Source organism: Chaetodon trifascialis, chromosome 2 (assembly GCF_039877785.1).
Source record: "Chaetodon trifascialis isolate fChaTrf1 chromosome 2, fChaTrf1.hap1, whole genome shotgun sequence".
In the NCBI taxonomy this organism is placed as follows: domain Eukaryota; kingdom Metazoa; phylum Chordata; class Actinopteri; order Chaetodontiformes; family Chaetodontidae; genus Chaetodon; species Chaetodon trifascialis.
In genome coordinates, this window is record NC_092057.1 from 354,881 (window position 1) to 498,450 (window position 143,570).

Genomic DNA, 143,570 nt, shown 5'->3' on the forward strand with positions numbered 1-143,570 from the left:
TCAGCTCAGATGCAGCTCTCACTTTCTCCTCCTCTCCTTTCCTCTGTCCTTCCTCTTTCCGTCCACTGTCCTTGTCCTTCTCTCTCCTTCCTCTGTCCTTCCCATCTGTCTTTTCAGACTCACTGAGGTTTCAGGTAAACCCCCCCCCCCCCCCCCCCCCAACAGAATTACAGGGAAATGATGCAGTTTTCCTGTCCTTGGCATAAATTTCATAACCATATGGGGTCCTGGGTTGGTTTGGACCACCTGAAAATCACTGGTTAGTTACATCATTTTTGTAATTTTAGGAAGGCAGGCACAATATGCATGATTGCCAGCTCAAGAATGGAGTTTTGCAGGGACTGGTCTTGTTCCTGTAGACACTCAATCACCTTAAGCCACCTTGGGGACACTAGCCAAGCTTTCATCCAAATATAGGCAAATCATATGGAGATAGCTGGTGCTGCTAATTCTCCCCTCTGGTGCCATTTAACAGTTGCAGAGGAAGAGGAAACAACAAAATGCCAGAGTTAAACGAGCGCCAGTCACATCCGAACTGATGGAAAACATAATGGAAATGTGGCATTAACATTTTTTGCATGTGTCATTTTGAGGAGTCTAATCATATCTGACGTTTTCGTCTGCAGCCCTCTTTCATCTCTGTGGAGGGGAAGCTTGCATGATGTTTGCATGCTTCATGTATGTCATGATATATTTGCTAAGTCTGTTTCCATCGCTGTGAAGGGCAGACATTAAACCTAAACACAGTACAGCCAACACACAGCAAACCGGGGCAGCAGTATACCGTGCTGAGTTAGTTTGAAACCCTGGATTTACTCTGTCAGTGCAGGCACTTGACCTGAAGCCACCGAAAGGCTTAGATCGAAGCAAAACACTGTAAAAAATTTGCTCTTTTACCCTTGGGGGGTGAAACGGTCTGTATGCTAACAGACTGGAGAGAGTCTGCAGGTCTGCGACAGGCAGACGGAGTCTGGATGCAGGAAAACGGAGAGCAGAGCCTTTCAGGTCAGGAACAGGCGAGATTGAAACCAGGCGATCAGCCTGAAGGTGAATGCTGGAAAGCCTTGCATAACCACAGAGAAACAATCTGACAAAGAGTCAGTCAAACAGCAGAGCTTATACACTCACTTAACGAGTGACAGGACACAGGTGTGCAGCTCAGGTGAGGGGAGGAGGGTGTGGCTAGGAAGAGCAGGTGGCAGGTAAGGTGTGGAGTGGATGTGACAATTACACTTTGTCGCATTCTGGTTTATCGATACACCCACCTTTTCACCTTAGTCAAGCTTAAAGAGTCTTTAGCAATAATTGATTCTTTTTTCTGTTATTTCCAGCATTTCCATTAGAAACAAACTCACCGAATAAAGATTAAAAGTCTTTAAATTGCCTGTTTCAGGGTTGTTTTTGTTTTTTTTTATTCAGGGTTCAAAGCACAAAACCTCCATCTCCCGCGGTGGAGCAGCTCGGTGGAAAGCTACTGTTGGCCCCACAGATGTGCAGAAAGGTTCAGATAAACTACATGTGGGCTGGAAAACAGCCCTGTGTGTGTGTGTGTGTGTGTGGGGGGGGGGGGGGGGGGGGGGGTGATCTGTGACAGATTCCTTGGGGGAAAGCGAGCAGCATTCAAAGCAGGCGAGAGGCCTGGTGTGTGAGAGCTCTGCTGCTGCTGGTTCGCGGTTCTGATGATGTGATAGTGTTTCTGAGAGGCCGATAATCATTTCTCTGATGTGCACCCTTTGTGTATTTGATGTATATCCTATATGTGGTTTTTATGAGCAAGGTGGACTAGCCTGCTTCTCTCCATTTTAGGGATGGGTCATGATAAATAACGCCACCATCGTCTTGTCTTAAAAACATTTGTTTCCTTGTTTTTAATCTGTGCGTGTGTGTGTGTGTGTGTGTGTGTGTGTGTGTGTGTGTGTGTGTGTGTGCTTGTGTGTCATTAAACATCTGTCAACACACACATTATACAGCAAACATGTGAGTTGACAGCCAAACATCTGTGTGTTGGCACATTCCTCATGCCGCATGCAGAGAGTAGCATGTGAGCAGCTGCGTCAGTGCGCATACATAATACCTTTCTTTGTCCAATTTGGAGGAGCTGGACCTGCTCCAAGGACTGCTCCCTGGCTACACAGGCCAGATTAATGGCCTCTGACTGGGCTGCGGTGGCACAGAGAGCTGCCTCATCATCCGGGAGCTTCAGGGAAGCTGCAGGCCTCTGAGCTCTCCTAAAAACTCACGTTGTACAGCAAAGTGTCTGATCCTCCATCGGCCAGCAAGGAGACTTAGGCTCTTTTGTGCTTTTGATGATACTTTAAAGGCCAATTATAATGAGTGCACAGGGTTTGGGTCTGATTTGCTGAGACATCTTGACAGCTGACAATGTGCACAAAACAAGGCCACAGAGTGTCGTGTTCATTGTGCTTATCTTTCTGACTGTCTGCTGAAGTCAGAATATGGTCTGATGGCCACGTAGGGAGGCTGCACCAGCATGCATAGCAGGATATCGGATACTGGTTAAAAACTCCTTCTATAAATAATCCTTCTATAAATTCAAGGTTCAAGAACCTGAAAGACATTTCATGGCAGATAAGTAAGTCTGGACTTGGTTACTGATAGAATTTGTGGCCAAATAAATAAATAAACTGAACCCATTTTTGATGCTATTTATGATTGGCTTGGCCAACCCTAGCATTGGATTTCAGCTATTCATGACAAGGCCAATTATTATTGTAAATGGTTACAACAGGTGCTCTTGATGACAGCAACCATGGGTGTCGCCAAATCAGTCAGGACTGAAATCTTAAGGATTATATCTTTAGGCTCAAATTTAAACTCTCTAACTTGAAAAGTTAAGTTAGCCAATGTTAGCTGTTCTTCTTCTTCTGTCTCTCCCAACACTTAGCAAGAGATTAGCATCAATGATCACAGCTGGACTAAGTATGGCCACGCTGTGGGGGGGCCCAGGATTCTGGGCACTGAAGTCCACAAATGACATGTGCACTTTGTCCATGCAGCGATCTCCTTTTCATACGGAAGAAGCCAAAACTTCCTTTTGTCTCAGTAAGACCTTCAGGTTCAAAGGCTGTCTGTCAGCAGCATCCGAAACCTGCAGTTTTTCTATCTGCTGTTTGCGTGACGTCAGCACATCTTGTAATCTTTTCTCACTCCTCACAAGTTTACTTGATAAAGTTTTCTGGCCGTTTCCCTCTTTCCACAGAAATTTTCTCCTCTTATCTATCCAACCTTTTACTCTCTGTCTTTCAGCATCCTCACCCTCTCTTTCTGTGGTCTCTCAGTGCTGTAAATGAGCTGACAAAGAGCCTGAAGCGAAGGGACTGAGCTCCAAACACCGATCTGGTCCCAGCTCAAATGTCAGCCACTCTTAACACACACACAAACATACAAAGACTTTCTCCTCTCAAACTCCATTCTCCGATGTTTCTCCTCCTCGTCTCCCCCCCCCACTCTTCCTCCCTTCCTCTCTCACCGCTCTTATTCTCTCTCTCTGTTGACATTTAACAGTCTGCACTCATCTGCTCTGTAATTTCTTCTCTACTCCGGCAATCTCGCCATCTAAAGTGAGGTTAAGAATGGGATTAAAATGGACGGGACGGGGTCGAGACAAGGGACAATGATGTTTGCTGGTGCATTCAAAGCTGCTGCAGCGGTCGTAAAGAGAGCCGATCATTTACAGGAGCTGAGTGGTCATTATGGGACTGACTGGTATTCAGGGGCAGTCTAAGGCTGAGTAATAGTAGGGTCATGAATAAGCTGGGCTTCGTTTGTAATGTTTCGATGCCAATGCCAGTATGATGCTGAGACAGGACAGAAACCAAATGTTAACCTGTCTTGATACTTTCTTTATCCATTTGTCTTCATTTAGCCAGACGAGTTTCAAATGTTGAGAGCAACTGGAAAGTTTGGCAATTCAGTAAAATTCATTAAATTTAAATCAGGAACTTTATCATGGTACAAGAATAAGCAAAGAAGTTTACAAATCTGATGGGAAATTCAGTGTTAGCTTTTGACAATCAATGGAAATTCTTTTTTTGATTGTGTGATTTTAATGAACTAACCCTTCAACTGGAAAACGCTAATTCACAGATTCATACATTAAATGGAATTAAAGGTGCATGCATTATATCGTTAATCAGAAAATCTAGAATAAAAAAGAAATATTTTTCCCCACAAAAGATTAGTCATAATAACTAATTTCACTATGAATTGATTTCTAATTAGTGTAACATGTGTTTCACAGCGACTTTTCAAAGTTAATGTTCCACAAAGAGATGTTAAAGTTTTAAGTGTGAATGTTGTGTGTACGAGCACACGAGACCAGAAGGAGGAACTCAGCGTGACGGCAACAGACAGATAACAGGAGAGCAGGCTGCTATCAAACACACAAAAAAGGTAAAATAACTAAAGGCGTCCTCCAAAACGGGAATCCACAAAAGGCGAGAGTAGAAAAACACTCTGAACAAGATGAGCTCCAACTCCTCTCACAGGCAGGCTGGGCTGGGCTGAGGGCTTACAGGCAGGTAAGACTCCTGGAAAAAAGGAAACACGGTTCAGGTAAGTCGTGGCAAAGCAAGGCAGGAAGACCGATAATGGCAGAGGAACAGACGGCGTACCACTATGGAAAGCAAACGATCCGATGAATACTGGGAGACAGAGCCGGTTTAAATACACTGCTGATTGACGGTAAATGAGGTGATGGTTTGCAGGTGTGAGAGGAGGCGGGGCTGGAGGAGCTGAGTGGCAGGTGCAGCCCACAGCGCGGACCTGGACAGACAAGGGAAGACAGAGAAGACACAAGAGGGCAGGGAAACACAGGGAAAACCAGTGCTGCCTAACAGAGCAGAGTGTTTTGGGGCACCGACGCCTTTATTAACATATCTCTGATTGGATATAACACTCAAAGCATATTTCACACATTTTGTAAACAAATGTGTGAAATATTTTGATTACAGAAATACACTGAAGTACGTCAGTAACAGGCTAAGGTAACAATTCATAGCTGTGGCATCCTGCTAAAATGCTGCACATTTTAATTTGCAGCTGAGAGGTTTTTTACATACTCAAAGCAATAACACGGTGCATTTGTCATCACACACTCTATACTTTATGCTGGACATTCAGCAAAAATTTTGACAGTAAAATGGGTGGAAACGGTCTAAATGAAGGAAAAGACTGAGATGAAATCTTCCCTTCTGGAATGTTCTTCACGTAATGGCTGATGGCGGTTATTCTGCTGTTTTTCTGTTGTCATTTACTTGAAGAATGAGCGGTTGCTTGATGGATAAGATGTAAAACATGTGTGTGAACCTGCATATAAATGCACTTTTATCCTCTTCGGACCAGTCCTGTATAAAGTGCAGCAGTGGGGTGGAGCAGGGTGGGTCTTGGGGTGGGCGTCGGCGTATGATGGGGGGACGGAGGTCCTGTGGGCAGGCCGGCTCCTGTGGATGCACCATCTGTTGCCCCTGGCAAGCAAGGGCAACGTTATGACCTGGACTGTACAGACCAACGTGCAAAACACGGCAAGCTGAACACACATAGAGAAAGGTAATGGTGCAGGAGTGAGAGAAATGAATGCTGACGGCAAAGATGCATATTTGAGCATTAAAATCACACAGGGACTGAAAGTAATGACGAGAATATAAAGCACCTCAGAATGTAAAGGGCATTAAAAATGATACAGAAGTGAGGACACTGCAGTCATGATGAGGAGGATTTTAAAGAAGATGAATTACTGAAGTTGCTCTATCTGGCAGGATTAAGGGGAAGCAAGGAAATATATGGTCAGTGCCATCAAATATTCAGTAGCTGGTTCTCCATGCTGCACCAGTGTTGAAGCTTTGAGTGATGATGCTGACCCCAAAAACAGAAACTAAAAGGGGACCCATCACCATTCTGATGTCCTTGACTGAGCAAACCGGCAAGAAAACAGTCCAGTCGAGAGTCTAAAACCGAACTGAACTTCTCACTCCACTGAAGAGCAGTGAGTCTATAACTGGAACATGGAACAAGAACATCTTGATCTGTTCAGTGGTGGTTTGCTCAAAGCATCCATCAAGAAGCCACGAGTGCCCAAACTGTGTGTGTGTGTGTGTGTGTGTGTGTGTGTGTGTGTGTGTGTGTGTGTGTGTGTGTGTGTGTGTGTGTGTGTGTGTGTGTGTGTGTGTGTGTGTGTGTGTGTGTGTGTGTGTGAGAAAGAGAGTAGTTGTGTACATATCTCAACCCCAGTGTTGGTCGAAAGTCTGCATATGTAATCAGACTGCAGCTCTCCACTGACCCCTACTGGCCAGCGTCAGTAGTGTCACAGAGTTTTGCAGCCCCTCTGTATTCAACGCATGTATAAACTATTTGATGCTAATCTTCCTCATATTGAATCCCACTTTGTAGAATCCACATCCAAATTCTATGAGATTTTTTAAATTATCTCTGGATATCTTCAGCTTCTTTTCAGTCCTCTTTCATGATTGACAGAGAGTTAATGAGGCAAATCAAGAGAGGTTTTTGGCTGGATTCACCAGTGTGAGCCCCTGTAATGCTGTGCATTGAGTTTATATGCACTAAATGATCTCAAGTGCAGGTGCGTGAATTTCCATTTTAAGAGGACCCAGCGTAGCCACTCTTCAGTGTTTTGTTTTCCATACTGTCTTCTTCACCCCGTTACTCCAAAGCAGAGAAACAACACTCAGGGCTCTATTTTCGACTTCGCCGCCGGCGCAGTAGTATTTTCGAGCGGCGCAGGCAGGCGCACGGCGCACTTGGTATTTTGGTAAACCGAGGCATATGGAGGTGAGCCAGGATGGGCGTTGCGGCGCAGTAGGGGGGAGGTGTCGGCATAATGAGTCGGCGTAAAATTGAGCTGAAAGCTCGCCACCTCAGACCTGGTCAACTCTGTACGCCAGCAGTGCAAGTGGATTTTCGTAAACCGGCGCAGTCGTGCGCTCACGTCACCAACACCTCACAGTCAGGTTTCCACAGTGTCTGGCATTTCACTGTGATCAATTATTAGCAACAGCCACAATTCAATGCAGCTATCTGAATCAGCACATACAGTCAGACCTAAATTTATATATTTTGATCCGTATCTCATCTGACCACATCACAAGCACGTTCGGCACACATAACGGTCACTCACCCTGACTGAATGTACACAGGTGGACACAGGTGAAACAGGGATGAGAACTAATCCGTTAACGTCGCTGTGCCAACAGAAACAGCCGTGACATCCTACAGAGCAGATATACTGCATCTGTCTCAGAGCACTGAGAGACAGAGAGAGACAGACAGGTGAAAAAAAGTAAGTGATGATCGCTGTCCGCTGTTTCCCACGTGACGTCATTTCATCCCAAATACAAATGTTATCATAGTAATGCTTAACGTTATCTACAAAGAAGGAGTACATCACTGCTTTGAGGAGGATGAGGAGGATGAGGATTTACCATCTAAGGACCTCATATTTACACATCAGAATCAGAAATCCTTTATTTTTCCCCGAGGGCATTTTTTTTTGTTGCAGTGCTCCTACAAGAATAGAATTAGAAAAAATTAGAAAAGAGAGAGAACTATATATCCATCCATTTTCTATGCCACTTATCCCTTTTGGGTCGCGGGGGGCCGGAGCCTATCTCGGCTGTCAATGGGCGGGAGGCGGGGTACACCCTGGACCAGTCGCCAGCCGATCGCAGGGCACATACACACAACCAATCAACCTAATGAGCATGTTTTTGGTCTGTGGGAGGAAGCCGGAGTGCCCGGAGAGAACCCACGCATGCACGGGAGGAACATGCAAACAGAAAGGCCCAACCCGGGAATCGAACTGGCAACCTTCTTGCTGTGAGGCACGCGCACTACCTGCTGCGCCACCATGCAGCCCAGAACTGTATATATAAAAAGCAAATATGAAAACAAAATATTTATATTGAGAATATATATATAAACAAAATATACCACAAAATATAGAACAGACTACAAAACAAAACAACACAATACAATACAACAACAAACACTCCACGCCTTCTCCCCTCCCTCTTTCTGAGTTGCGCCGCTGGGTGGGACTGAGATGAGAAGGAAGTGGAGATGCGCCGTTGGAGAAAGTCTTTCAGTGAGTGTAGGAGTCACAAATTGTGGGAAATTGGAGCTCTTCTCCTCTGCAGCCTTACTTTATGACTTAGACTGAAAATGAGCATTTGTAGCTCACATAGTGGAACTGTATCCTGTCAGTAAACCAAATATTAATACACTTGAAATATCAATTATATATAAATATAAAGTTTTCCAAAACGTTCTCATCCAATTTTGTCAAATTTTGCAAAAGTTAATGGTTTCATTTTAGTTGACAAAGCTTTATTCTGTGGCAAATCACTGTCGCTTAAGACATTATCTAAAAAGGCCATGGAGAGGTTCTGTTCATATTTCACTGGGTGTTTGCATGCACAGCAGGGCTTCTGTTATGCTCTGTTAGGTCAAAAATAATAGTAAAAATAATTCCCTCTAAGCACAATCTGAGTTGTATTAATATATGCTGAATTAAATTTCCCATTTGAAAAATGAATCTTCACTTTGTCATGAATGTGCAGGCTGCAGGCTAGCCTATGCCATGAACACTGCCTTGAATACAGTAGCCTTTCTGAGCAGCATAATGGCAAACAGCGATGAGCGAGAGGGATCAGACGTGGCAAAACAAGCAAACCTTAACAACCCCCCCAAAACCAGGCAGGTCTAATGACAATGACGCAGTTGAGTCGGAGATACAAGCTGAAGTCACGCAGACCGGTGATGCTGTGACTGAGCCAGAAAGACACAAAAATGTCCAGCGCTCAGGGAATGAAACGTGAATTCCCCTGAATGATGTGTGACACACTGCAAGAAATCAGGGAGGAAGAATTCACCAGAGAAGCGCCGACCACGAGAATCTCTGCTCTCATTGGGCACCCTCGATGATGTCATTCTTTATACATACAGAAATTATTTGAAAGAAATTTCTCCCATTTGTCTGAGACACTGAAATCTTCCAGGGTATTCCTGACAGTGTGGGTTTGAGCCAAAGCAGCCACCATACATCCACAGGACAGTGTGACGTCACTGCTGCTCAGGTCGCTGCTTCAGATGACTGTCGTCTTTGTTGTCTTCCCTAAACTCCATTTGCTTCGCATCAGTGTTTTGTTCTCACTTTGTTCTCAGTGCAGTTGTAGTGGAGCTGCTGTTTCCATTCCCTTTCATGGCGCTCTCCACGTCAGTTTGCTGTGATCCTGAGATGAACTGCATTTGACAGTGAAGAGCAGTTTGTTCGTGCTTGCTCTGACTGATGCTCTGAATGATGTGAGCAGCGCAGAGTGACTCTTAATAAGTCCTCATCTGTCCGGCATGCCTTGCTTGAGATGTTTACACCCACTTTATGAAAAAGTCAGATCATCGATTATACAAATCTTGCTTTTGCTCTGGAGAGCCAGAAAGTCATTAGCCTTCCTCTCTCCTCCTCTTTTCCCCTTCCTATCCTCCTCCTCTCTCTATAGTCTGCTTCATTTTTCTTGCTTTTTCTCTCTCTCTCAATATATAAATCAACGGCTACTCAAACAAGTGTTCAGATTACCCAAACCAATCATCGGCGCACAGTCTTGTCAAACAGATGGTGATTCATGCAGGCTCAGCGGTTTTACACACCGGGCCTTTCACCTCTGACTAAAAGGTCGTGGTTCTTTGTTGACGCCACATGAAAAATGAAACTGACAGCAGAGAGATGAAAAGTGAAAGTCGATTTCAGATGGAGTGTAAAAGACTAAAGAAGTATGGAGAGAGAGAGAGCAGAGGGCAAATTAAACTTCTAATAAACAATTATCCCAGTCTAATGGAATATTCATTCAGATGCAAATTAAAGAAACATATAAAGGATAAGAACGGTGATATTCTATACATTTCTCATTGTTGACAGATCCAATTAAAAGACCAAAACCACCGAAGAATTGATCCTGCTAATAAGTATTGCATGTGTATTCAAAGCCTGATTTAGCTTACTCCCCTGTGCCATCCAGCTCCAGATTTCCACAAACTATTAGAAGCACATCAGGGATCCGCACTGTTGCACTGGGTGACATGTTCCTTCATTCCCAAGAAAACAAGCACAGTAGTTTATTTTGAGTCAATCCCACGTACGCCATCCTGCTGCTGTAAATACTCACAGGTGCTCCAAATATGCAATGATATGCAGCTGAAAACAGTCCCCAAAACGGTCTATTTTCTCTGTGTGAATCACGTTTGTGCAGAGTCTCTCTGCGCTGCAGTTTCCTGGTACTCTTCAGCTGACATACACTCATGAAGCTCCAGTGAAAATCACTATTCTGTTGCATGCTCCTCCAGCCCAGTCCTCTTCAGCTACATCATTTCACCAGCACCATCCACCTATCAGTCAACAGAGCCATCAGCTACCACCACCAGTGTTTGGACTCCATGCGGGGGTTTATCTCAGCGCGGTGCCCTCAATTACAAGATCTCCCTGTAGGGTCAAAGCGCCACAGACTTTCTGATAAGACTTAATTATCACATATCGTCCGTCATAATAAACAATTATCTTCATACACTTGTCTCTCCTGATTGAAATACTAATGTGTCTACAACAATCGGATATATAAAATGTTACTGGTGATTCAGTCTAAGGTTGTTTTTTTGGTGGTTTTGCCCAGATCTATTCATGTATGTATATACGAAATGGAAAAAATGGTAAATGTTTGCTAGATTATTTCATTAGACTGATTCAGAGCAAAGGACTGTTTTACTGTGACGAGACAGAACTCCTCATGCTCTCTTATTCAAACCTCTGGAACTGGTTTTTAGTTTTGAACACTTTGGTTATTTTAATTTGGCGACCACCAAATTATATAACTCTCAGTAACTTCTTTCTTTTTGCTTTACTTTGATGAAACTGAACAGCCCAGTTGCCAGAATACAACGTTGGCGTTGTAGGTTTCTGCAAACCACAGACATGTGAAATGTGCATGTTTCAAACATAAATCAGTGCCTCTCTTCACATTACCGATACATACATGTGCCTAAATCTAACTCGACCATAACACAGCAGTCTTTACAAAGAAACGTATAGTTTGAATGTAAAGTTTGAGCTGAACTGAAGCACATGATGGAACTAGAGGAATGAAGTCAACACATCAACCAAACACACAGAAAATCAAAGCACGTGAGACGGTCCTGTCCTCAGCGACTCTGCTCTGCTGAATTATTCAGTCATCTGTGCAATACCAGCATGTCTTCATCCCTCCATCTTCTCTCTTTATCTCCACCTCCACCCACTCTGACCCAGCCTCTGCCCGTGCACCATCCTCATGAGATGAATATGCATGGTATTGAAATGAGGGTCATTTCAGCACTGTTTGCTGTAGCACATGGGAACTGTTGCCATGGTGAGGAGCATTTTATGGCCCATCAAGTGAACTGACAGACACATATTTTACATTTTATCAAAAAACAGCAAACTTTAAAGTTGAATAAAAGAATGAAAAGTGGAAAACATGAACAGCATAATGTATTGTACTATATATGCAGCCATGAGACACACAACGCTACTGTTACTGCACTTGACAGCTTCAGCATATAATACAGTAAGCTGTGAAGTATGCTGTGAGCCGCTGATGTCTGGGTCCACAGGATGAAGGTGAAGTATGGACATTCATTGACAGAGACAGATTGGCTCTTATCCATCATTATGTCCAGAATATGGGCGGGCCACGAGTGGCAAATGATACGATATTTGCTGATATCACAGAGTCTGTCACGGTAGCACGATATGTGAGTGTAAAAGCTGCTTGACAGGCAGAAATCCGAGCAGTCAGTAACCGGTTTTGAATGGCAATAGTCATGGAGAATCAAAAGCAGTGCGGCCAGCCTGCCTATATGAACCAAAGAATCATCCCTCGCTCTCTCTGCCTGGTTGATCGCTACCTCCCTTCACACAAGGCAAACAATGTTTTTTTTCTGGATCACAGTTAATCCCTGCTGGGATTAGCAGCAGAACTCTGAACAGCAGAACTCTGAACTTGATTTACACACGGCAAAGTAGGAGTTGAAATAAAATAAAATGCAATATTAATGGGCACAAAATGCAGTCTCTCTGGTCTTAATGTCCGATGAAAATGAGATTCTGGTCCAACACGCTGTTTCCCCTGCTGCTGCCTGAGAAGCTGCCACTCAGTGCTCTTTGCTAACGTGAAAGAGTGTCAGAGCGGGAGCTTGGCGAATCCCTGTGGCTCAGACTGATTCACACCAGTTCATACAAGCCTTCAATACACTCATTTTTTCTCACATATGGAGCTAAATGCTTGTACTGTAGAGCCTGGATGCCATACCTAAGCAGCGCTGCAACACTAGCAGGGTGAGGTTAAAACCCCATAGAGTACACAAAGGATCTGATTTTGCAATTTCATGAAGCTGATGTGAAGCTAATATTTCTGAGGATTGAGTATATTCAAAGACATACTTGTGTGCATACTGTCGCATTTTGGGTATCTTGTTTGGATGAGTGTAGAACTTAGTGTATGCAGAAAAAGGTTATGGATTGCATTGTTGAATAATCTACCTGTATAAGGCAAATAAATGGTGTATATATTTTAACTGTCTGCTTTTATCAGGGTTCACTGATCATTCAAACTATCATCCAGTTTATTAAAAAGCAGAATTTGACAGTTTTTAATGACTTTGATATGAAGATTGTTTGGATTGCCTCTGCTGGGAAATTTTCATTTCCAATCTGCACTTGGAGGATGTATCAAGCTTCTGACTGTGGGTTGCAAATGTTTTCCTGTCTGATTTCTGAATGTTAGAAAGGATGTTGCAGTGCTGAGACATGTCGGTCTTGCTGTTTTTAATCCCTTATAGGATATTGTTTTGTCCTTTTTGAATTTCAGAGAGCTGTTTTGTCAAGAAGCTCCTTTCACTCTCTCTGCCTCTTCAGACTTGGACAGAGGTTCTGGAGACAGGAGACGAGCAGAGTTAGGTGAGGTAAACCAAATGAATTGTGATGTTTGCTTACAAAATAATTATCATATCTCTGTGTTTCTGTTGTCAAAGACATCCGTCTCTCCCTCTTCCATTTGCACTCACTCAATCACCAGAATCTGCAGCCACAGACGTGCACTGAGCAGAGTTAACGGCCCATTATGAATGAATGGCAGCTCCGTATTGAGCCGTCTACGAGTCCTATCCACCTGTTTAAGCAGAGCTTTATGAGCTTTGTCATGAAGCTAGATGGGATATTTCATGGGCTTAGATCATTAAACACAGTCAAAAGCATGTCGTGCACACAGACAAACACACACACACACACACACACACACACACACACACACACACACACACACACACACACACACACACACACACACAACAATACCTTGTTTGAATAGATACACCTGTAGCTACTTTGTTTTTTCATAATGCTGCATAGTAGGCTGCGTGACAATAGATGCACGTACAACTGTAGGTCACCTTGGCAACAGCAATCAAGAGGCGGACGATTCTGTGAGGGTGCATTGAGTCCATTCATCAAACCTCTCATGGTGGGAATGCTGATTGCTTGGAGCCCGCTTGGCTTTTTAAAGAGGGGAAAAAAATCGCATTTGCTTTTCAGCCCCGTCACAGGATCAAACCCCACCGAAACCACGCGGGGGTCTGAGAATTCATAGCAGGTCGACCACTGGGACTGAGTGTGAATATCAGAGAGGGAGACTGAGGGCTCTGTTTTCGACTTCGCCACCAGCGCGGCGCAGGCGCAGACTTTGGTATTTTCGTGCGCTGCGCCGCCGGCGCATCTCCTCCTCCTTCTCATCTCAGTCCCACCCAGCAGCACAACTCTCATGAATCAACTGCTGCAAACCATTTCAATATATAATCGCTACAGGAAGAACAATAGATGCCAGCAGCAGACAAACAACCAATTTTAAAACTGATGCAACATTGAGGAAACCGATTCTGATTCAATAACTTCAACAGAAATGTCTGGTAACATCGACAAAGGTCCAGACGGTCCACTGCAATAAACATATTTAGTCCAACATTGATAATAATCCACAGAAAGAAGTTTTCTTCTTTAAAGTTAGAAAGTGATATGCTCATCTTCTGCTTGTCTTCTGTGTTTTTGCTGTTGTAATTTACATACAGATGGTGCCATCTTGGTTGCAGTTACTCTGCAGAATCTTAGGTTTGGCCCAATACTTTCTGAAAGCATAGTTACATTCATATAAAAGGCATTGCATCTCTGATGGTAGGCACATTTATAACTTAAAAACAGCAGTCACTGTGATTACTTAGCATTTACATGGCATTACACACCAAGCAGCACTGTGGCCACGCACAGCCTCACAGAGCTGCCAGTGTCAATATTAAATTTCAAAACTGGGTTTTGCAAGCATTGCAAAGGGCTAGTTTGATAACATCTTTCTCTTAATTCCCCAAAACCAATGACACCAAACTCAAGTAGCATGAAATCACTGCACGGATGGGATACTGCCTTTGGTGTTATTGCTCTCACCTGTCAAACCAAACGAATTCAATGATGGTCAGAGTAACTGACAAAAAGTCTTGCAGTGATGGAGCAGTCTGCATCTTGGTGCTAAAGCTACCTGATTTGGCTCTTCAAGTGCAGAAATGAAAACACTTCATAATTACAGTGAATTCAGGAGTTATTAAACACTTGTTAATCATTAACTGTATTAACCCCAAATGCATCTTACATATCTATGAAATATCTATGAAAGATGCTGACTGCTATTGTAGGGGGCTTGATGTACATAAAAGACTTTTTTCCTACCATCTCAAACTGGTGTTAGAAGGTTTCCTTGTCTCCTTGAAAAACGAGCCGTGATGTGGGCAAATAATGTCTATCTGAACAGTATTTGTGTTATTTAAGGCATATTAATTAACTTCACTTTGCTGCAGTGCATAAGAGCACAAGTGCAAGTACAATTGCAAAAAGATGCATCACATGCCTGTCTTGCAAATAAAGTATTAATACCTGAGATCCAGTTAAACTCAAATACCTCTGATTAAAAGTCTGATTAAAAAGAACCATAATTCATGCCCTGCAATATCAACCTCTGCACATTCGGATACTGGGAAAAATGTGTGTGTTCTGAATATCTGAACAGCAAATATTCTGATTTTGTCTTGTACTCTGCTGCCATCATGTGGCAAATACAATCACTACAGCAAGATTGAACCTTTACATTTGACATTGTTCAACAAGGACACTGTTGATGACTTCACCTGTTTATATATTTGAAACTACGTCTACTACAGTTAATATCACAGAGGAATCGTCAAAGACAAACAGCTGGAGAAGCAGATATACTGCATTTCTCAGACTGTCCACATCCCCCGCCATGTTCAATTAATGGCAGGTTTTCCACGGGGGTAAGCAGCGAACCTGGATCATTTAGATTTAGAACTGGCAGTTGGACCTCATCATCATCATCACGAGGCAAACTCTGTTTTGTTTTGTTTGTTGACAGGAACTAAACTTCCTGTTTTGGACACCAGTGAGCTGAAGTGGACTGATGCAATAGATGGAACTTGTGTTGCATGTTTGATTCAGAAAAGTGAAGTGTTTCCCTGTTTCTTATGAATGTGCAGTCTGTTTGATCTGCATGATTAGCACTGCTGTGTCAGGCGGGTTGCTGATCTCACATTGCATCTTTTTTTGTTTTGGTTAATGCATTACAAATTCCCAAAGAGTAGTTAACGAGCTCAGCATGAGCAGATTTGACTTAACTTTCATTTTGTTGACATATACTTTATTTTATGTTGTTAAGCTCAGATACTTTAAGGTCAATACAAATGTTAGTATACTAACATGAGTTAGCACAACTGCTAATACACTAGTGGTCTAACATGCACATTGGTTTGTTATGCATGTTCAGAATTGTATGTTTCATGCAGATGTTTAGAATGTTAACTTCCTGTTAGCTTACTGGTGTTAGCATTGTAACTTATCGCTGTAATGACCCTACAGCTCATCCTGACACAATTCAGTCATTAATTTTAGATTAAGTTGAAAGTAATAGTTTGACAATAAACAAATAAACAAAATCAAGGTCTACTTAATAGCTCTCTCTGTAGCCTTCAGCTTTGTTTTCAGTTGGTCTATTTATTGCTTTTAAACTCTCATTGAAAGCTTTGGAAAACACCAGCAAGTGTAATTTTTATTATTGTTATTATTATTACTTTCAAATCATTTTGTCTGTTGTTACTAGTTATCGGTTATTTACATGAACCAAAGGTAAGTTTTTTGAATTTGTTGAATGCTCTGCTGCAGTTTGTGAACCTGCAGACTGCATATTGTGCAAAAAGAATTAAATCAAAGATTCAGCTGCCAGCCATACGGCTACTTTAAAACCTAAATATTGCTTTCATAAAGTGTTCCTTCCTACACTCGAGTATGCAAGTGCTAATCCTTTTGTGCACGTCTTGCACCAGTGTCTATTTCAGTGTGAGTTCCTGTGACTGTGTGCAAGTGGTCAGCAGTGACGGAGAGTGTTTTCAGTGGCAGCTGCAGTGTGACTGTGCTTCCTGTGAGCCGACGGCAGTTTGTCACCTCTCTTGATAAACTGTACGATCTCAGCTCTGCAGGGAGAACAACACATGCAAGGTGAGTCGCACAATGTTTCTGTCTCTTCCACAAACAGCAGCTGATTGTCATTTTGAATTGTGACTCACTCCATCCATCCACGTCCCACGAAATACACTGAGTCACGTTGAAGCTTGTGATGGTTTATTGGTTTCGTCTGCCAAATGTGTCTCTTAATATGCGTAAAAGTAAAATGAAAGAAAATGAAAGACAGGTTAAAGCACTTTTTTGTGATGCTTCTGGACTGCAAATATCAGGATGGTGGTCCTGTAGATAAGAGAGAAATAAACAGAAAATATAAGAAACAAATGAAAATATGGATAGATTAAGATGTCCAGGTTTGCTGTTTAATGAATCAATACACTGCTCTTTAATCCTTGTATTTCAACATGTGCATCACATTCAAACAATGGTTATATTCTGTATATATACAGTCTAACAAGGTATTGGGCTGTTGTTCTGTATAAGAGTATCAGCTTTTTGAGCAAAGCACAGTATAAAGTATAAATAAAATAGGTAATGATTTTTCAGTACATGTACACATGTAACACCTTTATAAATGGTATACCATTAGTGCAACATAGACATAATAAAATACACCACTGTTGTTGCTGAACATGTATCCTAGCTACCAAAATGCCACAGGCAAATTTCCATTTCATGCAAAGTACTGGACAATAAACTTTTCTTATCTTGTCCACCTTTTTTTAGCTGATTCTCCATGGAGGCTACAGCCAAGTATGACTTTGAAGCTACTGTTGATGACGAACTCAGCTTCAGAAGGGGAGAGCAACTGAAGGTGAAGGCGCACACACATGCCAAACACTCACTTTTCAAGTTCTGGATAGCTCTCAACATGAAAAACATTCAAATTACAGACTGTTGATGTTGTGCTAGCAGCACGTTATGAAAATGTGTTGTGAAACTGCATCCTGCTGCTCAAATACAAGTTTATTTCCAATTTGCAAAGGGATGGCAATGAAATCTTTGGTGTTACAAAAAGCAAGGAGAAAGTACGAGAAAATATCGATGCAGTGACAACACAGCTAAAACTATATATATATATAGAGAGAGAGAGAGAGAGAGAGAGAGAGAGAGAGAGAGAGAGAGAGAGAGAGACAGACAGACAGACAGACAGACAGACAGACAGAGAGTATGTGATAAGTATAGTAACAGCATTCAAGTGCAGAACGCAAATACTTTTCACTCTTTTGTCAAAGTGAGTCCGGCAACCCAAGTGTAACAAGTTGTGTGTGTTTTGCACGTGGACAAAGCTTGTGACTCTGACCTCATGTGTTTGCGTCCCTCTTAATTGACAGAGATGCTTATAGATCTGATCCTTCACCCTTAATCACTCATCCAACTAATCAACAGTCTGCTCAGACTTATTAGAACATGCAGTGTATATTAAAAACAATGAAAACATCCAACATGCAAATTCTCTCAATGGTAGTCTTTTCATTTCAGGTGCACATAAAGCTCATTGTGCCTCACATTAAAATGGAATGCAGTCACTTAACTGCACGGTACTTAACTGTACTTAATAAAAAACAGGCAAGAAATACAAGAAAGTACAACGGTAACAATAGAAAACAGGAAAGATGAACTGCGAGAAGAAACCATTCAGCCACAGACCCAATCCACGCACGCACGCACGCACGCACGCACAAACTAAACAAAAATACCTTTTGAGTTTGCAGTGGTGGTTTTTGTAGGTGGCGATAAGAAGCCGGCACTCTGTATCTTGATGAGATTTTTCCTGATCTCTGTGCCAGTTTTACAATTGATTTCAACAGAATTCTTCTCTGGATACTTGTTTTAAGACCACAATAAACACTATGTTTCAAGCTCTTTGCTTTGCAAGAATATACATATGTTTATATTCCTCCCGGTGCTGTAACACCAAGGAAAAAATAGCTCCTTTGTGTTGTAACCAGCCAATAAATCAGATCAGAGAATCATTAGCATGACATTGTTGAATAACTTCAAACTGCAGCACAAAATGTGACTACTTACACTTCTAGAACTGAATTATGTTCAAACAATGCTGTGTAGAATATCCATCTTGATTGTGTCCCGCTGTCTCAGATTCTGCAGACCACTGGCAACTGGTACAAAGCAGAACTCAATGGAGTTGAGGGGTTTGTACCCCAAAACTTCATCAACATCCATCTGCCCAGGTAAAAGTCTCACAAAGCTAGAGAGAAGATGAAGGAGAAACAAATACAGAGACAGACATGATCTATTTATAGGTTAACAGAGCATTTCACATGAAAGGAAACAACATGAAGCTTCATGAGAAAACCATTTCTGTAGGTGAAAATGTTTAATGTTGTTGCTCAAGTTTGAAATGTGTCATCGCCCTCTAAGATAAATGATTCAGAAGGTTTTCTTACACCTGTGAAAGCTCAGTTTCTGCCTCCTCCATGACTCCAGCTGGTACCAGGAGGACTTCAGCCGCAGCGACGCCCAGGAGAAGCTGATGTCGCAGCCGGTGGGAGGCTTCCTCATACGGGGCAGCAAAAACGCAGCCCCAGGTGACTTCTCCATCTCTGTCAGGTGCATTCACTGTGTGTCTGTAAAGCGTTAACATTGTCCAGCTAGCTAAGATTTGAGAGTGTTATGTGTGTGGTTGATGACTGCTTACAGTTAAATTGTTTTTTTTGTTTGTTTGTTTGTTTTTGGTTGATGCCCAACATGTACATACATTATTTTCAGTATATTGCTGGCAAATTTGATATTGTGTTGGTACCCACAGATACCAGCATTAGCATATACAGTATGACTGACATTCTACTGTCCAGTTTAAAATTTAGACTTTATTAAATGTAGTCTGCCTGTCATAAAGGCTTTTGCAATTCACCTCTTTGCTCAAATAACCATGTTTGGGGCGCACAGGTACCTCCGTCAGAGCCATGCAAATTTCAGCTGTGATGCCCAAATCAAATAACAGTAAGAGGAAAAAAGGCAAAATTTTGGAGATGTGAAGAAGACAAGAGTGAGGGAGTGAGAGAAAGAGAGCTTTGTAACGTCATGTCATGCAGCAGCAGCAGCGCAATTCTCTATTCTTCTGTAATATATATATATATTTTTTTTTTTTTGCATTTTGCATTTTGCACTTGATATCCGTGAGCCCACTCTTTTACAGCTAGCGAGCAGGCGAGACCAAACACGTGGTGTTTCCGGTTTACAATCAGACCCTGTAGTTTTTCTTACGTTACTAGCCGCGGCCACAGCTTATAAAAAAACTACATGTGCACTAGGTCACAAAGAATGTTAATCTCGCCATAAAAAAATGACACCGATAAAATTGATTTGCATCACGATATTTTGACAGCACTAATATATATATATATATATATATATATATATATATATATATATATATATATATATATACACACACACACACACACACACACACACACACACACACACACACACACACACACACGTATACTAGAGCACCTTGGTGCTGTCCATTAATTTCTGTTTGACATCCTGTGCTTATCCTCCTTATTTGCATGGTGCTCGTCTGGCTCTGGCTGGACTGTGAATATGTTTGTTCAGGAAAAAGAGATAAACAAACTGCAGAAGCCTAAATGTGACCTAAAATATATAAAATGAAATCCTCATATTACGCAGTCTGTATACTTTGAGTTTACAGTATTTTATCGTGTAGTGTAAGAGCAAGTCAAATGACGGTCAGTGTTTGTACTTATGTGATACAGGTTTCATGTTCACAGTGAGATGGATATAGTATTTCTAAATATTGTTTTGGGCTCTTAATGACACATGAAAAGGCATACAAAGAAAAATAAACCACTCTCTGTACTTTACTCCATGTAGACATGCGACAGATGTGCAGCACTTCAAAGTGATGCGGGACAGCAGAGGGCAGTATTATCTCTGGTCAGAAAAGTTTCCCTCTCTCAACAAGCTGGTGGCACATTACAAAGAGCACTCCATCTCCAAGCAGGTGGAGATATTCCTACGAGAGATGCAGCAGGTGGGAAGCCTACTGATGGAGCGCCATGAAACAAATGTCCACTCACTGCAGCACCTCCTGTAGCCTGTCGTAGTGAACATCTTCACATTCAGAACTGTTTCAAACAGCAGAAGAAGAAAAAAGTTTTTGTGTCCCAACAGCAAAGACGAGACGATTTCTCTCCTCTCCCCATTCCTCCACTCTCCGGCTGTCCACTCCCACCTGCCCCTGCCCCTGCACCTGCACCACGACAGGTACTTAACAGTACTGTGTTTGTCTCACTTTGCATGCACTGCTAGTATGTGCAGAGTGTATGCACGCTCATTGTTTGAATGACAGTGTTGACGTATTGTGTGTCTTTGTCCATATGTAGGCGTAGAAGAACAAATCAATCCATTTAAGATACCCTGGTTTTGTGTATTTTGCAGGTGTGTGTGTGTGTGTGTGTGTGTGTGTGTGTGTGTGTGTGTGTGTGTGTGTGTGTGTGTGTGTGAAGCTGGCTACAGTACTTCAATGACTTCAACTGTAAATTTGATCTGTTGTTGGGTATCTCAAAAGTGTCAGTGTCTTAGGAGCCCAAAAAAATCCTCTTTAAGCATGTTGATGACATTATCTAATAAATATAGAAACGTGTAATCTTTCAATTTATCTGGACTATGAAAAAAGTGGCAGCTGTGGTGGCTCAGGTGGTGGAGTGGGTTGTCCATTGATCACTGGGTTGGCTGTCGGAGCCCCACCTTCGCCTGTCCACATGTCAAAGCGTCCTTGGGCAAGACACTCAACCCTAAACTGCTCCTGATGGTCAGACCGCACTTTGCATGGCAGCTCACTGCCAATTCATCCACCCAACAGCAACAATGTGAGCACTTCTGCAACCTCAAAATGACAAAATAGGATTCAAATCATGATTCTGAATGAATTACTGCAACATGAAAAGAAAAGAAAAGAAAAGAAAAGAAAAGAAAAGAAAAGAAAAGAAAAGAAAAGAAAAGAAAAGAAAAAAGAAAAGAAAGCTTAACAGTGGCTGCAAAAACAAAAGATCACCATTCTTATGACTTTATTGACCCTTTTTTTCATTCTGGTATGACGCTGTCTAGAAATCTCAGCACATAAGAAGCAGGGAGTTGAAATGCAGCTCTATCATCGTACCTGTAAACATCAGTGACACTTGGCTCACAGACTGAGTTTGAGTATCTGTCTGTCGATCTGTCTGTGTGTCCTCCTCCTCCTCCTCCTCCTCCTCCTCCTCGCCCAGCACAAAGCCTCCTCCACGATGCAGGTCAGAGCTCTGTACAGCTTCCACGCTGAGGAGACGGACGAGCTGGAGTTCAACGTCGGCGACATCATCAAGGTTCTGGATTGCTCTGACCAGGCCTGGTGGAAAGGCCAGCTGAGGGGCAAGACAGGCCTGTTCCCTTCCAACTACACCCAACCCATCTGAGAGGAGCACAGCCAGACACAGACATGATATTACTGCAAATACACTGTATATCTAATGTTAACCACTGCAACATTACTGTAATTAACTGTCAGTTACAACCCTGAACTAGCAGCAGAAGGCAACAGAACAGCTGTTTGGCTTTTGAAGTTAAAGAATCATCACATAAAGAGTACCTGCTGAGGTCAATATTAGAAAATGTGTTCATTAGACATTAATCATAAAGATGAGGAAGTGACTGAAACACAAAACATGTACTGTACTGTAGCCACCTATGATAACACAACTATCCTTTCTTTTACTCCATTTGGTCTGAATGTTTGATATAAATGGGAACCTACAATATACAAGATATGAATGTAACATTTATTTTTGAAGATTTATTTTTAATTTCAAAATAAAGCAAAGATGGAGATTATTATTCCATGTTACTGAGAGTCAATAAGGTTTTTTGAATACAGGAAAAAAAAAATCACAGATTATCCATATCTGTCCATCCAAATATCTGGATTGTTTCCTCTCCTCTTTTCTTGCAACCATGAGCCTAAGAAGAGTTCAGATCTTTACATCAGTAAAAATAACTATAAAAGTGTAGAAAAACTGCATTAAGTAAAAAAACAGAATTAACATGAGTAAAAAGTGAAGAATAGCATTAATATATACTTAAACTGCTAGAAATAAAAGCACGCATTATGCAGAATATATAATTGTATATTACTGCATCATAGTTATTGATACATTAATGTGTCAACTTTAAAACATCAGCATTTAGCAGCTGAATGTAAATTGTGTTAATAACTTGATTTGCAAAGTAACTGCAGAAAGCGACACAGAACAGGCCACTTCATGTTTCTGTTACATGACACAAATTGTAAAACGTCAGTGAACGCAACGCTCCTTGGGTATCATCACACTGAGATAGTGAGGTGTAAATTGACATGTGGATGCTCTAGATGCTGTAGTGTGGCAAAGCTTCGGTTATTTAAATACGATGTGCTATCACACCATTTCCAACCATTTCAAACTCAGGCGTGTGAAGTTGTGACCAGTTATTGCCTCACCCATGGGCGTGGTAGTGGGGGGAAAAGTGGACCTGACCACCCAGGGCCCGAGTGGGGAGAGGGGCCCATGACAATCCTGATTTTTTTTTTTTTTTTTTTTTTTTGTGATGTTTTTATTTCGAATGAATTGGGCCCTCCAATTAATTGGTGTCATAATTTATTTCAAATATATTTATAACATCAACTGAGAGAATGAACTTTATGTCACAGACTGTGACACAAAAAAATAAAAAATAAAAAATCAGGATTGTCATGGGCCCCTCTCCCTACTCGGGCCCTGGGTAGTCAGGTCCACTTCTCCCCCCACTACCACGCCCATGTCTGTCACTATATTTGAGCCACCTTTCACAACAGATTCAGGCCCAGTGATTGACTCATTTAGCAGTCTTTCTATGGCGCGCTATTACTCTAGTGGCCTTTATTCCATTTGCACTTGAAGGCAGCATGGGTGTTACGTCATGCCTCGTGCCCCTCCTCTCTCCCTCTCGGCCAGGTAAGCAAACATCCCTGGCGTCACACACAGGTAGATCAACATCAACGGGATCCAACAGAGTGTACCACAGTTCTGAGCTCCAGCAGGAGCAGCCACAGCCATGGCCGAATCCCAGCTCATGTGCATGGAGGACGGCAGAATCGGAGCCAAGATCCCGGAGTCCAAACCGGAGTTTTACTACAGCGAGGAGCAGCGCGCGGCCATCGAGGAGCTCCTCAAGAATGGCGACGGCGCCTTCAAAACGCGACTCAAAGACGACAACATGACAGACTTTCTATCGGCCAGAGAAGTCAAAGTGTTGACCAGCACCTTCAGCCAGTACGACTCGGGTGATGACAGCGGCGGGAGCAAGGCGTCGCCGTCCACGGCCGACGCGGACTCGGGGGTCCATTCCACCTACTGGCCCCAGATGTCGGACACCGAGGTGCCGCCGCTGGATATCGGCTGGCCCAGCGGGGGGTTCTTCAGAGGGGTGACCCGGGTGGCCGTGCACACACACCCGCCCAAAGAAAACGGCCCTCACATCAAGGAGGTGGTGCGACGGCTCATCCAGGAGGCCACAAAGGTGAGGAGGACAGGGACATGACGGACAAGAGGACATGAGCAGCGCTTCAGCCTAATACGCCTAATTCTTCTTTTTGTTCTATTCAGCTTCTTCTTCCTCCTCCTCCTCTTCTTCAGTTCAGCTTTAGACTCATAGATCCACATCAGTATACATCAATAACTGAATCATGTTAATATTAAACACAAGAGAAGGTGGACAGCACAGATCTAATGGTGCAGCTCATACAGCCACAGTGACTGAGGCTCATCTTATGTTCTTCTTCTTCGTATTGGTGATGGTGTTGTTAAGGCTTCACAGGGCACATGTTAAGGTATTGACATGATGCACTTTTTAAACCTCTCACCACATTTTATCACAGAAGAGCTCATTATTTACTTCAAATAGAAACTATGGGCAAAATAACATAACAATACAAGCAAATCCCAGTTTTTACTCAATTAACTATGCTTCAAGCAGAGGGTGTGATGATGATGATGATGATGATGATGATGATGATGATGATGATGATGATGATGATGATGATGATGGAGAAACCTTAGATGAAGAAGACAGATTTGTGAACTCCTGTGATGGAAGATGACACATTTACAGTGAGCAGGCTGAATAATTCAGAAGAAGAGCAGAGATCAAACGTGTGTGAGGGACTGAAGAAGTGAAAGAATGCAGTTTATACAGGAAGTGATTACGCCTTTATTACCTGCCTGGATCCTGTAATTTCCTTTGGCACAGTTCACTTCTGTGGCATTGCATCCATAACTCACACACACACGTACACTATTGTCAGGATGAATTACCACATGTATAAACTGGACATGTAGGTATTGTCTGGAAACACTAAGATGCCGTTGAAGCAGCAATAACATGATGTGTTGAGCTAAAGCTCAGTAGATGAGGCCAAATAAGGGAAATGGGTTTTATTAGTATAGTACGCCAGTAACAAGCCACAAATAAAAGATGTGGTAAAAATGTACACACAGCAAAGACAATACACATGTTGGTGATGATGATGGTGTTTGTGACATTTAAAAGCTTGACAGGTTTGCCAACAAGTTTGTCAAGCTTACCAAAATAATTCAAGGATAGGAAGGGTTCATTGAAGGTCAGCTTCTGTTGCAACAATGCTACACTATGTGGCCAAAAGTATGTGGACACGACGAAGGTCAGCGGTTGAACTCGTCTGTCCATTGTCCATTGGACATTTAATGGGTAATTATCTGGTATAATTATCAATTAATCGTGTGCGTGGAGGACGGCCTCATCAGAACTGAGATCGACTCATCAGTTACTCCTCAGAAAGGGACCTTCTCCAATCTGTTGCCACAAAGATGGCAGCAAATTATTGTCTAAAAACACACTTTCATGTCGTAGCATTCAGATTTCCTTTAATCGGAACAAGAAGCCCAAACCCTGAAAACCAACCCAGGAGGACAAAACAGGATGTGGACGGAGTGTCCGTACACTTTTGGCCATATATTCTAATACCCACCTAACTTATTCCCTGCCTTTTCAACGTTTGCTTGTACAAACTACAAAGCCAATCTGCCATTTTTAAGCATTTCAGTTGCACAAATCCCAGCTGAGGTGAATCCATGCTGAAGTGATGAATGCCTCCTCACACAGTAGCTGCGAGCTGAGCTGAGCTGAGCTGAGCTGAGCTGAGCTGAGCTCTGTGTGTTTGACTTGCCGTCGTCATGTTTACTCAGAGGCTGGTGGAGCTCGGCTGACTCATCTGTTCCGCCCGCTCACGGTGGCTCATGGACGGCTCGGCTCTGCCTTATTGCGCCTCGTAAAAACTGGGTCAAGGACGCGTCACAAACGCACTCGCGCTGTGTTGATTGGCTTCATTATGCAACTTATTCATGGATTCCCCTCCAGTTTTCCTCCGTCTTTCCCTTCACCTCACTATTTGTTTTCCTTTACTTGACCTTTTTCTATCCTTCCTTCCAGGTTTCAAAGAGTTCACACTCTACCTGCTACGCCTGAACTGAGCGCTGATGGCGATCACTGGCCCTTTAAAGGCTGCTCTTTCCCTCCCTGTCTGCTTCTTGTAAAGGTGATTTACAGCACGCACATCAGTCTTTATCTTGCTTCCTGCTTGTTCTGCCTTCTTTCCAGTTATTGCCTCGTCATGTTGGGCATCCGGCAGTCTGCTGAGTTTGTTTACTCGTTCACTTCCATAAGACAGCAGTTGGAACTGGCAGCCCGTCTCTCTACATCCTTAGCTTCGCATTACACCTTTTTTTGAAAGGTTTTTCTGTCTCTGCTGTTTCTTGAAGTTGTCAGAGACAGAAGTGAACTGAACATGCAGCCGGTTGTTTAGCTCGGCGTCCATCTGTGGAATGTGACGAACATACCAGCTTTGTTTTTGTGGTTCATCAGGAGGGGAAGGAGCTCATCTTAAAATAATAACAGACACGCGCACGCACGCACGCACGCACGCACGCACGCACGCACGCACGCACGCACGCACGCACGCACGCACGCACGCACGCACGCACGCACGCACGCACGCACGCACACTTAAGATAACGTATGTTGAGCAACCAGTTCTCCAGGAACCAGCGTGCTCATCTTGGCACACAGATATCAGATTTCTTCTAATTGACTGTTTTTTTTTGTTTTTTTTGCTTGTTTTTTCTCACTTTACTCAGAGGTGATTCTGTCAGAGAGCACTGTCTGCTGTCCACACATGTCCCAGCTTGTCTGTCCTCTGGGTGGTAACTGCAGGCCTTTGTGGCGTCACAGAGGAACATTTGTTGCAAATGAAAAGAGACACTTTTTCCATGACTTTGCTTTTCAGGGAACAGTGGAACAGCTGAGTAGCTGCAGGCCTTTCCTAAACCACCATCCTCTGCTTGGACCGAACATGTCCTTACATGTTTGAAAGGACCGTCTCTGTTTTTTTTGCCCACTCTTCATCTTAACACTGCACATCTCTGGTGTCCAGGATTGCTGGATGGACCTAACCTGTGTCTTTCTGAGGTCGATAAGCATTCACGTAACTGTAAAAGGGAAGCTTAAAAAGGGCTGAGACGACTCGATGGAGCCTGGCCAATCGCAGCTTGCCATGGCGTCTTTCTGAAATGGTGTGACCGACGTCACTGCTCCACCTGAGAGCACCAGCAGTGAGTGCTGATGTTTGTCGTTTTCTGGCTACACGACTGGCAAAATGACCAGAGCAGTATGTTTGTTCCATTCATTTGTGAGGGGCGTTAACTGGCCTCTTGACTTCTACACTGGTTGAGCTTTTTGTCGTTGACCTTCATCAATTTATGCTGTATATTTATGAGAATATAGCAAAAACTCTCATATATAGCTCAGTCGGACACGGTGGTTTTAACCCCTGGACTCCTTTGCATTGGTTTTCAGTAACTGTCAGCATTTCGTCGTCATTTTTACAGTTAGATGCAGAAAAAGCGTAAAAGTGCACATCTGTTTGGTTTTGCCTGACGCTTCTTATTTTAACTTCTTTTAACCGCTGGCTCATGAATTCCTTTATTTGGTCAAAGCGAAGTGCAAACGTGTCGTAATTCCAGCGCTCTGACGGGAGAAAGCAACGCTGCACCTCTTAAGACAGAGCCGGATTTAAGAGCCTAAATTCCTCAGCTGATCCCCTTTTGTTGTTGTGAAGCTCAGTCTCTGACTGGAACTCGGCCGAGGGATAAGACAGCGGTTTTGTCTGCTGCTGTTAGACCAGCAGCTTCGACTCTTCGGTGTGGCCTCAGGGTGAGCGAATCACTGGGTGGCAAAGTGCTTCAGTCAGGCAGATTAGCTTCCTCTGCTGGTTTCTTTGTTCGCTGTCTCCAAAGATATTCTGCCCAAAAGCGTTTCACTGGTTTTTTCTCTCTCTGCTTTAGAGAGGTAACATGGATGAGTAACAGAGCTGCTTTTCAGTGGTTAAGCTGTTTTTCTTCCTTTAATCCATGATAAAAACTGACTCGATGGAAAGAAATTTCAGAAACTTCCTTTTTTAAAAACACAAGATTTTGTGGAAAAAGGTTTGTTTGCGAAAGGATTACATGACATGAAGCACGAAGTGCAGTCGTTCAGTCACGAGTCAGATATCACATCGTTCTTGTATTATCACACAGATAAAGTCTGACCATTTCTAAATCGACAAGATGCTGAAAGCTGATTCGTGCCTTTATTTCAAGCCGACTCGAATACCGTAATGCGTCAGTTACTGGTCTGGTTAGAATCATCGATGTTTTTTAAATGGCAAATGAAATTATTTAATTTAAATTAAATGTATATTTTTGTTTGTTTTTGCACTTTTCCAAGTTTGGCTTCTTTTTTCAGTCGTCAGGCACTAACAGCCCCCTGCAGCTGTCGTCGCCTCTAAAATAAATTATTCAACTGTTTGTCCTGCAGGTGATCGCGATAGTGATGGACATGGTCACTGACCTCCAGATCCTGCAGGACCTGATGGATGCAGCCAGCCGTCGCTCCGTGCCCGTCTACATCTTGTTGGATAACCAAGGTGTGCCGCACTTCCTGGATATGTGCTCCAGGCTGCAGATTGGCTCAAAGCACCTTCGGGTAAGACGCCACTTTTACGTAGGAGATGAATATAGCACAGCACAGAATGACCCTGGATACATTTTACAGACAGCCACCATAAAATCAACAAGTCAAAGGTTTCTTATCGTTGGTTTTCTTCTTCATCATATGTTTAATACAAGGGCTCCCCAGAAAGCAGTGTTACTACCCATTAAAACTCGATGTCATGTAAACCACTCAGTGATACAGACTGCCTTCACAGCACCGCCTCAGAAAAACCACATGAGCCAGAGCGAACAGCCACAAAGTCAACTGATGTCGAGTTTTGGTCAGATTTGTTCACTGTTGACTGCTTTAAGCAAATAATTTGGGCTGGCAGCCAGACACTCTGGAATTCTGCTGCATAAAAGGCAAACATTTGGAAAGATAACTGATATGAATTTGATGCCATTTCCTTCAATATGACAGCGTGTCCAAACATTAAAACAAAACTAGCTTGGCATGAAAATAATGATATGCTGGTAAAAGCTATCGTTAGAGGCCAAACAATCGCAGATAAGATGAATCTAAAGGAGATCGATGCCATCATAAAAGAGGTGTCTGCAGCCCGGCGCTGCGGTTCTAATCATACAGATATCCTGATAATCAATCATTTTGCATTTACTGTATTTTAGTTAAGTTTGAACAAATGTCTTTAAGTTCTCATTGCCTTAGTTTAGCTTTAGTTGACATTACGAGTCTACATACATTTGAGCCCTGTTTGAGCTACAGTTAAGACATAACTGGCTGCAGTGATGTAAGGCAGCCTGCAGGACTTGCGCTAAGGATCAACTGGCCATTTTAGCTGAATTCCTCCAGCGAATGGAGGGTTGTGGTGCACTGATTTTCAGGGTCGGGGTCCCGACAAACTATCTCCTATGTCACCCTGTTAATACTGCTGGCAGTGCTGATTTCCTGTCCATGGTCTGACTGTGACCCTCTGTGGCTGCAGAACATCAGAGCCAGATCGCTTCATGGAGTCGGCTTCGGCTTGTCCTTCGGTAGACTGCCTGGTGCACTCTGTTATAAATACATGCTGGTGGACGGGGACAAAGTCATGTTTGGCTCGTACAGGTGAGGTCTTAAGAATTTCATTGAACTGAGGCTCGGATGTGTAAGGTTTGAACACATCTGACTTTGGTGACTATTCAGAAAATCATCCAAAGCACCAGTATTCACCAAATTCTCATTTTCCCGTAGAAACAAAAGCTTTGAGCTAAATGCTATTTGTCTCTGTCCCAGTTTCTCCTGGTGTACGTCTCGTATGGACCGAAACATGATCACTGTGATGACGGGACAGGTGGTTGACTTCTTCGACCTGGACTTCCGTGAACTTTATGCCATCTCTGAGAAGCTGGACCTCTACAAGGAGTTCCACGTCACGCCGCCTGCCACTAACATGACTGCGACAGTACGCTCCAAATCAGGGTCCATACGGCCGCCTTTGCCAGCGACCACATCCCGCTTCCAGGTCAGCTTAGGGGACCCACGGAAAGCTGACATCCAGGTGCCTGCACACAAATACTACAACCCCAAGTACTCGCTGGTGTTTGGCAATGCCCCACGTCCACCAGGGTCTCTGCAGGAGCGCGGACCCAAGAGAGGGTCAGTTCTGGCTGAGGCTCCTGAGGAGACAGACCCGGGAAGGCCAAGGTTGTCCAGCAGTGAGAAGATGAACCGGTTGAGTCTGCTGCTCTCAGAAGCCCCGAGCGAAAGCTTCAAGTGGCCCAAAGGAGCCACGCAGACCAAGAAGGGCTTTCTCAACTTGATGCAGAAATTCTCTAAGAGGAAATCATCTAGTAAGCTTTCTGTGAACAGCCTGGTGGGCAGTACGTGCCCCTCGCCCACAGAAACCAATCGGACTGATGAGAACCAGGACAACTTTGAGGTTACTGTGAAATCATCCAAATGGAGGAGTAAGAAGCTGTCGAAGGCGGGTCAGAGGACAAACTCTGAGCAAACTGTCAACACTGCACAGGACAACGAGAGTAAGTCAGCAATAAAGTGGCTAAACACAGATCGTATCCAGAATCAAGGAATATCCTAATCAAGTGGTTCCCAACCTGCAGTGAATCTGAGGGGCCGTGGGACAATCAGTGGGACAGGGAGGCAGATTGAGAGCTCTTTGGCTCAGTCATAATCTGGAGACATAAATCATGTACAACCCTGATTCCAAAAAAGTCGAATCGGGGTAGTAACTGTTCACAGTGGGTTATATTTTTTATAGTGACACACGCCAAGAGGTTTGCAAAGTGCTGATCTCGTCTTTCTTTATTTTATAGCAAATGAAACAAATTTACTCTCGAGTACTGCTGCATTGGTCAAATATTTAAACATTTCATGGAAACTTGTTCCTCTATGGATCCTGAGATGAATTCTACATAATGTCTATCTTTCTTCTCACAGGTATTAAGAGTCAACGTCAAGAAAAACAAACCTGCACGGTGTCGTAAGGGGAGCCTGGCCGGCCTCAGACCACAGAGCCACGGAACACAGCCTTCAAGTGATTTGTTTAAACTAACGTCACCTTTGATTTTAGACTGTGAGTACTTCACGCAGTGCCTTAGCAGAAAGACCAGACGAATGTACAGTCCTTCAAGTACTGAGACGTGCAGTTTGTATATGCTTGTTGCCAAATGTAAAATCAATAGAATCACAAATCAAATCAAACACAGTGTTATGGGATGTCTGTTGCCCTTGTAGGATGCAGAAAAGTTTGGTGTGATATTTCCTGACTGCATAGTTGTGAGTGTATATTTGAGAGCAGAGGTGGGCGAAAGGCCAATATCTTCTATCATGGTAATTTCATATCACAGTAATGGTATAAATCACAATACAGTGATGTCAGTTCAATTAAGAAATGGTTTAAAATGACCGTCCGTGCCATCCTGCATCACATTATTAATTTCTTCCTATATTTGGAACTTCCAAACAAACCAAACCACTGTCTCTCCTGAGACAACACTTCAAAACGTAAAGCTGAGAATAAGAGAGATGCGACAGAGGTGCAGTATCGCCACAGACTGTCGCTCTCAGGTCAACTTGAAGCAGCTGCTGCCCAAATCACGTGACCTTGTGAGGCAGCTGCGTCATTGTGCTGCACAGCTGGAATATACAGCAGACACTAAAGCTGGTTTTTCACATGAACTCCAGACAGCGTCCACAGAATCAAGTCCATTGTCCCCAGTTGTCCTTTCACATATGTGGCACATTTATCCAAGTGAGACGTGTCCTCACCTAAAGGAAATACTCTGCCGCATGCAGTGGGAGGAGGACTCCTCCGTAAGGACCGTCTTTGCATTGATATCAGAACTATGTGTATTTGGACATATGTGCAATGTCAATGAAAGAAAACAGATTATAGGCAAGCAGAAAAGAGTATGAAGCAGCTGCACTCAGTGCAGCGTCATCAAGACGACGCTCGCTCGCTGTGGAGCAGGGCGGCAGAGCCAACACTGTGAATAAGGGTTAGGGTTAAAGAAAGCAGCTGTCTGAGTTTACAAATGAAACACAGCCAGCCCGCCAAACATCCAAAGGGCCGTGAGGCACACAGACAGACTTAATTCTCCCTGACCAGGAATTATTTGTAACCCACACCCGTCCTTTAAAAAGCAAGACTCCACTGCAAAGATGGACGAGCAGCGCTGATCAGGAGCCACCTGAAGCAGGATGTTGTCAGACCTTGGCTGATTCTTACTTTTGCACAGAGGAATTATGTTTAAAAAAGGCAAAGGTGAGAAAATATCACCTTGTGGTGGCCTTTTCATTGAGGTGGTGTTGGGGTCATTTTGTGTTTACAAGATAGTTCTGCAAACCTTCCTTATTTTTCTGTGTTGTCCGTGTTTACCTTTTAACGAATCTCACCTGTTAAAGAATTTGAATTTGATTCATTCGATGCCTGTTTGATGCTGTGGGACCTCGTCTGTTGTGCTTAATAAAAGGTTTCAGACAAGGAAAACTCAAAAGGTGCCATCAAGATTTTTTTTATATATATATTTGAGTGGTTTAGTGCTTTTAGACTGAAAGCTACCCATTTAATACAGACCTAGCTTTGTGTTAGGTTAGTTTAGGAACTTTATTGTCCACATTGTGTAAAACAGTTTAGGCTTCAAAATAATAGAGGACAGTTGATGAAAACCACCAGGGAAAGAAAAAAAAACAAATGGGAGAAGGGTGAGATCTTTGCTGAGGAAGCTATTTGCGTCTGTGCAAACGTGAGGCATCGTTTTGATTGGACCGCCACCTAGTGGTGTCGCACAGTCCGACCTCAACTCTTCAGCAGGACAGCTGATCGGCTCTTCTCTGGGTCTTTGCTAACGGTTCAGACCTCAGAGAGGAACCACAGGCCTGCGCAGAGCTCACGGCTGAGTTGAGGGGGGAGTTAAAGGAGGAGGGTGGAGATGTGGTGCAACACTGAAACAGGAAGTCAGAGCTGCAGCAGGAAGAGGCGTTCTCACACAATGTGACACTAAATTTACTGACAGACAGCAGGCATAAAAATATTATTTCCTGCAAGCATTGCGTCTGAATGTTCATCCTAAAGCATTGTGACTGTCTTCTCTCATTGGAAATAATTGAAAATGAAATTAGGAGTCAGATCTTGTGAGGTCACTTCATTGCAAGATGAACTGTACAGTTAAACTGATCTAAATGTTGTCACTTAGCAGATGTGTTTGCCATTTAATCTTCAGGAGGACACCACGGATCACCTCTTTTTACTGTTCGGAGGTGCTTGTCTGCCTATTGACGCAAGAGTACACAGTAGAATTGTGCAACTCTGCTTTTCTAAGAGTGGCTTTTGTTCAATGAACTGAAACGGTTTAGTGTTTCAGAAAGCTTTACTAACGTAGCATCATGAAAAGATGGTCAGTCACCGCTTTGATAAGCGCACAGAGGGAATCAACAGTATTTATGTTGAAAGCTTCGGCAGAAAGAGTAAAATGACCCTTTCATGGCGAACTTAGTAGAGCTAGTTTTACTTGTATGTTTCTGGGAGTAAAACTAAATAATATTGAAGATATGCAACTGACCTCTAATTGAATGGGATATTGTGATGCTTTTTACTTTGGCTTTACAGAGTTGGGGACCTCAAAAGCACCTCGTAGATCCTCTGTTGTGTGCTTCCTCATGAAGTTTCTGACCGCTAGCAGAATTCTAGAGCAGCATCTTAATGAGCAGGTCCCTGAGGGCACAGTTTCCACCTTAAAGGTTAACATCAAAAAAAGCATTTTTGATCCTTAAGGCTAAACACCGACACTTGATGAAGAACGGTGAGTGAAAACTAAGCCATGATGTTTACAGTAAACACAGTACAGGAGACATGTAGTTCAGTCAGTGTGGTCATTTCAGGTGATGTCTGACTGGATGCAGGTCAAATGTTAGAACTGTTTTTTCAATGTGTAGTTTGAACCTGCTGCAAAACTAGATGAAAACTGAAAACTTTACCTTTTCAACCAAACATAGCCTGCTTTGGCATCTAATCAATAAACATCAAGAACAAGGTGTAAAATATGTTTCCGCTATTTGAGAAATGATCAAATGAGCCAGAGGAGGCTGTACATAACTTTGCCACTTAGATTAAATTAGATGATTTCTAAACTTCTATGTGTGATATTGCATTAAACCACAAAGGTGCTTTCGGTGCTTCACCCCTCAAGAAGCACAAACAAGGATGTGAACTGAACACTATCCAACACATGCAGAGACAGTAAAAATGAGGAAGTGAGGTGTGGTCTGGTGGTTTCACAGCGCATTCAACTGATAACACAGCTGTCACTTCAACCACAAACAGGATCCATGTCGACAGGCACCTGAAATACTTTTTATTAAATAATTCATTTGTGAGAACATAACAACTACAATACTATGAATGCTGAAAGGTGTCTCTCATATACAGTCTGCCCATGTCATGTAAATCGAAGCAGACAGAGGCCATATTGCACTTATTGCACTGTGCTAATAAAAGTAGGCGAAACACAAACAAACGCGAGCTTTGTCTGACCAGAACTCATGTTCGTTGTTACTCTATAAGCACTTGGAAATTTACAACAAAAAAATGGATTCCCCAAAACGTTTGAAAATAAATCTATATTACAAAAAGAAGCGTAAGCCGTCATCAGATGACAACTAAGTGTAACAGCTTATGGTGTAGAGCTCTCTTTCAGTCAAGGCATGATGACCCATGATGACCCTCTGCACAGGAGCAAAGCCGTTTACTGTTACTACTGAATGAGCGCTGAGCTCCTCCCATCAGGACGTTGCATGTCGCTGGCATGGAAGAAACTGAAGCTCAGCCCAGAACATCCAGACTGTACTGTGCAGGAGTCTGTGTGTGTGTGTGTGTGTGTGTGTGTGTGTGTGTGTGTGTGTGTGTGTGTGTGTGTGTGTGTGTGTGTGTGTGTGCATGTAAAGTTTGACTGTGCTGAAAGTGAATGATGAATTCTGCCCAGTCTGATGTATTTGTTTACTTGCAACAGGACATTATGTATGAGAGCTAACAGGCTATAAACGTGTGTTTCTGCTGTGAAGGTGGGCATTTTAACGTGGGAATTGCTTTCGGTACCCTTCATTTTTCAGCCCTGGAGGTTGCCACTTGGGTAAAAGATAGATAGTGCATAAATACACAGCCACTTCTTTAAAATTCCATAAAGAACAAAAGAGAAATATGAAATATCCACACACAGCTCAGGCTGCAACATGTCCTGACAAAGATTCAGTTCTGTCAATAAATTCTTGGTATCTTGTCAGACTCACAGTGAGAGCAACAAAAGTGAGTCAATGTTTTCACCTTTGACACAGTTTAGTCCAGTCTGTAAAGAGAGAAGTGGAAAGAGAAGTCCCTCTTTTAGCCTGAACAACCACCGTCAGTGTCTCGTCTCCAGTGTCCTCCCTCAGATGTGTTGCTGGGTGTTAAACACAACCTAAAGGGGGACAGAATCCCACTGTGGCGCAGTACCAGAAACGTCCATGTGGGGCGCTGGACAGCTCAGTCCTGAGGAGCTTGGTTTATCACCTTCTTCTTACGGACTGAGACCAAGTCGTAGAATGGATCCTTGGTGATACTAGCTCTGTTTGAAGTAAAGAAGACGATCATTATACAGATGCTGATGCACGATGTTAGTGTGCGTATGTGTGGGCTTGTATCTGTCGTCCAGGTTCAGTTTGGAGACATGGTGCTGACGAATTGTTATGAACTGTGACATTTTGGGTGGTCCTCACTCCTGAAAAGAATTGGTTGTAGGTTGTAAGAGAATTAGGCGTAGTTAAGGTTTAAGTTCAAATCAGATCAGACCACATCCCAAGGATGTCGCCCTGACCGCACAGGTATGAGTAAGATTCAGTATAAAATAGGGTAAGGGTTGGTGTTAGGCATTAAGTTGCCATGGTTACGGTTAGGCAAACAGCAGTTTTACTGTGTTGGTGACTCTCATGCCCATCACTGTCATTTCCAGACACAGTAGGCAGCTAGTTCAGAGAAAAGCTCTGTAAAACCCCCTGAAGGTAAGCACCAAACCACAGGCAGAAGATGGCAGCGACCACCTTGTCGACAAAGTGGAGCATTTAGCTGCTAAAGAGTAGCAGCTTTCTAGCCACAAAGTTAACTAACATGTTACAATCAAAACATAAAGAAGTAACGGCTTTAATGACAGAAACAGAAGTTTGGAGGAAGTTGGAGGTTGGAGGTTTTCCTTTAAAGAGAAGTACACCCAGCAAGCAGCAATAACCTTGCTTGCACTGTGTGGTGACTACCATGATGCTCTTCCCACATCCTGTGCGGCCCAGCTCCCATAGTACAGTAAAATACGAGATCTGATCACGACTGGCTGTGGTCTCCAGCACAATAGACCACCCCTGACTTCACCCAGCTGCTCTGCTGGGTGTGGACAGACTTAAGGCGTCACCCCACACAGGTAAGTGCTGCAGTCAGGTTACTGTAATACAGCTGAATAATGGTCCTCACAATTACACTAAGACAGACCAGCAGGACTGCAGGAATGAGCAGCTGAATGTGTGCATGCATCACCACACTGTGCACTGTCTGCTTATTTACATGTTGCTATTTGTGTGGACGTTTGCACAATCGCACAAGCGTGCGTGCGTGCGTGCGTGCGTGCGTGCGTGCGTGCGTGCGTGATCTGACCTGATGGCCTCGATCCAGGAGTCTCTCTCCTCCGCGCTGGCAGCACAGATGGTGTAGGACTGGTGCTTCCCCTCCACCACTCGGCCGTCCGTCTCTGTTTTGCACGCTTTGATCTTCTGCCCTCGGCTGTTGGGGTTGTACAGCTCCAGACAGTACTAGACGACACCAGAACCATGTAACAATGAATCTATACAGCAGGTCTATCGATTGGTCTAAGAGTGCCCCTAGACAACACAAAACAAAAGAGTTTGCTTTTGCCAGTGTTGAAAGAGGACACAGCTGACAGGATCTTACCGGTTTGCGAGGATACGGCACTTCTCTCACACAGAGGTTCTCTAGAGGGATGATGCCTCTGGGCTCTTTATCCTGCAGACAGATTACAAAGAGACAGAGTGAGTCAGGCGATGTATCAGGAGGGCAAGAAGGAAGAGCTGAGAGGAAAAATGGCACTGTGACAAAAAGAAGAGAAGCAGAAGACGACACATAACTTTAATTATCAACTCTATGGAGATATTTTGACAGCCAAAACGTACGTAAACTCTACACTGATGAAGAAGAGTGTGAGACTCTGAGGGGCCATTGTCGACTTTCAGATGACAAAAGTCACTTGCATTTTCGTGTCACGTGGCCAAAAATAGCCTTGACCCATATAACTTCCAAAAAATAGCTCATGAGCATTTTTTGCTCAGGTTTTCACACCTAGAGCGTCTTGGTAGATGCTGCTGTGAATACTAAATAAACTAAAGTCTACTGTGCTGAAGCTGCATGCTGTACAAGCCCAACCGCACACCATGACCTCTTTCAGAGCAAATGACTGAATTATAGGAGAAAAAAAAGTGAAAATAAACTTAACGACTTAAAAGGAGCAGTATGGGAGCCTTACAGTGGTGAACTCAAAGTAGTAGAGGCAGTTGTCAGTCAGGATGAACCATCGCCTCTTCCACGTCTTAACCCGACCTCCTGGAACACAGAGGAAGAAAAATTAAGACCACAGGTGTTTGCTGTGCTGGCTGCTGTCAGTGGAGACTGACAAGTGTCAGAAGTTGAGTAACTTCATAACAAAGTGACCAAAATGCAAATTTGTGGGGTGACTGTTTGAAGTTAAACTGAAGTGAATACTCCACTACTGGGCCACTGCTTCCTCTGCACTTCCCTGTTTTTAAACTCATGTAGAAGCTTAGTTAGACATAATGCAGCATTCAAATCTGTTTAAACATCCCTAATTTTTCATAAAAGATTATTTTGTGGAGGTGTTCTACCAAGTTTGAGGAGCCAGCCTTCTCTGTCAGGGTTGAAGAAGGTGTGAGTCAGATCATTCCCATCATCCTCTGGGATTTTGAAAGGCTCGTTGCGGATGCTCTCGTACAGTTTCTGAGCAAAGGAATTGAATAGGTTAAAAAAATAACAGTGAGGACACAAATTTCCAGATGAAATATTGCTGTCATCATTTACTTAGAATTGCATTATTCACTGAATCATCTGTATTGTGTTCACACATTTGTTACAGCAGCAAGAATAAAAAGGAGAGGCAGAAAAAGAGGCTCTGCACTCATTCGAAGGACTAGGAGACATATCGCCTCGTGAAGAGTGGCTCAGTCAGGTGTGACTGACCTGCAGGTGGAAACGGCCTGAGAACAACCTGGATGCGGTTACATGTGTGTGTTTCTGTTCCAGATGATGTGTGATGTGGTATTATTTTTCCCAAGCAGAGAAAGTGCTGCCTGGTTTCACAAAGTATTAGCTTAACTCATTCTCATACCAACCCTTCACAGACTAATGTGCACATTATGTGCAATCTCTTTTGTGGTCGCTTCCACTCTGTAACAATAAAACTGTACGCTTGGAAAATGAAAACAAGGCATTCAGAAATGAAACCGACACTTCCTGGTTTGCTAAATCGAGCACAGGGATTCACTTGAATACCCCAAATAACTCTATTTACCGTATGTGGTGTCCTGAAATGGACACACCTGACATGCTGGATGCATGTGGTGAAAAGCCTGCATCCTGGTAGCTCCACACAAATAGAGCACAGCTGGATACCTACAGTAAAGTAGCTGCTCATGTGCATGAATCTCAATCACTGCTGTGACTGCAAACAATAGTCATATTACTGTAATGTGTAAGTAAGTAATGCAATGCTGCAAACAAGTTTTGTTTGTGCATCAAAAGCCTGATATTCCTGTTGTCCTAGAACATAAATGCGCTGCTCTGTTGCACTGGGGAACATGGTCCTTCATTCTGATCAACATGGGCACTGAATCCCTCACACAGCATCCTGCTGCCACCGGGTGCTTTATCCTGCAGCTGAAAACAGGCAGTAATGAAGCTTTACAAGCTATTTTCAAACATTTGTGTCTTAAGGAACAAATGGGTTTGGGGCTGAGATCCAAAGGCAGGGTGGGGGAGTACTGACAGATGGCAGGCTATCACATGGTTGCTTTTTGGTCTTGTCATTTGTTGACAATAGGAAAACATGGAGAGTAATGCCAGCTGAGCCACAGTACAGTAACCAAATCTCCAAAGGAAAAAAAACTTTGAAATTTCAGCTGTTTTCAGACACTGTGATTGGCCAGTGGTTCTCACCGAGAGCAGGTCATCGGGTAGATTCTCTCCGTTGTTGATGCCTCTGTTCATGGAGATGAAACGCTCCAGAGTGGTCTTGTCCTTCACACAGGGGTTGTGGAGGCTGGTGTTGAGCATGATGATGGCAAATGACAGGATGTAGCACGTGTCTGGTGTTTAAGAGGAAGTTTCACACACAAAGAATAAGAGGAAGCAACATGATGTTCAGAAAGGGTCAAGTAATATAGTCAACACAGTCTTTGAAAAGAGAAAGATCTGGTAAGGAAAGACAGAAAGTCAAACTGAGAGAGGCGATGTGGTCCTTTAAACGCCCCCTCCTCTGCACACATGTTCACACGCATTCACACCAACAGCTCAGACACGAAGTGGACAGATCTTATATTTGGTGAGGCTCACCGGTCGACTGGAAGACATGCGTGTTGCAGTCACAGTAGCGTGTGGCGAAGGCCTCCATCATGCGGTCGATCTTCTGGGCTTCACCAGGCAGACGGAAACTCCACAGGAACTGTCTGTCACACACATCACCATAACATAAACCTCTGTATGTCATGTCTACATGTTTATTTATGCTTGCGACCAATATATGAACTGCAGATTAACCACATCTGGAGCGAGTGCGTGTTTCCAAGTTCCAAGCAAGATACAGCGGGACCTTTCCAGAACACTTATTTTAATGCAACCTCCTTCATAACATTTAGAGAAAACTGTGGACTCTATTTCTCTGGACTGATTTCACAGCAAATTAAGAATCTACATACAAAGCATATGATCCCTGAAAGGCACTCCAGCACTTTAGCCCTGCACCTCCGAAAAGATGGAAGACAAGCAAGTGATAGAGTGAGAGTCCACAGCACCATAATGCAACAGGTCGTATCTTTCCATTGGACTCCTCTTGCCAGGTAAATGCCCACGTTTCCAACTCCACACCTCCGTTTGTGATGCTAGCTTTCTATTAAAAATGAGTAGCCACCAGTGCACAGACGATATGACCCTGATAACATCACTGTGATGTCATCCAGGTCATTCTCAGTCATCACGAAGCCCTTCCACAGCCACAGACGGCTGGTTTTCCCAAGATGAGTAGCGCTCCCTATGATGAGTAATCTGATTGGTGGAGTGCCCCCCTCATATCTGCATCGAACTCTGACGCAGGCGGCAGTGTGTTACTTTCCACTGACGACATGACATTTCTATGCTAACAGTAGCCCCTCTCGTTCTCCGGGAAAGCTCACTGAACGCTCCAGAGTTATGGCTGCTGACACTCCGTTCCAGTCCAAAGTTCATCTGACAGTTACTCATTTCAGTGACCTTTGTGACTAAGGACTGAATACTGTCATCGACGCTGTCTTGATGTGTTGTTTTTCACGCATCAGCGGCTCCTTTGCTCTAATTCCCTCTTTCTTAGCTTGACTTTGTTTCTTTATTTTTCCATTTTTCACAAATAAAACGAAGCACAGTCACATTTATGTCGGTAAACTGTTTTGATTGATGCTCTGACTGTAAGTGAATCTTGAAAAGAGAGTGATGATGATGATGAAGATGATGATGATGATGATGAGTGAGAGTACAAGACGGGACAGGAGTAAAGACGAAGGAAGCTGACCTGAGGGCCTGGACCAGGTTTAGGTCGGAGAACTCGTGCAGCTCTACAAAGGCCTTCAGGGTCTGGAGGTGGAGCTCCTCCCTGTGGGACAGACGGGGGAGGAAGAGGACGTCATTCACTTTCCTTCTTTCTCTTGTTCCTTCCCTCTTTCTCTCTGTCCTCCTGTTATTGTTTCCTTTTATCCTTGCCTTTCTTCTTCCATCACCTTCTCATTGGTCTTTTTAATGTTCCCCTCTTTCTCCATATTCCCTCTCTCCTGGCTGCTTTCCCTTCCTCCACCTTTCTTTTTTCCTCTCATGAAACTTACCTCTGCATCTCCTTCATCCTCCTCATCCATTTTCCTTTCTTTCTATTTACTACTCTGCCATTTTCCTTATTGTCTGTATTTCTATACCCCTTCACCTCTCTGTCTTCCATCCTCATCCTCTTTCTGCCAGTCTTTCCACTCTACCGTCCTCTTCCTCACCTTTCTCCAAGAAACTCTCCAATGGCTGTCTTGTTGAGTCCCTCCTCCTTGTAGAGGAATTCAGCAATAGACTGAGCACTTCCATCCAGCAGCTTATTCTCCACCAGGTAACTGATGCCCTGCACGCACGCACGCACACACACACACACACACACACACACACACACACACACACACACACACACACACACACACACACACACACAGTAGATTGTTTACTGAACATATACATTAGTGCTTCCCCTTGATTTCTATTTATGATTTGTTTAAATGCACCTAATGCGCGCATGCAAGCACACACACACACACACACACACACACACACACACACACACACACACAGACACACACACACACACACACACACACACACACACACACACACACACACACACACTGTGCTGTGGTCGAATGTGCTTAGTTTCAAAATGATCTCATCTCCGGTTGGCAACACCAAGTGACCTCACAGTTTCTGTAATCCTAATTCCTTAAACCCGTTTTCTCTTCCTCTTTCTTCTCCATCACAGGGTTTGGAGATGAAGGTTAAAAATACATTTGGTATGGAAATAAAACAAAGTCAAATGATCTCTGGAAGCAGTAACCTCTAATGCACATGTCAACATTGGTAAACATGACACATCTGCAGAAATAAGGAAAGGAGAGTCAAGTTTGTGAATATTGAAACTATGAAAGGTTTTTCATGTGTGTGAGGTCGAGATTCTTTCTTAGATTTAGACTTAGACTTCCTTTATTGTCATTGCACAAAAAAACACAGCAGTGAGATTTTGGCAACGAAATGTCGTTGCTTGGCTTCCGGATTACAGCAGAGATGGAAATTAAAAATATAGTCTATATAACTAAAGAAAACAACAAGAGCTAAATAATAATGATTTCGCAACGCACACCATCAATTCAAGAAAAAAATGCAAATATACATGTTTTTTCAAGGCAGCGTCATGTCATGCAGAACATAGCAGATGTGTTTTTTTATGTTTTCCCTCATCTTTTAAATATATCACACATTCAGATGGGTTAGAAAGCTTATTATTAATGTTGATATAGACAAGTCTCACAGAAACACGTTCACCTCTAAAGTCTGTCTGAAAGTTCTCACAAACTAAAGCAGCACCTGCAGGTCAGAGCAGACCTATTCCAGTATGCCAAAGCGGTATGCTTTTACTTTGTGTTTGTTGTTGCAAACATTTGTGTCCACAGCAGGACCAGTGTGACGTGTCACTGAAACCACAGAAACTGTGCTGTGGACCTGCACCAGTGTCAGCTGACAGATTCACAGCAGGTCTAGTGTGGTTAAGAGAGAGGAAGTCCACACAGCGACTCACAGAAGGGGCTCAGAGACACACCGTGAGACGTACGAGGCGTTTTCAAACCGTTCGAGGAGAGCAACAAGTCATTTCAGTTCAATTCAATTCAATTTTATTTGTATTGTGCCAAATCACAACAGAAGTTGTCTCAGGACACTTTCCATACAGAGCTGCTACAGACCCAGCTCTTTTTCTTTTTCATACCAGGCATTAAGCTGAACTTATTTTAGCTGATACATGTTGATTTTTGTCTCAACGCACACATGCACACATGTCAGCACTCACCTTTTTGGGGTCCATGTTGAATTTCTTCTTCCCATTTGAGAACTGTTTGCTCTTCTCTAAAGTCTTGCTGCAGGAAAAAAACCAACATTGGATAAAACGCTGAATGAGCATTTCTTCTATTATTTCCTTAAAGTCCTCTCAGAGTAAACACACACAGAGCTACAATTTTGTGGAACAGCAGGACAACAATGGTCAGAAAGCAACTGTGAAACTGAAACATACTGTATGATTAATATTAGTAAAATAAAGAGGGGAGGTTTAAAACCAATGGCTGGTTGTAAGATTAAAACTCACTTTTCCTCCGCAGACTCAAAGCTGAGGATTTCCGCCATGACGTTGTCTATCTCCATCTTTAACTTCTGGACAGAGCAGGATGAAAGAAAAGTCTTTAGCATTTGTTTCCTCAAAAATGAATACATTTATTTATTTATTTAAGCTAACATATGTTTTAGAGTGTGTGTGTGTGTGTGTGTGTGTGTGTGTGTGTGTGTGTGTGTGTGTGTGTGTGTGTGTGTATGTGTGTACCTGGATATCATCCAGAAGGTCTTTCTTATGCGTCTTAATGCTCTCAATCTCCATCCTCTCATCTGCCGTAAAATCTGAGGACACTGTACAAAGATGGGAACAACAACGTCAAACAGATTTTCAGGAATTCAGATTCACATCCAACAATCAGGACATTCAGTTAAAATAATGACGTAATCTACTTTGATGGCCTAATCATCCATTGTAGGCTTCCTTTTGAGACCTCGGAAGATCTGAAACACACCCAAGCTCTGTCATTTGGAGAAGGAGACCATGACGTTTTACAGACCTTTGTCCAGAGGAAATGTGTTCAGTGTCAAGGTTTTAAAGCCCTCTGTGGGACTTCAGTATGCAGTCACCTTCTTTCTCTCACTTGACAGACAGACGTGTTGTACTGTATCAGTACTGTATTTGAATAAATCTACATACAGTATCAATGCATTGCATATTTAAAGATTTAACCACAGCACGAGGAAGAGAGGTTTCCCTGATAGATGTGCGAGACAGGTGCTGCAGTTTTCACCTGAAAGATATGTGTCACCGCAAAATATGACCAAAAATACATTTCTTGAAACACAAGAGATGTGAGCATGCAAACACATGGATGCATAGTGAAACACAGCTAACGGGCTGTGGAGGCCTCCTCACCATCCCTCCTCACTCCCACATTAGAGGAGCTCAGTGAAGTACAAACATGGTGCACAGTATGAATCATGAAAACTTACACAACCATACAAAGGTTTTCATTTAGGCTCTGAAGTTTCTTAAGAAATAATACTTGAAGGTTGCTTGGTGACATCAAGCAACAACCTCTGGGGCTGAAAAATGAACTCAACTGATGCGAAGGACGTGTAATATTTACCATGGTCACCATCTTAGTTTAGTATGTTAGCATGCACCATTTAGCACAAACACAAACTACAGCCGAGGTGAACGGGACTGGAATGAGTTTTGCAGGTAGTTGGTCAAACTAAACTACACTATTGAAAATTTTGACCTGATGATGGCGCTAGATGAAAGGTGAAGGGACCACCAGCGTTTTCACAGTTCATTCTGGGGGGACGTAAGAAATGTCACGGCAATCCATTCAATACCCGCTGAGATGGTTCACTAAAAGCCACAAATGTCAGCCTCATGGTGGCGCTAGAGAAAAAGCCAAGGGATCGCAGAAATCCTCAGGTTTCTTCTTCTGGGCCCCATGAATGTCTGAACCCAATTTAATGGCAAACCATTAAGTGCTTGTAGATATTTCGCTAAAAGCCGAAAATGTCAAGCTGCTGGCGGCTCGAGGATCACTAAAGTCTGCAGGAGTCATTGTCTATGAACATCTGGTTATCCATCTATAGTTATTTAGATATTTCAGTCTGGATCAAAGCGATGGATCGACCAACTGACATTGTCATCCCTTGAGTCACTAGAATCGCTTAAATTCATTCATTCAAAGACTCATTTGTCTTACTGTGATCTCTGAATTTGACATTCTTTGGTCTCTGAATCGGACATTCCCCCTCAACATCCATATTTTTCCTCACTGAATTATAACTTTCCCCTCAGAATTTTGAAAGGAATATCAGAACCTCTTCACTTATAGTAACAGATAGTATAGTAAAATAGTAATAGATGGTACTTGACATCTACTCAACGTATTTGTGTTCTTGTCAAAGTAATCACGGCCCTCAGATGCAGATTCATGAGCTAATATTGCTGGTCTGATGTGTTTTTTGTTCTACTTAAAAAGTTAAAATTTTTAATTTGCAAAGGCATCCAATGCATGTTTACAGGTTTGATTTTCCAGCAACAGCAATTGTGAATTTTTAAAACGCTCTTCAGTCAACTCCCAGCTCACCCACGCTGGAGAATCTCCCTTGATTGGCTTTAACGCCATCACACAGAAGAATGTCATAACCTTGTGGTTGGTTTACTTAGCTGGTGCATTTGTTCCTTCTGGAACGAAGGATGAGCAAGGTAGAAAATGACATTCCACATACGACAGCAAGCAGAGAGCAGTTCCCACAAAACAAGAACAGAAGTAATATCAATGTCATTCTCATCATCAAGGAGTTTTTGGAAGGCTAACAGTGAAACTCGACCTGCGAGTATGAGCTCTGGTGCCTCCCTCACTTGGCATTGTTTCACACAGTTTGAGACACCAACATGTGGGTTAAAGATTGCAAGTTTTATTCACAGTGAGAAACAACCCTTGTGGAATATATAGTTAACCAGATGGTAGCGACCAAGACTTCCTGTCGAGATCAGTGAGCCATTTGGTGTGAATGATCTGAGCTCAGGACATCCACTTCCCCACCCTTCCTTTGCACGTCTTGTGCAACAAAGCTGAGAGTCATCAAACTCTTCATCTACATCACTTAAACTCTGGTTTTAATCCAGAAAAAATAACTGTGGACATACCTTAAATAGCTTGGCACTATGACTTTAAAGGTGGATTGAACGTCCAACTAAAGACAGCGACTTCTGTTTTTATATTATTACCAGTGGTGTGTGGTCCTGAGAGCTCTTTGTCTGACTGTCTCTTCCCTGTTTCAGCTGTGCATCGTTGCACCGCAGAGTCCAGATGGTGATGAGTGGTACAAGAACTGAGCACCAATAATCTGAATATTTAAGAACCACCTGTTGCTCACAGCACACTGAGAGGTCACACCAGAAAGAATGAAATTCACTTTTAATAGAGTTTTATATCACAGCTGTTTCTAAACTGCAAAGCTGACAGAGGGAGGAAATGGAAGTTGTTAACCAAAACAGCTGGGACATTATGAATGATGAAAGGTTTTCTGTTTCCTGTCTGAACCCTACTGGATTGATTACCACAGATTGGGGCTCTAGTGATACACATATCAACTAGATGAACAATGACATGATAGTTACCTCATCATACACAGGAATAAATTAAAAGACAGTTAACACAGGTAAACAGCATAACACACTATTCCTGAAATTAAAATATCAACACATTTATTGAGACCACAAGAAATGCCAATGGATGCTGTCTCTGTGGACATCTAAAATATTATATATATCTATATATATAGAGAGAGAGAATAAGCAATAAAAAGAGGGAAGAACAGCAATAGGTCTTACCCATTTGGAAATCAGTCATTTATATCCAAAAATGAAAAATTGGCAATACCAAAACAGCTGCATAAAGTTGAGATATCAAGATATGCAGACGACCTCAGCTCATCATGCAGTCACACTTAAATGAAGCAGACGGTGTTTTCTAACCCCACCTCTTCCCCATACATCACATTGTCAAGCTAGCATCAGCAAACAGACAGGAGGAAAAAAAGGTTGGACCTCCTTCAAAATAAAACCCTGACTGCATGTCCAGGAAGTGAAAAAAAATCAAGGAGCGTTAGGCGGTCCTTTCTTAACATTATAAAGGGGCTGTAAGACCTCTGAAACACAGAATAGAACTTCAGTTGTTATGAGACTGACAGTAAGAGTAGAACAAATAAAATATGCAGCATCAATGAGAAAACAGTAACACATCTTGCTCATTTGCTTGTGTGCCTTCAACATGACATTTTGTTGACCTGAGACTACGTTTGCAACACTGGAAACACAGCCGTCATTGCACAGAGGAGGTGACAGCGGGCGTTTTGAAATTTGGTTGGACAATGACACCGAGTTGCAAAACACAGTTCAGGACAAGAAGTTTTGAAAGTCAGGAATCGCATCAGAAGGTGAGGTAATCTTTGAACTCCTCACACTTCTCAAAACTGCAGCTGAAATCAACACCGTGACTGACAAGCTCCAATTGATTCTCCTTGAACTGCAAAATAGGCACTTTTATTTTGAAGATAAAAGTGTCTAATTGAGGTGGACTGAGTCAGGCTGACTTGATGGTTGCTAACATTTGGAGCAGAAGTCATGAGTGGTTAACAGGGTGGCTTTGCAGCAGCATCCTGAACAGTATCTGACTGTAAACTGTTGGTTATTGAAACTGATGTGGAACATCTGCACATTGACTAAAATACAAAGACAACCTCAATAAAACTCAATATTAGCAATCTGACAACACAGTCCAGGCACAGGATGCACGTTACAATAGGGACATTTTCACAATAGAAAAGAATTTAGGAAGACAAAATTATACACAGTGTTCAGGCAAAAAGGTATTTCAGGAGTTTCTCACGGTTGATCACACTAATGCATCAGCTGTTTGCCTAAGAATAAAACATTTTCACACTTATGAAAGTAAAATGGAAATGTGTGAAGGTCAAGTCAAGCAAACAGCTCCTCGTGGCTGCATATGCTGAGAGTTTTACACGTGCTGATGAAAACGATGCAGAGGCGCCATCTAGTGGAATATCTCAGGTATTGTTTGTATGATCATGGGTGTGGTGTGATGTTGGATGTGTTTGCATATTGCTGTGACTTAGTCTCCATTTGTTTTCATGTTTCATGTCCACTTTACTAATTAAAATCAGATTTAAAAGTATGTGAAATAAACTGAGACTACATTACAAATGTGTGTTTGTTAATATACAAACTGAAATGAAACTACAAGTACAACTACTGCAAATCTGCAAGCAAACAAAGAGAAAGTTTTAAATAAAGCTGGGTGTTATTGTTATTACCTATTGCAACAATGTCTTTTTCCACATCATTCATCACATTTATACCAACCGTTCCAACTTCCGGCGCCGTACGAGCGGCAGCCTTTTACAGCAGCTCGCGAGACTCTTAGGAGTTTTTCTTATCTTTCTGTTTTTCTCATGTGTCTTTTTTTTATTCTTTTAGTTTAAAAGTCCCACTCTTGTATATATACTTGTTTTGAATTTGCATTGCACTTGTTCTGATACTTTATACACTTTACTGATGCTGCTGTATATTGGAATTTCCCCTCGTGGGACTAATAAAGGAATATTGAATTGAATTGAATTGAATTGAATTGAATACTGGATTTTATATCATTTGCGCACTTGCTTGCTTAAGTTCTGTCATTTAGACGGAGACAAACATAACAAAACTGGAAGGACAGATTGGTGCAAAACTGAAGGAAGACTGAAAAAGACAAAAGAGGCAGTGAAGGGAGGGGAGTGAGGGAGGTGTGTAACAATGTCTAACTGCATGCTGATCTGCGGCTCTCAACCTTCCTCTCTGAACCTGTTTCTGTCAGCGTGAAGAGCACAGACGAAGCAGAGCGGAACAGGATGCAGGCTATCAAATGTGTGGTCGTGGGAGATGGGTATGCCATTATTTTACTTCACCTATACTGTTAAAACTTCAGCTGCCTTCAGGCATTGAATCAAGAATGTTAGCCCAGGTGATGCATGATGGGAACGGCTGGCCCTTTGGCTCATAATTTAAGGCTATCTGCCAGAAATGCCAAAGACTTTCAAATGGCCTGAACAACCTTGACTGACAATTTCATCAACTTCCACATGATGTGGCGGTGTGGTATGATGTTCACTTAACAAACTTAAGGCTAGTGATGAAGAACATGGTCTGTTCAGTGTCCAATCTTAACGTGTGTGTGTTTGACAGCGCTGAGTCAGAGTGAGGGTGCTGGATGGTGCAGACCACCACATGCAGGAAAATGCTGTAATGCAGCGAGCGAAGAGCACAGACTCTTTAATGTAGATGAAGATCCAAGAAATGCGCAAAGAGTGGCTCATGAGACACAACAAAGGTTTAAATGCTCTCTCAGAGAACAAGTCTGGACAATTTGTCACCAACCACATCACCCTTGAACAAGGGGCAAAAGGGCCTGTGGGGAAACTGGAGAGAAAATGCTGCAGAGAACAGAAACATTTACAGGTGGCACAGAGGGACTGCATGTCTATTTCACTGTGTGTTTGAGCTTACTGCTGCAGACCGAATGTGACGCTGTGATTTAAAACTGTAGAGTGGAGAAACAGGGGGAACGAAATCTGTAATGACATTTTGGATTGTTTTGGTTAACTTCAGCACATTACGTATATATAAAACAGTGTCTATGAAGGTAAGGTGATGACTTCAAGCCATGATTTGGAGTTGAATACACTCATAAACGAGGCTGTCCTCTGCCTGCCTGCAGCAAACCAGTGAGAAGTGTGATATTGTTATCGAGCCACAAGGGCCACAAAGGGATGTGGAAGAATGGGTCAACAAAATGTGGGATTTTAACAAGGGAGACAGCTACAGGGTGAATGTTGGCTTCTTTTTAACCATAATTACAGTCATTTCCTGACCGTAACCAAGTGCTTCAATGAAGATGCTCAAGTATTAACAAACAGGTTTATTTGTGAACCAGCGTTTTCGTCCGTCAGACTGCGGCATCACATCAGAACCCTCGGCATGCCTTCCCATGCATGTGCATGAAATATACAAGACGTGGATCAACTGATCAAAAATCTGATCTTTTGTGTTACTGGAGGCCTAAAACTCCACAGAGAACCTTTAACCAACAGCAGCTCTTGGTTGGTCAGTAATTCCAAACTCCTACCTTTTAGGAAAACATTGCTCCACAGAAGTGAGTTCATTTGATGGAGTGATGCAGTTCTAACAAAGCATGGAGTCTTGGGTTTGACTATTTCATTCTGTGTAAACACTACACAGACTGAATAGTTTGAACAAGCTGCTAAAGAATACATAACTGCTTGAGTCACAAACTCTTAAATGCATGGAGCATTAACTGTTCCACCGGTTTGCAGACAGTAATGAGAGTTAATTGTAGACCTACACACAGTCTTTTAGAAATAAACTGTGTCAACATGTGTCCCATCAGTGGAGGACATAATGTGAGGAATCTGAAGAGAAGACCTGGCAGACAGCTTGGCACTCTGCCCAGTTTTAAACCCATGAACCAGCCTGGTCTCATGCCAAAGCATGCGATAGACCTGCCAAACTAGTGTCAGTGGATCAGAGGACAGCGTATCAGTGTCGTGTGTTCACTCGCCTTGTCATGAAAACTACACATGTACGGACTTTCAGAGGGAGACCTGGGTTTGGATGGGTTCATGGGTTTAAAACGCACTGCAACCATCACCTGAAATGTTACTTTGAAAGTCAGTATTTTCTTGCTTGCAGTCTTCTTCCCTGCCTTCGCTGGTGCATTGTAGCATGTCTTGACTGCCACCTACTGATTAGCAGAATGGTGGTGACAACATGAGTATTCTCATCAGCGACTGAGCGATCAAGTGTTCTACCTAAATGCTAGCTCAGGGAACTTCGTTGAAGAATTAACAAATTTTCTTCTTGACGTTAACAGAAAATTTAAGTCTGTATACATCACGTTTCCTCCAGAACATCTGTTCAGACGAGGTGTATAAATATATAAAGAGAAGGCTGCAACTGAAGTAGCGAGCCAAACACAATTGAACATGGGTCCACACGAACTGCTGTGTGTCTTGGTTTCAAATAGGATTGGGAGTTGTGCCAACGTCAAGAAAACAACTGTGTATGAGGAAATAATCTAATTTTTTTGAAACGTATCTCTTTTTTAAAAAAAGTGATAATCTGACATGAGGTTGGAAGAAATGCTTTGAAGAGGGAAAAGACAGCATTCTGCCAACACTGGGAGCCTTAAACCACATGAACCACTGGCTTGATTTCTCCTTTTAAAAACACATCCTCGTGTATTCTGTTTAATCACAGCATCTGTCATTGCTACTATTACATTCATACTCCTCCCATGTTTTTTTGTTTTTTTTAACCACACCGCCAACACAAAGGCAAGGAGAAAACACAAGCAAAGCATCAGCAGACAGCTCAGCACGCTTCCTAGTTTAAGACCTGTTTGGTCTCATGCCAAAGCAACAGACCTGTCGATCTAGCAGAGGACAGCGTGCCAGCGTCAGTGTTTCGCCTCACCTAGTCATGCAAACTATGCATGCAGTGTGACTCCACTGTCACAATGGAGACTTGGGTTTCATTCCAGTGTGAAACCAATCATTACTGCTGATTGTTTTAAGGAAGTAGTTATTTTAAACCAAAGCATCATGTTTTCCAAAACCTGGCCAAGTTGAAGCTGGTGGTGTGAGTGATTCCTGCAATGTGCTGCACTGCAATGAACAGGTTATTGGATGTAATGCTTTCTCACTTCTAAAGTGTGATATGCACCTTTATTAGTCTGACAGCTCACTCATCTCTCCTCTTCTTTTCCATAGCTGTGTCCTATTTCATTTCTAAACACTAAATGAATGAATAACACTGAAGCACACACTCAAGGATGATCATTTCTGTGTGCTGATGATCCTGTGTGAGTTGTAGTACAAGGAACCCCCCCCCCAAAAAAAAAAAAGTTTCAGTGTGACTGATGTGTGTTACTGCATGGGTTAGGCTTAGACTGCATGTCCCTACAAAATGCACATATATGGTGATTTCTTGTATAATCACAAACATTTATCTATTGTATATACTGTATACTGTTGTTCATATGTAATATTGAACTGGGACAAAGGTTACATCTCCTGACAAAGTCCTGCTCACCTCCTGTCTTTCCTTCCATCATCCACTCGAATAGCCTGAAATGTTGTAATTGTTGTTGCTATTGTCTTTTAATAATGTCTCACTGTGTGTGTTTCTACTTGTGTGATTTAGAGCGGTGGGTAAAACATGTCTTCTCATCAGCTACACAACCAACGCCTTCCCCCGGGAGTACATTCCTACTGTGTGAGTATGACACACCCACACACTCTCTCCCTCCCTCTGTCATAAAGTACATGACATGTACAAGAAGACAACTCTCTCTCTCTCTCTCTCTCTCTATTAACTATTCTATTTTGGTGCATTACGTCCATAAAGGGGAAAACCATAGAATGAGACACATACAACTCATACATTATTTCAAAATAAAGATCCACATGCCTACATATTAGAAAATAAAACACTTAAATAATGTCGTCTGCGTGTTGCTGAATGGCATTAGTGTGCAGATATCTGGTGGTGTCTAACACTGACTGCCAGCAGCAGCACAGAAAACACACTTCTTTCTTTTTTCTTTTTTTTTAAACCAACTGAAGGTGTGAGATTACTGTGAATATGCCCAAATAGAAGACAAGGAAGCAGGATGTTGCCAAAACAGTTGCGTGTGTCCATCACAGTTGCATAAGGAAAAACTGAAATGATCAAAATATGAGCTACATCTGCACCTCTGATGTTCGTTTTTTTAAAACACTCAAAGGGTCAATATTGAACCTGACAGTAATTGTATATGTTTTTCATGTTTCATGTGTAGCAAGTGTACATACAGTAAAGGAAAGTGTAGGAGCTGAACATGCTCAGAACTCTGAAAATGATAAGTGAACATCAGGAGAAGCCCCTCAATGCTGCCCCCCTCACCATCCTCAAAAACAGTGTTTCCACTGTGGAAACCTTAAGCTTTCTGGGACCCACTATCTCCCAGGACCCACGGTGGACTTCAAACATAGCCTCAATTCCTGAGTCAGCTCAGAAAGTCCCACCTGTCTCAATCCAGTCTGTTCTATGCACACACATCATCGACCGGTTTGGATCTCCCGCCAAACAGGACGAGAACAGACTGCAATGAACTACAAGGACTGCTGAGAAAATGACTGGTGCACCTCCAGACTGAGGAAGCAGGCATCACTGCAGACCCCTCACATGCTGAACATAACCTGTTTTTTTTTTTTTGTATTTTTTGTCCTTGTTGAGCTGTATGTCCTTGATTCCCATGCCAGTACATTGAGTGCGATGTTTAAATCTGAGCCTTGTATGTGGACACACACTCAGCCATTGAAGCTGATTCTGATTGTGGCAGTAACTCACAAAGCTGACAGATGAGACTGTAGTGTTTTAGTGTGACCACACAGGGGCTGTCCTGCTTGAATATTGTAATCATGGGGAGGGTTATTTCCAGTGATGAAGGAAGTACTCATATCTTTTACTACAGTAAAAGTAAATAGCAGTATCAAGTGGCAATACCAATACCATTGTAAAAATATCACAAGTGACAGTCTCGTGTTCAAAATCCTACTGAATATTAAAGAACAGAGGTATAATCAGCAAAATGAACTGAAAGTAACAAAAGTTTACAACAATGTATCATATGTTACAAGTTTGTCTTAAAAATCATCTGCAACATGATGAGTTACTGTAGTTTTCAGACTAAATGTACAAAGAGCAATATTCCCTCTGACTCACTGACTTAATGACCGATCGCTCACTGTCCCCCCACAGATTTGACAACTACTCAGCTGCTGTGACGGTGGATGGAAAGCCAGTCACCCTGGGCCTCTGGGATACAGCCGGACAGGCAGACTACGACAGGCTCCGCCCACTGTCCTACCCTCAGACGGTATAAACATCCTAACTAACAAAGGCCGCAAACATCCAGAGATTTTCATTGAAAATACTTTGAACCTCATGAGAATGTGGACTGTGATTAAATACAAGTATGAAATAGAAAAGGAACAGAAAAATATAGAATATATATAGTTTATACCTACATAGAAATAAAAACAATTACAGTGTGACCAACAATACATAAAGCTACAGTAGGTAGCTTGTATAAAAGTAATTTTTTTGTGAGCATTCATTCTCGACCTTGGAAATTGTTTGGCAAAAATGTCTTTATCACAGGGTCCACTAATTCAATTCAATTCAATTCAATTTTATTTGTAATCACATCTTGTGGCCTTCACCAGCAGATGGCGTTTGCTCAGTTCTCATCAAGATGGTTTAGTTGCTAGTGTTGGGTATCATTCTGTCACAGGTGTAAGATAACAAGTGTTTCACCATGAACTGCATAAGCTTTGGACAGACATAGCCTCAGTCTCCATGCGGTCAGATCTAGCATCTAATCCAGCCTCTCATCTCACTGTGAATCCATCCAGGATGTTTTCCTGATCTGCTTCTCCCTGGTGAGCCCAGCATCCTTTGGGAATGTCAAAACAAAGGTGAGTTTGGTCTCTGCAGCACGCCATCAAAATAAACAGTTGGCTTCTTTTATGCAGATATATTTTTTTAGAGGATTAACTCAATCAACAGTTGGTGATATTTACAGAAAAAAGTTACTGCCTCTTCGGCCACACTTGGTTTGCTGAATCAGATGTTTGGTCGATGGTTTGCATGTGAGTGTGAGACAAAAAACAAACAAACAAAAAAAAAAGAGCAAGAAAAATATCAGGGATTGCAGATATTCCTGTGTAAAATAGACTGAGGACACATGTGCTTGCATGATATTGATTAAGATTCCTCTTGAGAAGAGCAGCACACTGCATATGTTGCAAACCTTTCATGAACAACACACTCATCTTAAGGGCTTACTAATTTTTTCAAAACATCCTGCGTGGTACTGGTGCCCAAGACTCCGCACCCCAAGGACCTCAGCAGCTACAGGCCGGTGGCACTAACATCCCACCTAATGAAGACCCAGGAGCGGCTGGTCCTTGTTCATCTCCGCCCCCTGGTGAGCCCATTGCTGGATCCACTTCAGTTTGCCGACCAGCCTGGCATCGGGGTGGACGACGCCGTCATCTTCCTCCAACACTGAGCTCTCTCTCATCTGGAAAAACCTACCATGAGAATCATGTTTTTTGATTTCTCCAGTGCTTCTGAGGGACAGGCTGAAGCACACCAGGGTGTACCATCACCTCACACACTGGATTCTGGACTATCTCACCAACCGTCCACAGTATGTGAGGACCCGGGACTGTGTGTCCGACCTGGTCGTCTGCAGCACGGGGGCACCGCAGGGAACGGTCCTGGCTCCTTTCTTCTTCAACCTCTTCGCTGCAGACTTCTCATACAACACACCCACCTGTCACCTGCAGAAGTTCTCTGATGACTCTGCAATCGTCGGCCTCATCACAGATGGGGACGACAGAGAGTACAGAGAACTGACGCAGGACTTCGTGGACTGGTGTCAGTGGAACTGCCTCCAGATCATGCAGAGAAAACCAAAGAACTGGTGGTGGATTTCCACAGACGAACACTGTGCCCCCTGATACTGGTGAACATCCAGGGAACGGACATCGAGAAGGTGACATCTTATAAGTACCTGGGTGTTCACCTGAACAGTAAACTGGACTGGACTCACAACACAACCGTACTGTACAAGAAAGGCCAGAGCAGACTTTATCTGCTCAGCAGACTGAGGTCATTTGGAGTGCAGGGGGAACTCCTGAAGACCTTTAATGACACTGTGGTGGCATCAGCCATCTTCTATAGAGCGGTCTGCTGGGGGAGTTGCATCTTGACGGCTGACGGAGAGAGACTTGACAAACTGATCAAGAAGGCCAGCTCTGTCCTGGGATGCCCCCTCGACTCAGTGGAGGTGGTAGGAGAGAGGAGGATGATGGCTAAGCTGTCATCCATGATTGAGAATGACTCCCACCCCCTGCAGGACACTTTAACAGCACTGGAGAGCTCCTTCAGCGAGAGACTGCTTCACCCAAAGTGTGTGAAGGAACGCTATCGCAGGTCCTTCCTTCCTGCAGCAGTCAGACTTTACAACCAGCAGAGCTCCCAGTAGACCACACACTCACAAGACTTTCAAACTGACTGCACTATAGCACACATCAACTGTGTTCATTCATACTGTGAAAATATTTAGCTCAGGTGAATCTCAACTTAAGGTGCAATACATCAATCTTTCAGTCAGGTGTATTATTACTCCTGTGTGCAATATCAATACTCCAGCCAGGAGTGCTATCAACCAATGTGCAATGTCAGTACCTATTGTTGTCCATATTTTTCAATATTACTTGTTTATATTGTTTATGTGGCTTGATATTTAATGTCCTTTTTACTGATGCCCTCTATTTTTTGCTATCCGCTTTGCTGCTGTAATTCCGGAAATTTCCCCACTGTGGGACTAATAAAGGAATATCTTCAAGTAAATCAAGACAGTTAAGTTGGAAAGCTTGCAGATTACACCTCAGGACAGTTCTCAAGTCAGCTGAGACAAGCCCAACTCAAGCCTCAAATCAAGTGCGTCACTTATCAGAATAAGTCTGGGTCAAATCTCAAGTAATTTTTGGACAATTCCAAGTCAAGTCACAAGTCACAATGCTTGTCCTTCGGGAATGATGGCTGTTAAAATGACATCTGGCATCTGTGTTAACAGTGTTTTTACACCATCATTTTCTATGTAAGTCAAGCACAGTCTTTAGGGAGTCCGTTCTCAAGTCTCATGGCAGTCAAGACCAAGTCAAGTAGCAACTTCTTCATTTTTTTAACTAAGTTAAGTTTAAAGTCTAAACTGGTGTAATGTCAAAAGGAAAACACACTTGATACGTGAGGTTCAAAAACTTCCACAAGAGAATTTCCTTATTGGCTGTGACCAAAATATCACGTCAGAATTTGATTTTGATTTATTTTAATGATGATCAGAGGGAAAGGTGCGAGGAAAGAGAAAATAGTGACCACCTGGGTGAGAGAATGAGCAAAGAATTTTGAGAAGTGTAAAGAAGAAAAGAGGAGAGTGGAGGCAGCCAGGACAGGTCTGAAAATGAAAACCTCATTGAAGTTATTTGGAAGTTGGGGCTGAAACAATGTGGAGCCTAACATCAACCACATTTTCATCTCATTTGCTTGCATTGTAAATCATATTTCATGATCATTTCAGAAACCAGGCTGACTCCATCATCCACCTTTTTGTACATCTTCACTTCTAACTTTCTCCTTGTCTCCCTTCACCACATGTTGTTTTCTTCATCTCTGAAACATACCTTCACTTGGTGTCTTCACCTGTCTCTCCTCTCATTTCATGTTTGTCTTCAACGCTGTCCTCTGCCAGTGGTACCCTGAGGTTGGCCACCACTGCCCCTCCACACCCACCATCCTGGTGGGCACCAAGCTGGATCTGAGGGATGAGAAGGATACCATTGAGAAGCTGAAGGAAAATAACTTGGCACCAATCACCCAATCTCAGGGCCAGGCTCTGGCTCAAGAGATTGGTGAGTAATGCTCAGGGGGCTCTCCCAGGTCTTGTATAACAGAAATCTGTAGCCTCCCTGACTGATGAAGGCTTGAAACGAAGCGGTACCCATGGCTCAGTATGTGATATGACCCAGGCTACTGTTGTAAAGATAAATGAATCACTGATTATTGATTTATGCATTGCTTTCTGTGAATGCTGCCATGACTGTGGTGCTTTACCAAGTGATTAAATGAAAGTGGCTGCTCATGGTTAACCTGACTTGTCGGAAAGTTTGCTACACAGAGCGACCAGGGAAGTCATCCTAGACACTGTTTGACACTTTAAAAAAATACCACAATGAACCACTTTACTGTATCAAGGGCTTCAGCCAATCAGATCAAGGAACCATATGACGTAGTAGGAGAGTGAAACTCTTGCCAGTGCCAGTTAGGAGAAGAGTGAAAACATCTTTTCTGGCAAGAAAAGCCTCCACTGCCATTCGCTGCTCTTCTTTCAGTAAAGAAATACTCTGCAGTTCCGATGTGACGGATTCTATAGCGGGCTCTATGCTGACCTCTTTCGGAGCTGCCACTGTTAATGAACAGTGATCGCGTATGATCTCATGATCTTGCAAATCCAGCTGCCTCGCAAGGTGACAAACACAGAAAATGACCACCTGACTTTGCCGTAGCTCTACAAAGCACTGCAGCATCCGTCAGCTCGTTGTTTTGGTTTTGTGGTCAACTTCAGAGTTTATGTTCAGTCTTATGGCTCTCATTAATCTTGTTTCCTGCCGCAGCAGGTAGCTGCTTCTATGTCTCAGATGCGGCATGAAGAGTTAATGATGTTAAAATCCATAATATTATGATTTTATTCCCTATATTTCAGATTTGCCTTCGCTTTTGGAATGACTTACAAAAGCATAGTCAGATATTCATGGTTTCGTTGATCCTCTGGAGGAATTTTGTCACGGAGTAGCGATATGAAAAATTAACTAAATGTGATTGAGAAGCTGAAGCTCACTAGTTTCCCAGCTGCTTCAGTGGCTGTTCCATCACTGTATTTCAGCTTACATGTTCTGTGGGATGTCTTGCATATGTATCTCTTTACAGAAAGGGCTATAAAATCGCACTGGTAACAAAGTGTTAATGTACAGATTTATAATTTCAACTTGCCTACTTCAGCCTACCTGCCTTAGTCTTACGTTTCTAGATGTAGTTTTATTGATGTGTGTTATTCTGTTTCCTTGCTTGTACGTATAGATGCAGAAAAGTACCTAGAGTGCTCAGCCTTGACCCAGGATGGTCTGAAGACTCTGTTTGATGAGGCCATTCGGGCCGTGCTCTGCCCTAAAAACCCTGTCAAGAAGAAGAAGGGATGCTCACTGCTGTAAATGGTAAGATTGGTGTAAACACAGAGGAAGAGGAGGAGAATGGTCAAACAAAGAGAGTAGAATGATAGTAGTAAACGAGCGAGGGGGAGTGGGAGGGCTCATGATGTCTGATTCGTTTGCTTTTGCAGTTAAAACGCGAAATGTCTGAATACCAATTTTTTAGAATAAATCTACATGTGGATGCAACAGACTGCCCATGTTCACACAGTATAGATTCACCCTGTTGGCTTAAATGTGAGCTGGGAGTAGTATGCCACTCTTTTCCAATGTACCAAAATTCTTGCACACCACACTACATCCCATTGTCCTGTTGTCCAGCAATATATATAGATGTCATGTGCAGCCTTAAATAATGAGTAGAGTATTTGTTAATGAGTGCAAAGACAGTGATGCAATAAGATGGTTTCATCTTACAACTGTTGTTTTGAGAGTGAGGAACCATGATAAAACACAAGGATCAGGAATGTAGTTTTTACATGAGCAGGGAGCTGAAAAATGCTGTGTTTGGATAAAAGTTATTGACAAATGTAAGATTTGTTATAATATCCCAATAAAACACATTTGATCAAGTAAAATATCTGCAGAGAAAATGTCATTTCATAAATGCTGTCGTATTTTGTAAAATGCCGTTGTCTTCTGAAACACTGCTGTGCTTTGACCTTCAGGGCCACCGTCATCTAAAACTCAAGGATCACTCAAGTCGGTAGGATTCATTGTCTGGTACCATTAATGTCTGGTTATAACAATTCATAGCAATCCATCTCACATTTATTGAGGTATTTCAGTCCGAATCAAAGTGGCGGATCGACCAGCAGCCATGCTGCAAGGACAGCTCACATAAGAATTCTGAGGATAAATTTGGATTGATCAAAAAAATTATGTCAGTTCCAATTGATTCTCTTTAAAAATCAAAATAGACACTTTTATTTTGAAGATAAAAGTGTCTAATTGAGGTGGACTGAGTCAGGCTGACTTGATGGTTGCTAACATTTGGAGCAGAAGTCATGAGTGGTTAACAGGGTGGCTTTGCAGCAGCATCCTGAACAGTATCTGACTGTAAACTGTTGGTTATTGAAACTGATGTGGAACATCTGCACATTGACTAAAATACAAAGACAACCTCAATAAAACTCAATATTAGCAATCTGACAACACAGTCCAGGCACAGGATGCACGTTACAATAGGGACATTTTCACAATAGAAAAGAATTTAGGAAGACAAAATTATACACAGTGTTCAGGCAAAAAGGTATTTCAGGAGTTTCTCACGGTTGATCACACTAATGCATCAGCTGTTTGCCTAAGAATAAAACATTTTCACACTTATGAAAGTAAAATGGAAATGTGTGAAGGTCAAGTCAAGCAAACAGCTCCTCGTGGCTGCATATGCTGAGAGTTTTACACGTGCTGATGAAAACGATGCAGAGGCGCCATCTAGTGGAATATCTCAGGTATTGTTTGTATGATCATGGGTGTGGTGTGATGTTGGATGTGTTTGCATATTGCTGTGACTTAGCTTCCGTTTTTCACTTTACAAATTCAAATCAGACTAAAAGTTCGTGAATTAAACTGAAACTGTATTATAAATGTGTGTGTGAAGATTCTAATCTGTCCAGGAGGTCATGGCACTTCTAAGTGCTTGAGGTTCTACAAAAGGATGTCTACTTGCCTTTGTAAGGCACTTAGAAATATTCTGCTACTACTACACCTAAATTATGAATAAATGATATGTGTGTGTGTTGGGGGGGGGGGGTATGTTTGCGTATTTAGGTGGTTTATTTTCCATTAATTTCTTTTTGATCATCACAAATCAAAATGAAACTTAAATTTAAGACAAACTACAAATGTGTGTGTGTGTGTGTGTGTGTGTGTGTGTGTGTGTGTGTGTGTGTGTGTGTGTGTGTGTGTGTGTGTGTGTACACACATGCATGATGATTGCAAACACACAAGCTAACAAAAGAGGAAGTTTGAAATAAAGCCCAGTCTTATTGTTTCGGCATCTTCCCCCTTTCAAAACAGTCCCCAACAACCTCACAGCAGCACTTTTCCCCTGCAGCAGTGTCTTTCCCCACATCATTCATCACATTTCCAATTCATTTCATATCATTTGCACACTTGCTTGCATAAGTTCTGTTGTTTAGAAGAAGACAAACACAACAACAGCGGAAGGAGAGGTTGGTGCAAAAATGAAGGAAGAGAGACAGAAAAAAGAGGCAGTGGAGGGAGGGCAGTGAGGGAGGTGTGTAACAGTTTCCTGTAGTTGCATGCTGATCTGCGGCTCTCAACCTTCCTCTCTGAGTCACTTTCTGTCAGCGTGAAGAGCACAGACGAAGCAGAGCGGAACAGGATGCAGGCTATCAAATGTGTGGTCGTGGGAGATGGGTATGCCATTATTTTACTTCACCTATACTGTTAAAACTTCAGCTGCCTTCAGGCATTGAATCAAGAATGTTAGCCCAGGTGATGCATGATGGGAACGGTGGGCCCCTTGGCTCATAATTCAAGGCTATCTGCTAAAGACTGAAGCGCCTTGATTGACAGTTTTATCTACTTCCGCATGATGCGGAGGTGTGGTATGGCGCTCACTTAACAAACTTAAGGCTACTGTGCGCTTGCTGAACGCAGTCTGTCCAGTGTCAGGAGTGAATCTTTAGGTGTGTGTTTGACAGCGCTGATTCACAGTCAGGCTGCTGGTGCAGGCCACGACATGCAGGGAAATGCTGTAATGCAGCCAGTGAAGAGCACAGACTTTACTGTAGATGAAAGCCCAAGAAATGCCCAAAGAGTGGCTCACGAGACAGAAAATAAAAAAAAACAAAAAAAAAACAGAACGGGCAGACGGAAAAGCTCGATGGAGTTATACATGTTTGAAGTCTTCAGTCAAACAACCTGTTGCATTTGTGGACTCTAAAGGCTTAAATGCACTCTCACAGATCAAGTTTGAGCAATGTGTCATCAGCCACATCAGAAAAAGTAACTGCTCCACACTTATCGTGATGGTGGTCTACCTGGACATTTTTATCACTGCCTGACTGTGGAGTGAGGACATGTTTCATTCAGGCAAGGCAAAGCGTGACAGTGAAGCGGTGGACGGGCAGGTACTCTACATGCTTTGACGTGATACCGGGCAGCGGGAATCAGTCACTGCCAACTGATTTGTTTTAAAAAACTGCAAAAACTGATGGAAATATTGGAGTAACTGTTGAAATATCTGAAAGGAGAGCTGGTGGTGTGAGTTTTCGGCCAGGATTTATTATTTCTTGATCAGTTTGATTTGGTAGAAGCTAAAACGTACAATCATCCTGCAGCATCTGCAAACTTCCTTTGCTGTACACAGCAGCAGTCTGAGTTTGAGCCTTTTAAAGGAAACACAGCAGTGCGTTGTCCATGTGAACACGTTTGTCTACGTATGTCTCTGAAGAGAGACGTCAAAAATGGGTTTTTAGCTTCCAGTAACACAGGATTGAAGAGGAAGTTGGTGTCAGGTTGGAGAGAAGTCTGCCACCTCTCAACAGGTCACTCTGCACATTCAGGCTAACAAGCTGCTGATTTATGATATATATGTGATATATATGATGATATATGGCTCGACTGTAATGCTGGCGTGTTTAGGGTCCAGTGGGGTTTTCTTGTAAATGACCAAACCTTAAGTGCATCCTTAAGGTCTGACAAAGGTATCTAGTGACTTCCTTCCTCATTAAACATTTGTTTTTTTTAAGTATTTTAAATCCGGCATTGTTGACGTCTGTGTTGACCTGCTTGCAGTCTTTTCTTCCCTGCCTTTCTGAATAAAGTGTAAAATGTAGAAACCTGAGAGCAAAACGCCAGGCAGGAGCAAACAACACGGTACAGAGAAAGTAAGAAGATGTTTGGAGACACTGTGACTGACCGGCTGATCTGTGAGCACTTAACTTGCCAGCTGTAGCGCTTTATCAACCGGCCCTTTGGGTATCAGTACGTCACCAAACCTACGGACCACTTACAAATGTGACGACACACATTTCACATTCTGGTGTGAGCAGGCTTTAAGCTTCTTCAGGAGAAAACTATGTTTGAGATGTAACTCATCAAGGTGGAATACACAACATGAAACAAGCTCATGATCAGCTACTTTACAACTTTTCTGCTTCAGTGTAGTCGAAGCTATTTGACTATTTACTGTGATACAGGATGAAGTGGGGTGTCTCAAACACAGAGGGAAGACGTTAGAAAAAGTACGTTCTTGGAATAGTTATGAAATTCCAACCAACGGGCTGATATGAACAAAGAGAGAATAAGATGATGAGATGTGCAGAAACAGAATAAGGGTGAAGAATAAAGAGAGAAACAAAGACAGACTGAGAATAAACCTGCTTTGAAGAGTTTTCAAGCTACAACCAGATAATGCAGGTCAGCGTAAACAGGGGACAGAAAAGTTGATGGAAAACAAGATTAAGAAGAAAGAGAGCGAGCGCGATCAGACGTTGAAGTCGCCTTGAAAGCTGCGTTTGGCTGGTTCCTGTTTTCAGCACTAAGTGATGCTTCTGAAACAGATCACTTCCTTTTTGACTCACACACAACCCCAAAACACACACATGCTCGCACTTCTATACTTCTGAGAGCCGTCACTGACAAAACACACTGTTGAACCCATAATTGTCACCTCAACCATCACGGTCACATGCCGTCATAGCTCACCTAAACCTTACTCTGTACCGTACAACCACCCCGAGAAGTGCCAACCTGACAACATGTCATCAGACTGACATGTAAGACTCCACCCGGTCCTCACAAAGACACACACACACACACACACACACACACACACACACACACACACACACACACACACACACACACACACACACACACACACACACAGCTGGGTGGCTCATGAGTCATCTTGTTCCTCGGCTTCTTTTTGAGATGAGAGCCTGTTTTTAGACTCTTGTTTTTATTTTTAATCAGAAAAGGTTCAGCATCACTAAATGTTCTTTGCTTTGTGACTCGTCTTTGAACAGCCAGTCCGTCCACATCAGTCAAAGATAGATTTCTCAGCCGTACGCAGAGCTTGTTTTCCACGCAGGCATTTTTTTACTCGCCCAAATCAAAGTACGTCTGCTGAGTTTAGTTGATGCTAAATCGAATTCAACAGGGCTGAGGAGAATATCCACGTTTGTGTTCGATGGCCGTGTGTGAAATCACGCTGTCGTTCTCATGTTCCTCTCGGGTTCCTCTGCAGCTGCAGTGTCTTCTGGGCCGATGCGATATGGCCTGATCTTTCTAAAAAGAGCTTCAGCGGTGGAAATCCCCTCTGCCTCTCTGCTCGGCGTGCACTGATGATGATGATGATGATGATGATGATGATAAGGATGACGCCTGAATCATGCATCAATAATAGCTGCTATTCAGGACGGACTGTAACCTTTTGATTGCGCCTCTCACAAGCTTACAGAGTGCTGGAGATACCAAAGTTCCTGAAAACTTCATATGCAAATATTTAACATCAACTCAAGGTCATTTTCAAACCTTTTCCAGAGCTTTTCTCCCCATCTCACAGTCCTGATGTGTGGATGGTGTTTCAAGTGAGAACAACAACAAGAAACAAAGGCCATTCGTCAACAGGGACACATGGTACAATGCCGCCTTAAATAAGACCACCTGTTAAACTGAGACTCAGGTGAGAGTCAGGTGTGGTCAGCAGCTCCAGAAAAACCACGGAAATGGAAACTGACCCGAGGATTATTTTGTCAAAGTACTGTATTCAGTGTCACGAATGAAGTCATGCTGAATTTATGTAGCAATGGCCTTTAAAAGCAGATACTAGTGATAATTTAAGATAATGTTTACTTTTATTACACTCTTTTGTATATACTTGTTGTTTTCACTTATCTATAACTAATCTATCTTTTACTGGTGCTGCTGTAAATTGGAATTTCCCCTTGCAGGACTAATAAAGGTATGTTGAGTTGAATTGAATTGAATTGAACTGAATTGAAGTAAGCAACAGTCAGAGGCTACACAACAGTTTCCTGATCAAATTTGTTTGGTCAGGATTGTGTTGGTCTGGTTTGACCAGATTTGATTGACAGTGGTGTCTCCTGTCAACGAGGCCGACTGACACGAGCCATCGTCAGATTCATCTGATGTTAAATTCTGATTGGTAGGTGGAAATGGTGTGACCTTTTCCAACAAGCCCCTTCCTACTTCACCTGGCGTTGCTCTAACATTGTCGGACTTGTATTTTCATGCATGGAGCTATAGCTTAAGTCCCTAAACCCGCAGCCTTTAAACTGCCCTGGTGGTGAACTAGTGATCGGGTTCCTTGCAAGTTAGCTTCAGTCTGGATTTGCTCGGGCAAACCCGCCTGCTCTGGTCTGACTGGAGGATAGAGGATAGAAACCGTTTGCAGTATTACCTCCATCTACAGAAGAATCTGGACCTGAATCGAAATCTCAAAGGCAAACTGCAGGTAGAACATTGGGGGCCCTGAGCTGCCGGTGATCAGGTTTCAGGCTCTGTCCCTGCTTCGCTCTGTGTCAGGGCCTCGCTGAGACGGGGAACGAGTTCTGGCCTTATTCTTGAAACGCCGACAGGAACAAAGCAAGAACGAGGCCAGCTGATACATGTTGGATCTTCTCCTGCATGTAGCCGTGGGCTCTCGCTGTGGATGTTCAGACAAGCTGCTCGCTGCGCTCCAGTAATGAACACGTTATCGGATGGAATGCTTTTCACTTTAAAACCAACAGTGCATAGAACGTGTGACACTGTACATGTGATGACTGCACTATTATTAGTGTGACAGCTCCCTCATCTCTCCTCCTCTTCCTCTTCTCTACAGCTGTGTCCTAATTCCATTCTACACACTAAATCTAACCCGCTTTCGAGTTCACACTGAACTACACACTCAGGATGTCAGAGTCACTTCTGTGTGCGCTGACGATCCCACAATGCAATGCACAAAGCTGGAAAAAAATACAGTGCTGTTAAAACAGATAGAGGAAAACCCCAAAACAACAAACAGCATTAAAACCTTCCTGCTCTCCTCTAAGTCTGACTGGAGGCAGAGAGACTGATGTGTGTGTGTGTGTGTGTGTGTGTGTGTGTGTGTGTGTGTGTGTGTGTGTGTGTGTGTGTGTGTGTGTGAGTCTGAACAATATGGAGAACACTAAAAAGTAAAAACACACACACACACACACACACACACACACACACACACACACACACACACACACACACACACACACACACACACACACACACACACACACACACACTCTATAATGACTGTTCATGTTAATGTAAAATGGAATTGGGACAGAGGAGACGTCTCCTGATGAAGCCCTGTCCACCTTCAGCTGTCCTCTCCATCTTCCTCTCTAACAGGCTGAAACATTGTTAACGTCTCACTGTGTGTGTTTCTACTTGTGTGATTTAGAGCGGTGGGTAAAACATGTCTTCTCATCAGCTACACAACCAACGCCTTCCCCGGGGAGTACATTCCTACTGTGTGAGTACGACACACCCACACACTCGCTCTCTGAAGGTTTATGAAAAAACACACGTGTACACCTGTTATGAATGCACACTACATTACACAGTCACACACACACACACACACACACACACACACACACACACACACACACACACACACACACAATGATTAACTCTCGTAGAGTTCAGAACTTAATGTCGCAGTGCTTGTGAGTGAGGCATTGATTTCATTTTTATCCAGCCAGCATATTAATAATACAAAGAAGAAACCTTTGAAAAGTCAGGAGGTGTGTTACACATGAAATATTAAAATACTTCAGAAGTACAAGTTACAACAAAAAGACGAGAATGTGAAAAAAGTGAATACGATGCAGTAAGATAAAGAAGGACAAAACACCAGATATCTTAGACATAGGAAAACAGATCAAAGGTGAGGAGCGCTTTAGATGTCCCCTCTTAGTCTTAAACAGAGATTTCGGAAACACCAGACAGACGCTCTGCCTGTGAGAGCTTTGAAACCGTAAAACATTATGCTGAAGTCAAAGCCAGTGAACCAGTGAGGAGAGGCACCAACATGAGTGATGTGATGTTATCTCTGAAAACTGGAGGTGTGAGGTGACTTTGAACATGAGCAAACACATGACAGGGAAGCAGGACGTTGCTAAAACAGTTGTGTGTCCATCACAGTTGCATAAGTTCAAACTGAAAGGATCAAAATATGAGCTACGTCTGTACCTCTGAGGTTTTTTATAACACAAAGGTTTGAAGTCATTGCTCTTGATAGTAGTTGTGTAGTTTTTTCTGTTTTATGTGTAGCATCGAGTGAACATACAGTAGGTCCAAAGAGAAGAAAGAGAGAGAGAAAGAAAGAAACTCCCGAAGCTGACAGATGAGACTGTAGTGTTTCAGTGTGACCACAAGGGGGCAGCCCTGCTCGAATATTCTAATCTTTGCAGTGGTTATTTCCAGTGATGGAGGAAGTACTCATATCTTTTACTTCTGTAAAAGTAAATAGTAGTACTAAGCAGCAATACCAATACTACTAAAAACACACCTTCAAAATCCAAAGAACAGAAGTATGATCAGCAAAGTGTACTGAAGGTAACAGAAGTAAAAGTACTCATTGGGTCGAGCAGCCCCTCTGACAGTGTTATATCTATATGTAATGTTATATTTAGAATATTATTACTGTTGCATGGACACATGAGCAGCATTTTGGTTGCAGTGGAGCAAATCTTTTCCACATTACTGTTGGTAATGTATCAAACGTGACGTTGCTCATATGGATTCTATGGAAATCATAACCTGTAACATGACCAGTTACACTAGTTTTCAGACAAAATGCAGTGGAGTACAAAGAGCAATACTTCCCTCTGAAATGTTGTGGAGTTGAAAAATAAAGTAGAATACATGGGAATACTCAAGTAAAGTACAAGTACTTCAAAACTGTACTTAAGTACAGTTCCTGAATACATGTACTCAGTGACACTCCACCACTGCTCATGATGTGCTCACAGTCTTTAGTCTGAGAGGCAGACTGGTGCTCACTGAGCATAAAAACAGCAGGTTTAGGTTTAATAAGCCTCTTACTTTGCTAATAACATATATACATAGGTACATACATATTCCATATTATTATGCAAAGTATTTTTAAAGTTCTAGAAACACACAAAGGCTTTATTGTCAAACTGTGTTCAGTATGTCCTTCATGTTTTCTGTGCTGAAACGCTCTCAGATGACTCGTGTCTAATAATGAGACCCCGCCTCGACACGATGGCACTTCTATGGCTTTTAAAATCACAGGATTGATTCTCTCAGCAGTTCATGAAATGACAGACTGACTCACTGAGTGCCCCCACCCCCCCACCCCCACAGATTTGACAACTACTCAGCTAATGTGATGGTGGACAGCAAGCCGGTCAACCTGGGCCTCTGGGATACAGCTGGACAGGAAGACTACGACAGGCTCCGCCCACTGTCCTACCCACAAACGGTATATCATCACACACACACACACGCACGCATACACACGCGCGCGCATACACACGCGCGCGCGCGCACACACACACGCATGCACACACACATGCGCGCGCACACACACACACACACACACACGCACACACGCAAGTCTTCACCCCAAAAATCAATGATTTACATTATGGTGACCTGCATTTTGTCCCCACTTGTACAGCAAGTCCCCACATTGTGTGTAAAAAGATTTCCGTTCCCACGAGTGATACATGCGCGCGCGCGCGCGCACACGCGCGCACACACACACACACACACACACACACACACACACACACACACACACACACACACACACACACACACACACAGAGTTCATTAGAAAAGCTAAAATCCACTTTGTCTTCCGCTGTGAAAGCCAACAGATCTACGCGAGCCTGCAGCCTGACTGAGCTTCAGCTCATTAGACTAAAAGGCAGAAGGGGAAGGAAAAGAAAGGAGAAGTTACTGAGGAAGCCGTTTCATGTGTGAAAACAACCCAACAGATACCAGGCCGAAAAGAAATCTACAGAAAAATTCCTAGAAATGGACTAGCTTTGGTCATAATTATTGCAATATTGAAGATTTGTAATGTAATATTTGGAGTGAGACTTTCCTTTTATGGAAACCAAAGGAAAATCAACGTTTTGTAGCTTCATATTTATTTAATCCTAAAAAATGAATTTGAGCAGTAACATTGTTTTTTGGTGTTTTTGGTTGTTCCTTTTCTCCCAAAAGGATTGGACAATCTACCAAATCTCACAATATCGCAATAGAAATCCAGCTCGAGATTGCCGAGCTGTGACACTCTCTACCATGACATATACACTCATTTACACTCTCCCCTTGTTCAAAACTATAAAATGTGTTTGAACAGCAGAGGGCTGAATCACGGTAGTCAAGACTTCTGTCACCCTGAGCATGCAAGCCAAGCGCTGCGAAAAATAATCCCAACGAGCGAGTTATGGATGAACGAACAGACTGGAGATGCTTCATCGACCTTTAGAGCCGACGTGTGGCAACATTTCAGTTTATCCTTCTCAACAAGTGACAATGGCAGAAAGGAAACTGACAGTGGAAGGCAAAACAATTAGCAAACACTGACGACACAACACATCAAACACAGGAGCCAGTGGGCACATCAACACCTGGAAGAGCTCCAGTTTATATCTCATGGTCCACTTCCTTGTGTTCTCCGGAGCTTCTCATCACATCTTGTGGCCTTCACCAGCAGATGGTGTTTGCTCGGTTGTCATGGAGATGGTTTAGCTGCTATTGTTGGATATCATTCTGTCACAGGTGTAAAATAACAAGCATTTCACCATGAACTGCACAAGCTTTTGACAGACATAGCCTCAGTCTCTGTGCGGTCAGATCTAGCATCTAATCCAGCCTCTCATCTCACTGTGAATCCATCCAGGATGTTTTCCTGATCTGCTTCTCCCTGGTGAGCCCAGCATCCTATGAGAACGTCAGAGCAAAGGTGAGTCTGGTCTCTGTGGTACATCATCGTTTGTAACTTTTTATATCAAAGAAATGAAGTCATCTATATATATTCTCCCTTACAAATATATGAAATGGATGTAAAATAAAATCAAACTCAAACTGTCGATTCACAAAGTATTTCACTTCGTTTACATTACAGGTCCACGCTGAGCAAACAGAACATGTTACAGATTTCTATCGGCATATTGAACTTCCCATGATCAATGTTCAGTAGTGTTGCCCCTTAAATGAGATGATTTCATTTATATTTCATATATTATATTTCCCCTGTGTCACTGTGCAGAAGCACAGCCACCACTGCGTCCATTCACCTCACAGTCCATTTAGACCATCAGTGCAGAGTCCTGTGATGTCCACTCAAGCTTTAAACTCCAGGTCACCTTTCTTTTTTAAACGGTTGTTTTCTTACTGCTGTACGACAGTATGGTTAAGAGCTGACACTGTTCTGTAATGTCTGCTTTCTGACGGTTAATTATGATTAACACGGAACAAACTCCTGGGAAAACGTAGCCCTCAACCTCCGAATAAAGATACGGGTCGCAGTAGAGTGTTTGTACTGAAGTACAGAACCTGATCTCTCATTTTCAATTTCATCTGGAGAATTTAAATTGAATCAGAATCAGAATCAGAATTACTTTATTTATCCCCGAGGGGAAATTGTTGAATTGAATTGAATTGAATACAGACTGAGTCAGAAGGAAAGGGTGGCAAACACAGAAATGGCCAATGTCAAGTGTTTTTTCCTGATAAATTACTTCAATGATTATCATCAACTGATAAATGAGTCGGTTGTTTCAGCGCTAATATATTTTAGGTTCATCCATCCCTCGCTTCATATTCTCTCCTGGTTCATTTCTTTTCATGGTCACGAGTGGGAATTCATTCAGACCTTCACTCTCAGCACATTGAAAGAGCAGCACACTGCATATGTTGCGAACCTTTCATGTACAGCATACTCATCTCAAGGGCTTTCTGAGTTTTTCATGCATTGTCCATTTCCTGCCTTACGATGACGCAAGACTGAGCAGTGCAACAGAAGCACAGCCTCTGGAAGAGCTTTCCAGATACGACCTCTCTGAAAACCACTCGCTGCTCTTCAGCTCTATGACCGTCCTATAAGAACATCAATAAAAAATAACAAAGGAAATAACAGCAGGAATACTGATTAGATTTGTCGTCGCCTCATTCGCCTCTGCTTAGCTCGTCAGCTTAAATCCCATGTCGGTCACCATAGTAACAAGCAGCGGTACCATAGAAGTGGTTCCCACTTGATCAGTCGGTATGGAGGGAAATTAAAAGAGGAAATTGAAATTTCAGCAGCGGAAAGAGGGCTGAGGTTATAATTGTACATCAGGAAAACAAAGCTGTGTTTGGCCTTAAAGACAAACTCACCACATGAGCCACATGTGAGCGTGACAGGCTGCAGGAGCCTGAACGTTCGCCCACAGACACTGAGTACAGATGTCATCCGGTCACAAACTACAGCCTTTCTGGCTTCAAACGAACCAACTGCTCTCTACACATTCCTTCATTCAGCACTTTCAGAAACCAGTTTGTGCGTGTGTGTGTGTGTGTGTGTGTGTGTGTGTTGAGGTTGACAGCTATTGATAGCAAAGCACCTGCGCAGCTGAATGTCAAGCAAATCAGTCAGCAGTTAATGAAACGGTGGAACGTAGTTTAACCAGCATTCTGTTCACTCAGCGTCCATCCATCAACAGTCAGAGAGCATTCACTCTGCGGGAGAGCAACTGTTCATGGAAATGAGATTTTTCATCTGTGACACTGTTGCACAACAGAAAAACATCAATCAATAAAAGCTAAAGCAAAAAACGCATTACACAAACAACCCTGTCTGATGTGCTGGACGACCATGTGACCAGCGCTGACTGCAGCACTGACCCAGTGTAGCTTCCAAGTCCAAGTCTCAAGTCATTTGAGCCCAGTCTGAGTTTGTAGTGCCCAGTGGTTTAAAAATTCAGCTGCACAGTAAGACATTGAAGAAGGACGGACTCAAAGGAGCAGCAGTGTGACTGATGTGGTCTCAATGCTAACGTCAGTCAGCTGGCCTGAGAGAAGACGACGCACGAAGCAAAAACTGCAGCTGTGACTGAGACCTGTGGGCACTGACGCAATCTACTGAACTTTTCTCCTCCCTGAGGAAAATGATGGATGGAGAGAGGATGAAATAGGTAAAGAGAGCAAGAGGAAGAGGAGGGAAAGGGAGATATGAAGGGTGAAGAAAAGGAGAGATCAGGGGGAAAGGTGCAAGGAAAGAGAAAACAGTGGCCAATAGAGTGTAAAGAAGAAAAGAGGAGAGGAGGTGGAGGAGGTGGAGGAGGTGGAGGCAGCCAGGACAGCTCTGCCAATGACAACCTCTCCCATGTTCAGACATTATTTGGAAGCTGGGGCTGAAACTTGGATTTGCTTGAGCAGAAGAGCAAAGGTGGAGCCTACACCTAACACCAACCACATTTCCATCTCATTTGCTTGCATCTTAAATCATATTTCATGATCATTTCAGAAACCAGGTTGACTCCATCATCCACCTTTTTGAACATCCTCACTTCCAGCGTTCTCCTCTTGTCTCGCTTCACTCCATGTTGTTTTCTTCATCTGAAACATACCTTCACTTGGTGTCTTCACCTGTCTCTCCTCTCATTTTGTTTGTCTTCCACGCTGTCCTCTGCCAGTGGTACCCTGAGGTGCGCCACCACTGCCCCTCCACACCCATCATCCTGGTGGGCACCAAGCTGGATCTGAGGGACGAGAAGGATACCATTGAGAAGCTGAAGGAAAAGAAGTTGGCACCTATCACCTACCCTCAGGGCCTGGCTCTGGCAAAGGAGATTGGTGAGTAACGCTCATGGGGCTCTCCTGGGTCTTGTATCACAGCAGTATATATGGCTGACCATGTGATATTAGCCAGGCTACTGTGTTAAAGATGAATGAAAATATGGTCAAAGTATTATACGTTGCATATGACGTCAACTGAACTGATTTACCATTGATTACATGACTACATCTGAAAGCGGTTGCTCGTGGTTAACCTGACTGTCTGGAAGGTGATCCTTAGAAACTATTTGGAAAAGGGCAGCACATAGTAAATCAGATCAACACATCACATGACGCTGTAGGGGAGGGAAACCCTGGCTGCACTTCCCTCAGTGAAGAAATGCTCTTCAGCTCTGATGTAACTGATGTTTAACAGCATCTATGCTAACCTTTTAAGGGGCCATGATTTTTGTCTTTGAACCAACAACGATCTCTTATGATCTCACATATCCATGTGTGATAACTGTGTGCCAGATATTCATGGTTTTGTTGATCCTCTGGAGGAATTTTAGCGATATGAAAAAGTTGCTAAATGTGATTGAGAAGCTGAAGCCCACTACTTCCCCGGCTGCTTCAGAGGCTGTTCCATAACTCTGCTTTAACATACAGGCTCTGAGGGATGTCTTGCATACGTATCTCTGCACAGAAAGGGCTGTTAACCCTCACTGGTAACATACACAGTGTTAATGCACAGATTTATAATTTCAACTTGCTTACTTCAGCCTACCTGCCTTTCTACCTTTCTTTTCCTTGTACGTATAGATGCAGTAAAGTACCTAGAGTGCTCAGCCTTGACCCAGCGTGGTCTGAAGACTGTGTTTGATGAGGCCATTCGGGCCGTGCTCTGCCCTCAGCCCACCAAGGTCAGGAAGAAGAAGACATGCTCACTGCTGTAAATGGTAAGACTGGTGTAAACACAGAGGAAGAGGAGGACAAACAAAGAGAGAGTAGAATGATGGGGGGAGTGGGAGGGCTCACGATGTCTGATTCGTTTGCTTCTCCTGGATCTTAAGCCTGAATTCATCCCACACAGCTTCTGACGAGTCCTGATCACATACTGTGCAGCAAGAGTTGGCTTATCAGTAGTAAATCATTCAAAGCCCCCCCCCCCTTACCAAGGACACAGTTTCATGACCGCAGAAAGACCAAAAGCAAGTCAAATAGAATAGAGACACTCTGCAAGACAAGACCCAGACAAAAAGACCAAGAACCAGATGGACCGCTGTCTGCGAATGCTCAAAATAAAGACAAATTCTTCCAACGTGATTTCACAAATGGGGACATAATATGTGAAAAGTTCCTATTACAGCACTTATTAGAGTAATTCTTTCCAAGGAGGACACACACATAATGCAGTAAGATAGAAAATACTGCGTACATAAACAACCAACAAAAACTGAGTCCAAAGAAAAAAGGAGCTCACTCTTATCTTTTCATGAATTATCATAATAATTTCAGGCCTGAAAACATCCTGCTGGCGTTTCCATATGCAAAGGTACAGGGACAAGTTAAAGACGTGTTACAGGGAAACCATCTTTGCAGAACTGTCACGTCTTTGCTTAAAGAACTGTTTTGGTTCTCGGTGTTGCAGCAGAAATGATTCTTCGTGGATGTCCCACACGCACTGCCATTTCAATCTGCGCCTGTTAACGATGCTGCTGCAGATTCATGTGTCCTTCACTGTTTTTGATTCTTGCAGGATGAGAAAGAAGAGAGAGAGATCCAGACTGTTGACGCCGGGTTAAAAGAAGATTATTTGAACGTTCTGTTATGTTTCTAATAGAGAAAACTGCAACTAGATTTCCACCAGTTTAAAAAGATATCATGCTTTTGCAAGAATAAAACTGTAGCGAGCCTTTCTGTACAGCCTTCTTTGAGACTTCTTACAGCGCATTACAGACGCTGCACCAGGCAGAATGTCTCTGTAAAATACACCAATCTTTCAGCATATATCACTAAATGTGGATGCAACACGCACACTATGGACTCACCCTGTTGGCTTAAATGTAAGACTGGGAGTAGCATACTACTTTTTTCCAATGTACCGAAATTCCTGCTCCCCAGACTACATCTCACTGCCCTTTGGGGGCCGACAACATATACAGATGTGTTGTGCAGCTTCAGATGATGATAGTATTTGTTAATGGGTACAGAGGTAGTGTTGCAATAAGATTAGTTCAGAATTTCTTACAGCTGTCGTTTTGAGAGTGAGGATACAACAATGAGAAAATATCAGGAATGGAAGTTTTTATGAGCAGGGAGCTGAACAATGTTCTATTTGAATAACGGTTATTTACAAATGTATTATCTGTTCTGATATTAAAATAAAAGACATTTGATCAAGTAAAATATCTGTGAGTTGACTCTTCCCACTTCATGGCTGCCATGGGATCACAGTGTACCAGCTTTGTCTTTACTGCCTTCTGCGAGCTGCGTCATCTGCATGATTCCAGCTGTGAGATGAAGTGGACAGTGTGGAGGGTCTGTCCCAGGTAACCCTCACACACCTGACTGTATTTCTACTGCATCATCATCTGTCTCACTTTGCTTTCCTAGAGGGAAGACATCAGCACAGGGACATCAGTCTGACGTGTTTGAGCTCATTAACACAGGCTAACTGATTAACGGAATAAATGGAGGAGGTGTCTGCTCATGTGTGCATGTGTGTCAGTGCATTTCTATAAGGGAACAAATGATCCTGCATAGCTCAAACAGACTCGCTCATGTTTACCATGATATCAAGAGAAATATTCAAAGGTGGAGCTTTTAGTAGTACTTCTTTCTTTAAGTGAAGGTCAGGGAAAGGTCGTGGTTTCAGTTAAATGGCAGTAATGTAAACACGTCGTCTCCCATTTTCTCCCAAGACCGCAATCCAAAGAGTCACAGTCAAAACGCATCCCAACATTACGATTGAACAAATCTGTCCAACTTCAGAAAGATTAGTGCTGCACAAGCTCACTGAAAACAGTTTCTCTACGGCCCATCGATAAACTTCTGCTATCTGACACTGAAGAATGAGTCAAAGTTTAATAAAAATGCTAAAGAGCAGTGCATTTGTTCCACACCTGTGCACATTCATACTACGTGATAATATAAATTCTATCTTCATGGAGCAGTGAGTGCACAAAGGCTGTAAATTATGACAGGTTACCCATAAAGCAGAGAGAGCCTACATGTCCTGTTTACACCTCCAAAACTTGTAAAATGAAGAAAGAAACTTTCTGAGAAACGACACTCTGTGACGCTTAAAGTGAACGATACACTCAATAATCCGTCAAACAAAAGGTATCAGTGGGTAACTTTCTGTGCATCTCAGAAACACAGATCTGTATTTAATCTTTCTTCACACAAAAGCCTTCAGAGGCTCACAGATTTGTCAAACAGCAGCCAGTACGTAGGTGTCCGGTCTGCAGCAGGGAGGCAGGCAGCCTTTTCAAAACAGCTTGTCCTGGATTAGATGATGACAGAGAACTGAGACCTGACAGCTCAGATCAGGATCTACAGGGCACTCTCACTTCACAAGCATTAGTGTGTTCTGCCATGGCAGGAGTCCCTGTAAATGTGCAGTCAAGTTTCATACTTTTTAACAACAGAGTGCTCTGGAAAAAGCACAAAGACAGATTAAAAAAGGCTGCATGACAACTTTTATCACTGTGATCACCATAAAAACCACACGAGGGGAAAAGAAAGAAGAAAAACGACTTGTTTTGCTTTCTGAATAATTCCCACTAACCTCAGTCTGAGCCTCGCAAGTGTCAAAGCATCTTGTTTCTTTATCTTTCCCAAAAGAATCAGATTCATAGACATTTTTCACTGCAGACATTTTGCCTTGTGGTGGCAGGAGATGCACAGGTGGAACAACATTAACACTATTCAGCAGCTTCTTAATGAAAAATGACAGGACATGTTCAGAAGTTACGCATAATACTTGTTATTTAATCTGTATCGTAAAAATCACAGGATTCACGGAATTTGTCACCTGGATTTCAGATTCATTTGAAAAGTAATAGACAGAAAACAGCTGAAGAGTGGCTGCATTCAAAACCATCTACACTGGCTGTACGTATTGATGAGGCCAAAATGTGCCATGTAGCAAGCAGCATGCAAACGAAAGCAAACCAAAAATGCCCGGATGTTGTACTGATTCTGCAAAAATCTCCAGTATGCATCAGACCATTTAATCTCACCTATTGTGTCCCACAATGCAAAGTGCTGCAACAGTCAGTTGTGTATAATATTTCATCACTAAATTCACTTCTGACAATATTCATTGAGCAGTTTGATGAAAGCTGAGGATGTGCTGAAAATAGATTTGTGGAGCTGTGATGCTTCATAAGCGCCTGCAGAGGCAGAGCAGACCCTGCTGAGCCCACAGTCACACAGACCGGCAGTCTACACAGGAGACCTCAGAACAACGCAGAGGAAAGCCGACACACAGCTGGAACATCTTCATTTTGGTCATGCAGTTATTCTGAGCTACTGCCAGTATGTCCACAATGTGACCCAACCAGCATGAGCATTAACACCATCATCAGACAGGCGCTGCCCATCTCTCAGGTAAACGCTCATCTTTCAGAAAATCGTGAAAATTGACATTTATGATTTCTCTTTTTTGGGAGCATCTTAACCACTCAGTGTGTATCATGATCCTATAGTTAAAACGATCCATTCAGTTCATTCTGTAGCAGCTAACACAGCCTACACGTACAAATCCTGCTTAACCAGCTGCATTATCTCTTAGGAAAACCTGCCACACCCTACATGATGCATTACATCCATGCCTAAAACTTAACTAATACACTGAACTCTCAGATCAAATAAAGGCTGATTTTGACTGAAAATTTGTCATTACTTTCAAATGTTATTTTATCAGCAAATGATGATGTGCCACACATGAGTTTAATGAGTGTTACTGATCTGTGAGCTGGCCTCAGGATGCAGACAGGCGCAGCGGGAAGATGAAGTCAGGCGGGTCAGGTGGGTCCGGTAGGTCAGGTGGGTCCGGTAGGTCAGGTGGGTCAGGTGGGTCAGGTGGGTCCGGTAGGTCAGGTGGGTCAGGTGGGTCCGGTAGGTCAGGTGGGTCAGGTGGGTCCGGTAGGTCAGGTGGGTCAGGTAGGTCACCAACTGAACAGGGGCTGTGCAGCAGCGTCACTGGCAACAGTAACAACTACCATGGTAACAACACAGGCAGCAGCCATGCGCCACACGCACAACACACGCACAACACACACACAACACACGCGCGCGCCCACAGACACACACAACCCCTGCGCTCTGATGTGGGGAGTCCCTGTGGATAAGTGTAAAGCTCGCTGCTCAGACAGCCCGTCCGTGGGCCACCGGAGAAATCATTAGTGTTTATCGAGCTCCTCATATTACACACCGTCATAAAACTAAGATTCTCGTGAAGCAATTTATGCAAACCATTTCAAGATACAGTCACACCATGAGGAGCGATGAATACCAGCCACAGACCACCACCACTGTTTTTAAAACTGAAGCTACATGGAGGCAACTCACCCACAACATCTCCTGCTGATCCACAGAAAACAAAAACGGTCGCTAAACATCCAAAACGTGATAACAGTCCACAGAAATATGTATTCTCCTGTCAAATTAGGTGGCAGTGTCGTCGTCCTCCGTTTGTCTTCTGTGTTTTTCTTGTTAAAACTCATATTTCCACAGAGCCGCCATCTTGTCTCCAGCTGCTCTGCAGTGCCAGATTTCAAATGTTCCTCACTGACCAATCACAAGCGGCCATATGAAGCCTAGCAAGCAGAGGAGCCAATAACAGTGGACGTTATGTAGAAGACCTTCTGCTCTTCTTCTGTGTGAAGATCAAGCCAATCATAGCTGAGTTTGCAGGTGACTGACACTTTGGACAGCCAATGAAATTCTGAAAACACTGACGTCCCCTTCAATGTGTTACTGACAGCTCGGCTGGGACGATGGACTTCAGTGTTCATGGAGATATCACACAGTTTGAACTGATCAACAGAGCAAACGGCCTTAATGTAAAGATGTATCACCTAAATATGAGTATAGACAGCTTAAAATAAACATAGATGGTCAAAAAACAGATACAGATATTTGTCTGTTTCAAAACAGTAAATGGCCTTGTTTTTTTGGGGGGGGGGGTGCCTAAATACAGTATTAGAGAAAATTATGATTATGATGATGATTATGGTCCTGTAAGGCTTCCTGCTGCGGTCACATTGTGTTTTCTGGCTAAAAAAATCCCAGATAAAGTCATCTTCAAGTATCTGTTTGAAAATAAATAAATAAATAAATAAATAAATAAATAAATAAATAAATAAATAAATAAATCTAGCAGGAAAAACCCTTCCACTTCAGTGTGTCCAAACGTCCATTTCTCAATGCCAGTCGCACTTCTGACCGCTGAGGATAAAAGTTCAGTGGTACCTTTCAAAAGACGCCACTATGGTTCTGCAGCGCTGGCATCGGCGCACACTTAGTGCATGTGATTCCTTTCTTGTAAAGCACTTTGAGCTGCACCGCCTGAATGAAAGGCGCTATATAAATAAAGTTCATTATCCCAGTCCCCATGGATGCAGAGTTGCACTTTAATATCCACAGAAAAACAGACGGTTACAAGCACGTTTTCCAATTTGCAGGACAACATTTTCTGAGTTAAAACAAACAGTTTACACACTGTTTCTTATTTAGCTGCACTCTCATATTTCTCTTTACAGTTTGCTGCATCGCACTGTAGACGTTTCTTGCCCTCAGACAATAGTGTTACGGATCCAGGCAGCGTATTCTGCATCGCAGAGGTCCATGAATGCAAAAGCTTTTCTACACACATAATTGGGATCACCAAGAAAAGAAATGACGCCATAAATCTTGCCGTCGTGCACCACTCCTCCACCAGAATCTCCCTGTAAGAAAGAAAGATAATTTACTTAATCTAAAACTGACACTAAACATAACAGAAGATTTAGAATTTACAAGCGAGCACAGAGGCCATGCCAACCCACAAAACATATATCCAGTCCAGGTGTTTGACCACAGAGCCAGTGCTGGTACACCATGACTTGGTAAAACTCTGGGAAATCTTTCTGCAAAGTATTTCTGAGGTCATCACAGCTGACAACATCAATGTCTGCACAGTGGAGAGTAGGTGAAGAGCCAGGTTCTAGAGAGGAAGAAGAGGAACATCAACAACATACTTCTGAACATAAAAAAGAAAGAAAGAAAATAAAGTATTTTGTCTATCTGTGAACTCTCTCAGCACAATGGCAAATCCATGTTTCTTTATCAGTAAAGAGCAATAGAGTTTCGGTGCTGTGGAGAAGTTGCTCTGCTGTGTTAATGTTAAGTGCTGTTACAGACTGCAGTCAACAGTTTATTAAATGGTCAAAAATCATCTCACTCCTTTCATCATTAGGACCTCCAGCAGTGGCAGCGTGACCTGCGATCTCAACTCTGGAAAAAAAAAACAAGAAGAAGAAGCAGTTATTAACTGCAGGGTTCATTTAGATAGATAGATAGATAGATAGATAGATAGATAGATAGATAGATAGATAGATAGATAGATAGATAGATAGATAGATAGATAGATAGATAGATAGATAGATAGATTAGACTTATCAAAGGGGAAAATCAAAACTCACACTCGCAGAGGATTGTTGTTACAGTTAGGAAGATCTATGGGATGTATATGGGATGTCACTGGCTCAGGGAGCCTCAGCAGCATGATGTCATGGACCATGTTGTTTTTGTCCCCATACATCACAGGTGGTGCTGTGATGGTCATGTCTTGTCGTTGAGATGAATTCCAGCCAAAAATGACATTCATCCCACTACAAATAAGTAGAGATTAAAAAGGGACGTCACTGAGTTGCACTGAATACATCATATCTTAATATAACGGCTCAAAAATGTTTGATCATGAATGTGATTAATGCCATCTTCATTGTTGCAATGCTTTATGAATCCATTGCTGATTGTTACTTCATGAGAGAGAAATTAGATATTAGTTAGTTTTTAAAAACAGACACTTTCTCACAATCTCCAGCAGTGAGCTGCAGTCAGAACCCAGCGGTCCTTGATCAGAGAGCCACCACACACAAATTTCCTGTCAAAAGTAGTTATTATCACGTGGGAAGGACGGACACACGGTCGACCTCGAATGACTCTCTTCTGCAGATCCACCGCTGTGCTCCCTGTGACACCTGAAAGAGAAAGGCCTCCAGCAGGTGACTGTCAGGTAGAACAGTGGCTGCTGTAGAGCGCAACTTTATTATTTTACAACTGGCAACACATTTTTCTCTGTACTGACGTCACTTTTTCTTCAAACGGTTTTCTCTCCTGACATGAAGTTCAGCACAACACTTCATCCACATCTCAAGATCAACTTCTGTGCCAGAACACCAACGTCTGTCTCCCAATGCTGTGTCACTCACCAGACAATGACATGAGACAACACTAACATGAGGTAGCTTTATATTTTGTACCATTACTGCCTTTCTATTTAGTCTTTTCAGAAATCTTTTTAAATCTTACTGAAACCTGAAATTCTTCAATATGCAGTCAGCTTTTTGTAATTCACATAATGAAACTATAGTAAATTCAGTAATCTAGTACAAAACTATACTTCGCTAACACATACTTGTCAAGGATAGCAACACGTGCAGAAATACAGTGCTTGTCAACCCTGCTTTCTGCATCTGGCCAAAAATTGTCATCGACATCACACCTTATGTTCTCGCTTGTAATACACCTGAGAAAGAATCTTGCGTGCTTGATCCATCCTTCAGAGTCTTCTGCAGATATGTCCAGACAGATAGGTCCAGACATCCAGCATTAAGCGGCTGGAGATGACAGTTGGATGGATGGATCGAGTGCTGTGGCACTCAGAATCCAGGTTCCCTCCCTGCTATCTAGCTGTACTAATCTTACATCTTCTAGTCATATCAAAAACCTTTCCAAACCACTCTTTGACACCATTCTTCTTGGGTTCCTTTGGGGCTTCATGTATTACACACACTGCTGAGGTGTGTGACACCCATAGTGGTCATCTAATGCGAGAGCTCATCATTCTCTCTAGATTGTGGACCTTTGAAGTGAGCACACAGTACTCTGTACACAACCACAACGTTTGTGACAGCAGAGCAAACAGCAGATAGCACAGCTGAAGGCTGCCTGAAGGGCCTGACGCCTCTGCTCTTCATGCCATCCACTACCTGCTGTCTCACCTGGATCTGCTGCTCATCACTAACAGCTGCATCACGCCACCTACAAAACCATCAACTGGCTTCTCTGGAGAAGAAACAGGCAGGAGTCAAAAATAAAAGAGGAAATAGCCAATATGGCTGAAAGACACAGCAGTGAAGTGTCTGTCACTGTCAGACATTACTTCTGCTTCACTGTCAGACGTTACACACCTTCAGCTGATCTGAATTCAGCAGCCCGGATTTAAATGGACATCACACCTGTCACACCTGTCACAGTGTCACACCTGTCACAGTGTCACAGTGTCACACCTGTCACAGGGTCACACCTGTCACACCTGTCACAGTGTCACACCTGTCACACCTGTCACAGTGTCACACCTGTCACACCTGTCACAGTGTCACACCTGTCACAGGGTCACACCTGTCACACCTGTCACAGTGTCACACCTGTCACACCTGTCACACCTGTCACAGTGTCACAGTGTCACACCTGTCACAGGGTCACACCTGTCACACCTGTCACAGTGTCACACCTGTCACACCTGTCACAGTGTCACACCTGTCACAGGGTCACACCTGTCACACCTGTCACAGTGTCACACCTGTCACACCTGTCACACCTGTCACAGTGTCACAGTGTCATTGCATTGGTTTTATGATTGTGGTCATAGGAACAGGAGGGATTAACTCGTCATAAAATAACTTTTAAAAATTCATTTTTCCCAGAAATAAAGTCAGGAAGCACATGGAATGGTTAGAATAAGCAGCACGAGTGTGAACAATAGTCGTCTACTCACCGACCCACAGCAAAAGGAGAAGACTTGTCATGCCACCCATCTCTGCTAATGGCTGCCGTCCTGGTGCAGCAGCAGAGCCTTTTTAAATCTGTTCTCGCCGTCCTGTTGGCCGTCCAGCCTCCAATCACCTCATGGAGGTTTATCAACACAAACCCCATTGGCTGCAAAGGCATCATGGATGCAAATTTCAGATCACTTATCAAGTGTTCCTGACAAGACAAATATGACAAAGAAAAAAACCTTTTGCTGTATTTTCTTCAACAGACAAAAAGAAGCCAACATCAGAGTTTATTCTAGTCGATGAACACAGATGTTATCTGAGGTTATGAGGAAAAGATCAGCAAAAGTTGGCCTTAAGTTGATATTTTGATTGAAAGCAATTCAGAAGAAGTCACGGTGTAGCTGTGCTGTAGGCTCTTGTTGAGGATGAAGGATATATGAAAAATGCAAAAAGGCCTTTCTGAGCCAGAGTTTGGTTTGTCTGTAGAAACATGGAGGTGCAGCATGTAGACTGTGTGGAGGAGGCCTCGCTCCCTCTGTGCATAGAAAGGGCTCAGTCTAAAGAAATGGAAGCACCATGGTTCCTATTTTCAGGTGGTTATACACACACGAAATCACAATTTTCAATATTATATTCCATTTCTGTTAACAGATGCCTCTAAATCCTACACACTGGACCTTTAAGAAGCTCACACACACTCACACACACACACACACACACACACACACACACACACACACACACACACACACACACACACACACACACACACACACACCTCTCTTCTTCAGCTTTATAGCAGAAACATCAGCAGGACCCCGTCAGGATCATCCTGCTGCTTTCTTTCACATCCTTCCCCTCATGGCTTCCAGAAGTGCTGCACCCCAACAGCTGCAGTGCACGATCACCGAACATCTGTAGGTCATGGCCTGTTCCAGCAGGGCTGCTGTCTGTGTCTGGACATGCTGAGTCACCTCAGGTGAGCTCTGGACCTGAAGCCTTTGACATTTTACAGATCTTATGTTTGAAAGGAAGAATCTCCATTTGTCTGTGCTCTTTTTTGTAAAAGTGAATATTTTTGTGACTGAAGTCAAGGTTCAGCAGCTGCATGTGGTGGAGGACCAGCAACAACAACTCATCTGTGTGAGCTGAAAATGTTTCAGTTTGAGCAATAAATTCACTCTTAATCTGGACGTTCTTCAATCTGCTTCATAAATGTGGAGGTGAGGGGAAAACTGTAGTTTGTAGGCAGAGACTGAACTGAATACAAACACACACAGACACACTACACTCAGTGAACAAACACACACTCAGTGAACAAACTGTAAGAAGGTTGGCAAACACATGACAGCCCCTCTTTGCCCTTTTGTGAAGGATTTTTTTCTAACTCCTGTTTATTATTTATTTCAAGAGGAAGTGATTCAGCTCATCTTATAGCCTGTTTAACAATCATAATAATATTTATATGTGTGTGTGTGTGTGTGTGTGTGTGTGTGTGTGTGTGTGTGTGTACTCTCTATGCCCACAGAAGGAACTCTGTCACCTGAGAGTTCACAAGCCTGCTTCTGTCGTGTTTCCAGCGCTCACATTATTTCATGTTTGACTGTCTAACTGTCCACTGACGATTACACACGAGGCTTTTGATCAGCTGTCAGTCAGTTAGTCAAATGTCCCTCAGCAGAGAAGGACAGACAAGGTCCACTACATTTATTTTGACAGCTTTAGTTACTAATTACACTGTAGAATCAGCTTATTAATACAAAATCTAACAAACAAATAAGATTTAAGGATTAAGCCACTTGGCAGTATATATAGTGAGTAATTAAATGAGCTTGACCTTTACCAGCTGCAACATTAGTGATACTTACACATTCATGTTTAAATAATCATGATCCACAAATATGAATATTAGAAGTTTTGACTATTTGTACATTGGTTTTACTATATGGCATAATGAGTACTTTTACTTTTGTTACTTGAAGTATATTTTAATGCTAACACAGTTTAACATCTAAAGCTTTGAATATGCAGGAGTATTTGTAGTCTGTAGTATTGCTATTTTTACTTAAGTATAGTACTGCTTCCATTACTGCCTGTAAGTACATATTTGATTTGTTTTGTGGATGAGCCAAAAATGTTGGGAACTGCTGAAATGAAGGATCAGAGAGAGAGAGAGAGAGAGAGAGCAGATGAGTACAGAGAGAGGGAAAGAAGAGGAGAGAGGGAACAAGGAGCGATGACAGGAGGACTTAAGAGAGAAGAGGAAAGGAGACGACACGAGGAGAGGAAAAGAAAAGGAAAGGAAAGGTGGAAGGAGACTCCAGGCTGTAACTCACACACAGCTGGCTGAAAACACACACTCTCTGTTTGAACACCTTTTTAAGTCCACTTTTTTCACACCTTCACTCTTTTGTTCTCAGGGGCTGATAAATATGTCACAGCCCCTTTTTTGCCTTTTTGTGAAGGATTTATAGTATTTTCTTCTAACCCCTGCATATGTAATTTCATTATTTTATTGGAATGGGGGCACTATTTGTTTGATATGACACAGGACATTGAAAAATAAGTGAAGAAACATAATAAACCTTAATGAAGGAGGGTGAGCCACAGGGGATGGATGGTTAACGTGGGCTCCTTATTTCAGCTCAGATGTCAGAAATTAGAACTTAAGCATTGCTGGAAAAGGGCTATAATGAGCAGTGATATACCTGTGCTCGTGGCCTTTATTAACTCATTAATGGATAACACTCCTATCGTAATTGCATGCGCGCGCGCGCAGGGCGCAGCGGACTGGCAGGCTGGAGGCTGCGCTCACATCTCTGCGGTCTCAGTCGGAGCTCTGAGACGCGACAGTTCACAAGTCAAATGAAGATGAATTTATCCTCATCTGGACTCTAACGATGCGGCTCCGACACAACATCACCGAAGGCTGACTGGGAGGTGGACTGTGGTGAGTTTCTCCTTCTCTCGTCTTTGGAAACGTGGTCGCTGCTTCTGTCGTGTTTCCAGCGCTCACATGATTTCATGTTTGACTGTCTAACTGTCCACTGACGATTACACACGAGGCTTTTGATCAGTTAATGTCAGTCAGTTAGTCAAATGTCTCCTGTTGCCGTTGGCTTATCGGAACAGAGGAGCTCAGGTAATTGTCTATAGAGTCACACCTCTGAGTTTGAAATGACGGTGTGATAGTACATTTTAATAACCGAAGCTTTACACTACAGCTATTGTCCGTGTAATCAGAGTATCCACGTCAATTTACATCTCACTATCTCAGTGTGATGATACCCAAGGAGCGTTGCGTTCACTGACGTTTTAGAATTTGTGTCATGTAACAGAAACATGAAGTGGCCTGTTCTGTGTCGCTTTCTGCAGGATCTCTCCCTTAAAGGTATCCGAAAATATAGATGCATGTAGCATCATGTGATTTCTGTTGCACAAATGTCCTTTGTTTACTTTAGTAAATGCATCCACTGCATTCATCTTGATAGACCTGTTCAGCCTTTGGGTATGAGGATGTGTCATTTGGTCACTAGTTACTTTGCAAGTCAAGTTATTAACACAGCATAATGTAATGTATCAAGTATATATTAATACTAATAATACTTTTTTGCATTTTCTTTTCACTTTCACTTCATGTTACTTCTGTTCTTTTACTTAATGCAGCTTTTCTACACTTTTATGGGTATTTGTACTGAAGTAAAATATCTGAATACTTCTACCGCTCGTGGGTGCAAGTAGATACTGATTTGTTTCAGGGGGTCACAAGTCAAAAAAAAAAAAAGATGGAAATCACTGAAATCTGAAATTACCGTCTGTCTCACAGACACATGAGCTTTTTACTGAATTGGTCAATAGCCTTTTTGTTCTCTTCTGTTCATCTGGCCAATTTAACCTGTAATTACGTGCATTTGTGTGGACTACGTGTGCCTCACGCTGTGTGGGAAGAGGAGGTAATTGTAGTTAACACTGTGTTTATCGGTACACAACATAAATGCACTCAAACACAGACAGACGTATTTTACCTTATGAGAATCCACTTTTAATGTTCTCTGTGGGGGCTGCAGAGTGTTTTTTTTCTAATCCCTCACTCAGGGCGACAGGACTCATCTGAAGGTGTGAGTGCAAACACACCTCTGTGTGTTTATCCCTGTGTGTGCATGTTCCTGAAAAAGCTCACAACATTAAAAAACGTATGTGAGTCTGTTTGTGTTTGCAGGTCTGCATGTGCCTGGCCAGAGTATTGATCCAGCTCAGGCTAATCTGTGAGCTCTTGTCAGGCCTTGTAATGAAAGTGAGGGGGGGGGGGGGGGGGGGGGGGCGAGGCCGGGGTGTAGACTTGATCCAACCCTGCAAATCCACTAATTGAACAGTATCCGAGGAAGAAGACTCCCGTGAGAAATCAGACAGATGGATGGCCAGTTAGCTGATGGTGTGTCTCTCTTCCACTTAGAGTGTTTTGTTCTGAAGTGAAATCATCTAAAAAAGACAAAAAAACGTTGCTGTCAATCATCTGTCGGCTAAATGATCAGTACACACTCATACTGACTGATGTCCTGTTGAAGGAAGAGTCCTCTGTGTGTGTGTGTGTGTGTGTGTGTGTGTGTGTGTGTGTGTGTGTGTGTAAAGGGATGAAGGCTGCATACTGTAATGCTGCTGTGACGTGACGAATCGATTGATGTCAGAACTTTTTCACTTAGAAATAACGTTTCTAAAACATCATTCGAGCTAATTTTGGGGTCAGTTTTTAAAATTTGCACATTTACTTCAGTTAGACTTTTTAATTTTCCTGGTGTGTGTTTTACATATGTTCTTTTTTGTACAGCAATTTATTTATACCTTCCTAGAATTATTTATACAGCAGGTAGCACTTCCTAACAAATCCCCATTTAACCAGACTAACAGGCGTCAGCCATGCGAGCAGCTCTGTGAGGCTGTACCTGAGCCAAATGTGCCAGATATCTACATGCTAACATACTCACAATGATCATGTTGTTTGCTGTCTATAGAGTGTTAGTTTGGCATGTTAACATTTGCTCGTTAGCATTAAACACAGAGAACAGCTGAGGCTGATGGGATTGTCATTAGTTAGAAACCACAGTATTGCACAAAGGGACAAAAGTATTTTTCACTCGAAACACTAAGAGGTCACTGAAGTTATAGGAGTTTATCCTGATGGGGACACGAATTAACCAAAATTTAGGGGAATCAGCGCAATATTTTTTCAGGTATTTTACAATAAAATACCTCTGGGAACTGTGGATATCTGATTTTGTGCCAGTCAGTTTAGTAAATGTTGAGATGTTTCACAGGATGAGTGAAAACTTGTCCTGCTGGTGGTGCTGAAGTCAGAGGACCACCAACGTCTTCAGGATTTTTCTGCTGGTCACCTCAAAAACCAGTAGGAACTTTCATGGAAATCCATGGAACAGATATATATTTCACTCTGAGCTACAAACATTAACCTCATGGTGGCGCTATATGACAAACCAGGGTATCACCGCAGTCAGTGGAATTCTTCTTCTTGGGACCATGAACGTCTGCACAAATTTGAGAAGATAAAAGATGTTTCAGTTTGGACCAAAAAACTGACAGACCAGCCGATAGTATGTGATGGATTAATCGTCTCCAAAGCCATTAGTTCAAATTTAGAGTTTATTTCATGATGGATTTTTGTTTATCTGACTCATTTTCCGAGGCTGAGAACTCATTTTGTTCACATGAATTTCCTGTACTGCACGTCCTGGTCTGAAAAAAGCAATATTGCTTCTTAGTGCAGCCATAACTGTTTTTTCTCATCTTATTGTCAGACATCAGCATTGGAACACGTATTCTGATGCATATTCACAGATGCAGGAGTGTGTTTTAGGCTTAAATGCTCACACAATATGTGTGTGTGTATGCATGCATGCATGTGTGTGTTAGCACAGGCTTCCACTGTGAAGTAAAACATGTGAGGTAAAGATGCAAACACCTCTTTTATGTGAAGTCCTCCAGCCTCAGTATTGATGGCAGCTCAGTGAAATTAACAATGAGGCTGGAAAAGTACTTAACTGCTACGAGCTGTTATGCAAATTTCTTGGCAATTTCAGGGAAGGTCTCCAACAGGAGCACGTTTTAATGACAAACCAGACGGAGTGTAAAAGAAACAATGCAAATGTCCTAACATGCACTTATTGAAGGTAATAACAGTGACTGGCTATGTGAGCAATCAGCATGAATATTTTATTATTTATTATATTAGATTTATTTATTCTATTTATTTTAACGGTGATCTGGGCGTCTTTCAATCACAGCAGCATGTTTGTACTAAGCTGCGGCTTAAATAATCAGGAGTTTTCAGTGAGGAGGGAGCAGGCTTTCACCCGCAGCGTGAACCAGCGTCATGAAGACGCCTCTCATCCACAGTCAACTTAATGTCAGTACAACAGAAATACTTACTTACAGTTGCAGCAGTGCGGAAACTCTCCACTCAAAATGTTTCTTCACATATTATCAGCAAAATGTAGTTTTTTAGCAGCGTGTTGTATTTTACACACCAATGACATGTTTCTATGTAAAATCTTAAAATGAAAAGTGACTGGTAACATTATCCGTCAAATAAATGGTACAGAGTCCTTAGTTACTTTAGTACTTAGTACTTAGTTACTTTCCACCACTGCTCAAAGATCAGATGATGTAATAATACACACAGCTGAGAGGGAAGTCCCTCCTCCCATCATTCCACAGGTCTGACTTGAGGACTCGGACATGAATGGACTACAAAAAAACCTAAAAACTAAAATGTCTAAAAACTGGAGGGAGAGAGCACAACATGAACATCATGAAGGAGTTTGGTTGTTTGCGCTGTGAGAAGGTCACCCTGGATAATTCCCATCATGCTCCACTCCAGTCTGAAGGCACCTCCAAACAGGTTCCATGTCTCTGTGAGGCATGCAGGGATTTGGCAGATCGGGTAATGAGACGTCAGGTCTGCTGTAGGAGAGACATGTTCTGAAAACCTGATGATCAATAATGTTATCATTCAGACTGATCAGAGAGGAGAAACGTCCGTCCGTCTGTCTGTCAGGAGCAGCTTATGATTAAAGATTAACCCCACAGTCATGAGCTTAAAGCCTCCTCTGGATTACTCTGCAGTTTACAAGCCTTCCAACACAGCAGGACTCTGTTCCACAGGTTAAACCTGATTGATTGATTGATTGATTGATTGATTGATTGATTGATTGATTGATTGATTGATTGATTGATTGATTGATTGATTGGTTTTTGGTCACCTGCAGGCAGTTCAACAAGCTGTAAACAAAACAGATTTATTGACTTTTAGGGATAAAACTGGTCCTTTCACTGTTGATTAATGTGTTGATTATTTTCTCGATTAATCAGTTCATTGTTTGGTCTGTGAAAAGTCAGAAAGATGACGTCCTCAAATGTTTTTACTGTCACAGAGGAGTCAAGAAAGCAGATAATATTCACAGTAACGAAGCTGCAATCCTAGAATTTTAAGAGATTTAAGAGCAATTCACAGTTGGCCTCATGTGGCACCCTTAATGACTCCTGTTCACATTTGGCCTCAGACTCAGTGACTTTAATGACTGCCTTTATCACAGCCAAGTGCACCAATGACCAGAGTGTTTCAGTGAATGTGATAATGACCCCACAGAGGACAAACTGAAAGAAGAAGAAGAAGAAGAAGAAGAAGAAGAAGAAGAAGAAGAAGAAGAAGAAGAAGAAGAAGAAGAAGAAGAAGAAGGAAACGCACATTAGAGCTGTTTGATGATGATGTGTCTGAATGTTCACTTTGGATTTACATTTCATCAAACAAGCTGTGACAGGAGCAGCTAAAGACTGGGACAGATGTGGAACGCTCCAAAAACACCTGTTTGGATCATTCCACAGGTAAACAGGCTGCTTGGTAACAGGTGAGAGGATCATGATTGGCTATGAAAGGGGCGTCCTGGAAAGACTCACTCATTCATAGAAGATGGAGGAGGTTCACCACTCTGTGAGCACATGATTGGATAAAGGATGTTACTACATGAGCTCAAGAACACTTTTAACTGCTGAACTGTGAATACAGATGACTGCATTCAGTTTTTCTTTATGTTTCACTCGGCGGCCCAACTTTTTGGAAATGAACCCAGTGACATCAGAGTTTCACTGCCATGTCTAAACCTACAGTATCTGCAGACGCACAAAGGAAACCGTGTGCAAACACACACGCGCAGATGCACATATCACACAGACACACACTCGCACACAATGCTGCATACGTGTCATTGTTGCCTTTGTGAATGTGAAGACCACCGGCTCTTCAATCAGCATTCATTTTGGCTTGTTTGTCTCTTCCTTTTGCTCCCGATTGGGCCTTGTGGGCCTTGTCTTGACCTCTTGGTCTCCATGGCAACGTTTCCCAGGAAGGTTTTCTTCGTGCTGACAGCAGAATGGCAAACAAAGGAGGTGATGGCTTCTGGGAAGACATACTGTCCGTCTGCTCTTATTGTGCACGTTCGAGATTAGAATGGCAGGTGGTGGAAATCAGGCTGATCAGGAAGCGTGTGTGTGTGTGTGTGTGTGTGTGTGTGTGTGTGTGTGTGTGTGTGTGATGTGAACTGATGTGTACGGCGGTTCTTGTCTTCAGTGGGATGTTGATATGTACATTTTTAGACGTAGATGTGTTGCACACAGTTTTCTCTGTGTTCATGGAACAATTCAAAGTGTTAATTCTGTCCTTAGAAACACTGGAATAATAATAATATTCTACTTATAGACCTGCGTCATCCAATGTTCTTTTTATGCAACAGCATCTCTCCAGTGCAGCTCGACACATGGCATTGGTAGTTTTCTCATTAAAAAAATTGGCAATAGCATTTTTATGGGCAGTAGTATTTTCATGGCAGTCAGTATTTTTAGAATCTGTACATGATGTACATATACATAGTTGATGTATTTATCCGGTTTCCTCCCTCCTGTTCTACCTTTTTCATATTTGCTGACTGTAATGACTTCATTTCCCCAGCATTGGATTAATAGCGTTTGATCTTATCTTATCTTATCTTATCTTATCTTATCTTATCTTATCTTATCTTATCTTATCTTATCTTATCTTATCTTATCTCAGCTGGTGCAGGGATGCAGGTCTTTAAGAGATAAACCTAATCGCCTGCCTCTTGGCTGGGATTGGTCGGATTTATGATCCGCAGGAATCCACAGCTCGATCTGCATTTTTCGATGTGTCCTTTTCTCATGCATATTTTATCAGTTATAAATGAGGTTTGAATGTTTTTTTCCTGTGTTTTCTAGGCTCAGCCATATGTTGTTTTAACATATTTTCAATTCAGCTTATTTTCTATGAATGTGATTGTTAAAAAGGATGTACTTTAACTCTGACTATGGGCTCTGTGAGCGAACATATACATAGTTTTCGTGCAGTTTCAATGCATCAAATGGACTCAAAATGGAATGTAATTACTGGACATTCACTAATCTTATTAATAAAATACTGTGTATCAGCCATATTCTCATAAGACTAACATCCCACATGTTATTTCACTTGTCAGAAGGCTGGATTAGAATAATATTTACACAGAAAATATGATCCAAGGGCTCATATGTAATTCATAATAAGGTTGTGAACCTGTTTGAGTTTCCTTTGATAGCCGTGTCCTGTACGCCCGTGTGGGCTGGGCACCTTTAAACGTTAGACTCTTGAATAAAAGGATTACTTCTTCACCTGCTGTACGACATTGCATCAGTCTTTGTGTGAAAGTGAATGTTCCGGGTCTGGATTGCTTGAACGCAGAGTGGCGGGTAGTTTTGACACAGAGGTGGTTTAAGTGTGAATATGGCATGATTTTTAATAAAACCTCCTCACTCTACTACTTCTATTAAAAAACAACATTGTGCTGTGTGACTAAACAAACACATTTTTTGTCCTTGATATAGATGAACCTCATGTTTTAACACCCCCATCTCACAAATCAATACCAGACCTCCTGCTGTGCTTTGATTTTCAGTCTCCAGTGACGTGTTATTTAAAATGCAGTGGACTAAAACTGCCTCACAAACCTCACAAAAAACGAATGGAAATAGAATATTTACTGGATTATAAGAGCGTATACATATATTTCACTGGAGAAATGAGGACGATTCAAACATGTCTTTGAACAGAGATCTCAGCTGACCTTTACCCTGAAATGAAACCAAGATCATCAGACACGTTCTTATTCCATTTGTGTTTGTTCCATTTCCATCTGTTGCTATTTTAAAAGCTATCCTTTACAGAGAAGACATAAAAACCACACTGGCTGTTTGTTGGTGGAGTTACTATCTCTGCCCTCATGTCATCCCTCAGTGTTTCTGCCTCCATCCAGTCGCACTGAAAATTATTCTTCCTCCCTTTTTCCCTCTTCTCTTCTCTTCTCTTCTCTTCTCTTCTCTTCTCTTCTCTTCTCTTCTCTTCTCTTCTCTTCTCTTCTCACATCAGCATTAATGCCTTTCAGTCGAGGCTGTGGAGGGCAGGCCTCTGTTATGTCCTTCTCCATGGGTCAGTGCATTTAGTTCCTAACAGAGCACCAATTATTCATGTTCGCTGTGAGAGATGAGAGTGTGCCTGTGTGCGGCATGGTCGTTATTAAGACGCCAGGATGGCTTCATAAACAAGTCTTGCATTAATAAAGCTAAATACGCTATGTTTTTGCTTTGATGCAGGCTTGTTTTTGTTGTGACGGAAGGAGGGTTGTTGTGTTGATTACTAGTTTAATATTCTACAAGCCGCTGCTCTGAGATCAGACCAAACTTTGAAACTTCTGCAAACATGTGTGATAGAAAGTTAGATAATACTGTAAGATGTACATCATTCTGTGTGTCAGTGTGGAGCCAGGAGATAGTTAGCTTAGCTTAGCTTAGCTTAGCTTAGCTTAGCATAAAAGCAGGAAAACAGCCAGTCTGGCTCTGTCAAAGGAGAGAGAAGACAGAAGATGATGTAGAAAACATGCAGCCATGGTTCAGGTTTAGACCTGTTTCCCTCTTTCAGTCTTTAGCACACAGGCAGCCGCCTGCGAGGTGCACAGATAAAGAGTCATACCAATCTCCTCATCTAACTCTTGGTAATAAATAAATGCATGCATTGACTTTGCTTTGCCTTGCAGGCCCGTCACCCTGTCACTGATGGGATCTCATCGACGTCTGTTGCCTCGTACTCTCTAACGCCTCCATGGAGCTCATCCAGGCCACCCAGCTGCCTCAGGAAGCTCCTACAGCTACCTGGAGCAACAGCTCCACCCCCCCCCACTCCAGTTTCCAGCTCCTGTCCAGTCCCACTGACCCGCTTCTCGACTTCACCCCGACTGACGTCTCTGTCCTCGTAAACAGCACCTGCCAGAGCTGCACCAAGCCTGAACCTCAGTCCCTTCCTGGCTTGGCCGGGATCTTCATCCCGCTCATCTATGGGATGGTGTGTGTTGTTGGCCTTGTGGGCAACACTCTGGTCATCCACGTCATTGTCAACTACACCAAGAATGAGTCAGTCACCAACATCTACATCCTCAACTTGGCAATCGCAGACGAGCTCTTCATGCTGGGCCTGCCCTTCCTGGCGGCGCAGAACGCTCTGCTCTCTTGGCCCTTTGGCTCGCTGATGTGCCGTGTGGTCATGACGGTGGACGCCATCAACCAGTTTACCAGCATCTTCTGCCTGACTGTGATGTCAGTGGACCGCTACCTGGCTGTGGTGCACCCCATCCGCTCGTTCTGGTGGCGGCGGCCCCGTGTGGCCAAGGCCATCAGTGCCACAGTCTGGGCAGGGTCCTTCGTGGTGGTGCTGCCGGTGGTGGTGTTCGCTGATGTGCTGAAGGATGATGGGAACTGCAGCATCGTGTGGCCTGAGCCAGCAGAAGTGTGGAAGACATCTTTTATTGTGTACACGTGCACCATGGGCTTCTTCTGCCCCCTGCTGGTCATCTGCTTGTGCTACCTGCTGATTGTGATCAAGGTACGGCGTTTACAAGACCACAGATATGTTTTCTTTAAGGGTTTTCCTCAATGTTTCTGAAGATAGAAACACCACTCAGTGAATTTTCAGTTTTCTCCACAGTCATCTTTAGCTTCTGCCTGCCAGCAGTGCACGTTACAGACTTTTAAGTTTGATGACTGGATGCTTCTTGCTGAAATGCACCTCTGGAGTTGTAATTAACTTCTCTTCTGGGGAAAATAAAATGTACTTTAACTTCTAAAACCAGGGTTGTATGAAATAATTTGTAAGATATTGTTGGTTATATATGGGTTTTTATACATTCACAAAAATGCCTTCAAATCAAGCTGTAGTGCAGAGAAGCAGCTCTCACCACTCTGCTTCACACTAATGTCCTTCATAAGTGGCCTGTTCTCTGTTGATATGATAAATGCTGTTGGAGGGCACTTACAGTGAAGCAGTGAAATAATGGAGAAGCACACTGTGCAGAGGTAATCTGTTATGATTACGTGGAAAAACAGAGAAATTATCTTCCACAAAATGTACAGCGACACAAAAATGGCTACATTCCTTTTCTTACTTTCAGAAATATCATATTTGTTACAGTACAAAGGGGCAGATGCTCTCAGTGACAACGTAAAGATGCATTGATCTACAGCTCCTGTTAATATTTAAAGGTCCACAGCATATTTTTGCCCTGGGGTGAGCTGAGCCTTTACATGTGCCTTTAATTAAGCCAACTAAAAGCTCTTTACCTTCTCTTTCAAAGGTGCGCAGTGTTGGAAAACGGGCGCAGGCCACGTCCTCTCGGCGCAGGAAGTCAGAACGTAAAATCACCAGGATGGTGGTGGTGGTGGTGGCAGTGTTTGTCCTCTGCTGGCTTCCGTTCTATGCTCTGAATATCGTCAACCTCCTGATGGTCCTGCCTGGGGACTTCAGAGGGCTCTACTTTTTTGTTGTTGTGCTGTCATATGCGAACAGCTGTGCCAACCCCATACTGTACGGATTTCTGTCTGACAACTTCAAGAGAGGCTTCAGGAAGGCGTTGTGTGGGGCTGCATGCAGGGCGAAGAACAACGACGGGGCCGGCACTGAAGTACAGCGGCCCACAGAGGAGTGGGGCGGCGTCGTGCTGCAAGTGCAAAAAAGCGAAGACGCCATAAATGTGAGGAAGAAAGACTCCGGTGGAAAAGAAGAAGAGGAGGACATCAATGCACCAGGAGGAGAAATGCAGATGAGTGAAATGTGCAAACTGTCACAGAATGGAAGCCACAGTGGAGTAACAGAGGGCTCAAGGACACAGGTGGAGCAGAGGGGAAAGCCTGAGGTGGAGCAGAGGGGAAAGCCTGAGGTGGAGCAGAGGGGAAAGCCTGAGGTGGAGCAGAGGGGAAAGCCTGAGGTGGAGCAGAGGGGAAAGCCTGAGGTGGAGCAGAGGGGAAAGCCTGAGGTGGAGCGCTCTGCCTGCGGTGCCACAAAGGGAGAACTGGCTGGGAAAGGTCCGGGCTGTGGTTCTCCTGAGGCCGTGTCCTCTGAGGCCAGATCCCAGCCTGAAGAGCTCCCAGACCAAAGCTCTGTGCTTCAAATCAGCTATCTGTAAGAGATGTTTTCACTGGACTTTGGTGCAAACCACATGAGGTATTTCACACAGATGTGTGGCCATAACGGCTCTAAATGTTACGAACAACTAGCAGATCACAGGCTCAGTGTTAGATGTGCGAATCGTGGAGGTCAGATCGTTTTCTTGGTGGAAAAACTTTGCATGATGCAACTGTTTTTTCAAAATATAAAAGCAGTTCATGTCCACCATATTTTTTTAGATGTATTCACAGTCGTCACGTTGACGACCTCTTCACATTTCAAAAATGATCAGAAACATCATGTTCTGAAATGGCTAATGCGCTGTGTGAATCATATCCCGGGGGAGACAACACAACTGATGAGCCACTGTGAAATGAAAAATGTCAATTATGTTTACTTTTTACTTTTCCTGCTGTGGCTCTTCAAACAGCCCACAAATGGGAATTAGTCTGGTTTCACAAACACGTCTCGGTCTGATGTTTACGGGGAGCTGGACATAGATAACTCTGGATTCTTCAACTGAGTTCAAACTGCTTCAGCAGAGATGTGCAACAACCAGCAGACTTCTGCTTTGTGGAGGTACACAGGTTTCAAGAAGCAGCAGGTTTAAGTCTCGTTTCAGTGTTAGTCATACGAACGTGGATTCAGGGAGCTGATGCTTCAGTGTGTCTGCTCTCATATGATTTTGCATCAAATCTGAAACATGCGAGGCAGAAAGCTGCACACCTTGTGCAGATTGTTTCTATTTACTTATTAAATCCTCTTTAACTGTGTAGGAAACGTGTAGAAGACAGAATTACACCTAGAATTTGTGATAGCATAAGAAAAAGGTTTTGCCACCTTTGAACATCTGTGTTAAGTGTCATTTCAGGTTTCACGGTGGTTGACAGATGAAAGGTGTGTTCTGTAGTGTCTTGTTACCTGTATTTCAAGTCTTATTAGAGATCCCAGTCTGGCAGATTATTACAAAACTAACTTGCCACATAACTGCTTTTTTTTCTCATCTGATGTTGTGTTAAGATAAAGTACTAAAGCCACGGCTAAATGCATGTTTACAGGTGATATTGGTTTGTAAATATTCTGTCCTTTAATTGGTGTTATATGCAGTTGTGTCATTAGAAGCTGCACATAGTTTGTACAGATATCCAGTGTTAACATGTACTTCACGTTTGTCATTATGTCCTCAACAGCTGTATGTTGTTCCCCAAGAAAGACAAAATAAAATAAAAAATAATTCTTCGCTTTATTCCAAATTCCATCTTCTACAATCAAAACCAGGTGTTTAACATTATCTGTCAGCTTCAAACATTTGGTGGCAGTTTATTCTGCACATGGTTCACTTTGAAAATGAAAAGCCAATGCTGCCCTCTAGTGGTCAAAACACGGAAAGGGAAGACTCAAATGATGAACAGAGGGACAAACAGACGCTTTGTCTTGTCGTGCATGTCTTGGTGTTGTGCAGCTGGTGGACAGCGTGTGAGTGAGTGTGTCTCCGTTTTGAATGCTGCTTTGAGGGAAATGCTGAGTGGAATTTCACATGTTCTCAGATTCATTTTTACATCCACTCATCCGTCCGTCCGTCCGTCCGTCCGTCCGTCGTCACTCAGGGACTATGTCTCCTATCCACCTGAGGTAGGGCGGGTTGCCCTGGTCGATAGGCAGGCTGATGACCTCGGCCACCTCGTACGGATGGTTCGAGCTGGAGAAGACAGTGAGCAGTTATGAGAGCGCAGAGAGAAGCAGCAGCCATTAAAGCCACACTACTGACAGCGCCGTGTTCCTGAGAGAGTCAGGCTGGAGCGAGGCGTTTAAAGGGACAGTTCACCCCAAAATCACATTTTATCCACTCTACCTATAGTGCCATTGATCCATCTTCATTGTTTTGTGTGAGTTGTTGAGTTCTGGACGTGGAGATGTCTGCCTTCTCTCAAACATAACACACAGTTTAACTACATTCGCCAGCGGTATCACTGAGCAGAAGGAAGCGCATCTACTCATGGACGAGAGGCCTGAGCTGGTGACAGCGGGATGTAAACATTAGTGGCGTCCTCCCCAGCTGAGCTGCACGGCAGTGATGCGGCTGGCGGGTGCAGTTCGGTAGCAGAAAATAGTTCCCACGTGAAACTGCTCACAACGAGGTCTGTGGATTATCTCGTGACCTCTGGGCTGAGCTGTCCCTTTCAAAATAAACTCACCGGACATATTCAGCGAGCGCAGGCACCTTGGAGCTTCTTGTTTTAATCATCTGCACAGGAAGGAGACACCAGGTCAGCTCAGCCAACTTCATCACACACAGCTGACACTGAACAACTTGAACTGTGCAAAACGCTGAACAACAGACTGCTCGGAGTCTAAGATGCCTCCAATTCTTTGCCGTCTCTCAACCATACGACAAAGTCTATGAAGTGCTCGTGTTCTCTGACTTTCCTGATGTCTGCCGCTCCTCCTGCTCCATCACCTCTGGAAGTGAGCAGCAATGAAACAGTACCAGCTAACACTGGTTATGGTTCAACATGTAGTCTGACGTGTCTGTCAGGGACTCAAAGCACGATAATGACCCAGTCTGACGTACTGACCATCGCAATTCACAAAAAACATAAATGTTGTGTAGTCTGATTGTGAAATTTGGCTCCAGCCACCAGATTTTAACGATGTGATGAAGTCAAAGTGGGGCTTTGAAGTTAGGGACCATGGATCAACACATTTGATGCTGCCAAAGGTAAAAAAAACCCGTCCGGGCTTCGCTGACTGCAGCCTTGTCAGAAATTCACCACTGTGGAAAGTTAGAGCCCACAGAGAGCAGAGCTGCCATGTCTCTGCCTCTGCAGGCTCGTTCAGGAAAGAAAGCCTTCAAATCATTTCCAAACACACAGCCTGCAGAAGCCACGGACCGCGACCCCCCCGCTCGCAGCTGAGACTGTGCTGGCTCATTCCAACAGTCATTGAACAAAGCAGGAGACACGCCAGACACCATGTCTGTTTACATGTCGTGTCCACGCCTGTTATAATCCATGAAGCTCAGTAACTATTAGCTTAGCTGCTACATTAATAGCTATTAGTCATGTTTTTCTGCTGCGTAAGGAGACTAAACATTCACACTTCATCTCATTCTTTTATTATTAGAAGTTGCAACGAGGTTGTGGATAATGATGAAAAAGCAGTGTTTTATTAATACCAGATTCTGTCTGAGTGCTCCTTCTGATGGTACTACATGCAGTATAAGTAACAGAAACTGCAGTAATCAGCAGCCGTAGCAATAACAAAGTTTGAAGTAATAGTAGCAGTGATTGTAATGTTGCAGAAACAGCATTTAGGTGCATTTAAAGCGACTTTTCAGCCTAAAATATTCTAACACAAGTCAACACTCACCAGCAGCACCTCACTGTCCTCTTCAATCTTACCCTGCCATTCATATCTGAGGGAGCAAGAGTCAGTAAGAATATGTCATCTATTAGATCTTTGGCGGTCATCCTTATTATTTTTGAAAGTACATGTTTAAAGGACAAAGTGTGATCTGGGAAAGCCTTCATTCATGACCCGTCTTGAAGCAGGAACACAGTGTAGATGTTCAGAGAAATACGGAGCGGTCACACTAGCAGGACCCTGGAAAGCAGCCGTCTCAGTACGTACACAGATGTGATCGCTGGGATGATGTTGACGCATGCAGCGAGCTTCCTCTCCACAATCCCCCTGAGAGACAGAAGGACAGAGCCAATAAGCCACGAACGAACACGCATGAAAGAGCTGAGGCGGTCGTCACCGTGAGCCAGTTCAGCAGACAGCGTCCGTGTCACCTGGCCAAGTCTTTAGCCACCGTGTCGTTAGGACAAGTGACGAAGGCGGCGGAGTGTGTGCCTGACGTGTACGTCTCAGATGCCATGGAGAACGCCCTCAGTCCAACAGTCCTCAGCAGCGGGAACATAAACACGCTCAGCAGCACCGTCTGGGGGGAGAAGAGGCAGAGGAGGAAGAGGAGGAAGCCCAGCGGACAACAGGGCAACAAAAGCGTCAAAACACATGTGTGTTAGAGGCATGTGCGTACAGTGTGGAGCAGCCAGGAGACGCGCACTCACCGCAGTCAAAGCTATCAAGGATCCACCTGGCAGTGTCTCTGCACGGGGCAGTCCAAAGCGCATGGCCTGGGGGGTCAAAGACAGGACGGTTATCCAGCCAACACATACACACGATCATTGCTGCCGCGTTTTAAGCGTGAGAAAATGCACAGAAAGTCTTTTTTCCACGTTAACTTTGCGTAAACAGCAGGCGAACAAGGAGAAACGTACGCAGATGTCCGTAGCAGAAAGACGGGATTTGACGAATACGCTGCTATACTCAGTGCTGTATGAATGCATAATCAGTCATTTTCTTTATATTATTTCATACGATAAACACGCTGTAGAGGTCAAACAGCAATTTACCCACAAGAAAAATGCAAATGTGACTTTGCTCGAACTCCTAAACTGTCGTAGTTTCGTGTTAATAGCAGCATGCAGACGGCGTTTGTTTAGCTAGTAGCATGTGAGCGCTAGCATAAGTTAACGTTAGCTGTTAGTCACGAACTAAAGCATTTCTGACTTAAAGGCTGTGAGACAAACTGCCTAAAAAATCAGGTAATTTACTTAATATGACAGGAAAAACTAAAGACTCCGTTCTGGATGAGTTTTTGTTACCGTCTCACAGCTGCCTGCGTCTGCTGCACACTCTGCCGTAAAGCGTGACGGCTGTATGTTTATGAAGCTGTCGTAAATCAGCAGAGGGCTGACAGGCAGGTTACCAATGGTCGTGTTTGCATTATCCCAGGGTTCCCATTGAAATAGATTAGTAGATATATCCACATGCACATTGTATTAATCCATACGCCATGTCTTTGATTATATTTGGTGTTTTTTAAACAAGGGACAGGTGCAGGTTTAGAAACCATGAGCTGATCACACTGTTTCTTCTTTTCATTGTTTCCTTTGGTAAAACACAAACGTTTGGCTGCTGTTAATCTATATTTTGACAGCTTGATTTTAGGGGGGGGGGAAAACCCATCAGCACCAACTAGCCTGTTCTTGATACTTTGGTCATTTTAAAGAGAGGGAGGAGAGATCCATTCAAATGACTGTTCATTGCAGTACAGTAGTAGGTCTAAGGGGGGGGGGCGCCAGACCCCTGAGAACATCCCTGCATTGGCGCTTCAGTGTGGGAAGGCAGGGTTAAATTCCCGGCCAATGCTACATTTTTAATTCTAAGCATCGTTTTTGCGTGCAGAAATGATGCTGATGTCACTTTCAGGAAACGTATGGTTATCATTCATTGAATAATTTATGGGACAATTGATGAAAATCCTTGTAAATACTTCCTTCATCATGTTCTCCGCATGAAACAAAGCGGTCTGAAACTGAAGCCAGTGACTGTGTGCAGGTCATCTAAAGCATGCAACATGCACACACACTGATTTTCCACTGGGTTACTGGCACTAACAATTAAGAATTACTGAACACGCAGTGGCGCTGGATGACCATGTGATGGCAGCTTGTCCATGGCAGACAAGACAACAATATGCTTTATGATCAGCTTCGGTACCAGCGATGAGTGTGGTTGTCTGTGTGGACACAAATGACGCTTGTCGTGTGTGTGTGTGTGTGTGTGTGTGTGTGTGTGTGTGTGTGTGTGTGTGTGTGTGTGTGTGTGTGTGTGTGTGTGCACAAGACACAGAGCCACTTTGTTTGATAACATCCACCACCTCCCTCACTCTCCTCTCTTCGCCCTCATCCTTGATTAAAGAATGAGACAAGCATGTCACGCACTAATGTGCACACGCACCCGCGCGCGCACACACACACCAAGAGGCTGTGACACGTGCACTCAGGACAAGATAGATTGAGCTGTAGTTGATGTGAGAGCTCTACCAGGAAAGCACGGGCGCACATAAAGACGCAGCGAGACGTATTAGCGGAGCTTGTCGAGCTTTTGCAAGAGCAATGAGGAGGGATGGAGGGAGGAGGGGCATGTTGGTGGTGAGGAGGGGTGGGGGGGCTTGTTCCCATGGAAACTGTGCAGTCAGCACATCTGTACGTGTTATGCGCTGTCCTCTCTCATCGGCATCCCGCGGCCTCTCCCCACCACAGCTGGACATGACAGCGCGCGCCCACATGCAGGAAGACGCACACACTCGCGCATCTACGCACAACCGCTGCTCTGACACCGTTGCCATGGCGACCATAGAGCAGCCCCCACTCACCCATGGGATGTTATCTTAGTATATGAAAAAATGCATATGTGTGTGTTTAGCTGGTGTATGACAGAAACCAGACATCCACACGTTGCCCCTCTGTTTCATCCCCTCATTTTATGCCCCCCCCCCCCCGCCTTTTTCCTTCTCTCCCTCTGTCTCTCGCCCCCTCTCCCTCCAAGCATGAGGAGAATCAATATGTTTTCAATTTGCAGCAGAGCCTTCCTCCTCTGCATCCTAATCAGGCTCTGCCAGCCCTTTGACTTGAAGAGAAGAAGAAGAAGAAGAAGAAGAAGAAGAAGAAGAAGAAGAAGAAGAAGGAGAAGAAGAAGAAGAAGAAGAAGATTTTCAATATGCAGCCAAGATGTCCAAGTCAAGATCAGCGGAGCATATGCTGAAGCAGATTTTTGTGCTGTTTCACGACAGGCCAGGTCATCCACAGCTTCACCAACTTCTGTAACTGACTGTAATCACTCACTGAAGGTTTCTGTCATCCGTCTTCCTGAAAGAACGCTGTAAGGGTTTAACATATTCCATGATGAATGAGTATCTACTACAGCATTTCACCATCTTGAACAATGAATTTGTCAGCGTTCAGCATTCATAGCTTCCATAAAGTTTGACCAGTATGGCTTGAGCGTGCATACTGGAAATCATTCTAACTGCTTCCCTTCCCCTGCGCTGCACAGCCTGTCCCTCAAAGCTCGCCACCCAACTGCTCTCTTGGCACATGATGTGCGATGTATGATGGGAGAGATTTCCTTATTTATGACATGCAGGCTTTCACTTCAGACAACGGTCTGAAAGACTGTGCATTGAGTACTATATGTAGACAGTTTGGGTTTAATTACCTTGTTTGATTTTCAGGATTTAAGGTCGAACTTGTTGTAATCATACAATACTGGATTGCACAATGAAATTCAGTTGTAGCCCCGTCAACTCTACACACACAGAAAATGTTTAAACAAATATTAAAATATCTTAAATTATGGTAAAATATAACAGCAAAACAGGTATAACATAGAACGAATTATATAAAAGTAGTACCAAAGGAATGAATAAAAAAGGAGAAGAGGGAAGGTAGACCGTTACGTACTGAAAATGAGGGTACTGAGAAATCAGGGTAATGCAAAAGCTTTCAAGCTCTTCTATATTATTAAGTCCTGAAACTTGGAAATTATCTTAAAATAACTCTCCTATGGCATGAACATCCCAGACTCTCAAGCTGCCAGCATATGGAAAATAGTAATTGCTAAAAACTGAAATTTGAAATCCAAAACAGTGTTTTTAAAGAATGTACCATCTCTGTCAAGGCGAGTATAACATGCCACAAGACGTAACGGTGACAGAGGCTATGCATGCTCGGCTAATATCCATTACATCTGGGCAACTTCTCTTGTGCAATATTATATATTTTATTATATATTTTTACTGTGCAGTAGTACAAAGATACTGCATCATTCCTGTGCCAATTTGGTAGAATTAGGTAAAAAGATTTAAAGCATGAGGGTGCACACCACAAATCTATTCTCATGCACTCTCCTGTCTGTGCTGATGTCGTTATGTGGCACCCGATGGCAAAGCCGTGCATTGTCTGTTCATGTGTGGTATGTAAGGGTGAGGGTGCACTACAACGTCGTCCAGTGCGACGCTTTGTTATGACTGTGTTCTGTCTTTATTGGCTGCTTTTGCTATTGGCTGCTGTAATGACTTGATTTCTCCAGAGGGATCAGTCATCACCATCTTATCCTCTTGTGCTCGTAAGGCAAACAAAGTCATGCTGATTCCTTAAGATATATCGTGTCTGAATTGCTTTCCCTAATACTGTAATCTGGCTCTCTCATTGCACTTGAGTCTTTCTACATGCCGCCCTCCACAAGAAGGTCAGAGGTCAATGTCACTACAGATCAGTGATCGTGGAGCTGGGCAGGATTCAGTGTTTGGCTCGAGGACATTTTCAGGGCTGCAGACATGCTGCTTGAACCGGAGTCTTTTGGTTGGAACACAGATTTTAAGGAGGGCTGAAATCAGGCTTAAGGCCTCGTCACACAGTTAGTAACTTAGCTGCTGCACTGAGAGTACGCAGAGATGCCATTTTCTCTTGTGTTACCACCCTTCTATCCAGGACTGACAGGCAAAGCTGCCACATTTGGCATGAGCTGTGATCATGGAAGAATTACAAGCATGAATCTATATCTCCATGGAACATGAATGTCTCTGCACATGCAAAATGAAATAATGAAAAGATCTGTCAGGTTATGAGCTATAACCTGTGATGATGAGTCACTAATCAATTCTACTGATCACTCAGGCGTGAGAGTTTCATGGCCGACGAAGCTGTGGAAGTCTTCAAACTGTCACTGACATAACACTCGAAGTCAATACAGAAAATCAACTGATGAATCAAAAATGATTTTTTAAAATTCCTGATCCAATGAATCCCAAAATATCTGCTCTCACCTCACAGCTCTATAGGACATGAACATGCTTCGAACTGATGTTGCTACTTGCACAATGAGTGCAGGATAACTGTAAAAAAACAGAGAATAATGACAAACAGGTGAGAGGAGAGGAGGTGGGCTCTGTGCAGGCTGGACCAATGTGTCAGCTCAGGACCGTCCACACCACCAACACAAAGCACAGAAAGGGTCAGAAACTCACCGACGGAGACGATCTGCAACAGGAAGTCGGAATATAAAGTGTAAAATCAGGAGAGAGAGAGGAAAGGGAAGAAGCTGAGGTGGAAGAAGAGGAAAAGAAATCTGGATTGAGCTCCTGCCTTCTCTCCTTCTGCTCTCCTCTGCCCCCATTAACGCTGACTTGTGAAGGGGGAGGAGTGCCTCGGGACCTCCCTCGTTCACCCAGGAGACGAGAGGAGGGAGAAGTTCACCTCTGTAACAGCAGGGTCTGGCAGACAATACCTTGGAGGACTGAAAATCCACAGCAATTAGCCCGTCTCTCCCTCTCTTTCATCGTACTCATTCCTGCACTTATCTGCTTATTTAAATGGTAGCCGTGGCTTAAGGACGGAGGCCTACGTGGTGTCTGCTGATTAGCTCTTTGACCTGCAGTCTCAACCTTGAATTCGAGGCTTTTTCAAGGTGACTAGTCACTCATTATCCTTAAAAATGTTGATCACACAGGTACAAAGTATTTTCAGCCTGGGAGTAAAGTGTGCTTGTAAGACTCGATAAAATCTTTTTTTTTCTTTTTTGAAGACTATAGAAGTTGCAAAATCTCTCTCTGATTCTTAAATAAATTGCTCAGAATCCGTTGGATTAGCTGAAAAATGCATTTCATAAAGCTGAAAATAGAGTTCACTAACAAAGACCAAGCCAGTAAGATAGAGATTTAATGCATGTTTTGGATGGAGGAGAGCATAGATGATGAAGGATAATATATCAGCATGAGGATTGAAGAATAAAGGAAAGTAGGGCTGAGGGTCGAGGGAGCAGGGGATGGCTGGATGTAGCGAAGGAGGGGTGAAGGGAAAGAGGGATGAATGGATGAAGGGTCGAGGGTCGAGGGATGAAGGTAAGGAGGGACGAAGGTCGAGGGATGGAGGGGTCAGGGATGGAGGGATGAGGGTAGCAGAATGCAGGAATAGGGGAGCAAAGGTGAGGGATGAGGGGATGAAGCAGAGATCTGGGTCATGGATGGATGGATGGATGGATGGATGGATGGATGGATGGATGGATGGATGGAGTGCGATGATGGACCAGTGTGAGCTGCTGGCGTGGAGATGGGATGGAACAGGGAGCTGAGGCTCTGGGTGGAGCAGCTGCCTCTCCAGATGTTCTTGGATTTTCAGGTGAAGCCCAGTGTTTCCAGTATTTAAACGAGAGACAAGGGAAAAAGAAAAAAGGGGATTTGGGGGGAGGGGTGTAAAGACTGAGGGCAAAATCAATGAATCAGGTGAGCTTAAATAGTTTTGTGTGGAAATGTGACGTGTTCAGGGCATCGTCTTGTTCCCAGACCTAGATTTAAAACTTTGTCTATTTTTCTCACATTGGACAGCGACACTGCACATTGTGTAAATAAAGGAGAATTAAGAATAATACAGGGATCTAAATAAAGAATAAAGTATGTTTTCATCTCATTTTGTGACTGTGAGCTTAATTTTAAGATGCACTCAGAAAAGTTTTTCTTTCTGAACTCACTGAGGTGAATCCTGCTGGATCCTCGTCAGTGTGATCTTGTTCCTCTCACTCGCTCACAGATGACAAAAAAAGTTTGATTTCATGCAGAAGAAAAATCAAAAGCCGCACAGCGGTGCAGTTGAATTGTTAATTGATGCATAAACCTTTTGGCTCCTGATTTTTTTTATTTTTGTTTTTGAGGATTCACAGCCCTTCTACAAATTCTGGGGTAGAGAGTGTTGATGTATTATTTATTTTATGCAAATTAATGCTGAAAGGAGGTCAGGTCAAAACCATCTGACCCAAAAAATACCTGCCCTCTCTTTAGTTATGAACAGCTGAAGCAAACAGCAAAGATACCATTTGTGTCTTTGTGAACTGAACCCTGTACCATGACAGATGGTTGGGCCAATTTTGTTTGTGTGTTTGGATGAAATTGCTCTTTAGAGGTCTTTGCATATTCTCTAACGAACAGATACGTTTTCCATAAATAACTAAAGCTCTAGCATAGCATTTTCTATTCTTCAGCATAATCATATTTCTCATACTCTCATGTTTGTGAGCATGTTGCTGTTTACCCCTCTGGTAACAGCTTCTGATAACAGTAAACATTTATTCTGACGGGGCAGCTAATGCTAAGACCAAATTGGAATAAAGTAGACTTAGAATAAAGCTGCAGCATGTGACTGTAAGTATACTGTAAGACTGCGAAATGACAAGAATTCCAGCGTCCGACCCATTTTAATTCAGTGTACGGGCTGCTTGTTGTCTAATTACAGTAATGTCTGAAAATGAACATGGACATGACGTATTGAAATGATTCCACTTTAAATGTTTCCACTGTAAATTAAAAGCAGGAAAACTGAGGTGTGGAAAAACACAACCGAATCAAAATTTCACTTTATGTCTTTTGCTCCAAAACTCCACTTTCAACTCTGAGGAAGAGCGAGCGGCAGAAAGAACAATCATGTGTTAGTGCATCGCTTCTGAAAGGCTTTTTAATGTCTCATTTTGCTTCATCACTACAGCAGAAGATTTTCAAAAAGGCATGGATCCCTTTACATCAGCACAGGCAGGAAATTTTCCATTTTCCATTGTCCTCCATGGAGTACTGCCACGATGTGAATGCAGCATGAAGTGCTCTTAAAAATATATTCAAAGCTGCAGACTTTTCTTTCTTTGCTCCTCTCTTATCTGCTCTCCTTCTCCCTCCACATTGCTAATTCACCAGCACACCACCTCTTTCTGTCTGGCTGTGACTTTGCTGGTGGCGCTGGAGCAGAGCAGAGGAGGAACTTTCGAAGTAGGCCAGGTTGCAGCAGGTAACGCAGAGTCATTCATGCAGACTGGAAGCTCGCGATGAGAGCGAGAGGAACAGGACACCCTGGCTCACCCTCGGGCAGCGAGGGGGAGATAGAGAAGAGGGAGGAAGAGGGAAGAAAAAGAGGAAGGGAGGACAGAAAAAGTGCTTGGGAGTGTGACAGAGACAGAAAGACAAGGACTGTGAGGCTAAAAAGGAAAAATAAAGTGAGAAAGGAGAGCAAAGACGAGAGTGGAGCCACGTTAGCCTAAATGTACCAACAGGACTCTTGCATGTGTCACAGTGTCACAGTGCAGCGCTCACGCTCGTGCACCCGCCTTCTGCACTCACACTCATTCAGAATACCCAGCAGAGGCTTACGAGCTTCAGACAGGGGACACTGTATTTCTAATGAGATGAATCACATTGGTAACTAATTTGAAAGGAGGACACACGAAATGTGCTTGAAAATTGTTTGTTCACGTAAGGAAAAGGATGGCTTTTACAAAATAGCATCTATAGCCCTAAAAGTACCCGAAGACACACGACAAATGAGAGCGGATCCTGAAAATGACACATGCACCATTAAAAAGCATGTTGCTATCTCCAGTTCCGACAGATATTTGGTGCTGCACTGAACATGTTGCAAACACGACCTTCTTGGATGAAAATGCTGGAAATGTTAAACAACAGACAAACTGCACGTGTGTCATCAGCACTCGAGCACGCAGCAACAACAATGCAGCAACAACGGCATGCTGGTCATGATTAAGGGATTTTCTATGCCTCTCCTCTCGTCTCTGGCCATCAGCAACCAGAGTGCAGCAGGGACTTGAGGCTGTGGCTGGATGAGAAGAGAGGAGGAGGAGCAGAGTAGAATGTTAAACATGTCCTCTAGACCCCAGAGGAGGAGGAGGGAGGGCGGCCAACATGGCAGACTGTTCGCTCTCTGCCTCGCTCGTCTTCTCTGTGCCTCTGTTTCCATCCCTCTCTGTCTCTTCCTCTCACTTTCTTCCTCCCACTCTATCTATCTGCAGCTTCTCCTCTTCTTTGGAAATCTTTTGTATCTCATTTGGAAATGGTTCATATTCATCACTCCGCGTGCCTTTCCAGAATCTTCAGATGGAGTTTTGTCACCGTGATTGTAATTCACTCAGTGTATGAAATGTTATTAGGCTAAAGGATTTGCGTCACTGAATGAGGTAACGCTCATTTGAAAGAAGTTAAACCTGTTCTTTCAGAATGACTGATAGAGGAGTATCATAATACCTCAGTGTACCTTTTTGGAGCACTTAAATAGCCTTAGTTAACAAATCCCAACATTTTTTTGCACACTTGATCGTCCCTTTGAAAAGATGAGATTGTCCCACAGCTGACGACATGCAGCAGATTGGAATGGCACTAAAAATGACAAAGCAGCTAAATGACACTTCCAACGAGTACAAACCAAAATAAACCAAACAATAACCCAAAATGACTCATATGACCGTTTTCTGGTCAGCAGCGTTAGCTGAGCTTAGCACAAAGACTGCGAACAAGGGGAAACAGTTAGCCAGCTCTCGTCACAAAGCTAAAAAAATCCACCAGGACATCTAAAGCTCACTAATTAAGTCTAATTAATCTGTAACGTAACAAAGTGTAATTATGGATCGACTTTCTGGAGTCTTGTCATCAACGTGAGGTTGCCAGGCAACCAGGAAGACTGAAGGAAGTCACTACGACAGGCCAAGAGAAAGTCATAACCCCTGTTCTGTACAGACTGTACAAACAAGATATAACACGTTAGTGTCAAAGAGCCTGATCTCAGCAGAAAACCAGCCATAGTGGCTGTGCAACCAGCTGGTTACGAGCCATATTTACCTCCAGTGGCTGTGGTAATTTTGACGGGAGTGAAGGAGGAGGTCAGGTGATGTTGTATAAAGAGCAAGAAAGTCTGCATTGGGATGAAGGTGAGGTGGACGGAGGATGGGTCAAAGAAGGCCGCACTTCATGTCACGTGTCAAACCGAGTCAGTACTGACCCATTTCAAGTTACAGAGCTTAATTAGGTTATACCAAGTGTGCAGCTGTTACCCCTTGTTCTAAATCATTTTGCTAAGCTAAGCTAACTATTTCCTGGCTGTAGCTTGATATTTAGCATAGTGACATTGATATGCTCTTATAACTCTCTCTGTAAGAGACAAACATGCCCAAAATCCGAAATGTCACAGTAGTCCATCAAGTCTATGTTCCTATGCAAAGGCAGGATAAAAATCTGGTTTCAGTTCAATAATCTGGTGCATACACTGACAGGAGCACGTGTGCACATGTGTGGACCAAGACATTAACAGAAGTGCACTATGCATGCCGTCACCCACAAATGGTGATAAGACAGAGCCTCCCTCATTACATCCACATCAGACTAGTGCTGCAGCAGATTCCTATGGCCTTTCAAAGTTCGACATTTTGACATTTAATTACAGCATCTCCAACAGCCAACTTAGTGTAATTTCAAAATGCTAGAACAATGCCAAATCCTTTGTTCCAGGTTTCCTCAGACTGGTCGTGTCTCTGGCATTATCTGAAACATGTATGGATGAACTAGCAGGCTGAAGCGGTTGCTACCACTTAGCTTTTTAGTTAATATATTCACTCTGAGTCTCCTGCATTGCTATTTCAGGCCGGCAGCACTAGCAGCCTTGTATCTAAAAGGTGTAGTGAGATACTTTGCATATCAGAGGCTGCAAATGGCAGCAAGAGATAACTGTGAAAAATCTTAACTTTGGTACCTAGAAATCATGAAACGTTGTGCAGGAATCGCACCTCCTCTGTGAGTTAGCCTTTGTACTGCAAAGCCCACAGCTACATCGCTGCTATGTGTGTAGGACGGGAGCTCCATGCATCTGAAACGTCATAGCTCATGTTATCTGAGAGAATCTACTGCCTGGTGCCAGTATGTAAATAGTCTAGATCAGGACTTCACTCTCCATTCATGACCATGTCGATAGTTTAAAACCAGCTTGTTTTGCTCTAAATATTCGTTCCCTTTTTACTTGAATGGAGATCAAGTTACATGTGTTGACCATGTTAAAGGGTCAGCCCGCTGATTTCACTCTTCCCTCAGTTTGGGCTGCGTCATAAACTGGAGGTGAGGTGTTTGAAAGGAGCGGGCGCAGACAAGGATGCTGTCGAGTTGCATTATGGGATATCTGCTGTGTCAAACTTGACCAGACTTTATTTAAGGAGTCCCCAAACATTTCAGTACTGCAATGCTTAACTGCTGGACGACACATTTAACTTCATTTTGAGTTGCTGTTTTGTGCTTCGCTTACTTAAGTTCCTAAATTATGTCACCAAAGAAACTGCTTTTGATATATGAAGCGATGCCAAACGGAAACGAGTTCTGAAAGACTGAACATGGTGAGTCTCACAACGGGTTCAGAGCTGGTTTCAGTCTTAATTTGTGATTCAGAACTTAATGTGTGCATCATAAGGATGTGCTATGGGCAAACTGATCGACTCATGTTGGAAGATGATGTTTTTCTCTGCTGCAACCCATTTTTATGATTTAGACCACTAACACTAGCATCATTTACTTTGTGATTTCTGTGAAACAGATGATCTGTAGATCGCAGCAAAGCGTTGACTGTGATCCAGTGTCTCCAATGCTTTTCATTTAACATCGTCAGTGTTTTTACTTTAAATATCCCCTTTTCAAGCGAGACCTGGTCAAGAGGAGAAGCAACAACAGCAGCGATCCACTAAACCACTGCATGAAGACACTAACCTGCTGCCTTCATGAACAACTAATCACCCTCATCAACAGCATAGAAATGTAGCTTCAGCCATCTTTGCCTCTAAACATAAACAGTTAACCTCAAGGTCAGCCTGCTGCACTCAGTAGCTGTGTGTTTATGTGTGTGTCTGTGTGTGTGTCTGTGTGTGTGTAGCCCTGGCAATCCCCATGAAAATACCATGTGGCTACAGAGCAGCCTATCACAAGAGGGAGACAGTTGCCGTGCTTCTGTCCATTTCAGCACCACGAAGAGGCAGCAGGAACCGCCGTGCAGCGTGAGGACGAGCACGATGTGACTGCGAAAACACAGAAAAACAAACAAAACAACGAGATTTTCACACAAACTTCAGAAAACATTCACAGATCTAATTAATGAGTTCTAAGCACAAATATAGAAGCTGTCACATGTGCAGATGCATTCATTCAGATTCCGGGTGTCGTCCTCACCTGCATCTATCTACATTAGCATTCATACCTGCAATGTTTGGGCGCTCAAAGTGTACATTACCTTTAAAATGAACTGTTTCTAATGTCTGCTCTGTGATCATCTGTGAGTCTGAATAAGAATAATATGTTTAGTTGATTGGTTGTGACAGTATCAGAATCACTGTCTCCTCTGCGAGGCGAGCACATATGAACCATATGACGGAGTCAAACGTGCACAGCGTGGATCACTGAGCTTTACGGCCAAGCCCATCTATCTCTGCTGAACCCATCCAAGCCTTCGTGCTCAGCTGGGTGTTTCACACTCGCCGCTCACCTCTTTCACCATTTGTGTCTCATATCTCCCCTTCGCCAGGAAATTAAAGCACACGTCAGTCTGTGGGGAAAATAATAAGCTGCTCATGATAATAACGTGACACCGTATTGATCCCTGTCAGAGAATTGTCTTTTTTCTTGCCCCGTCTGCTGTGAAGAGGTCAGAGGCCGGAGGTCAGAGGTCGTGGGGTGCTGCCTTGCTCCAGGACACTTTATCAGGGCAGAAAATGGCTGTCAGGGATTTGAACTCGGTTTACGTGTTTTTAGGCACTGGTCACACCTGCTGCCTGATGAAATGCAGCACATTTGTTTTATATACCATCTGGCCTGAAACATGTGATATTCCATACAATCTAAGCCCAGATTCCTTTAGCAATTTAGGACAACTGCACTGCAAAAAATATCTGCCTTAGCCAGAAATCTGCTCTACATTCAGCTCTTACTTTAACAGGGCACTGCCACCATCCAGGCCAAAGCCGCTACATGCTAATGACACTGTCAGGGGCTGAAAACGTGCACACGGCACTCGTTCAGGGACTGATTTTAGTATGTTTAGACTCTAAAAGTTTCAATTTGATAAATTATAGGTCAACAAATATGAATGAATAGATGACTGTTTATGTCTGCACCAGACTTTTGTTCCTGCTATGAAGACCTTGGGAAATAAAATGCTATTTATTTTACAAGTTTCTGGGTTTCCTTGAAAGAGGAGAAGCAGAGGATGTTGTCTTGATTCGCAGATTTTTTTTTTAGATATGAAAATAGCTCATTATAGCATCATAACTGCAATATAACTATATTTCAGATTCTGTTTAATCTCCTCTCCTATTTTTAATCTATTTTGTTCTCTTTTAATTGGCTTTTAATCGTGTTTTAAATATGTAAAGTACTTGGATCTGCCTCTGCTGTACAAACAAAGTTCCCTGGCTTTGCCTGAATATGAAGAAAAATGAAAAGAAATCTTCAAAATGCTGATAGAACACGTGATTTTTCTCACCACAAGCCACACGTGCCTTTTTGGTTGAGGGAATGAAACGCTGAGCTTCAGCATCGGATGAACTGACTTGTTGAAAAGGACATTTTTTGCAGTGCGCTTGTTTTTGCGTAAAGTGCTGCTGCTGCGCACGGAACATCTCCCTCTCTCTCTCTTCCTCGCTCTCCGGTTGTGTCGATTTTTTTCATCCTCTGCTTCTAACCATCATCCACCCCCTCCTCCTCCTCTCCTCTCTCCACTTCTATCTCAGCTCTGCGAAGAAGAAAAACGAGGAAACCAAGGATTGACGTGCTCGACTTGAAATTTGCTATTTTTGCGCACATATCCCCCACGCCTGACAGCCTTGCCAAAATAATCATTGCCTCTGATGATTTCTGATGATATTCATGTGATGACAGTAAACGGCTGTGTGTGTATGTGCGCTCGGTGTGCTCCGGTTGGCCGTGATATAACCGTGTAGGATCGTTTGGATGCTGGAGGAAGAGGCTCTGACGCTCCGGGAAGCTTCGTCCATCCCTCCGTGTCCTCCTCATTCCTGCGACCGGCTGCATGACCGGTGATGCTCGGCCTCTCCGCCTGGATGCGCCCCTCTCTCCGCGGTGTGCCGTCGGTACCGCTGCCTGTACCCCCCTATAGCAGATTTCCACTGTCGCCGGAGAAAGGTCTAGGGACCACATATGGAAACTGGGGATCAGAATTTTAGGAAAAAGGAAAACTAAGCAGGCTGTCGTTTGATTTTCATAACTTGATATTTTTTCCTCCTCTTTTTGGCTTTTTTTTTTTTATTTGGAGAGAGGGGTTGATCGTCCCTGGTTGGTTTATTTTCCTCCATCTCTTAAGGAATGGCTGGTTTTCATGGCAGTCATGGTACCGGCTGATTATTTGCCATTATTCATCATTCTGTCCTTGATTTGGGGGATCGCTTGATTCTGCTGGTTTGAATTTGTTCTTTCATTTCTTTCAGCACATCCGATCCTTATTTTTTTCAACATATTTCGGGCCCTGCCTGTCTGTCTTGCCTGTCTCCCGTCACCCTCTTCCCACAGAATACATGTGAGAGCCTGATTCTTCAGAAACGCCTGAGATGAGCCTCCATAATTCACTGTTCCACTGGGTTACATCAAGGTAGTCAGATCTCATCCTGAATTGTGTCATCATCTGTCGGAGGTCTCTGCTTTTTTTGGGGCCGTTTTAAAGAAATCAGGCCACCAACTGTGTTAGTCTTAACCACCCTCCACCCCCACACCCCAGTGTTTCTTCATCCCTGTTGAGTATGAATTAATTCACACTGCGTGCATGCGTGTGCTGGTCCGTGTACAGGTGTGTGCGAGTGAAAGTTTGGCTCTGTGAGCAGGTGTGTGTGTGTGTGTGTGTGTGTCTGCTTGTGTGTGAGCCAGAGAATGACAGTGTAGGCTGTATGTGACGGCCTATGTGGGAAAAAAATTAAGCGCTACATGCACATATTCCATACATCACCGTTGAAGCTGTGAGGATTGTAATACTTAATACATGCAACTGCTTTAGTCGGCTCAGACAGCCAAATCCAGGCCTGAGACAGCCACAGAGAAACAGAGCAAAATCCTCCATCTCCTAATTATCTCTGCCTTTTCAGAGTTTGACATTTAGAGGCCTTCCAACTCAACAAAGTAGGCCTAGATCCCAGACCAGGTCTCTTGTGGGATCTGCTGGAAGCCTGTGTTTTTAGGTCAACATTTTTTCCAGAGCAGGGCAACTTGCTGTCACTTGAGGACTAGAATTTCGAAACCTCTGTAGCTGAGGCTTCTGTCATCCCTGCCAAAGTCTGTTTGACCCGTCTGTTGGGCCAAACAGCCTCCAACCCCCCCAAAACCTTCACCCTCATCTTAATTTTCACCTGTTTGCTGTCCCACCCCAAAACCAACCATACGATTTCCCCCGAGCTCCCCTAACTCCCCCGCCCCCCCAGCGGCCCCCCGCTACCGTCGTCCGCCCGACACCGCCCACCCCCCGTTTTCCGAGCTGGCGTGGCGACGCAAACTCACAAATATTTACTTCCTGTACATCAAGAGGAAAGGGGGCCCCCCTTTCGTGGAATGCGGCAACATGGGCGTGTTTGACCGCGGAGTTCAGATGCTGCTGACCACGGTAGGGGCCTTCGCCGCCTTCAGCCTTATGACCATCGCCGTGGGGACAGACTACTGGCTGTACTCGCGCGGCGTCTGCAAGATCAAGAGCACCAACGAGAACGAGACCAGCAAGAAGAACGAAGAGGTGATGACGCACTCGGGCCTCTGGAGGACCTGCTGCCTGGAAGGTGAGCCGGAGATGCACTGAAGAAGCCATATATACATGCACCGATACACCAGCAGCACAGGCAGATCGATTCCTACATGCCCACACACACACACACACACACACACACACACACACACACAGTCCTGCGTTTGCACTCACATGCCTACACATACGCTCACATGCCCACACTATTCTGTATGTGCTCCGCATCCATTTCCACTCATGAAATGCTCTCTTTAACCTACACACACCTCTGTCCTCGCTATCTGTCTATCTTACTAAATTGTCCCTGTTAGCAACTTGTGACATCATATCCTTCTTTCCCATGTATTACAGGTCCTCCTTCATTTCGTAATGATGTACCTTTAATTGTAAAACTGCAGCATCCTTCACTTGTTTCCATTTGCTCGAATGCAGGAAGACTTAACCGAGTGTTGAAATGCTGAGTGATGAATGCAGCTTCTGCCTCACAGGTGATTTGGATGAAGCTTCCAACAAATGGTGTTTGGTTGCTTGCTGGTCCAGGGTTTGGTTTGTCCTTCTGGTCTGTCATGGCCGGTGTGGAGGTTGGCCTTTTCATTGAGCGGCAGCAGAGAGTAGCTCAGCTCAGTTGGCTTAACTGCCACAGCGGACCCTAAAGGACACACATAGTCCAGCGAGGTGTACAGCTGACTCATATGGCCACCAGTCCCGCTGTAAACTTGTAGCTGTTTTCATTTTCAATATGTCAAACTTAACATGTTTATCCTCATGACAGGCTGGTAAAGGAAGACCAAAGCTTTAGCAGTTTGATTTGGCCAGTTCAAATGGTTATCGTAGCATCTTCTCAGTCCAAATGACCTCTGTGTAGTATCTTCATCGCTGTATCTGTGAAGGACGGGAACTCACTGGTGTCACGTAGCTGCATTTTTCTGGCTATGTTGTTTGTTGAAGCATCATATGAGGTTGGACTGAGCATTGGAATGTGTGTTTGCATCCAACAAGCAAGATGACTTTTGAGGTCATTTAGAAATGGACTCACACAGATCCAGTATAAGAAGCGAGAAGGATTACTGACGTCCAAAGCGCTCACATAGTTGTATTAGTGAGTGTTGAAGGTCACAACCCGTATCTGGACATCATCCTCCTTCAACTCTGTGGGCTTGTTCCAAAAACTGCCAACCTGTTTGAGCTTTTTCAGTTAAAATCTAGACTGTTGCATCACTGTGTTTGTACTCAGGTTGGTCTGGGAGCTAAGATGGAGAAAAATCTGGTGTAAAAGCTGCCTTTTCACAATTCAATTTCAGTTTCAATTTTATTTGTATAGCACCAAATCACAACAGGACATTTTCCATATAGAGCTGGTACAGACCAAGCTCTTTTATCCACAGAGAACCAACAATATAACATAACCTTCAAAACATCACTGAAACTTCCGGACAAATGATAGTGTTGGTTTGTGTATGTGAGAGACAGACTGAGGACAGTGGATTGGACAGAAAGAGCGATGTTTGATGCTATGTGGAGAAAAACATGAGGTAGGATTCTGAAACTGCCTCCAAAAACCTTGTAACTTCAACCTGACTCTAACTCGCTCAACTGCTGATAGACGACTAAACACGAGTCGAGTTTTAAAGTGTGCTGCAGCAATGCAATCATACGCATGCACACACACACACACACACACACACACACTTGCTGCTGAGGGTCTAGGCACACATATTTAGACCATGCCTGCGTGATCCATCTTCATCCTGAATCACCTACTGTCGTGCACGTGGCCAAAACTTTATTCACAGGACAAAGCCGTTGTGCTGATGACATAGTTTCACTGCATTTGTGGTATTTCTCCCATGATTCAGTTGGTCGTCTTTCAGTGATTGCCGCAGGACTAGCAGCTTTTTGTCATTATAAATGAGGGTTTATGAGGGAAGTGAGGACGGAGAGACGGACAGAGGATAAAATATCTAACTCTGACCCAGCTAACTTAACGCCCCCTTTATTTTGCAAAGTTTCCAACTTTGCGCAAACATTTTCATGAGTGCACTGATGCTACGTTCATGTTATATGGTAGCTTCAGATTGCCATTTTAGGATTTGTAAATACACTGAAATGTACAGCAAAGTGGGCTGCATGGTGGCGCAGCAGGTAGTGCGCGTGCCTCACAGCAAGAAGGTCACCGGTTTGATCCCCAGACGGGGCCCTTCTGTGTGAAGTTTGCATGTTCTTCCTGTGCATGCGTGGCTTCTCTCCAGCTTCCTCCCACAGACCAAAAACATGCTCGTTAGGTTAATTGGTGACCCTTAATTGTCCTTAGGTGTGAGTGTGAGCGTGAATGGTTGTCTGTCTTGTCTGCCCTGCGATCGACAGGGTGTACCCCGCCTCTCGCCCGTTGACAGCTGGGATACTGTACTTCCCATAGGTTGAAGTTGTGGTGTTTGTGTATGACTGTGTGCACTCGTGCACACCCAGTTATGGTGTTGACACTGTGACGTGATTCTCTCCTATTGTGACCTCACATTTGTCACTTTGGTCGAGCCGTACAGCCTGATCCTGTAACACAGCTGTCGATCCACTGTCACAAGGCCCCGCTGTAACATTGAAATCTATCATAAGATGAACTGTTAACGAGGCTCTCATCTCAGTTCGTGAGCAGAGGCCTCTATGTATGCAGTGATCTTCATGTGTTCTACATCAGCACTGCAGTGGATCTTTCTGAACCTCGCACAGGAGCAGAGACGTGTGATGAACACTAAGCTCTTGACAACATCCAAACTAAATTTGCTGATCTGACATTAACTTCAGCACATTTTTCTGTAGAGTTCAAGCGAAGCATACGACATTTAAATTCTGAATCTAATCCGTAAGAATTAGTGTCACTTTAATGTCAGGTCACTCATCTTAAAATGAAATATAACAGTTTAAGTCAAACACAGAGCGAAGCGTTGGAGGTTGAGCTTGAACTCTTGCCACAGTCTCAGTTGATGGTTATGCATAATCACCTGCTGTTTCACGCCTCAGTTCCTCATTATACCTCACTAACTTTTAGCTAATGTTTTGTTTCCTTGTGCTGTGCTCACAGCAGGTTAAACTGTTCCTTTATCTGGGTCTTCTCAGGTTCACACAGGTGATCTTCTGCAGCAAACAGCAGATATCACAACACACCATGTGCAGGTGAAGCTGAAACGTAATGGGCAGACAGATGTTTAAAAATTAGTATTAAATAATACTGAAGATACATTTTTTCTGCTTCCTAGCGATAGATCTGGTCCTTCGTCCTTTGCTGCATCTTTGTTCTGCTACAGAGGCTCCCACTGTTAAACGGATTGAACTATACGTGTTGTACTTCTGTTCTTTATCCAGCTAAATCTGCATGACACATGCAAATATTTGCTATTAGTCAACCTTATTTAAACAGGTTTGCCCATGCATATGCAATGCATTTTCCTAGCTAATAATACTGCTTCCATTTGGTGGGTTTGTTAGAAGTCTCAGCTTAGCTTTGATGCCATCTCACAGGAAGGGAAGGCATTACACCTTCTCACATTTGTTTCCATCGGCTGTGCGTTGTTATTGATGCTTCTCGAGCTTTGCCCCTGGCTACATTGCTAACCAACTGACCCTTCATGGAATAAAAAGGTCAGGCCTTTGGATCTTAGGGCTGAGACAGTGATATCTGGCTCCTCCTTTGTCTAAGTGAAAGAGAAGAAAATGGCGTCCAAGCTTTTTACTGTTTTGTCGTGCAGCCTGTGGCATCCCTGCAGCCTGCCTGAAACAAGGCTTAGAACTACATAAAGTTAGAGCATGATGTGGTTTATAGAGGTGCACATCTGTGGGTGGCTCAAAATCTCCAGAATGTCCAAGAAGAAATCAAGCCTGATACACGCTTACACATTATCGTATTCACTCAGGCACATAAGAACAGTATGACATGGAAGCTGGACCGTACCTGCAAGGTGTAGCAAGTGAGAGCCATTTTTAAAGTTCTGTGGGCTGAACAAGACTTAGAAATATAAGTTATATGAGGTTGTTGAAATCTGGATAACCAGCAGACACAGTGAAGATAATCACAGTGGACAAGCAACAGGATCTTTTAGCCCCAGAGTGGGAAACAGTCTTAGCACTCACCTGTCAGCTCAGCCATTGCAAGAGGTTGGGGACACATTAGCAAGGCTGGTTGGTAATAAACTGCAAGAAAAGTAGCCTTCACAGGATCAGACCTGAGCTAACATGAGCCCCTAACTGGTTACTTGTACAAACCAACAAAGTGGCTAACTGAAAGGTTGATGTTAGGTGACTGCAAGAGAAATGCAAAGCTCCAACTAATCAAGTACGAGACGACTGGCACTGGCAGTGAGTTGCTAATGCTAGCTGTATACATGCCTGCAAAGGTGGCAAGGAAAAAGGAGACAATTGCTGGATGTCAGGTTCCTCGATCAGGTCACTTAAATCACCCAGAATGAAACAGAAGTATTGATCATCATGTTCAGAAAAAGGAGTTCTTCATCATGAACGTTCACTCTTCTCAGTGATCAGCAGGTTTTATTTGAGAATGCCTCCAAAAGAAAACAGCGTGCAACTTGTTTTTTGTGATAAAAGCTACCTGCGATCAACCATGTGACCTGTGATTATGTAATGGTCATCTACAGCTTCGAGTTAGGAGCTACTTAGACACCGGTTTGTTGTGAGTTTAAGGACAAAATGTGTTTATTTTCCAAGACAGAAAACATGAAATCTTGGCAGAAGTTGCAAAATTGTGTCAAATCACCAACACATTTGTCGATGTGAATGCAGCCACGCCAACTCACTCCATGTGATATGCTTATTTTCCTCGCTAAGTGGCTTTACTTTTCACACTCTAAGCTCACTCGGTGTCCTTGGCAGTGGAGATTTGAGATGGTTAAGAGCAGAGAGGAATCTGAGAGAGATCCAGCTCACTGTGTGCTGCGCCTTCAGAGCTACAGTTGCTTCATGGCTGCGTGGTGCAGAGACGAGGAAGAGAGAGGAAGAGAGGAATTGGGAGGTGTTGAGAAAGAGAAGAAGAGGGAGAAAAAAGAAGAAGAGAGAGAGAGAAAGAGCAGGCAGCCCTGGTTTTCTGTCACACCCCCTCAGGCATCCTGTGCTATCTTTAACACGCAGGCCTACGTTCTATCTAACCTATCTCGCCCCGGCTTTTAACATAATACGTCACAGTGTGTGCTTTTATTTTAATGCTCGGGACATGATGTACGTGATTTGCAGATACAGTGACTGAGTGACTGTTGCAGTTCTGTCGTCACGGCGACGTGTCAGCATCACGAAACAGGAAAGATCACACATGACGTTTTCATGTTGAGCCTTGAGTTACATCTCGCAGATTTGATTATGTTTCTGCTTTCATGCTTAAGCATCTGCACAAATCAAAGTGTGTGTGTGTGTGTGTGTGTGTGTGTGTGTGTGTGTGTGTGTGTGTGTGTGTGTGAAGCATGCTGTCTCAGAATTGGAGTGCATTACAGCGATGACATTAATTATGCTAATAGCCATCAGCTCCGTTCGCTTCGCGGTGCTCATCGTCTCCACGCTGCCTCTTTATCTGCAGCTCCGGCCAGCGATCCGCCAGGACAGGCAGTAACTCATTACATGGAATCAGATTACAAAAATAATCTGTTCACACACACAAAAAAGCAGACCACCTCTTTATCTAAAGCTCCAGTTAGTGGTTCAGTGCACGGGGAGCACAAATGACATGTAATCTGATTACTGAAGTAATCTGGTTGGGGGGGTCATGATAGCTAGCAAATTGCATGGAATCTGATGGCAAAAAAGTCACACACTGGTGCTTTATGAGAGGCTTCATTACTTGAAATGATGGGATTGGAAGTGATTATTACGAGCCGATTTAGTCGATTTGTGTGATGATGTGTGATCTGGGATCTGCAGGCTGCCAGATAGCAAACTATTGTGACGCTGAAAATACAGTAACACTGTTCAAATTACAGGCTGCACTTTAAGAGACAAATAAGCACCTTTCATTTTGTCCTGTTCTGGTGGGCTCGTCGTCCCTCGGTCGCAGCACATCTAGAGATTTTATTTGGCTGCTGTTTGTGTTGTCTCAAGTTCTGTGTTATCGTGACGCTCCAGGAGTTCATAAAGAAGCCTGAATTTGTTTGTCAGAGGTTAAAATTATGATAACAATTACAATGATCATGTCTTTTGATTGTGTATTATGGGATACAGCATTAACTCTGAAATGGACTGGTTTTGATAAGATGCACTCATTCTGATGTAGTCTGTAATGTTTCACCCGTGACTGTGCTTCAGTCACAAGGAAGTCAGACTCGTAAGCAGAACGAGCCAAAAATAAGGCCAAACTCGTCTTAATGTCATTAGAACTTATAAGATGATGTGAAACTGCCACCATGAACCAAATGGTCATGTGTTCGGTCTTAAAGGCAGAGAGGAATCAGCAGAACATCTGATTTTCCAGTGGAACGAGTGTATGCTGAGAAAGAAGCCACCTTGATGTTTCTGCCCTGAACGATTTTGGTGTCAGACGGCAGAACGAGAACGTGCCTGAGAAGCGAACATTTGATGAACTGATGTTATAAACATGTGATGCCTCTGTGTCTCAGCTCATGATCATTTCCTGTGGCTCTCTGTTGCATCTCTGGGTTCATCCTCCCTCAGCATTTCTGAGACTGCAGCCATCATTTTTTACAGTGTTGGACAGAAATGAATGATCATGTTAATGATCACCAATCACTTGCCCCCCCCCCCCCCCCCGCAACGCATTATTCCCACACATTTCTGACATCACAAGTAGTCAATTTAAAGCAGAGCAAGGGTCAAAGCCATAATCCCTTCATAAAAATGCTCAACAATGTAACACGCTATTTCTGGTGCATGATGGAGGAGTGCTGGGAAAGGAAATAAGAGCCATTGTTCTGCCTCTGCACTGAGGCTGGCAAACAGTCAGCATCCAGCAGCGCTCGTGGGCGTGCTGTCGCTGATACTGTAATAGAAGTGACTGACAGGTCACGGCAGCTGTCAAACCTCAGCCGCCAACGTGCTGCAACCACCCAACTCCAGGAGACTCGTCTTCACAACAAAAACTATGGGAAATTATTTTTGACTCCATAACTTATTTACAGTCCTGCAGATCATAGACTGCGCCTGTTTTAAATACGTCTCGATGACATTTTAAATGATGTGTCCTGCTGTTTTCCTCACGACACCAAAATACCTTTTGATGCAGTAATTACAATACCGCAGTCAACAGATATTACTCGATACTCACAATACGTACAAATAGTTACTAATACACCCGATCATCAGTGCTCAGTATCATGTTTGTGTTTTCACATCTTCACTTGTAGCCATGCTAGCGTGGCTATAGGGACAGCGCTGTTTGTCAGTCGATTGAAATAACTCAACAAGCACTTGTTGGATTGCCATGGCGGACATTTGTGTTCTCCAGTGGATGAGGCTCAGTGACTTCGGTGGTGTTTTCTTCAGCGCCACCATGAGCTTTACATTTGCAGTTTTCAGTGAAATGTCTCAACTGTTGGATGAATTTGGACATTTGGAGCAGGCGTTCATGTTCCCCTCAGGATGAACTGTAATCACTTTGGTGCTTTACGTCTAAATACCTGCAAAACTAATGACATCAGCCTCAGGATTAACTGAAGTTCTTTGAGCACTTCTGGATCTCAACTAGATTTTGAAATAAAGTTCTGTGGGTTTGAACAAAGTGTAGCTGAACAGCAGAGTTTGTAACGACTGACGAGTGTTTAAATACTCCAGCTTGTGACGACAGCACTGTCTCTATCTGTGTGCACCTAATCTGGTTGAACTGGATCATTGAAATCATCTGTGACACTTAGAGCATCACCGACAAAACAGACACTTTACTGCTGCAGTTCTGAACAGAACGACGCGTGAGTGCAATGCACGTAAAGGCAACAACATGTGCTCTATACCTACACCAGGAAACAGTCCCTCCTGCATCTCTTCTTCTATCTTTATCAAGTGCACATGCACAAATGTGTGTATTCGTGCTCATAATGGCATGCACTTGTATAAAAGTGCACTCACACACACCTCCCAGCCTCCTGATATCCATGCAGCCATCACACGTCCCCTCACTCCCCACACTCCTCATCCAGCAGCTATCAAGTCTGCTGCAGTCGGGTTCGCTCTGTGTGCCTGTCATCCTGGACGGATGGCCCCGTGTCGGCGGTCCAGCTGTGGAGGCTGGCTCCAGAGATCCGGCCTGTCGCGGTCTTCCATGATGGATCTCGCCTCAGGACAGTCTCTCGTTCCTAGGCACAGACCCGAGCTGCCCTGGGGGCCCCAGCCTTGACAGGTGGAGCTCAGCAGGCTCTAAATGCTGCAATTAATCTCCATCACGGCGGGTTTGAGAGCGGGCGAGGTGTGTGTGACAGGAGATATGTTTCTGGGAATGAGGTGTGAGTGTCTGAGAGTGTGTGCTCTCTGTGTGTATGTGTTTGTACCAGCATTCAATTTGAGATTTCATCACACTCAAACTCGTTTTGTTGTTGGAGACATCTGAACCCTTTGAACCCTTGAAAACTTCAACACATTTAATAATTTCCATCGAAGCAGCAGTGGCCTGGAGTGAACCTTTGGGCCTTTGAAGGCTCTTGTAAATGTACAATTTTTAACATAAGAACAATGTTCACTTTCTTAAACTAGAACAGATGCATGTGGTCTGTGAAGGTTTCCTCGTGATAGAAGCAGATCATTGATGATCCATGTGTAAAAGTGTTATTCTAGCCTTTGACGAGTCACACAAACACACATGGAAATATGGTAGTATTGCTGATATGATTGACACTTGCAGAAAACAGGCATTATATACATTTTTATGTGTCATAGCAAGTTACCTGTTTGCAAGTGTATGTGTGTGTATGCATCACTGGGGGATAAAAACCTGTTCAGGCAGTAGAGGACTTGCTCATTGTGAGGATTCAGCTCCTTATTGGGAACAAAAATTTGGTTCACACATAGTGAACAGTTTATTTTACAGTCGGTTTTCATTTGCAATTCTTAATTTTTGTATTCTTAAATCTGCGTCATAGAGTGGTCACAGTCATCTGATTGATGACAAAAAGTCCTTTCAGATTAGGAGTTATTCTTAAATTAAGATGTAGCACATATGTGCCTCACATGGTGTACTTGCATGTGCATATGAATACCCCTGGCTGTATAGCAGGGACGTAAACATGCCCACACAGTGTATGTGTGAGGATTATCTGGTGCCGTGTACACTGTCACCACACACACACTCATACATGCTTATGATTGCTTTTGCACATTCAGTACATGCTGGATACGCTGATATGTGTCAGTATCAGGCGAAGAATATGAGGATTATAGTCCAAAGTTAACGGCTGTGGTCTAACATGGCTTTGCTCAGTATCATGACGCAGCTCAAGTGTTTGTGCATGCGCTGAACCTGGGAAATGCACAATGAAGCTTCCTGGAAGACCAAGAAGGCTTTAATAAAAACTGCTACCATATAACTCATTCCATTTGTTTTAACTAGAAGAGTAGAAGATAAATAGATACACGACGTGAATGAAGAGCTTCATTCTTACCTTAAACATATTCAGAAGTTGATTTTGGTGCGTGGCTGAGGAGATTTTCTTTCAGTGTTTCTTCTCGACTGTCCGTCATGTTTGTCCTGTTTTAAAATTTGGGCCAAGAACCAGCACACTCACAGCTCAGTGAGAGGTCTATGTTCTCTAAGATCCCATCAAATGAGCTGAAGGGAGCTTTCAGTGCAGGAGAACTTTCTACCTTTGAAGCATCGATCACACAGCTCACTTCAGCTGGGCTTTACCTGGCTCTCAATGAAACACACCTTTCAAAGAAATGTTTTTCTCTGAGAAGATACTGTTAAGCTTAAGGAATTGTGTCAGGCTCTATAGTATCCTGTGATCCAGTGTCGTTAACGTCAGTTTAATTATTGAACATGTGATCTTACGTTTGTCAGCAGGTATATTTTTAGTACATATTCATATAATCTTTCACCAGGCAGTGCTGTTTAAATCCCTGACGACCTTCTCCTCGTTAGCTAGTTAATGTAATCGTTCCACCTTCAGTTTGCAGCAGCTGGCCATGCGGGGCGTCTGCGGCCACATGATGCTGCGTAACTATGGCGATGTGGCGCTCTGCTGGGAGCACAAGGCCGCCTGTCAAACAGGCATCATGGCCGCTCAATCAAAGGCACTGTTTACGAGCACTCACACACACCTGGGACTGACACACACTCCAGCCCGCACCATGGGAGCGACATCAATCAAACACACACACACACACACACACACACACACAGGAGGACACAGAGCACATTTACATGCAGCAACATGCGCATACATAGACACAGGTGTACCGGAGGCGCGAGGACATGCAGAGTCGACACAACAAGTTTCCAACATGTTTAATATTTGAAAAATGTCAGAACTTTCTTTATGAGCGGCAGAAGAATTTCCCAACACAACGTGTTTCACATGATTGTTTATCACGGTGTGCTTATGATCCAGATCCACATTCAACATGTAAAAGCATGCTCTATTATTAAAAGTAAGAAATCTGAAGCTTTCAGTCAACAGCCTCACTGCTGACTAGAAAGCACTAAACGAAATGCTGGAGGCAGCTGGGTTCGTCTTTTAGGGTGAGAGAATTTCCCCTGTACGTACAGACATAAGAAATAAGAAAACAACATTTCAGCCAAATGTTCTCTCATCATCTAGGCTTTTTATTCAGTGTCAGGCTGATTATAAGCACAAAGGTTGAAAACTGCTGGACTGGAACAAGTGTTTTATAGGACAGTGTTTGTACATCGAGCATTAAAAGCATTCTGTCATCAAATGAGATTTGCTCTCCAATAATGAATATCTTTCATCAGTTGAAGATCATAAAGGGAAATCCTGATTTGCTGCTTCTCATTTCACACTGTTAGAGTTTGTGACGTCCTGCAGAATTTTGGGCTGTGGGATCCCATTTCAGATTTACATCCTCCCACCCTCAGTTTATGCAGAAAATAGGGTTTTGTTGTTCACATAAGTCGTAAGTAATAAAAGTAAATAATTGTAAATTACACCCTGTTTTCACAGAATGGGAACAGTTTAATAAGTCAGTGTTTTACAGGAGTGTGATACTGTACCATGTCAGAATCACAATCAGAAATCCTTTATTATTCATCCTTTATTAATTGTTTTCATTACAGTGCTCCTTACAGGAATGGAATCAGAATAAAATTAGAAAAGAAAAAAAAGAGAGAGAAAAAAGAAAAGAGAGAGAAAAAAGAAAAGAGAAAGAAAAAAGAAAAGAGAGAGAAGAAAGAAAAGAGAGAGAAAAAAGAAAAGAGAGAAAAAAGAAAAGAGAAAGAAAAAAGAAAAGAGAGAGAAAAAAGAAAAGAGAGAAGAAAGAAAAGAGAGAGAAAAAAGAAGAGAGAGAAGAAAGAAAAGAGAAAGAAAAAAGAAAAGAGAAAGAAAAAAGAAAAGAGAGAGAAGAAAGAAAAGAGAGAGAAAAAAGAAGAGAGAGAAAAAAGAAAAGAGAAAGAAAAAAGAAAAGAGAGAGAAGAAAGAAAAGAGAGAGAAAAAAGAAAAGAGAGAGAAAAAAGAAAAGAGAGAAGAAAGAAAAGAGAGAGAAAAAAGAAGAGAGAGAAGAAAGAAAAGAGAGAGAAAAAAGAAAAGAGAGAGAAGAAAGAAAAGAGAGAAAAAAGAAGAGAGAGAAGAAAGAAAAGAGAGAGAAGAAAGAAAAGAGAGAGAAGAAAGAAAAGAGAGAGATGTTGATGTCATGTTCCCGACTGAATCGGCTTTTATTAGTGTGGATATGACTGACCTGAAACCTGGAGAGAAGAAGTATTCACAGTTACACAGGAGGAAGTTAGAAAAGACAGTACATTACTTTGTGCAACATATATATTTTTTCTTCCTTATTTCTTTATCTTGTGAGCCCTCACTGATGTATTTACACTGAGGAGGACGCTCTCACAGTATAGTAACAGTCTAACAGTGTGATTTCCACCACGATAACAGGATGGCTTGTGCTGTGCTTCACAGTGGAGTCCAGCGTTTTCCAGGATAACAGTATGTCACGCTCTTTGTTTTACAGTATAGTCGGCTGAGTGTGCTGTGGCAGAGAGCTGTTGGCACCTCCACAGTCTGTTTAACGCCTGGTGGGAGAGGTGCTGACAGGCCGACTGCTCCCTAATCCTGCAGACATCAGGAGCCAAACGGAATGACCAGGGAGCCCGGTGTGTGTGTGTGTGTGTGTGTGTGTGTGTGTGTGTGTGTGTGTGTGTGTGTGTGTGTGTGTGTGTGTGTGTGTGTGTGTGTGTGTGTCCTGCGTAGATATACACACTGCTAACTCCAGGGCCATGATTAGACCACTTGCCTTAAGTACTTGTGCAGTCGTGTGACCGTGTGACTACAGGAAGTGAAAGATACAGAAACTCGTCACTCTTACATACATCAGCCATGTTTGTGTCAAGGCTCTGTTGATGTCGGCCACCAGGCAGACGGCACCGGCGCCTCTGGTCCGGCCCACTATCAGTCAGAGCAGAGCGACAGATCGACCGAGCTGCTCTCGGTGGGAACGCGGGGTGAGTTTCTTAGTAACATACGGTCGGGCTGATGGAGCAACAATGCTGTCATCTGTAAGCTGCATGAGTCAGAAACGCAGTGTGTTCCCAGTCTACTCGCCTGCATGTGATACATGAGCCTACTGATTAGTGATTCGCATTGGACAAGAAGCCCCCAACACCCACACACACACACACACACACACACACACACACATTTACACATGTTCCAAAGCACATATATGCACATAGACACACAAACTCACCAGCTATTCCAGATGTTAAAGGGTACCTTGTGCATCTGTACTTGATGCTCTGGGAATGAGAACGTGTTGCATGTGATTATGTTCCCACTGACTTTTGTAACAGCGCTAATAATTAAAAATTCAGCCTTGGACCAAAGCAGTGTCTCAGCAGTTTGTCACGTGGTGCAAGTAAAATCATTGCTTTGAGTTACAGACACACCTCAATGAGTTTGAGCTCTCTGTAGATATACACATGCAGCACATATACCTACCTACCTACCAAACAAACAAACAAACAAACAAACAAACAAACAAACAAACAAACAAACAAACAGATGCTGCTGTTTTCTTTACTGAAATACTGAAGTAATTCTTTTAATATGTTGTGTGGCTGGTTTGCTGTTATGGACTGTGTGTTTGTGCCCTGAGTGTCCCTGCCTCCACTTTTCAATCAGAGAGGTCAGAGTTCAGAGGTTAAAGGTCAGATCTGTTGTCTTGTAAGGTCAAGTGATGTCTTATGTATAAGGACTATCTCTCTCTCTGTCACACACACACACACACACACACACACACGTATATGCAGAAAATACCATAAACTGATGACTGTTCATCGACACTGATAGATAAAATGAGTATGGGCCACCATTCATTAACCACGTAACTCTTATTATTCCACACAGGTGTTACTGTTTTGTCTTTTACTTTTACCTTTGTATGAAAGCACATGACTCACTTGTTTCAACACACACACACACACACACACACACACACACACACACACACACACACACACACACAGCAGAAACAGGAAGAAACACAAACACACGCTGACCCGAGTTTCTGCATTTATATTCATTCATATTGGAAGTTCCACCAGATGTTGATGCACAAAAAACAACAATAAAGAAAACCTATGTAGTAAACATGCTGTTCTAAAGCTGTAACAGGGCATTTATGCATCATCAACATGATGCCGGTAGAATATTAATAAGAGACAAGCATTAACATGTCATACTTACACAATTTGCCAAATGGCAAGAAAACCCAGTGAAGGCAGACAGCACTGGTTCCTGTGGCGATCAAACCTTTGAGTTCAGGGCTGATTTCCAACAGCTAAACCACACTGTTGCCTTGCAGATGCAGAACTCACTGGCTAATGTGGCCTGGTAGCTTTAATAAGTTCTCCGACAGTGAAAATCAGCACATGAACATGAAGCCATGAGAGGGAGTGTGTGGACGCGCTGCTCGTTGTAACCGCTGATACAGTCCGTGTATTAGCCGAGGATGAAACAGATAGCTCTATAATCTGGTTGTTGACAGTGCGAGAAGCAGCCAGATGTCTTCATGACACAAAATGAAACCCAGCGAGGTGTCAGCTTTGATTCATCAGGTTTTTATGGTCAGTGGAATGAGTTTACAGCTACACACCAGATGTGGCTAACTCACGTTAACGCTAATGGTGCAACATTAGGCCGCTATGATGAACTCTGGTGTCTGTGCTTTATGGCTGGTGGTCTGCAGTAAATCCTCACTGTGTTTATGTACTGTACTGTGTGTGTGTGTGTGTGTGTGTGTGTGTGTGTGTGTGTGTGTGCGTGTGTGTGTGTGTGCGTGTGTGTGTGTGTGTGTGTGTGCGTGTGTGTGTGTGTGTGTGTGTGTGTGTGTGTGCGTGTGTGTGTGTGTGTGTGTGTGTGTGTGCGTGTGCGTGTGTGTGCGTGTGTGTGTGTGTGCGTGTGTGTGTGTGTGTGTGTGTGTGTGTGTGTGTGTGTGTGTGCGTGTGCGTGTGTGCGTGTGTGCATGCGTGTGCGTGTGTGTGTGCCAGTTTTCACTTGTTTGTGTGAAATTGTGTATATGTACCTGTCAGGTTTTGTGTGTACTGGATTGTGTGTGAATCTATGTGATGAGGAGTGATTCTCTGTGCACAGATGCATTAAATATGCTTGTTTGTGTGTGTGTGTGTGTGTGTGTGTGTGTGTGTGTGTGTGTGTGTGTGCGTACACTCTGAACTTCTATCTGTGTGAGGACCAGGCTTTAGACCTTGAAAGTGAGGAATCTCCTCACTTCTTCAAAGGGCTTTTCGCAGGTTTGGACCTTCACGTTTCCTGACAGCAACATGTTCCAATCAGCTTCTTACTATCAGCGATGGAGTCCAACATGAACCAGAATTTTATCTCAGTTTCTTTTTGTTTTTTTCACATCTGATCGAAGCACACCCACAGAGTCCTGTTAAAGAAGGCTAGCTAAGTTTCTAAGTACAAAAACTAAAAAATTACCACAGATGTTTTTTTGTTTTTAACAAAACTTTCAATTTAAAATGAATCAGTTAACTCTGAACATTTAAGGGGGAATTGTGCCAATTTTACACATCAAAATCTGTTTGCAGGTCAGTGGGAGTACTACTACTACTTGTAGTAGCTGTAGTACTACCTGTGGTGGCTGCAGAATGAGCTGCAGCACAATATCTGATAAATTGCCTCAAGTGATGTCACTTGAGTCAGCGTCGATTGGGCCTGAAGACTACAACTTTAAAAATCACTGTGGATGTGGCTCCTCATTTCTGCCGACCAGCAGCTCGAGGCTACATTAGCCACTACTAGCATAACACACCCAAACTTCCTATCAAACTGCTGGTCGTCGAGTTACATTGTGAGTTACAGATATCAAGTTTTGACAAAGAAGAAGAATTTATGGAATAAAAAGGTGATATCTCTGGTTCTGCGGCATCATTGCATTTTGATACTTTCACAATGCTACAAGAGTGCAACGCTAAATCACTGCAGTACTTTGTAGGAACAGGCTCATGATGCACGGCTGAATCTCTAAACTGGATATTAAAAGTACCAGCGTGATGTTCCTGAAAAAAGGCTCTTAAATTATACATGTAGCCATTTTTGACCTTTTTTCAGCCTACTATCAATGCCATCAATTTTCTCCCGCGTTGTGTAAAGGTATTGTATTCAGCAGGGTGAAACTATCAGCATGAAACCCCAAAAGAAGCATGTAGGTAGCGATTTCTATAATTAGCAGGTGAGTGTTTCCCTGAATTAATCCGTCATATCCTCCAGCCTTTCTCATTTCAGTGCTACAGTCACGGAGCAAAGGCTTGTGTACAAGGAGGAAATGGTATGGAGGAAATGTAGCCCGGAGAGATGAAAACAGACCATTATTCAGATTTGCATGAATTAGCTTGAGGCTGTGTTGTCATGAAACAGTTACCATTGCTTCGCCTTTTGGGCACACATGGAGTCTCAGGTGTTGTTTCTAATGGTTTAATCCAAGTTGGTTCCATCAATGCCCTGAATTTCTGTTGAATGAGACACATTTGGTTGTCCTTAATCACAAGTTAGAGGGACATTTGTTGTGTATGGTGTGTCTTCATACAGTAACACAGTGTAAATGGTGTCTCGTGAAATCATGGATGTACTGGAAAAGTTGTGTGATTACAAGTTTAAAAATGGCTTTCTGTTGGTGTGTGCACTTCATTTCTGCAGTACTCATCATCCCTGCAGGGACTAAATGGGAGAGTGACAGAGAGACAAACAGCAAGTAGCTGTAGAAGGAATCCGTTACTGACACTTTGAAACACTCACTGATCAATGGCAGCTGCTAAATGAGCCAGTAAAAGACTGTGGTTGTGTTGGGCAGGTGGTGAGCAGTGAGCTGCAGTGTGTCGCTGGAACGCAGCTCGCATGCACATCCATTATTCCCGTTTGTTGAAGCTACTTTAGATTGTTTCATCCTCGTCATCGTGTTCTCAGCAGCCACGAAACTGAAAAAATAGGACTTACAGTCTTTTCTGTGTGCCCTCAAACAGTCGTCTGTGACGTTAAGTGGAACTTTACTGAGGAAAGAACATCTGACACCTTCTTAACCTTTTACCTGTTATGACATTGGGATGTTTTCCACCCCGTATTTAAAGTGATGAGTTTGATGCTTTCCATCAGGCAGGCTGACACAAAGAAATGGATTCTTGAAAATCAGGATTTGCTTTGCTATGCAGACATCAATTTATCAACTTTATCCATCAGATGCTTTTTTGTACAAACACTCACCGAAGTAAGATTTTGATTCTTTTTGCTGTCATCATCACGGTGACCATTTGAAAGCAAACCTTTGCTCTCGTGGTTCACATGACGTGCCGTTGAAGTGCCGCTCGCTGTACGTCACTCGTGCAAACAGCTGATGACGTGGCTGAGAGTGTGACTGTGCTGCTCTGAGAGGCAGGCAGCTTCTTCCCCACAGCAGGTACCGCAGCACTCGAGTTGAGTCAGAACGAGGCGAAACGATTCGGCGCTTTCCTGAAGCCTGTCGGAGTTTGAGTTCAGGTCAGCGCAGTGACGGCAGCATGTGGACTCAAAATGGCCTCCAGCGAGTCGGCTTGTTTGTTGTGTTGCAGGTGACGAGCAGAAGCAGCTCGACTTCATTCAGAGCAGCTTTGCACTGAATATGCATTTGTGTGTGTGTGTGTGTGTGTGTGTGTGTGTGTGTGTGTGTGTGTGTGTGTGTGTGTGTGTGTGTGTGTGTGTGTGTGTGTGTGTGTGTGTGTGAGGGCTATGGTTTGGTGGGTCTGTATGAGCTTCACTTTCAGCCTCACTGTGAGTTAAGTGACTGTTAAAACACTTGGTGCCGGCCATCTGCCATCTGTACAGCGGAGTGTCGCTTCTCTCGCAGCGTCACGTTTCAGTGTGTGAAGCTGCAGACTGTTTGCTTTCCCTTTGTGAAGGCCTCCTGTTCAATATGTAATGTCAGAAAAAGAGAAGTGGACACTTAACAGATGCCACAACATTTCTCGAGGCATTGTGCGATTTCATTTTTAATGTCCGTCCAACAATGAGCCAGTCAGCTCATTAAGAGGTTAAAAAGACTGAAGCTGGGTGACAGCTGAACAGGCAGAGCCAGAACAGACTTTACATCACTTGAACTGGACTTTAAAAAACTGCATTAAGGGAGCAATCTGATTTTTTGGTACATTTTGGATTCTGATGCTCTTTTTTGTGTCCATGCTCCAATGTTTTCCTCTTCAGTCATTTTGAATGCAGTGCTGCATGGCACAGAGAGACACAAAGACAAAGACAAAGACATCAAACTTAGAGGCAGCTGGAAAAGCCAAAGATGTGTTTGAGGTAATTAAGAAACACTGTATACAGAGCAATTCTTTAAAAACTAAAACAAGGCCTTCTTATCAAAAATGCCTACTTACTCTGTGTTCAACTCTCATATATGGCTATCAGTGCTCACCTAATAAATGCATTGTGGGTTGGATTACAGTGAAAACGTGTGGCAGGACAAAGAGAACACCAGTTTTAGGGGAGCAGTCGAGAAATCCCTGATGCCACAGCATTTAGCCGTCGATCCAGAGGCAGACAGGAACCTTTGGTCAAATGATCTCTGACAGTTCGGACGTGAGCGGTTTTATTGGAGCAAACAGCAGGATTTTAAACTTCTGCAGCGAACACGGAGCCGCGCTCTCAAAAGCCTTGTTGCAGCTTTCTGAACTGGTTGGGGAAGAACGACAGACATTTGTGCTAACGCCTAAAAACAACATGTTACAGTGACATTGAAGGCAGCGGTCGTGTGTAGAATGAAGTCGGGAGGATTGATGGTTTCAATGACAAGAAGGTTCCCCGACAAGACAATGACTGATAATGTATTTGTCAATTTATTTGGGAGCACTGCCTTGAATATATTCACATTTCAGAAAAAAAAACATTTTGAGATGGAAATCTAGCTCCAGTTTTAAAGTTCTGGACGATTAAATGGACAAAAATCAAATTTCATCAACAAACGTTTTTTTTCCGGCTGCTATCTTTCGACAGGTATCCCATTTAGAAAGCTCCTGTGGATGCTGAGAGGAGCTCACTGGTCTGCCCTCGCTGAGGTGTTTAATATGCTCCTTGTGATTTTAAATGAGAATTATTCGGCTCATTTTCCACTGCTGTCGAATTAGAAAGTGTTTTGAAGTTTTAGTGAATCACAGCTGAAGGCTGGCCTCTTGGTTCCAACTTATTTATGGAACTAAATAGTTTATGAACTTTAGGAGGGGCAAATATTTTTGTTTTTGTTTTCTAACCATCTCACCCCCCACCACCCCCCACCACCACCCCCCGTTCCTTCCTGCCTGTTGTGAAACACTGGGGCGTTTTTTGTTGAATATTCACAGTTCATTTAGACGAAGGAGAAGACAGAGGCGGAGGGGGGTGGGGGGGGGTGGGAGAAGAAGCAGAAGAAGAGAAGGAGAGAGAGAGAGAGAGAGAGAGAGAGAGAGAGAGAGAGAGAGAGAGAGAGGGATGGATGGAGGTGATTTGGAGGATCCGAGCTCTGCACCCGTTGGCCTTTTCTTAAATGAAGGAGCAGAGGCGAGAGCTGCAGCGAGGCGCTACTCAGAATACTGGATGCCCCCCCCCCCAACCCCTCCCACATTCTCAAGGAATCAATAGTTGCAAATTAATCATTCTGCCAAGAGTGCTGGGGGGGGGGGGGGGGGTATTGGGGGATAGAGTGGGGGGCAGAGAGAGAGAGAGAGAGAGAGAGATGGGGGAGAGATGGGGGGGACGGTTTGCATAAAGGCAGCAGAGCAGCAGCAGTGTGCATAATCACACCTTCAGTGCTTTGAGCCTGATTAGATGTTATTCATTGTTGTTTCACTTGTTTGGGGATGAGTAATCATTGTTGTCATGGCGATTGTTGTGGCGCCCCCGTTAGACACTCTTTATATCATTTCAGGGAGGAAATCTCTCGCCCGCTTTGGAAATCCAACAGTCGGAGATTGGAAATGCCGGCTCTGCTCTAAAATCATCCCACGAATCAAACTTTGTCTCAGACTAAATTAGTTATGTGATAAATGATACTAAATAAAAATGCATTTACATATTTGCACCTGTAAAAAATAATTTTTTTATCTACATTCTCATATTTCATGTTCATAATTTTTTCTTACTCTTAGTCGTTATTGCCTCTTCTAACCCAGTGACTTAATAAGAGAACGTTTGATGCTGTTGGACTCATACTTCCATAATTTTATATGCTTCAAATTCCAAATATTCATTTTTATTTAAAAGTAAATCAATGAAAATAAAGGGAGATCAGTTGCTGCTTAAAATTCATCGATATGATATTTAGTAATGTTCTTTTTTCATCCGGCTGGATTGTCTTCAGTCTCCACATTTTGTTTCGGCTCCTCTGCATGTTTCTGCTGACGCTCAGCACCTACTTCAAGGCTGATTAATCTATTGATTATTCAGTCAATCTCTTAGTCTATAAAATGTCAAAATAATGACAGATGTGGATCACAATTCTCTACCAAAGACCACAGTGATGTCTTGCTTTCTCATTTTGACCAGCAGCAATAAAAGAAAAAAAAAAAAGTGGTTAACCACAACAATTTCACAAAGAGTGAAGATTTTCAAACATCCATTTATCGAATCGCTCTCTGTAAATTTTAATATGCACCTACTTAAAATGATCCAACACCAAAATAATTTTTCCATTCATCTGTGAAAGGATGTACAGAGAGTGAGGGCTTTCTGACTTTTTCTGTGTGGACTTTCCTGACATGTTGTTGCCCCCAAAATCTAGGCCTTTATGATTGTCTCAGTGGATCAAACGTTTTGGTAATGTTTGAGTTTTCATGCAGCGAATAGAGTGAAAGTGCATAATTATCCTTGGACGACCACCCTCCTCCTCCTCCTCCTCCTCCTCCTCCTCCTCCTCCTCCTCCTTTCAGAGTGCTTCTAGTCGCAGCCCGTCTGCACTAAACCACTCACGCAGAGTTAAACTCTAACGTCCTGTACGCGGTGCATGTAATTTGCATTTCGGGACATCGTGCTCAACTTTTTTGGAGAACAAATTGGACAAAACCCCTTCTTCAAGCAGAATTTTAAAAAAGTGAAATGCAAATGATAGTGATGCTTTGGCTCCTTTCCATTTGTCTGGTTCTCATCATCTTGGAGCATTTCACACACGTCCATGCAGCTCAGGGTTTTTGCCCACACGAGGGCAGCGGGAAAGTCGTGAACAGTGTTCGTATCACCACGTTCTCATTTCATATAGTGAACTTGTTAGCAAACAGTTGCTTATTTACAGATTCTGCAGTTATGGAGCAGCATTATCATTCATTTGGGGGTCATGTTTCTGTCCATCTGATGAATGCAAGGCCAATATTTATTCTCTGTTCTGTGTCTCTACCAACTCCTGAGGGAAATAAGTAGCTCATTACGCTGCAAGAAAGGGCTCCTCTGTGTTCACTTGCTAGTTGCTAACTGTGCCCGTCGGCTTGGTGCTGAGCAGGTAGGAAACCAGCAGCCTGCTGTGGATGACAATGACACTATGAGAGCAGGAAGAGTGAACCAAAACAGTGCAGTTGCAGGTCGGAGGTGTAATTCACTGTAAAGCCTTGTAAAACTGAGGAAGCTAACTCTCTGCAGGGTCACCACAGGTCACCACCATCATTTCATACACTGTTAATACACAAATATTGATTATTGAGGCTTTGAGATCAGATTAACAACCCTGAAACCCTCAATGATCTTCAAACACCAAGACTGTGTTGTAGCTACGATATAAACATATAGAGGCACACACTCACACACCCTGTGCTCCACACACACACACACACACACACACACACACACACACACACACAGCTTGCGTGACAGTATGTGTTGCTTTCTTTATCCAGGCTGCGAGCATATGACTGTGACACCACCCCCCCCCCCCCAAACCAAAACAACAAGTACTTCTTCTGCCTCTGGACACTTTTCCGTTTCATTATCACCACAGGAGAGATCACCTCTGTCCAGAGAACATCTGGGAGAGACGTCAGGGTGAGGTGGAGGAGCTGGGGTGAGGAGGGAGGAAAATGATGGAAGGAAGGAGGAAAAACAAGAGGGAGATGGAGAGTTTGGCTGTGTGTAGGGGGAAAGCGAGGAAGCGAAGGAAAGGAACGAGGGGTGGAGAGAGGAAGGGAGATTGGGAGAAAGAGCAGATGGAGAGACAAACAGAATCTGGTGAAGAAGACAAGGCGTAGCAAGAGAGACGGAGCATAAAGGTGGGGATGAAGAGAAGGAGTGGGAAGGAGGAAGAGAAGAGGAAGACAGGGACGGGCAGACATGTGCCAAACAACATCTGTGAAGGAGGGAGGAAGAGGAGAGGTAGCTGTGGATGTGTACGGGAGAAAGCCTTCCAAACAACATCTGTAACGAGAGCAACATCTGTAATGAGAGGAAGGGAGGAGATGCGAGGCGAAAGGAAGGAAAGATCTTAAACTGAGGGTGCGCTGAGGTGATGGCTGCCGTGACTGATTCACAGCCATAGTTCATGTTGTTGACACAGCGTGGAGCTGTTTCTGTGGTCAGAACATCTTCTGATGGTGACCAATAACGCTTTCATCTTGTTTGCTCCTCCGCTCATCCGGGAAAGTCCTGACTGCAGCGTCGTCCATCACCAGCAGGGCTTACTAGCTTTGTGTGCCATCTATCACCATCGGGCGCTTCAGTTAGCACTGAGCTAGCTTTGAGTCGCATTGGACGGCGGGATCGTGATACTGTTTGTGTGACAGCAGCTTTTCTGCTGTAGTGCTTCCTCTTGGGCCCGTGTCAGCTACAGCTGTTTGTTTTCGTAACCTCGTTATGAATTTATCCTTTCTGGGTGCGCTGCATAACACAAAAGGACATCAGATTTTGAACTTTGTTGGACGCAAAGGTTCAGTTTCACAAACAACTGACTCAGCGGCGTGACTCAGAGGCAGGCAGGTTGAGTCAAGGCAAAGTTTATCGTGTTCAAAAAGCAGAACAAAGTTTGCATCAGTCCGAGAGGAGGGCCAGAGAGGCGAGCATCAGGACCGAAAATCTAAGAAAACAGGCAGAATAAACCAGCAGAAAGAAGACAGGACAGCTGGCTACGAAGACAAGAGCACAAGAAACAATCTGGCCGGCAAGAGGAAGAAAACGGTTGGTTTCTATACTGAGGGGGCTAATGAGGGGGTTAGGGGCAGGTGTGCAGGCAGGTGAGGGTCATGTGACCGGGGAACAAAAGGCAAAGGTGAGCTGCTGCATGATGAGGGAATGGCAGGGATTTTAGGAACAGGTAGAAGTCACGTGAAAAGAGGTCTGGACCTAAAATCTGTGACTCTACATTTTGGATTTCTCTCTCAACAGAAATGCAAACGATGTTTAAACGTGCCGCTCATCCATGGCGCTGCATGAGAGGACATTTTTGGTTTCACTTCCATTCATAAATGGTGCTGCAACTCAGGAATGATTTGAATTCATGATTTCAAAGGAAAAACAATTTTCATAAACCCAACCAAACTAAAATTGAGGCTGCTTTAAAAGCAGTGTGACACAAACACAACATGAACACACTGCATGTTGGCAATGAGTCCCTATCTACACATCCAGCTGACATAAAGCAACAGAAGCGTTTTGGAGTTTCCCTCCACCTGAAAAATGTCCTCCACTCCCCTGTGAGTCGTCTTTTGACCTCCGCTCACCCCACCTGGCTCTGTAGTAACTCAAAGCCCCATGATGTTCATCACCTGCAGCACTGGCTGCTTCTGTCTGTGTTTCGTTTGGTGCTTGACAGGTATCGTATGGTGGGTGTTAAAGAGCGGCCTGCTGCAGCTGGAAAGTGACTTCATGCACAAGAGTAATGACAATAAACCAAAGTAGTAAAATGGTAGAATGAAAAATCAGAAGAATGAGATGAAAGTTGCTAAAATGTTGCATGTTGCACATCGTCGTGTAAAAAACACTGTATCACAGTGTGATGTCACACTGTAATGAAAAGAAACATTTCCACGAGATGAGCCAGAGATGAGACGACTTCACAACTCTACCGAGGATTCTGTGCACATGGGCTGCTGTTTATGTTTTCCTGGGTCCCTCCGACCTGTTAATGGAGTGTGTACACTATCAGTACTGGTTGCTACGGACCTATATGAGCTTTTGCACAGCCGTTGCTATGCAGAGAGCGAGCAAGAGAGAGCGAGCGCCAGCAAGAGAGCGAGCCAGAGGCCCATGCAGTGGATGAGTCATAGCCCCCCCAGCCCTCCCCCCCTTCACACTCATACCCCCTGCCTTCCCTCCACTGACTCAATGGGACCTCACACACGCACACACACACACACATGCACACACACACGCACACACACACACGCACACACACACACACACACGCACACTCACACACACACACGCACACACACACGCACACACACACACACACGCACACACACGCACACACACACACACGCACACACACACACACACGCACACACACACACACACACACACATGCACACACACACGCACACACACACACGCACACTCACACACACACACACACGCACACACACACACGCACACACACACACGCACACTCACACACACACACGCACACACACACACGCACACACACACACACACACACACTCCTGGTGCTTTCTTAGCGGTCCTCTCAGCGGTAGACAAACCTGTTAACATGTCTTCCTGCGGAGAGCAGCGAGGCTCATATTCACATGCATGCACACATACACACACATGCGTGTACAAAAACACGCTCATACGTGCATGTGTGCCTGCTTGACTGATCTAAAAGGTGCAGCACACACATAATGTACACGCACACGCATAAACACAACATATAGGTGTGAGTGTGTGTGTATGTGTGTGTGTATGTGTGTGTGTGTGTTTTCAGAAGCACACAAACATAAATATACGGTATGGTCTTTTCAAGTGTACGCGCACACACACACACGCACACACACACACACACACACACCCTCAACAAGCGCTGCTGAGGTGTTTGAGGGAAGCACTTCACCTCGTGGCTGCGTATTGAAGGACTGCTTGAACTCTGAAGCTCTCAGGTGTGGATGTGTGTAACTGAATGAACGGCAGCAGGACGACTCACCGGCGCTCCGTCAGCTCGTACGGGATACATGAAGACGAGGGCGTAATATGAGCTAGATTCATGTCTGGTGCAGGCTGTGAGGAGACGTGGATGGATGGCAGCTTGAAGCACAGAAGACAGAAAAGGGGATAGATGGTGGAAAAGAAGAGGGGAGGATGCAGCAGTGACAAAAGGAGGAGTGGGATGGACTCAGAAAAGACACAGAGAGATGAGAGAGTAAAACAAGGAGCCGGACAAAGAGAGCAGATATCAGAAACCGTGATCAGACGGTGCTGCTCCATGAAGCGCTCCACGCTGGAATAGCACTGCAGAGCTAAAGCCATGCTGCGAATCAGTCAGTACCCTCATGCCCACCTTTGGCTCATTCATTGGCTAGTTTTTCTCAGATCTTTTTATATTTTGAACCATTTTGGTCATCTGAAGCAGAAGACCAGGATGTGTACTGTTTCCTGATGAATGAAACTCAAAATCAATCTACGTGGAGTCAGAATCAAAACGAAGCTTATTAAGATAAAAGGAGGCTTAATGTGAGCTAGAACTCTTCCAGGTAATATCAATTGTTCAATTCAAGTCAATTCACGCATAAAACATATTTGACGGTGTTAAAACCAGCACAAAAATAAAGAATCAGATCTGGATCATGTGTTGTTGTGAGGGATATGAAGAAGAAGAAGAAGAAGAAGAAGAAGAAGAAGAAGAATGTTGAGTTTATCAAACAACAAGAAAAGCAGACATGAGGAGAGAAATGGAGGAACACGGGATGTGTGGAGGAAAGGGGGATGCTGGAGAGACGTGGATGGATGGATGGAGTGAGAGAGAGAGAAGCAGCAGAGCAGTGTTGCTGCTAGTATCTTGGTTATTTATAGTTTAAATGTCCTGGCTCCTTTTGCCTGAATTCATTGTCTGCCCCTCTCTGTCTCTTCCCTCCTCGCCCCCTCCAGCCTCTCTCCCTCTCTCTGTCTCACCCTCTCACTTTAACTCCCTCTTTCTGTCTCCACCGCTCATCTCTCGCGCCGACTCCACCTCTGCCCTCTCCCCCTCTTCTCCATCTCCATCATCCTTTGTTTCCCTCCCATCCCCTTCATCTCTCCTCTCTTTCTTTCATTAGATGTGGGGTCAGTGCTCCCTGCACAACGTCCCACTCCTCACCCCCACCAATGCCGTTCGCTGGTCTGGTGTTTCTTTAGTAATGTTACGCAACGGCCATCACAGACACACTGTGGGGCATGGGGGGTGGGGAGGTAAAAAGGGAGGGAGAGCTGGATGGGGAAGAAAGACAGAGGATGAGAGACATGGAGGCAGAGCAGGAGAGAGAGAGCTATTCAGTGCTCATTGACCCACTCTCTTAGCCGGTCTCGTGGTCCGTCAGTCGCATCTCAGCCTTCATGAGCTAATGGCTGATTGTGACCCATTTACACTCCAGTTAGCCGCCGGAGCGTGAGTGCATTTCATCATGACCATGAGCAGCCTCCCATTCAGTGTTTCAGTCTGCAAATAAGTGCACAAATTTCAGCTCATAAATAGACAAAATATATCTGAGTGTGTGTGTGTATGGGGGGGGGGTATAACCAGTGCATAATATTCACATTTGAATTGCATTATAGCAGCTATGAGTCGCTCTAACCACTGTTTACATCATTTATTAGATCAATAGCCCGCTGCATCTCATTTGCATGGGCTTTAAAAACAACAGAGCATTTCAGGATATGTGAAGAGGTTTATTTATTTATTTATTCATTTATTAACATTTTCAACATTTGAAAAATGGACAAAAAAAAACTCCTCAAAAAATGATCATGCAAAGATGTTTGGATGAGTGAGGACTGTGAATGATTCCTGTAAGTACAGTTAATTAAATGCTAGAAATATTTAATCTTCTGAGTGAATATCTCAGTCAAAATAAAAATGAGCTCATTCTCTGTGTTGTATGGGATGATATTAATGACAGTTCATCTATTTTTATATTGCATTATCAAATTGCTGTGTGTTATCGTCTGGTTGTGCAAAGAAAGGTGTGATTTTGCTCCGCTCTTGTAATGTCCCGCCTGATCCAAAGCGCTGACAGACAAACGCTGTTCGACGTTGATCCAGCAGCAGTGCAGCGGTTCATCCCCTCCAGACCCGTCAGCACTCCCTGAACACACCTGAACAGTTTGACTCAGAGAGGCTGAATCAGCCCTCTTTTAGCTCATAGTTCAAGATCTTTAAGTGAATGTCTGAATACGGCTTGGTGATTCATACAACCCTGATAGATGGGACACTGCGTAAAAGGTAAACAGAAACAGGATTCAGTCACTTGCAGAGGAACTGTTTCAGTGTGTGATCACAAAGTGTTGAAGTGTGCTCCATCCAAACCGGTGCTTTTGGAGTCTTTAGAGCTCCTGTCCCAGCTTGTTTGAAAAAATTCAGAATAAGCAGACAAAAATCAATGAAGCTGATGAGGAAGAACATTAAATATATTGTCTTTGTGCTGTTTCCAGTTGAGTGTCCATAAAAAAAGATGATCACATTCTGGTTCATTTATGTTTGACACAGCATCCCAACTTTGTGGAATCAGGTTGTTAAAGCAGCACTTTTAACACTTAAAAAAAAAAAAAAAAAACACTGCCAGGAACATAATCCACGCAGCGACTACGTTTTCCTGCAAAATGTAAGTGGGAAAACAAATTGCCTGTGTTGACTACAACACTGCGATCTTTATTTATGTGTCTTCACGATGCAGACATTGAAATAGTACACAAAAATGACTCACACATCGCACAGTTTATGAAGGCTAAAATGAAAAAAAAACATTGTCAAAAAGCCAGAGAGCATTGGGATGCTGCCTGTCGTTACTGCAATGCATCATGGACATGTGAGTCAGTCTGTGGATCCTTTAACACTTTGGAAGAAATCTTTGTTGGACCACTGGGGTCGCGTGGCCGAGCTCCTCAGCTCCACAGACCTCGACCTTAAACTCTAGAGAAACTCTAAAGACAAGGATTTTATATTTGACTGTAGACACAAAAGATAATTTTTCTGTTTCTAGCCCAAAAAAAATGTGGCAGCTGGGTTTAAGAGATGAAATCTGAAGAAGTGACACCAAACCCTGGCGTTTTCCAGCTATTCTGTCATTTCTGATGGGCTGCCAGTGTAACGATACAGTAACATA

General features: G+C 43.4%; 9 protein-coding genes across 13 annotated transcripts in view; 6 read left to right on the top strand and 3 right to left on the bottom strand.

The window, feature by feature from the left end:
• Positions 1-16,540: 16,540 nt before the first annotated feature.
• grap2b (GRB2 related adaptor protein 2b) lies at positions 16,541-22,227 on the top strand. The gene is made up of 7 exons (XM_070984137.1): positions 16,541-16,663; positions 17,354-17,441; positions 18,731-18,822; positions 19,079-19,201; positions 20,492-20,651; positions 20,792-20,884; positions 21,886-22,227. The coding sequence occupies exons 2-7, from the start codon at positions 17,364-17,366 to the stop codon at positions 22,069-22,071; spliced, it is 732 nt and encodes a 243-aa protein (XP_070840238.1). The 5' UTR covers positions 16,541-16,663; positions 17,354-17,363; the 3' UTR covers positions 22,072-22,227.
• Positions 22,228-23,641: 1,414 nt separating this feature from the next.
• Positions 23,642-31,354, top strand: fam83fb (family with sequence similarity 83 member Fb). The gene is made up of 5 exons (XM_070974191.1): positions 23,642-24,187; positions 28,559-28,726; positions 29,679-29,800; positions 29,969-30,714; positions 31,133-31,354. Exons 1-5 carry the CDS (start codon positions 23,723-23,725, stop codon positions 31,177-31,179), a joined length of 1,548 nt encoding a protein of 515 aa, XP_070830292.1. The 5' UTR covers positions 23,642-23,722; the 3' UTR covers positions 31,180-31,354.
• A 3,168-nt stretch (positions 31,355-34,522) lies between these two features.
• On the bottom strand, positions 34,523-46,865 carry cyth4b (cytohesin 4b). The gene is made up of 13 exons (XM_070974205.1): positions 46,750-46,865; positions 43,654-43,736; positions 43,423-43,487; positions 43,129-43,195; positions 41,522-41,640; positions 41,056-41,136; positions 39,849-39,961; positions 39,453-39,601; positions 38,126-38,237; positions 37,750-37,826; positions 37,161-37,232; positions 36,867-37,021; positions 34,523-35,793 (listed from the first exon to the last, which is right to left on the bottom strand). The coding sequence occupies exons 1-13, from the start codon at positions 46,766-46,768 to the stop codon at positions 35,712-35,714; spliced, it is 1,194 nt and encodes a 397-aa protein (XP_070830306.1). The 5' UTR covers positions 46,769-46,865; the 3' UTR covers positions 34,523-35,711.
• Positions 46,866-48,784: 1,919 nt separating this feature from the next.
• On the top strand, positions 48,785-58,874 carry LOC139339423 (ras-related C3 botulinum toxin substrate 2-like). The gene is made up of 6 exons (XM_070975039.1): positions 48,785-48,862; positions 52,198-52,269; positions 53,797-53,914; positions 54,453-54,515; positions 57,359-57,518; positions 58,744-58,874. The coding sequence occupies exons 1-6, from the start codon at positions 48,828-48,830 to the stop codon at positions 58,872-58,874; spliced, it is 579 nt and encodes a 192-aa protein (XP_070831140.1). The 5' UTR covers positions 48,785-48,827.
• A 2,283-nt stretch (positions 58,875-61,157) lies between these two features.
• rac2 (Rac family small GTPase 2) lies at positions 61,158-75,040 on the top strand. The gene is made up of 7 exons (XM_070983279.1): positions 61,158-61,256; positions 66,292-66,363; positions 68,226-68,343; positions 69,778-69,840; positions 72,554-72,713; positions 73,458-73,594; positions 74,395-75,040. The coding sequence occupies exons 1-6, from the start codon at positions 61,222-61,224 to the stop codon at positions 73,589-73,591; spliced, it is 582 nt and encodes a 193-aa protein (XP_070839380.1). The 5' UTR covers positions 61,158-61,221; the 3' UTR covers positions 73,592-73,594; positions 74,395-75,040.
• Positions 75,041-79,441: 4,401 nt separating this feature from the next.
• On the bottom strand, positions 79,442-82,729 carry LOC139347843 (kallikrein-8-like). Its single transcript, XM_070987662.1, is given in 6 exon segments — positions 79,442-79,594; positions 79,694-79,851; positions 80,089-80,134; positions 80,326-80,518; positions 80,725-80,890; positions 82,690-82,729. Coding segments are annotated over 6 exon segments (756 nt in total).
• A 2,743-nt stretch (positions 82,730-85,472) lies between these two features.
• Positions 85,473-97,442, top strand: LOC139340218 (somatostatin receptor type 5). Its single transcript, XM_070975951.1, has 3 exons — positions 85,473-85,640; positions 93,838-94,679; positions 95,428-97,442. The coding sequence occupies exons 2-3, from the start codon at positions 93,903-93,905 to the stop codon at positions 96,253-96,255; spliced, it is 1,605 nt and encodes a 534-aa protein (XP_070832052.1). The 5' UTR covers positions 85,473-85,640; positions 93,838-93,902; the 3' UTR covers positions 96,256-97,442.
• A 19-nt stretch (positions 97,443-97,461) lies between these two features.
• LOC139340228 (protein CutA homolog) lies at positions 97,462-100,961 on the bottom strand. Of its 3 annotated transcripts, XM_070975971.1 has the most exons (8): positions 100,907-100,961; positions 100,520-100,574; positions 100,310-100,375; positions 100,031-100,179; positions 99,867-99,926; positions 99,606-99,651; positions 98,432-98,481; positions 97,462-97,935 (listed from the first exon to the last, which is right to left on the bottom strand). In XM_070975971.1, exons 3-8 carry the CDS (start codon positions 100,370-100,372, stop codon positions 97,836-97,838), a joined length of 468 nt encoding a protein of 155 aa, XP_070832072.1. In that variant the 5' UTR covers positions 100,373-100,375; positions 100,520-100,574; positions 100,907-100,961; the 3' UTR covers positions 97,462-97,835. The 3 variants fall into 3 exon arrangements, with proteins under 3 accessions (XP_070832072.1, XP_070832064.1, XP_070832080.1); XM_070975963.1 differs by lacking the exon at positions 100,520-100,574; XM_070975979.1 differs by lacking the exons at positions 100,520-100,574; positions 100,907-100,961 and adding an exon at positions 100,659-100,678.
• A 12,651-nt stretch (positions 100,962-113,612) lies between these two features.
• Positions 113,613-143,570, top strand: part of LOC139339980 (voltage-dependent calcium channel gamma-2 subunit-like) — a 366,973-nt gene continuing 337,015 nt past the window's right edge. For all 3 annotated transcript variants that reach the window (XR_011602931.1, XR_011602930.1, XM_070975497.1), the window contains exon 1: positions 113,613-115,712. Coding sequence is in view for 1 of the 3 variants with exons in the window: in XM_070975497.1 (XP_070831598.1) it covers positions 115,502-115,712 (211 nt within the window). In the remaining 2 variants the exon portion in view is untranslated. The remainder of the gene's footprint in view (positions 115,713-143,570) is intronic.

Excerpts from the sequence above, each read along its gene's own strand:
- grap2b (XM_070984137.1), top strand. The coding sequence starts at position 17,364 with ATGGAGGCTACAGCCAAGTATGACTTTGAAGCTACTGTTGATGACGAA. Across the intron at positions 17,442-18,730 it reads GAAGGGGAGAGCAACTGAAG|ATTCTGCAGACCACTGGCAA; the intron begins GTGAAGGCGCAC and ends CCGCTGTCTCAG. Across the intron at positions 19,202-20,491 it reads GACTTCTCCATCTCTGTCAG|ACATGCGACAGATGTGCAGC; the intron begins GTGCATTCACTG and ends TACTCCATGTAG.
- fam83fb (XM_070974191.1), top strand. The coding sequence starts at position 23,723 with ATGGCCGAATCCCAGCTCATGTGCATGGAGGACGGCAGAATCGGAGCC. Across the intron at positions 28,727-29,678 it reads TTGGCTCAAAGCACCTTCGG|AACATCAGAGCCAGATCGCT; the intron begins GTAAGACGCCAC and ends CTGTGGCTGCAG. Across the intron at positions 30,715-31,132 it reads CACTGCACAGGACAACGAGA|GTATTAAGAGTCAACGTCAA; the intron begins GTAAGTCAGCAA and ends TTCTTCTCACAG.
- rac2 (XM_070983279.1), top strand. The coding sequence starts at position 61,222 with ATGCAGGCTATCAAATGTGTGGTCGTGGGAGATGG. Across the intron at positions 61,257-66,291 it reads TGTGTGGTCGTGGGAGATGG|AGCGGTGGGTAAAACATGTC; the intron begins GTATGCCATTAT and ends TGTGTGATTTAG. Across the intron at positions 66,364-68,225 it reads GGGGAGTACATTCCTACTGT|ATTTGACAACTACTCAGCTA; the intron begins GTGAGTACGACA and ends CCACCCCCACAG.
- LOC139340228 (XM_070975963.1), bottom strand. The coding sequence starts at position 100,372 with ATGCGCTTTGGACTGCCCCGTGCAGAGACACTGCCAGGTGGATCCTTG. Across the intron at positions 99,927-100,030 it reads GTGGCTAAAGACTTGGCCAG|GGGGATTGTGGAGAGGAAGC; the intron begins GTGACACGGACG and ends TCTGTCTCTCAG. Across the intron at positions 99,652-99,866 it reads ATCCCAGCGATCACATCTGT|ATATGAATGGCAGGGTAAGA; the intron begins GTACGTACTGAG and ends TTGCTCCCTCAG.
- LOC139340218 (XM_070975951.1), top strand. The coding sequence starts at position 93,903 with ATGGAGCTCATCCAGGCCACCCAGCTGCCTCAGGAAGCTCCTACAGCT. Across the intron at positions 94,680-95,427 it reads ACCTGCTGATTGTGATCAAG|GTGCGCAGTGTTGGAAAACG; the intron begins GTACGGCGTTTA and ends TCTCTTTCAAAG.
- LOC139339423 (XM_070975039.1), top strand. The coding sequence starts at position 48,828 with ATGCAGGCTATCAAATGTGTGGTCGTGGGAGATGG. Across the intron at positions 52,270-53,796 it reads CGGGAGTACATTCCTACTGT|ATTTGACAACTACTCAGCTG; the intron begins GTGAGTATGACA and ends GTCCCCCCACAG. Across the intron at positions 53,915-54,452 it reads CACTGTCCTACCCTCAGACG|GATGTTTTCCTGATCTGCTT; the intron begins GTATAAACATCC and ends GAATCCATCCAG.
- cyth4b (XM_070974205.1), bottom strand. Across the intron at positions 39,962-41,055 it reads AACCTGGTCCAGGCCCTCAG|ACAGTTCCTGTGGAGTTTCC; the intron begins GTCAGCTTCCTT and ends TGTGTGTGACAG. Across the intron at positions 35,794-36,866 it reads TCCTGGATCGAGGCCATCAG|AGCTAGTATCACCAAGGATC; the intron begins GTCAGATCACGC and ends TACTTCAAACAG.